This window comes from Apostichopus japonicus, chromosome 22 (assembly GCF_037975245.1).
Source record: "Apostichopus japonicus isolate 1M-3 chromosome 22, ASM3797524v1, whole genome shotgun sequence".
Taxonomy (NCBI): Eukaryota; Metazoa; Echinodermata; class Holothuroidea; order Aspidochirotida; family Stichopodidae; genus Apostichopus; species Apostichopus japonicus.
In genome coordinates, this window is record NC_092582.1 from 10,956,515 (window position 1) to 11,080,834 (window position 124,320).

The following is a 124,320-nucleotide window of genomic DNA, read 5'->3' on the forward strand; positions in this document are numbered from 1 at the left end:
AGCGAGTGCCTACATGGGGAGCTGTAAGTATTAGTTAATCCACCTAATATCTCAGTCCATACAGTGGCGCGATGGCTTGGCGCACTGTACGAGCTGATGAGCGAGGCCCTCTTTTGCATCGGTGGTTCGAGTCCCCGGTGATGACGTCTTTTGCCGATCTTTTACAGCGAGTGCCTACATGGGGAGCTGTAAGTATTAGTTAATCCACCTAATATCTCAGTCCATACAGTGGCGCGATGGCTTGGCGCACTGTACGAGCTGATGAGCGAGGCTCTCTTTTGCATCGGTGGTTCGAGTCCCCGGTGATGACGTCTTTTGCCGATCTTTTACAGCGAGTGCCTACATGGGAGCTGTAAGTATTAGTTAATCCACCTAATATCTCAGTCCATACAGTGGCGCGATGGCTTGGCGCACTGTACGAGCTGATGAGCGAGGCTCTCTTTTGCATCGGTGGTTCGAGTCCCCGGTGATGACGTCTTTTGCCGATCTTTTACAGCGAGTGCCTACATGGGGAGCTGTAAGTATTAGTTAATCCACCTAATATCTCAGTCCATACAGTGGCGCGATGGCTTGGCGCACTGTACGAGCTGATGAGCGAGGCTCTCTTTTGCATCGGTGGTTCGAGTCCCCGGTGATGACGTCTTTTGCCGATCTTTTACAGCGAGTGCCTACATGGGGAGCTGTAAGTATTAGTTAATCCACCTAATATCTCAGTCCATACAGTGGCGCGATGGCTTGGCGCACTGTACGAGCTGATGAGCGAGGCTCTCTTTTGCATCGGTGGTTCGAGTCCCCGGTGATGACGTCTTTTGCCGATCTTTTACAGCGAGTGCCTACATGGGGAGCTGTAAGTATTAGTTAATCCACCTAATATCTCAGTCCATACAGTGGCGCGATGGCTTGGCGCACTGTACGAGCTGATGAGCGAGGCTCTCTTTTGCATCGGTGGTTCGAGTCCCCGGTGATGACGTCTTTTGCCGATCTTTTACAGCGAGTGCCTACATGGGGAGCTGTAAGTATTAGTTAATCCACCTAATATCTCAGTCCATACAGTGGCGCGATGGCTTGGCGCACTGTACGAGCTGATGAGCGAGGCTCTCTTTTGCATCGGTGGTTCGAGTCCCCGGTGATGACGTCTTTTGCCGATCTTTTACAGCGAGTGCCTACATGGGGAGCTGTAAGTATTAGTTAATCCACCTAATATCTCAGTCCATACAGTGGCGCGATGGCTTGGCGCACTGTACGAGCTGATGAGCGAGGCTCTCTTTTGCATCGGTGGTTCGAGTCCCCGGTGATGACGTCTTTTGCCGATCTTTTACAGCGAGTGCCTACATGGGGAGCTGTAAGTATTAGTTAATCCACCTAATATCTCAGTCCATACAGTGGCGCGATGGCTTGGCGCACTGTACGAGCTGATGAGCGAGGCTCTCTTTTGCATCGGTGGTTCGAGTCCCCGGTGATGACGTCTTTTGCCGATCTTTTACAGCGAGTGCCTACATGGGGAGCTGTAAGTATTAGTTAATCCACCTAATATCTCAGTCCATACAGTGGCGCGATGGCTTGGCGCACTGTACGAGCTGATGAGCGAGGCCCTCTTTTGCATCGGTGGTTCGAGGTCCCCGGTGATGACGTCTTTTGCCGATCTTTTACAGCGAGTGCCTACATGGGGAGCTGTAAGTATTAGTTAATCCACCTAATATCTCAGTCCATACAGTGGCGCGATGGCTTGGCGCACTGTACGAGCTGATGAGCGAGGCCCTCTTTTGCATCGGTGGTTCGAGTCCCCGGTGATGACGTCTTTTGCCGATCTTTTACAGCGAGTGCCTACATGGGGAGCTGTAAGTATTAGTTAATCCACCTAATATCTCAGTCCATACAGTGGCGCGATGGCTTGGCGCACTGTACGAGCTGATGAGCGAGGCCCTCTTTTGCATCGGTGGTTCGAGTCCCCGGTGATGACGTCTTTTGCCGATCTTTTACAGCGAGCGCCTACATGGGGAGCTGTAAGTATTAGTTAATCCACCTAATATCTCAGTCCATACAGTGGCGCGATGGCTTGGCGCACTGTACGAGCTGATGAGCGAGGCTCTCTTTTGCATCGGTGGTTCGAGTCCCCGGTGATGACGTCTTTTGCCGATCTTTTACAGCGAGCGCCTACATGGGGAGCTGTAAGTATTAGTTAATCCACCTAATATCTCAGTCCATACAGTGGCGCGATGGCTTGGCGCACTGTACGAGCTGATGAGCGAGGCTCTCTTTTGCATCGGTGGTTCGAGTCCCCGGTGATGACGTCTTTTGCCGATCTTTTACAGCGAGTGCCTACATGGGGAGCTGTAAGTATTAGTTAATCCACCTAATATCTCAGTCCATACAGTGGCGCGATGGCTTGGCGCACTGTACGAGCTGATGAGCGAGGCTCTCTTTTGCATCGGTGGTTCGAGTCCCCGGTGATGACGTCTTTTGCCGATCTTTTACAGCGAGCGCCTACATGGGGAGCTGTAAGTATTAGTTAATCCACCTAATATCTCAGTCCATACAGTGGCGCGATGGCTTGGCGCACTGTACGAGCTGATGAGCGAGGCTCTCTTTTGCATCGGTGGTTCGAGTCCCCGGTGATGACGTCTTTTGCCGATCTTTTACAGCGAGTGCCTACATGGGGAGCTGTAAGTATTAGTTAATCCACCTAATATCTCAGTCCATACAGTGGCGCGATGGCTTGGCGCACTGTACGAGCTGATGAGCGAGGCTCTCTTTTGCATCGGTGGTTCGAGTCCCCGGTGATGACGTCTTTTGCCGATCTTTTACAGCGAGTGCCTACATGGGGAGCTGTAAGTATTAGTTAATCCACCTAATATCTCAGTCCATACAGTGGCGCGATGGCTTGGCGCACTGTACGAGCTGATGAGCGAGGCTCTCTTTTGCATCGGTGGTTCGAGTCCCCGGTGATGACGTCTTTTGCCGATCTTTTACAGCGAGTGCCTACATGGGGAGCTGTAAGTATTAGTTAATCCACCTAATATCTCAGTCCATACAGTGGCGCGATGGCTTGGCGCACTGTACGAGCTGATGAGCGAGGCTCTCTTTTGCATCGGTGGTTCGAGTCCCCGGTGATGACGTCTTTTGCCGATCTTTTACAGCGAGTGCCTACATGGGGAGCTGTAAGTATTAGTTAATCCACCTAATATCTCAGTCCATACAGTGGCGCGATGGCTTGGCGCACTGTACGAGCTGATGAGCGAGGCTCTCTTTTGCATCGGTGGTTCGAGTCCCCGGTGATGACGTCTTTTGCCGATCTTTTACAGCGAGTGCCTACATGGGGAGCTGTAAGTATTAGTTAATCCACCTAATATCTCAGTCCATACAGTGGCGCGATGGCTTGGCGCACTGTACGAGCTGATGAGCGAGGCTCTCTTTTGCATCGGTGGTTCGAGTCCCCGGTGATGACGTCTTTTGCCGATCTTTTACAGCGAGTGCCTACATGGGGAGCTGTAAGTATTAGTTAATCCACCTAATATCTCAGTCCATACAGTGGCGCGATGGCTTGGCGCACTGTACGAGCTGATGAGCGAGGCTCTCTTTTGCATCGGTGGTTCGAGTCCCCGGTGATGACGTCTTTTGCCGATCTTTTACAGCGAGTGCCTACAGGGGGAGCTGTAAGTATTAGTTAATCCACCTAATATCTCAGTCCATACAGTGGCGCGATGGCTTGGCGCACTGTACGAGCTGATGAGCGAGGCTCTCTTTTGCATCGGTGGTTCGAGTCCCCGGTGATGACGTCTTTTGCCGATCTTTTACAGCGAGTGCCTACATGGGGAGCTGTAAGTATTAGTTAATCCACCTAATATCTCAGTCCATACAGTGGCGCGATGGCTTGGCGCACTGTACGAGCTGATGAGCGAGGCTCTCTTTTGCATCGGTGGTTCGAGTCCCCGGTGATGACGTCTTTTGCCGATCTTTTACAGCGAGTGCCTACATGGGGAGCTGTAAGTATTAGTTAATCCACCTAATATCTCAGTCCATACAGTGGCGCGATGGCTTGGCGCACTGTACGAGCTGATGAGCGAGGCTCTCTTTTGCATCGGTGGTTCGAGTCCCCGGTGATGACGTCTTTTGCCGATCTTTTACAGCGAGTGCCTACATGGGGAGCTGTAAGTATTAGTTAATCCACCTAATATCTCAGTCCATACAGTGGCGCGATGGCTTGGCGCACTGTACGAGCTGATGAGCGAGGCTCTCTTTTGCATCGGTGGTTCGAGTCCCCGGTGATGACGTCTTTTGCCGATCTTTTACAGCGAGTGCCTACATGGGGAGCTGTAAGTATTAGTTAATCCACCTAATATCTCAGTCCATACAGTGGCGCGATGGCTTGGCGCACTGTACGAGCTGATGAGCGAGGCTCTCTTTTGCATCGGTGGTTCGAGTCCCCGGTGATGACGTCTTTTGCCGATCTTTTACAGCGAGTGCCTACATGGGGAGCTGTAAGTATTAGTTAATCCACCTAATATCTCAGTCCATACAGTGGCGCGATGGCTTGGCGCACTGTACGAGCTGATGAGCGAGGCTCTCTTTTGCATCGGTGGTTCGAGTCCCCGGTGATGACGTCTTTTGCCGATCTTTTACAGCGAGTGCCTACATGGGGAGCTGTAAGTATTAGTTAATCCACCTAATATCTCAGTCCATACAGTGGCGCGATGGCTTGGCGCACTGTACGAGCTGATGAGCGAGGCTCTCTTTTGCATCGGTGGTTCGAGTCCCCGGTGATGACGTCTTTTGCCGATCTTTTACAGCGAGTGCCTACATGGGGAGCTGTAAGTATTAGTTAATCCACCTAATATCTCAGTCCATACAGTGGCGCGATGGCTTGGCGCACTGTACGAGCTGATGAGCGAGGCTCTCTTTTGCATCGGTGGTTCGAGTCCCCGGTGATGACGTCTTTTGCCGATCTTTTACAGCGAGTGCCTACATGGGGAGCTGTAAGTATTAGTTAATCCACCTAATATCTCAGTCCATACAGTGGCGCGATGGCTTGGCGCACTGTACGAGCTGATGAGCGAGGCTCTCTTTTGCATCGGTGGTTCGAGTCCCCGGTGATGACGTCTTTTGCCGATCTTTTACAGCGAGTGCCTACATGGGGAGCTGTAAGTATTAGTTAATCCACCTAATATCTCAGTCCATACAGTGGCGCGATGGCTTGGCGCACTGTACGAGCTGATGAGCGAGGCTCTCTTTTGCATCGGTGGTTCGAGTCCCCGGTGATGACGTCTTTTGCCGATCTTTTACAGCGAGTGCCTACATGGGGAGCTGTAAGTATTAGTTAATCCACCTAATATCTCAGTCCATACAGTGGCGCGATGGCTTGGCGCACTGTACGAGCTGATGAGCGAGGCTCTCTTTTGCATCGGTGGTTCGAGTCCCCGGTGATGACGTCTTTTGCCGATCTTTTACAGCGAGTGCCTACATGGGGAGCTGTAAGTATTAGTTAATCCACCTAATATCTCAGTCCATACAGTGGCGCGATGGCTTGGCGCACTGTACGAGCTGATGAGCGAGGCTCTCTTTTGCATCGGTGGTTCGAGTCCCCGGTGATGACGTCTTTTGCCGATCTTTTACAGCGAGTGCCTACATGGGGAGCTGTAAGTATTAGTTAATCCACCTAATATCTCAGTCCATACAGTGGCGCGATGGCTTGGCGCACTGTACGAGCTGATGAGCGAGGCTCTCTTTTGCATCGGTGGTTCGAGTCCCCGGTGATGACGTCTTTTGCCGATCTTTTACAGCGAGTGCCTACATGGGGAGCTGTAAGTATTAGTTAATCCACCTAATATCTCAGTCCATACAGTGGCGCGATGGCTTGGCGCACTGTACGAGCTGATGAGCGAGGCTCTCTTTTGCATCGGTGGTTCGAGTCCCCGGTGATGACGTCTTTTGCCGATCTTTTACAGCGAGTGCCTACATGGGGAGCTGTAAGTATTAGTTAATCCACCTAATATCTCAGTCCATACAGTGGCGCGATGGCTTGGCGCACTGTACGAGCTGATGAGCGAGGCTCTCTTTTGCATCGGTGGTTCGAGTCCCCGGTGATGACGTCTTTTGCCGATCTTTTACAGCGAGTGCCTACATGGGGAGCTGTAAGTATTAGTTAATCCACCTAATATCTCAGTCCATACAGTGGCGCGATGGCTTGGCGCACTGTACGAGCTGATGAGCGAGGCTCTCTTTTGCATCGGTGGTTCGAGTCCCCGGTGATGACGTCTTTTGCCGATCTTTTACAGCGAGTGCCTACATGGGGAGCTGTAAGTATTAGTTAATCCACCTAATATCTCAGTCCATACAGTGGCGCGATGGCTTGGCGCACTGTACGAGCTGATGAGCGAGGCTCTCTTTTGCATCGGTGGTTCGAGTCCCCGGTGATGACGTCTTTTGCCGATCTTTTACAGCGAGTGCCTACATGGGGAGCTGTAAGTATTAGTTAATCCACCTAATATCTCAGTCCATACAGTGGCGCGATGGCTTGGCGCACTGTACGAGCTGATGAGCGAGGCTCTCTTTTGCATCGGTGGTTCGAGTCCCCGGTGATGACGTCTTTTGCCGATCTTTTACAGCGAGTGCCTACATGGGGAGCTGTAAGTATTAGTTAATCCACCTAATATCTCAGTCCATACAGTGGCGCGATGGCTTGGCGCACTGTACGAGCTGATGAGCGAGGCTCTCTTTTGCATCGGTGGTTCGAGTCCCCGGTGATGACGTCTTTTGCCGATCTTTTACAGCGAGTGCCTACATGGGGAGCTGTAAGTATTAGTTAATCCACCTAATATCTCAGTCCATACAGTGGCGCGATGGCTTGGCGCACTGTACGAGCTGATGAGCGAGGCTCTCTTTTGCATCGGTGGTTCGAGTCCCCGGTGATGACGTCTTTTGCCGATCTTTTACAGCGAGTGCCTACATGGGGAGCTGTAAGTATTAGTTAATCCACCTAATATCTCAGTCCATACAGTGGCGCGATGGCTTGGCGCACTGTACGAGCTGATGAGCGAGGCTCTCTTTTGCATCGGTGGTTCGAGTCCCCGGTGATGACGTCTTTTGCCGATCTTTTACAGCGAGTGCCTACATGGGGAGCTGTAAGTATTAGTTAATCCACCTAATATCTCAGTCCATACAGTGGCGCGATGGCTTGGCGCACTGTACGAGCTGATGAGCGAGGCTCTCTTTTGCATCGGTGGTTCGAGTCCCCGGTGATGACGTCTTTTGCCGATCTTTTACAGCGAGTGCCTACATGGGGAGCTGTAAGTATTAGTTAATCCACCTAATATCTCAGTCCATACAGTGGCGCGATGGCTTGGCGCACTGTACGAGCTGATGAGCGAGGCTCTCTTTTGCATCGGTGGTTCGAGTCCCCGGTGATGACGTCTTTTGCCGATCTTTTACAGCGAGTGCCTACATGGGGAGCTGTAAGTATTAGTTAATCCACCTAATATCTCAGTCCATACAGTGGCGCGATGGCTTGGCGCACTGTACGAGCTGATGAGCGAGGCTCTCTTTTGCATCGGTGGTTCGAGTCCCCGGTGATGACGTCTTTTGCCGATCTTTTACAGCGAGTGCCTACATGGGGAGCTGTAAGTATTAGTTAATCCACCTAATATCTCAGTCCATACAGTGGCGCGATGGCTTGGCGCACTGTACGAGCTGATGAGCGAGGCTCTCTTTTGCATCGGTGGTTCGAGTCCCCGGTGATGACGTCTTTTGCCGATCTTTTACAGCGAGTGCCTACATGGGGAGCTGTAAGTATTAGTTAATCCACCTAATATCTCAGTCCATACAGTGGCGCGATGGCTTGGCGCACTGTACGAGCTGATGAGCGAGGCTCTCTTTTGCATCGGTGGTTCGAGTCCCCGGTGATGACGTCTTTTGCCGATCTTTTACAGCGAGTGCCTACATGGGGAGCTGTAAGTATTAGTTAATCCACCTAATATCTCAGTCCATACAGTGGCGCGATGGCTTGGCGCACTGTACGAGCTGATGAGCGAGGCTCTCTTTTGCATCGGTGGTTCGAGTCCCCGGTGATGACGTCTTTTGCCGATCTTTTACAGCGAGTGCCTACATGGGGAGCTGTAAGTATTAGTTAATCCACCTAATATCTCAGTCCATACAGTGGCGCGATGGCTTGGCGCACTGTACGAGCTGATGAGCGAGGCTCTCTTTTGCATCGGTGGTTCGAGTCCCCGGTGATGACGTCTTTTGCCGATCTTTTACAGCGAGTGCCTACATGGGGAGCTGTAAGTATTAGTTAATCCACCTAATATCTCAGTCCATACAGTGGCGCGATGGCTTGGCGCACTGTACGAGCTGATGAGCGAGGCTCTCTTTTGCATCGGTGGTTCGAGTCCCCGGTGATGACGTCTTTTGCCGATCTTTTACAGCGAGTGCCTACATGGGGAGCTGTAAGTATTAGTTAATCCACCTAATATCTCAGTCCATACAGTGGCGCGATGGCTTGGCGCACTGTACGAGCTGATGAGCGAGGCTCTCTTTTGCATCGGTGGTTCGAGTCCCCGGTGATGACGTCTTTTGCCGATCTTTTACAGCGAGTGCCTACATGGGGAGCTGTAAGTATTAGTTAATCCACCTAATATCTCAGTCCATACAGTGGCGCGATGGCTTGGCGCACTGTACGAGCTGATGAGCGAGGCTCTCTTTTGCATCGGTGGTTCGAGTCCCCGGTGATGACGTCTTTTGCCGATCTTTTACAGCGAGTGCCTACATGGGGAGCTGTAAGTATTAGTTAATCCACCTAATATCTCAGTCCATACAGTGGCGCGATGGCTTGGCGCACTGTACGAGCTGATGAGCGAGGCTCTCTTTTGCATCGGTGGTTCGAGTCCCCGGTGATGACGTCTTTTGCCGATCTTTTACAGCGAGTGCCTACATGGGGAGCTGTAAGTATTAGTTAATCCACCTAATATCTCAGTCCATACAGTGGCGCGATGGCTTGGCGCACTGTACGAGCTGATGAGCGAGGCTCTCTTTTGCATCGGTGGTTCGAGTCCCCGGTGATGACGTCTTTTGCCGATCTTTTACAGCGAGTGCCTACATGGGGAGCTGTAAGTATTAGTTAATCCACCTAATATCTCAGTCCATACAGTGGCGCGATGGCTTGGCGCACTGTACGAGCTGATGAGCGAGGCTCTCTTTTGCATCGGTGGTTCGAGTCCCCGGTGATGACGTCTTTTGCCGATCTTTTACAGCGAGTGCCTACATGGGGAGCTGTAAGTATTAGTTAATCCACCTAATATCTCAGTCCATACAGTGGCGCGATGGCTTGGCGCACTGTACGAGCTGATGAGCGAGGCTCTCTTTTGCATCGGTGGTTCGAGTCCCCGGTGATGACGTCTTTTGCCGATCTTTTACAGCGAGTGCCTACATGGGGAGCTGTAAGTATTAGTTAATCCACCTAATATCTCAGTCCATACAGTGGCGCGATGGCTTGGCGCACTGTACGAGCTGATGAGCGAGGCTCTCTTTTGCATCGGTGGTTCGAGTCCCCGGTGATGACGTCTTTTGCCGATCTTTTACAGCGAGTGCCTACATGGGGAGCTGTAAGTATTAGTTAATCCACCTAATATCTCAGTCCATACAGTGGCGCGATGGCTTGGCGCACTGTACGAGCTGATGAGCGAGGCTCTCTTTTGCATCGGTGGTTCGAGTCCCCGGTGATGACGTCTTTTGCCGATCTTTTACAGCGAGTGCCTACATGGGGAGCTGTAAGTATTAGTTAATCCACCTAATATCTCAGTCCATACAGTGGCGCGATGGCTTGGCGCACTGTACGAGCTGATGAGCGAGGCTCTCTTTTGCATCGGTGGTTCGAGTCCCCGGTGATGACGTCTTTTGCCGATCTTTTACAGCGAGTGCCTACATGGGGAGCTGTAAGTATTAGTTAATCCACCTAATATCTCAGTCCATACAGTGGCGCGATGGCTTGGCGCACTGTACGAGCTGATGAGCGAGGCTCTCTTTTGCATCGGTGGTTCGAGTCCCCGGTGATGACGTCTTTTGCCGATCTTTTACAGCGAGTGCCTACATGGGGAGCTGTAAGTATTAGTTAATCCACCTAATATCTCAGTCCATACAGTGGCGCGATGGCTTGGCGCACTGTACGAGCTGATGAGCGAGGCTCTCTTTTGCATCGGTGGTTCGAGTCCCCGGTGATGACGTCTTTTGCCGATCTTTTACAGCGAGTGCCTACATGGGGAGCTGTAAGTATTAGTTAATCCACCTAATATCTCAGTCCATACAGTGGCGCGATGGCTTGGCGCACTGTACGAGCTGATGAGCGAGGCTCTCTTTTGCATCGGTGGTTCGAGTCCCCGGTGATGACGTCTTTTGCCGATCTTTTACAGCGAGTGCCTACATGGGGAGCTGTAAGTATTAGTTAATCCACCTAATATCTCAGTCCATACAGTGGCGCGATGGCTTGGCGCACTGTACGAGCTGATGAGCGAGGCTCTCTTTTGCATCGGTGGTTCGAGTCCCCGGTGATGACGTCTTTTGCCGATCTTTTACAGCGAGTGCCTACATGGGGAGCTGTAAGTATTAGTTAATCCACCTAATATCTCAGTCCTTACAGTGGCGCGATGGCTTGGCGCACTGTACGAGCTGATGAGCGAGGCTCTCTTTTGCATCGGTGGTTCGAGTCCCCGGTGATGACGTCTTTTGCCGATCTTTTACAGCGAGTGCCTACATGGGGAGCTGTAAGTATTAGTTAATCCACCTAATATCTCAGTCCATACAGTGGCGCGATGGCTTGGCGCACTGTACGAGCTGATGAGCGAGGCTCTCTTTTGCATCGGTGGTTCGAGTCCCCGGTGATGACGTCTTTTGCCGATCTTTTACAGCGAGTGCCTACATGGGGAGCTGTAAGTATTAGTTAATCCACCTAATATCTCAGTCCATACAGTGGCGCGATGGCTTGGCGCACTGTACGAGCTGATGAGCGAGGCTCTCTTTTGCATCGGTGGTTCGAGTCCCCGGTGATGACGTCTTTTGCCGATCTTTTACAGCGAGTGCCTACATGGGGAGCTGTAAGTATTAGTTAATCCACCTAATATCTCAGTCCATACAGTGGCGCGATGGCTTGGCGCACTGTACGAGCTGATGAGCGAGGCTCTCTTTTGCATCGGTGGTTCGAGTCCCCGGTGATGACGTCTTTTGCCGATCTTTTACAGCGAGTGCCTACATGGGGAGCTGTAAGTATTAGTTAATCCACCTAATATCTCAGTCCATACAGTGGCGCGATGGCTTGGCGCACTGTACGAGCTGATGAGCGAGGCTCTCTTTTGCATCGGTGGTTCGAGTCCCCGGTGATGACGTCTTTTGCCGATCTTTTACAGCGAGTGCCTACATGGGGAGCTGTAAGTATTAGTTAATCCACCTAATATCTCAGTCCATACAGTGGCGCGATGGCTTGGCGCACTGTACGAGCTGATGAGCGAGGCTCTCTTTTGCATCGGTGGTTCGAGTCCCCGGTGATGACGTCTTTTGCCGATCTTTTACAGCGAGTGCCTACATGGGGAGCTGTAAGTATTAGTTAATCCACCTAATATCTCAGTCCATACAGTGGCGCGATGGCTTGGCGCACTGTACGAGCTGATGAGCGAGGCTCTCTTTTGCATCGGTGGTTCGAGTCCCCGGTGATGACGTCTTTTGCCGATCTTTTACAGCGAGTGCCTACATGGGGAGCTGTAAGTATTAGTTAATCCACCTAATATCTCAGTCCATACAGTGGCGCGATGGCTTGGCGCACTGTACGAGCTGATGAGCGAGGCTCTCTTTTGCATCGGTGGTTCGAGTCCCCGGTGATGACGTCTTTTGCCGATCTTTTACAGCGAGTGCCTACATGGGGAGCTGTAAGTATTAGTTAATCCACCTAATATCTCAGTCCATACAGTGGCGCGATGGCTTGGCGCACTGTACGAGCTGATGAGCGAGGCTCTCTTTTGCATCGGTGGTTCGAGTCCCCGGTGATGACGTCTTTTGCCGATCTTTTACAGCGAGTGCCTACATGGGGAGCTGTAAGTATTAGTTAATCCACCTAATATCTCAGTCCATACAGTGGCGCGATGGCTTGGCGCACTGTACGAGCTGATGAGCGAGGCTCTCTTTTGCATCGGTGGTTCGAGTCCCCGGTGATGACGTCTTTTGCCGATCTTTTACAGCGAGTGCCTACATGGGGAGCTGTAAGTATTAGTTAATCCACCTAATATCTCAGTCCATACAGTGGCGCGATGGCTTGGCGCACTGTACGAGCTGATGAGCGAGGCTCTCTTTTGCATCGGTGGTTCGAGTCCCCGGTGATGACGTCTTTTGCCGATCTTTTACAGCGAGTGCCTACATGGGGAGCTGTAAGTATTAGTTAATCCACCTAATATCTCAGTCCATACAGTGGCGCGATGGCTTGGCGCACTGTACGAGCTGATGAGCGAGGCTCTCTTTTGCATCGGTGGTTCGAGTCCCCGGTGATGACGTCTTTTGCCGATCTTTTACAGCGAGTGCCTACATGGGGAGCTGTAAGTATTAGTTAATCCACCTAATATCTCAGTCCATACAGTGGCGCGATGGCTTGGCGCACTGTACGAGCTGATGAGCGAGGCTCTCTTTTGCATCGGTGGTTCGAGTCCCCGGTGATGACGTCTTTTGCCGATCTTTTACAGCGAGTGCCTACATGGGGAGCTGTAAGTATTAGTTAATCCACCTAATATCTCAGTCCATACAGTGGCGCGATGGCTTGGCGCACTGTACGAGCTGATGAGCGAGGCTCTCTTTTGCATCGGTGGTTCGAGTCCCCGGTGATGACGTCTTTTGCCGATCTTTTACAGCGAGTGCCTACATGGGGAGCTGTAAGTATTAGTTAATCCACCTAATATCTCAGTCCATACAGTGGCGCGATGGCTTGGCGCACTGTACGAGCTGATGAGCGAGGCTCTCTTTTGCATCGGTGGTTCGAGTCCCCGGTGATGACGTCTTTTGCCGATCTTTTACAGCGAGTGCCTACATGGGGAGCTGTAAGTATTAGTTAATCCACCTAATATCTCAGTCCATACAGTGGCGCGATGGCTTGGCGCACTGTACGAGCTGATGAGCGAGGCTCTCTTTTGCATCGGTGGTTCGAGTCCCCGGTGATGACGTCTTTTGCCGATCTTTTACAGCGAGTGCCTACATGGGGAGCTGTAAGTATTAGTTAATCCACCTAATATCTCAGTCCATACAGTGGCGCGATGGCTTGGCGCACTGTACGAGCTGATGAGCGAGGCTCTCTTTTGCATCGGTGGTTCGAGTCCCCGGTGATGACGTCTTTTGCCGATCTTTTACAGCGAGTGCCTACATGGGGAGCTGTAAGTATTAGTTAATCCACCTAATATCTCAGTCCATACAGTGGCGCGATGGCTTGGCGCACTGTACGAGCTGATGAGCGAGGCTCTCTTTTGCATCGGTGGTTCGAGTCCCCGGTGATGACGTCTTTTGCCGATCTTTTACAGCGAGTGCCTACATGGGGAGCTGTAAGTATTAGTTAATCCACCTAATATCTCAGTCCATACAGTGGCGCGATGGCTTGGCGCACTGTACGAGCTGATGAGCGAGGCTCTCTTTTGCATCGGTGGTTCGAGTCCCCGGTGATGACGTCTTTTGCCGATCTTTTACAGCGAGTGCCTACATGGGGAGCTGTAAGTATTAGTTAATCCACCTAATATCTCAGTCCATACAGTGGCGCGATGGCTTGGCGCACTGTACGAGCTGATGAGCGAGGCTCTCTTTTGCATCGGTGGTTCGAGTCCCCGGTGATGACGTCTTTTGCCGATCTTTTACAGCGAGTGCCTACATGGGGAGCTGTAAGTATTAGTTAATCCACCTAATATCTCAGTCCATACAGTGGCGCGATGGCTTGGCGCACTGTACGAGCTGATGAGCGAGGCTCTCTTTTGCATCGGTGGTTCGAGTCCCCGGTGATGACGTCTTTTGCCGATCTTTTACAGCGAGTGCCTACATGGGGAGCTGTAAGTATTAGTTAATCCACCTAATATCTCAGTCCATACAGTGGCGCGATGGCTTGGCGCACTGTACGAGCTGATGAGCGAGGCTCTCTTTTGCATCGGTGGTTCGAGTCCCCGGTGATGACGTCTTTTGCCGATCTTTTACAGCGAGTGCCTACATGGGGAGCTGTAAGTATTAGTTAATCCACCTAATATCTCAGTCCATACAGTGGCGCGATGGCTTGGCGCACTGTACGAGCTGATGAGCGAGGCTCTCTTTTGCATCGGTGGTTCGAGTCCCCGGTGATGACGTCTTTTGCCGATCTTTTACAGCGAGTGCCTACATGGGGAGCTGTAAGTATTAGTTAATCCACCTAATATCTCAGTCCATACAGTGGCGCGATGGCTTGGCGCACTGTACGAGCTGATGAGCGAGGCTCTCTTTTGCATCGGTGGTTCGAGTCCCCGGTGATGACGTCTTTTGCCGATCTTTTACAGCGAGTGCCTACATGGGGAGCTGTAAGTATTAGTTAATCCACCTAATATCTCAGTCCATACAGTGGCGCGATGGCTTGGCGCACTGTACGAGCTGATGAGCGAGGCTCTCTTTTGCATCGGTGGTTCGAGTCCCCGGTGATGACGTCTTTTGCCGATCTTTTACAGCGAGTGCCTACATGGGGAGCTGTAAGTATTAGTTAATCCACCTAATATCTCAGTCCATACAGTGGCGCGATGGCTTGGCGCACTGTACGAGCTGATGAGCGAGGCTCTCTTTTGCATCGGTGGTTCGAGTCCCCGGTGATGACGTCTTTTGCCGATCTTTTACAGCGAGTGCCTACATGGGGAGCTGTAAGTATTAGTTAATCCACCTAATATCTCAGTCCATACAGTGGCGCGATGGCTTGGCGCACTGTACGAGCTGATGAGCGAGGCTCTCTTTTGCATCGGTGGTTCGAGTCCCCGGTGATGACGTCTTTTGCCGATCTTTTACAGCGAGTGCCTACATGGGGAGCTGTAAGTATTAGTTAATCCACCTAATATCTCAGTCCATACAGTGGCGCGATGGCTTGGCGCACTGTACGAGCTGATGAGCGAGGCTCTCTTTTGCATCGGTGGTTCGAGTCCCCGGTGATGACGTCTTTTGCCGATCTTTTACAGCGAGTGCCTACATGGGGAGCTGTAAGTATTAGTTAATCCACCTAATATCTCAGTCCATACAGTGGCGCGATGGCTTGGCGCACTGTACGAGCTGATGAGCGAGGCTCTCTTTTGCATCGGTGGTTCGAGTCCCCGGTGATGACGTCTTTTGCCGATCTTTTACAGCGAGTGCCTACATGGGGAGCTGTAAGTATTAGTTAATCCACCTAATATCTCAGTCCATACAGTGGCGCGATGGCTTGGCGCACTGTACGAGCTGATGAGCGAGGCTCTCTTTTGCATCGGTGGTTCGAGTCCCCGGTGATGACGTCTTTTGCCGATCTTTTACAGCGAGTGCCTACATGGGGAGCTGTAAGTATTAGTTAATCCACCTAATATCTCAGTCCATACAGTGGCGCGATGGCTTGGCGCACTGTACGAGCTGATGAGCGAGGCTCTCTTTTGCATCGGTGGTTCGAGTCCCCGGTGATGACGTCTTTTGCCGATCTTTTACAGCGAGTGCCTACATGGGGAGCTGTAAGTATTAGTTAATCCACCTAATATCTCAGTCCATACAGTGGCGCGATGGCTTGGCGCACTGTACGAGCTGATGAGCGAGGCTCTCTTTTGCATCGGTGGTTCGAGTCCCCGGTGATGACGTCTTTTGCCGATCTTTTACAGCGAGTGCCTACATGGGGAGCTGTAAGTATTAGTTAATCCACCTAATATCTCAGTCCATACAGTGGCGCGATGGCTTGGCGCACTGTACGAGCTGATGAGCGAGGCTCTCTTTTGCATCGGTGGTTCGAGTCCCCGGTGATGACGTCTTTTGCCGATCTTTTACAGCGAGTGCCTACATGGGGAGCTGTAAGTATTAGTTAATCCACCTAATATCTCAGTCCATACAGTGGCGCGATGGCTTGGCGCACTGTACGAGCTGATGAGCGAGGCTCTCTTTTGCATCGGTGGTTCGAGTCCCCGGTGATGACGTCTTTTGCCGATCTTTTACAGCGAGTGCCTACATGGGGAGCTGTAAGTATTAGTTAATCCACCTAATATCTCAGTCCATACAGTGGCGCGATGGCTTGGCGCACTGTACGAGCTGATGAGCGAGGCTCTCTTTTGCATCGGTGGTTCGAGTCCCCGGTGATGACGTCTTTTGCCGATCTTTTACAGCGAGTGCCTACATGGGGAGCTGTAAGTATTAGTTAATCCACCTAATATCTCAGTCCATACAGTGGCGCGATGGCTTGGCGCACTGTACGAGCTGATGAGCGAGGCTCTCTTTTGCATCGGTGGTTCGAGTCCCCGGTGATGACGTCTTTTGCCGATCTTTTACAGCGAGTGCCTACATGGGGAGCTGTAAGTATTAGTTAATCCACCTAATATCTCAGTCCATACAGTGGCGCGATGGCTTGGCGCACTGTACGAGCTGATGAGCGAGGCTCTCTTTTGCATCGGTGGTTCGAGTCCCCGGTGATGACGTCTTTTGCCGATCTTTTACAGCGAGTGCCTACATGGGGAGCTGTAAGTATTAGTTAATCCACCTAATATCTCAGTCCATACAGTGGCGCGATGGCTTGGCGCACTGTACGAGCTGATGAGCGAGGCTCTCTTTTGCATCGGTGGTTCGAGTCCCCGGTGATGACGTCTTTTGCCGATCTTTTACAGCGAGTGCCTACATGGGGAGCTGTAAGTATTAGTTAATCCACCTAATATCTCAGTCCATACAGTGGCGCGATGGCTTGGCGCACTGTACGAGCTGATGAGCGAGGCTCTCTTTTGCATCGGTGGTTCGAGTCCCCGGTGATGACGTCTTTTGCCGATCTTTTACAGCGAGTGCCTACATGGGGAGCTGTAAGTATTAGTTAATCCACCTAATATCTCAGTCCATACAGTGGCGCGATGGCTTGGCGCACTGTACGAGCTGATGAGCGAGGCTCTCTTTTGCATCGGTGGTTCGAGTCCCCGGTGATGACGTCTTTTGCCGATCTTTTACAGCGAGTGCCTACATGGGGAGCTGTAAGTATTAGTTAATCCACCTAATATCTCAGTCCATACAGTGGCGCGATGGCTTGGCGCACTGTACGAGCTGATGAGCGAGGCTCTCTTTTGCATCGGTGGTTCGAGTCCCCGGTGATGACGTCTTTTGCCGATCTTTTACAGCGAGTGCCTACATGGGGAGCTGTAAGTATTAGTTAATCCACCTAATATCTCAGTCCATACAGTGGCGCGATGGCTTGGCGCACTGTACGAGCTGATGAGCGAGGCTCTCTTTTGCATCGGTGGTTCGAGTCCCCGGTGATGACGTCTTTTGCCGATCTTTTACAGCGAGTGCCTACATGGGGAGCTGTAAGTATTAGTTAATCCACCTAATATCTCAGTCCATACAGTGGCGCGATGGCTTGGCGCACTGTACGAGCTGATGAGCGAGGCTCTCTTTTGCATCGGTGGTTCGAGTCCCCGGTGATGACGTCTTTTGCCGATCTTTTACAGCGAGTGCCTACATGGGGAGCTGTAAGTATTAGTTAATCCACCTAATATCTCAGTCCATACAGTGGCGCGATGGCTTGCAGTGGCGCGATGGCTTGGCGCACTGTACGAGCTGATGAGCGAGGCTCTCTTTTGCATCGGTGGTTCGAGTCCCCGGTGATGACGTCTTTTGCCGATCTTTTACAGCGAGTGCCTACATGGGGAGCTGTAAGTATTAGTTAATCCACCTAATATCTCAGTCCATACAGTGGCGCGATGGCTTGGCGCACTGTACGAGCTGATGAGCGAGGCTCTCTTTTGCATCGGTGGTTCGAGTCCCCGGTGATGACGTCTTTTGCCGATCTTTTACAGCGAGTGCCTACATGGGGAGCTGTAAGTATTAGTTAATCCACCTAATATCTCAGTCCATACAGTGGCGCGATGGCTTGGCGCACTGTACGAGCTGATGAGCGAGGCTCTCTTTTGCATCGGTGGTTCGAGTCCCCGGTGATGACGTCTTTTGCCGATCTTTTACAGCGAGTGCCTACATGGGGAGCTGTAAGTATTAGTTAATCCACCTAATATCTCAGTCCATACAGTGGCGCGATGGCTTGGCGCACTGTACGAGCTGATGAGCGAGGCTCTCTTTTGCATCGGTGGTTCGAGTCCCCGGTGATGACGTCTTTTGCCGATCTTTTACAGCGAGTGCCTACATGGGGAGCTGTAAGTATTAGTTAATCCACCTAATATCTCAGTCCATACAGTGGCGCGATGGCTTGGCGCACTGTACGAGCTGATGAGCGAGGCTCTCTTTTGCATCGGTGGTTCGAGTCCCCGGTGATGACGTCTTTTGCCGATCTTTTACAGCGAGTGCCTACATGGGGAGCTGTAAGTATTAGTTAATCCACCTAATATCTCAGTCCATACAGTGGCGCGATGGCTTGGCGCACTGTACGAGCTGATGAGCGAGGCTCTCTTTTGCATCGGTGGTTCGAGTCCCCGGTGATGACGTCTTTTGCCGATCTTTTACAGCGAGTGCCTACATGGGGAGCTGTAAGTATTAGTTAATCCACCTAATATCTCAGTCCATACAGTGGCGCGATGGCTTGGCGCACTGTACGAGCTGATGAGCGAGGCTCTCTTTTGCATCGGTGGTTCGAGTCCCCGGTGATGACGTCTTTTGCCGATCTTTTACAGCGAGTGCCTACATGGGGAGCTGTAAGTATTAGTTAATCCACCTAATATCTCAGTCCATACAGTGGCGCGATGGCTTGGCGCACTGTACGAGCTGATGAGCGAGGCTCTCTTTTGCATCGGTGGTTCGAGTCCCCGGTGATGACGTCTTTTGCCGATCTTTTACAGCGAGTGCCTACATGGGGAGCTGTAAGTATTAGTTAATCCACCTAATATCTCAGTCCATACAGCACTGTACGAGCTGATGAGCGAGGCTCTCTTTTGCATCGGTGGTTCGAGTCCCCGGTGATGACGTCTTTTGCCGATCTTTTACAGCGAGTGCCTACATGGGGAGCTGTAAGTATTAGTTAATCCACCTAATATCTCAGTCCATACAGTGGCGCGATGGCTTGGCGCACTGTACGAGCTGATGAGCGAGGCTCTCTTTTGCATCGGTGGTTCGAGTCCCCGGTGATGACGTCTTTTGCCGATCTTTTACAGCGAGTGCCTACATGGGGAGCTGTAAGTATTAGTTAATCCACCTAATATCTCAGTCCATACAGTGGCGCGATGGCTTGGCGCACTGTACGAGCTGATGAGCGAGGCTCTCTTTTGCATCGGTGGTTCGAGTCCCCGGTGATGACGTCTTTTGCCGATCTTTTACAGCGAGTGCCTACATGGGGAGCTGTAAGTATTAGTTAATCCACCTAATATCTCAGTCCATACAGTGGCGCGATGGCTTGGCGCACTGTACGAGCTGATGAGCGAGGCTCTCTTTTGCATCGGTGGTTCGAGTCCCCGGTGATGACGTCTTTTGCCGATCTTTTACAGCGAGTGCCTACATGGGGAGCTGTAAGTATTAGTTAATCCACCTAATATCTCAGTCCATACAGTGGCGCGATGGCTTGGCGCACTGTACGAGCTGATGAGCGAGGCTCTCTTTTGCATCGGTGGTTCGAGTCCCCGGTGATGACGTCTTTTGCCGATCTTTTACAGCGAGTGCCTACATGGGGAGCTGTAAGTATTAGTTAATCCACCTAATATCTCAGTCCATACAGTGGCGCGATGGCTTGGCGCACTGTACGAGCTGATGAGCGAGGCTCTCTTTTGCATCGGTGGTTCGAGTCCCCGGTGATGACGTCTTTTGCCGATCTTTTACAGCGAGTGCCTACATGGGGAGCTGTAAGTATTAGTTAATCCACCTAATATCTCAGTCCATACAGTGGCGCGATGGCTTGGCGCACTGTACGAGCTGATGAGCGAGGCTCTCTTTTGCATCGGTGGTTCGAGTCCCCGGTGATGACGTCTTTTGCCGATCTTTTACAGCGAGTGCCTACATGGGGAGCTGTAAGTATTAGTTAATCCACCTAATATCTCAGTCCATACAGTGGCGCGATGGCTTGGCGCACTGTACGAGCTGATGAGCGAGGCTCTCTTTTGCATCGGTGGTTCGAGTCCCCGGTGATGACGTCTTTTGCCGATCTTTTACAGCGAGTGCCTACATGGGGAGCTGTAAGTATTAGTTAATCCACCTAATATCTCAGTCCATACAGTGGCGCGATGGCTTGGCGCACTGTACGAGCTGATGAGCGAGGCTCTCTTTTGCATCGGTGGTTCGAGTCCCCGGTGATGACGTCTTTTGCCGATCTTTTACAGCGAGTGCCTACATGGGGAGCTGTAAGTATTAGTTAATCCACCTAATATCTCAGTCCATACAGTGGCGCGATGGCTTGGCGCACTGTACGAGCTGATGAGCGAGGCTCTCTTTTGCATCGGTGGTTCGAGTCCCCGGTGATGACGTCTTTTGCCGATCTTTTACAGCGAGTGCCTACATGGGGAGCTGTAAGTATTAGTTAATCCACCTAATATCTCAGTCCATACAGTGGCGCGATGGCTTGGCGCACTGTACGAGCTGATGAGCGAGGCTCTCTTTTGCATCGGTGGTTCGAGTCCCCGGTGATGACGTCTTTTGCCGATCTTTTACAGCGAGTGCCTACATGGGGAGCTGTAAGTATTAGTTAATCCACCTAATATCTCAGTCCATACAGTGGCGCGATGGCTTGGCGCACTGTACGAGCTGATGAGCGAGGCTCTCTTTTGCATCGGTGGTTCGAGTCCCCGGTGATGACGTCTTTTGCCGATCTTTTACAGCGAGTGCCTACATGGGGAGCTGTAAGTATTAGTTAATCCACCTAATATCTCAGTCCATACAGTGGCGCGATGGCTTGGCGCACTGTACGAGCTGATGAGCGAGGCTCTCTTTTGCATCGGTGGTTCGAGTCCCCGGTGATGACGTCTTTTGCCGATCTTTTACAGCGAGTGCCTACATGGGGAGCTGTAAGTATTAGTTAATCCACCTAATATCTCAGTCCATACAGTGGCGCGATGGCTTGGCGCACTGTACGAGCTGATGAGCGAGGCTCTCTTTTGCATCGGTGGTTCGAGTCCCCGGTGATGACGTCATTTGCCGATCTTTTACAGCGAGTGCCTACATGGGGAGCTGTAAGTATTAGTTAATCCACCTAATATCTCAGTCCATACAGTGGCGCGATGGCTTGGCGCACTGTACGAGCTGATGAGCGAGGCTCTCTTTTGCATCGGTGGTTCGAGTCCCCGGTGATGACGTCTTTTGCCGATCTTTTACAGCGAGTGCCTACATGGGGAGCTGTAAGTATTAGTTAATCCACCTAATATCTCAGTCCATACAGTGGCGCGATGGCTTGGCGCACTGTACGAGCTGATGAGCGAGGCTCTCTTTTGCATCGGTGGTTCGAGTCCCCGGTGATGACGTCTTTTGCCGATCTTTTACAGCGAGTGCCTACATGGGGAGCTGTAAGTATTAGTTAATCCACCTAATATCTCAGTCCATACAGTGGCGCGATGGCTTGGCGCACTGTACGAGCTGATGAGCGAGGCTCTCTTTTGCATCGGTGGTTCGAGTCCCCGGTGATGACGTCTTTTGCCGATCTTTTACAGCGAGTGCCTACATGGGGAGCTGTAAGTATTAGTTAATCCACCTAATATCTCAGTCCATACAGTGGCGCGATGGCTTGGCGCACTGTACGAGCTGATGAGCGAGGCTCTCTTTTGCATCGGTGGTTCGAGTCCCCGGTGATGACGTCTTTTGCCGATCTTTTACAGCGAGTGCCTACATGGGGAGCTGTAAGTATTAGTTAATCCACCTAATATCTCAGTCCATACAGTGGCGCGATGGCTTGGCGCACTGTACGAGCTGATGAGCGAGGCTCTCTTTTGCATCGGTGGTTCGAGTCCCCGGTGATGACGTCTTTTGCCGATCTTTTACAGCGAGTGCCTACATGGGGAGCTGTAAGTATTAGTTAATCCACCTAATATCTCAGTCCATACAGTGGCGCGATGGCTTGGCGCACTGTACGAGCTGATGAGCGAGGCTCTCTTTTGCATCGGTGGTTCGAGTCCCCGGTGATGACGTCTTTTGCCGATCTTTTACAGCGAGTGCCTACATGGGGAGCTGTAAGTATTAGTTAATCCACCTAATATCTCAGTCCATACAGTGGCGCGATGGCTTGGCGCACTGTACGAGCTGATGAGCGAGGCTCTCTTTTGCATCGGTGGTTCGAGTCCCCGGTGATGACGTCTTTTGCCGATCTTTTACAGCGAGTGCCTACATGGGGAGCTGTAAGTATTAGTTAATCCACCTAATATCTCAGTCCATACAGTGGCGCGATGGCTTGGCGCACTGTACGAGCTGATGAGCGAGGCTCTCTTTTGCATCGGTGGTTCGAGTCCCCGGTGATGACGTCTTTTGCCGATCTTTTACAGCGAGTGCCTACATGGGGAGCTGTAAGTATTAGTTAATCCACCTAATATCTCAGTCCATACAGTGGCGCGATGGCTTGGCGCACTGTACGAGCTGATGAGCGAGGCTCTCTTTTGCATCGGTGGTTCGAGTCCCCGGTGATGACGTCTTTTGCCGATCTTTTACAGCGAGTGCCTACATGGGGAGCTGTAAGTATTAGTTAATCCACCTAATATCTCAGTCCATACAGTGGCGCGATGGCTTGGCGCACTGTACGAGCTGATGAGCGAGGCTCTCTTTTGCATCGGTGGTTCGAGTCCCCGGTGATGACGTCTTTTGCCGATCTTTTACAGCGAGTGCCTACATGGGGAGCTGTAAGTATTAGTTAATCCACCTAATATCTCAGTCCATACAGTGGCGCGATGGCTTGGCGCACTGTACGAGCTGATGAGCGAGGCTCTCTTTTGCATCGGTGGTTCGAGTCCCCGGTGATGACGTCTTTTGCCGATCTTTTACAGCGAGTGCCTACATGGGGAGCTGTAAGTATTAGTTAATCCACCTAATATCTCAGTCCATACAGTGGCGCGATGGCTTGGCGCACTGTACGAGCTGATGAGCGAGGCTCTCTTTTGCATCGGTGGTTCGAGTCCCCGGTGATGACGTCTTTTGCCGATCTTTTACAGCGAGTGCCTACATGGGGAGCTGTAAGTATTAGTTAATCCACCTAATATCTCAGTCCATACAGTGGCGCGATGGCTTGGCGCACTGTACGAGCTGATGAGCGAGGCTCTCTTTTGCATCGGTGGTTCGAGTCCCCGGTGATGACGTCTTTTGCCGATCTTTTACAGCGAGTGCCTACATGGGGAGCTGTAAGTATTAGTTAATCCACCTAATATCTCAGTCCATACAGTGGCGCGATGGCTTGGCGCACTGTACGAGCTGATGAGCGAGGCTCTCTTTTGCATCGGTGGTTCGAGTCCCCGGTGATGACGTCTTTTGCCGATCTTTTACAGCGAGTGCCTACATGGGGAGCTGTAAGTATTAGTTAATCCACCTAATATCTCAGTCCATACAGTGGCGCGATGGCTTGGCGCACTGTACGAGCTGATGAGCGAGGCTCTCTTTTGCATCGGTGGTTCGAGTCCCCGGTGATGACGTCTTTTGCCGATCTTTTACAGCGAGTGCCTACATGGGGAGCTGTAAGTATTAGTTAATCCACCTAATATCTCAGTCCATACAGTGGCGCGATGGCTTGGCGCACTGTACGAGCTGATGAGCGAGGCTCTCTTTTGCATCGGTGGTTCGAGTCCCCGGTGATGACGTCTTTTGCCGATCTTTTACAGCGAGTGCCTACATGGGGAGCTGTAAGTATTAGTTAATCCACCTAATATCTCAGTCCATACAGTGGCGCGATGGCTTGGCGCACTGTACGAGCTGATGAGCGAGGCTCTCTTTTGCATCGGTGGTTCGAGTCCCCGGTGATGACGTCTTTTGCCGATCTTTTACAGCGAGTGCCTACATGGGGAGCTGTAAGTATTAGTTAATCCACCTAATATCTCAGTCCATACAGTGGCGCGATGGCTTGGCGCACTGTACGAGCTGATGAGCGAGGCTCTCTTTTGCATCGGTGGTTCGAGTCCCCGGTGATGACGTCTTTTGCCGATCTTTTACAGCGAGTGCCTACATGGGGAGCTGTAAGTATTAGTTAATCCACCTAATATCTCAGTCCATACAGTGGCGCGATGGCTTGGCGCACTGTACGAGCTGATGAGCGAGGCTCTCTTTTGCATCGGTGGTTCGAGTCCCCGGTGATGACGTCTTTTGCCGATCTTTTACAGCGAGTGCCTACATGGGGAGCTGTAAGTATTAGTTAATCCACCTAATATCTCAGTCCATACAGTGGCGCGATGGCTTGGCGCACTGTACGAGCTGATGAGCGAGGCTCTCTTTTGCATCGGTGGTTCGAGTCCCCGGTGATGACGTCTTTTGCCGATCTTTTACAGCGAGTGCCTACATGGGGAGCTGTAAGTATTAGTTAATCCACCTAATATCTCAGTCCATACAGTGGCGCGATGGCTTGGCGCACTGTACGAGCTGATGAGCGAGGCTCTCTTTTGCATCGGTGGTTCGAGTCCCCGGTGATGACGTCTTTTGCCGATCTTTTACAGCGAGTGCCTACATGGGGAGCTGTAAGTATTAGTTAATCCACCTAATATCTCAGTCCATACAGTGGCGCGATGGCTTGGCGCACTGTACGAGCTGATGAGCGAGGCTCTCTTTTGCATCGGTGGTTCGAGTCCCCGGTGATGACGTCTTTTGCCGATCTTTTACAGCGAGTGCCTACATGGGGAGCTGTAAGTATTAGTTAATCCACCTAATATCTCAGTCCATACAGTGGCGCGATGGCTTGGCGCACTGTACGAGCTGATGAGCGAGGCTCTCTTTTGCATCGGTGGTTCGAGTCCCCGGTGATGACGTCTTTTGCCGATCTTTTACAGCGAGTGCCTACATGGGGAGCTGTAAGTATTAGTTAATCCACCTAATATCTCAGTCCATACAGTGGCGCGATGGCTTGGCGCACTGTACGAGCTGATGAGCGAGGCTCTCTTTTGCATCGGTGGTTCGAGTCCCCGGTGATGACGTCTTTTGCCGATCTTTTACAGCGAGTGCCTACATGGGGAGCTGTAAGTATTAGTTAATCCACCTAATATCTCAGTCCATACAGTGGCGCGATGGCTTGGCGCACTGTACGAGCTGATGAGCGAGGCTCTCTTTTGCATCGGTGGTTCGAGTCCCCGGTGATGACGTCTTTTGCCGATCTTTTACAGCGAGTGCCTACATGGGGAGCTGTAAGTATTAGTTAATCCACCTAATATCTCAGTCCATACAGTGGCGCGATGGCTTGGCGCACTGTACGAGCTGATGAGCGAGGCTCTCTTTTGCATCGGTGGTTCGAGTCCCCGGTGATGACGTCTTTTGCCGATCTTTTACAGCGAGTGCCTACATGGGGAGCTGTAAGTATTAGTTAATCCACCTAATATCTCAGTCCATACAGTGGCGCGATGGCTTGGCGCACTGTACGAGCTGATGAGCGAGGCTCTCTTTTGCATCGGTGGTTCGAGTCCCCGGTGATGACGTCTTTTGCCGATCTTTTACAGCGAGTGCCTACATGGGGAGCTGTAAGTATTAGTTAATCCACCTAATATCTCAGTCCATACAGTGGCGCGATGGCTTGGCGCACTGTACGAGCTGATGAGCGAGGCTCTCTTTTGCATCGGTGGTTCGAGTCCCCGGTGATGACGTCTTTTGCCGATCTTTTACAGCGAGTGCCTACATGGGGAGCTGTAAGTATTAGTTAATCCACCTAATATCTCAGTCCATACAGTGGCGCGATGGCTTGGCGCACTGTACGAGCTGATGAGCGAGGCTCTCTTTTGCATCGGTGGTTCGAGTCCCCGGTGATGACGTCTTTTGCCGATCTTTTACAGCGAGTGCCTACATGGGGAGCTGTAAGTATTAGTTAATCCACCTAATATCTCAGTCCATACAGTGGCGCGATGGCTTGGCGCACTGTACGAGCTGATGAGCGAGGCTCTCTTTTGCATCGGTGGTTCGAGTCCCCGGTGATGACGTCTTTTGCCGATCTTTTACAGCGAGTGCCTACATGGGGAGCTGTAAGTATTAGTTAATCCACCTAATATCTCAGTCCATACAGTGGCGCGATGGCTTGGCGCACTGTACGAGCTGATGAGCGAGGCTCTCTTTTGCATCGGTGGTTCGAGTCCCCGGTGATGACGTCTTTTGCCGATCTTTTACAGCGAGTGCCTACATGGGGAGCTGTAAGTATTAGTTAATCCACCTAATATCTCAGTCCATACAGTGGCGCGATGGCTTGGCGCACTGTACGAGCTGATGAGCGAGGCTCTCTTTTGCATCGGTGGTTCGAGTCCCCGGTGATGACGTCTTTTGCCGATCTTTTACAGCGAGTGCCTACATGGGGAGCTGTAAGTATTAGTTAATCCACCTAATATCTCAGTCCATACAGTGGCGCGATGGCTTGGCGCACTGTACGAGCTGATGAGCGAGGCTCTCTTTTGCATCGGTGGTTCGAGTCCCCGGTGATGACGTCTTTTGCCGATCTTTTACAGCGAGTGCCTACATGGGGAGCTGTAAGTATTAGTTAATCCACCTAATATCTCGTCCATACAGTGGCGCGATGGCTTGGCGCACTGTACGAGCTGATGAGCGAGGCTCTCTTTTGCATCGGTGGTTCGAGTCCCCGGTGATGACGTCTTTTGCCGATCTTTTACAGCGAGTGCCTACATGGGGAGCTGTAAGTATTAGTTAATCCACCTAATATCTCAGTCCATACAGTGGCGCGATGGCTTGGCGCACTGTACGAGCTGATGAGCGAGGCTCTCTTTTGCATCGGTGGTTCGAGTCCCCGGTGATGACGTCTTTTGCCGATCTTTTACAGCGAGTGCCTACATGGGAGCTGTAAGTATTAGTTAATCCACCTAATATCTCAGTCCATACAGTGGCGCGATGGCTTGGCGCACTGTACGAGCTGATGAGCGAGGCTCTCTTTTGCATCGGTGGTTCGAGTCCCCGGTGATGACGTCTTTTGCCGATCTTTTACAGCGAGTGCCTACATGGGGAGCTGTAAGTATTAGTTAATCCACCTAATATCTCAGTCCATACAGTGGCGCGATGGCTTGGCGCACTGTACGAGCTGATGAGCGAGGCTCTCTTTTGCATCGGTGGTTCGAGTCCCCGGTGATGACGTCTTTTGCCGATCTTTTACAGCGAGTGCCTACATGGGGAGCTGTAAGTATTAGTTAATCCACCTAATATCTCAGTCCATACAGTGGCGCGATGGCTTGGCGCACTGTACGAGCTGATGAGCGAGGCTCTCTTTTGCATCGGTGGTTCGAGTCCCCGGTGATGACGTCTTTTGCCGATCTTTTACAGCGAGTGCCTACATGGGGAGCTGTAAGTATTAGTTAATCCACCTAATATCTCAGTCCATACAGTGGCGCGATGGCTTGGCGCACTGTACGAGCTGATGAGCGAGGCTCTCTTTTGCATCGGTGGTTCGAGTCCCCGGTGATGACGTCTTTTGCCGATCTTTTACAGCGAGTGCCTACATGGGGAGCTGTAAGTATTAGTTAATCCACCTAATATCTCAGTCCATACAGTGGCGCGATGGCTTGGCGCACTGTACGAGCTGATGAGCGAGACTTCTCTTTTGCATCGCTGGTTCGACCCGGTGATGACGTCTTTTGCCGATCTTTTTACAGCAGGTGCCTACATGGGGAGCTATTAGTATTAGTTAATCGGCCTAATATCTCAGTCCATACAGTGGCGCGATGGCTTGGCGCACTGTACGAGCTGATGAGCGAGACTCTCTTTTGCATCGCTGGTTCGAACCCCGGTGATGACGTCTTTTGCCGATCTTTTACAGCGGGTGCCTACATGTTAAGCTGTAAGTATTAGTTAATCGGCCTAATATCTCAGTCCATACAGTGGGCGCGATGGCTTGGCGCACTGTACGAGCTGATGAGCGAGACTCTCTTTTGCATCGCTGGTTCGAACCCCGGTGATGACGTCTTTGCCGATCTTTACAGCGGGTGCCTACATGTTAAGCTGTAAGTATTAGTTAATCGGCCTAATATCTCAGTCCATACAGTGGCCGCGATGGCTTGGCGCACTGTACGAGCTGATGAGCGAGACTCTCTTTTGCATCGCTGGTTCGAACCCCGGTGATGACGTCTTTTGCCGATCTTTTACAGCGGGTGCCTACATGTTAAGCTGTAAGTATTAGTTAATCGGTTTAATATCTCAGTCCATACAGTGGCGCGATGGCTTGGCGCACTGTACGAGCTGATGAGCGAGACTGTCTTTTGCATCGCTGGTTCGAATCCCGGTGATGACGTCTTTTGCCGATCTTTTTACAGCGGGGCCTACATGGGGAGCTGTAAGTATTAGTTAATCGGCCTAATATCTCAGTCCATACAGTGGCGCGATGGCTTGGCGCACTGTACGAGCTGATGAGCGAGACTCTCTTTTGCATCGCTGGTTCGAACCCCGGTGATGACGTCTTTTGCCGATCTTTTTACAGCGGGTGCCTACATGGGGAGCTGTTAGTATTAGTTAATCGGCCTAATATCTCAGTCCATACAGTGGCGCGATGGCTTGGCGCACTGTACGAGCTGATGAGCGAGAATTTCCTTTGGCATCGCTGGTTCGAACCCCGGTTATGACGTCTTTTGCCGATCTTTTACAGCGGGTGCCTACATGTTAAGCTGTTAGTATTAGTTAATCGGCCTAATATCTCAGTCCATACAGTGGCGCGATGGCTTGGCGCACTGTACGAGCTGATGAGCGAGACTCTCTTTTGCATCGCTGGTTCGAACCCCGGTGATGACGTCTTTTGCCGATCTTTTACATCGGGTGCCTACATGTTAAGCTGTAAGTATTAGTTAATCTGCCTAATATCTCAGTCCATACAGTGGCGCGATGGCTTGGCGCACTGTACGAGCTGATGAGCGAGACTCTCTTTTGCATCGCTGGTTCGAACCCCGGTGATGACGTCTTTTGCCGATCTTTTACAGCGGGTGCCTACATGTTAAGCTGTAAGTATTAGTTAATCTGCCTAATATCTCAGTCCATACAGTGGCGCGATAGCTTGGCGCACTGTACGAGCTGATGAGCGAGACTCTCTTTTGCATCGCTGGTTCGAACCCCGGTGATGACGTCTTTTGCCGATCTTTTACAGCGGGTGCCTACATGGGGAGCTGTAAGTATTAGTTAATCGGCCTAATATCTCAGTCCATAGAGTGGCGCGATGTCTTGGCGCACTGTACGAGCTGATGAGCGAGACTCTCTTTTGCATCGCTGGTTCGAACCCCGGTGATGACGTCTTTTGCCGATCTTTTACAGGGGGTGCCTATATGGGAAGCTGTAAGTATTAGTTAATCGGCCTAATATCTCAGTCCATACAGTGGCGCGATGGCTTGGCGCACTGTACGAGCTGATGAGCGAGACTCTCTTTTGCATCGCTGGTTCGAACCCCGGTGATGACGTCTTTTGCCGATCTTTTACATCGGGTGCCTACATGTTAAGCTGTAAGTATTAGTTAATCGGCCTAATATCTCAGTCCATACAGTGGCGCGATGGCTTGGCGCTGTTGTGCTCTGTTACTCTGTACTTTGTCAGTGCTTTTTTCCTAACTGGAACCTTGTTTCCTCTTTACTTTTTCACGGAAGGACGATATCATCCTTTAAACTCGTATTCTTGTTGTGTAATCGTTCGGATAAGGATTCTCTATCTCAGTCCATACAGTGGCGCGATGGCTTGGCGCACTGTACGAGCTGATGAGCGAGGCTCTCTTTTGCATCGGTGGTTCGAGTCCCCGGTGATGACGTCTTTTGCCGATCTTTTACAGCGAGTGCCTACATGGGGAGCTGTAAGTATTAGTTAATCCACCTAATATCTCAGTCCATACAGTGGCGCGATGGCTTGGCGCACTGTACGAGCTGATGAGCGAGGCTCTCTTTTGCATCGGTGGTTCGAGTCCCCGGTGATGACGTCTTTTGCCGATCTTTTACAGCGAGTGCCTACATGGGGAGCTGTAAGTATTAGTTAATCCACCTAATATCTCAGTCCATACAGTGGCGCGATGGCTTGGCGCACTGTACGAGCTGATGAGCGAGGCTCTCTTTTGCATCGGTGGTTCGAGTCCCCGGTGATGACGTCTTTTGCCGATCTTTTACAGCGAGTGCCTACATGGGGAGCTGTAAGTATTAGTTAATCCACCTAATATCTCAGTCCATACAGTGGCGCGATGGCTTGGCGCACTGTACGAGCTGATGAGCGAGGCTCTCTTTTGCATCGGTGGTTCGAGTCCCCGGTGATGACGTCTTTTGCCGATCTTTTACAGCGAGTGCCTACATGGGGAGCTGTAAGTATTAGTTAATCCACCTAATATCTCAGTCCATACAGTGGCGCGATGGCTTGGCGCACTGTACGAGCTGATGAGCGAGGCTCTCTTTTGCATCGGTGGTTCGAGTCCCCGGTGATGACGTCTTTTGCCGATCTTTTACAGCGAGTGCCTACATGGGGAGCTGTAAGTATTAGTTAATCCACCTAATATCTCAGTCCATACAGTGGCGCGATGGCTTGGCGCACTGTACGAGCTGATGAGCGAGGCTCTCTTTTGCATCGGTGGTTCGAGTCCCCGGTGATGACGTCTTTTGCCGATCTTTTACAGCGAGTGCCTACATGGGGAGCTGTAAGTATTAGTTAATCCACCTAATATCTCAGTCCATACAGTGGCGCGATGGCTTGGCGCACTGTACGAGCTGATGAGCGAGGCTCTCTTTTGCATCGGTGGTTCGAGTCCCCGGTGATGACGTCTTTTGCCGATCTTTTACAGCGAGTGCCTACATGGGGAGCTGTAAGTATTAGTTAATCCACCTAATATCTCAGTCCATACAGTGGCGCGATGGCTTGGCGCACTGTACGAGCTGATGAGCGAGGCTCTCTTTTGCATCGGTGGTTCGAGTCCCCGGTGATGACGTCTTTTGCCGATCTTTTACAGCGAGTGCCTACATGGGGAGCTGTAAGTATTAGTTAATCCACCTAATATCTCAGTCCATACAGTGGCGCGATGGCTTGGCGCACTGTACGAGCTGATGAGCGAGGCTCTCTTTTGCATCGGTGGTTCGAGTCCCCGGTGATGACGTCTTTTGCCGATCTTTTACAGCGAGTGCCTACATGGGGAGCTGTAAGTATTAGTTAATCCACCTAATATCTCAGTCCATACAGTGGCGCGATGGCTTGGCGCACTGTACGAGCTGATGAGCGAGGCTCTCTTTTGCATCGGTGGTTCGAGTCCCCGGTGATGACGTCTTTTGCCGATCTTTTACAGCGAGTGCCTACATGGGGAGCTGTAAGTATTAGTTAATCCACCTAATATCTCAGTCCATACAGTGGCGCGATGGCTTGGCGCACTGTACGAGCTGATGAGCGAGGCTCTCTTTTGCATCGGTGGTTCGAGTCCCCGGTGATGACGTCTTTTGCCGATCTTTTACAGCGAGTGCCTACATGGGGAGCTGTAAGTATTAGTTAATCCACCTAATATCTCAGTCCATACAGTGGCGCGATGGCTTGGCGCACTGTACGAGCTGATGAGCGAGGCTCTCTTTTGCATCGGTGGTTCGAGTCCCCGGTGATGACGTCTTTTGCCGATCTTTTACAGCGAGTGCCTACATGGGGAGCTGTAAGTATTAGTTAATCCACCTAATATCTCAGTCCATACAGTGGCGCGATGGCTTGGCGCACTGTACGAGCTGATGAGCGAGGCTCTCTTTTGCATCGGTGGTTCGAGTCCCCGGTGATGACGTCTTTTGCCGATCTTTTACAGCGAGTGCCTACATGGGGAGCTGTAAGTATTAGTTAATCCACCTAATATCTCAGTCCATACAGTGGCGCGATGGCTTGGCGCACTGTACGAGCTGATGAGCGAGGCTCTCTTTTGCATCGGTGGTTCGAGTCCCCGGTGATGACGTCTTTTGCCGATCTTTTACAGCGAGTGCCTACATGGGGAGCTGTAAGTATTAGTTAATCCACCTAATATCTCAGTCCATACAGTGGCGCGATGGCTTGGCGCACTGTACGAGCTGATGAGCGAGGCTCTCTTTTGCATCGGTGGTTCGAGTCCCCGGTGATGACGTCTTTTGCCGATCTTTTACAGCGAGTGCCTACATGGGGAGCTGTAAGTATTAGTTAATCCACCTAATATCTCAGTCCATACAGTGGCGCGATGGCTTGGCGCACTGTACGAGCTGATGAGCGAGGCTCTCTTTTGCATCGGTGGTTCGAGTCCCCGGTGATGACGTCTTTTGCCGATCTTTTACAGCGAGTGCCTACATGGGGAGCTGTAAGTATTAGTTAATCCACCTAATATCTCAGTCCATACAGTGGCGCGATGGCTTGGCGCACTGTACGAGCTGATGAGCGAGGCTCTCTTTTGCATCGGTGGTTCGAGTCCCCGGTGATGACGTCTTTTGCCGATCTTTTACAGCGAGTGCCTACATGGGGAGCTGTAAGTATTAGTTAATCCACCTAATATCTCAGTCCATACAGTGGCGCGATGGCTTGGCGCACTGTACGAGCTGATGAGCGAGGCTCTCTTTTGCATCGGTGGTTCGAGTCCCCGGTGATGACGTCTTTTGCCGATCTTTTACAGCGAGTGCCTACATGGGGTGCTGTAAGTATTAGTTAATCCACCTAATATCTCAGTCCATACAGTGGCGCGATGGCTTGGCGCACTGTACGAGCTGATGAGCGAGGCTCTCTTTTGCATCGGTGGTTCGAGTCCCCGGTGATGACGTCTTTTGCCGATCTTTTACAGCGAGTGCCTACATGGGGAGCTGTAAGTATTAGTTAATCCACCTAATATCTCAGTCCATACAGTGGCGCGATGGCTTGGCGCACTGTACGAGCTGATGAGCGAGGCTCTCTTTTGCATCGGTGGTTCGAGTCCCCGGTGATGACGTCTTTTGCCGATCTTTTACAGCGAGTGCCTACATGGGGAGCTGTAAGTATTAGTTAATCCACCTAATATCTCAGTCCATACAGTGGCGCGATGGCTTGGCGCACTGTACGAGCTGATGAGCGAGGCTCTCTTTTGCATCGGTGGTTCGAGTCCCCGGTGATGACGTCTTTTGCCGATCTTTTACAGCGAGTGCCTACATGGGGAGCTGTAAGTATTAGTTAATCCACCTAATATCTCAGTCCATACAGTGGCGCGATGGCTTGGCGCACTGTACGAGCTGATGAGCGAGGCTCTCTTTTGCATCGGTGGTTCGAGTCCCCGGTGATGACGTCTTTTGCCGATCTTTTACAGCGAGTGCCTACATGGGGAGCTGTAAGTATTAGTTAATCCACCTAATATCTCAGTCCATACAGTGGCGCGATGGCTTGGCGCACTGTACGAGCTGATGAGCGAGGCTCTCTTTTGCATCGGTGGTTCGAGTCCCCGGTGATGACGTCTTTTGCCGATCTTTTACAGCGAGTGCCTACATGGGGAGCTGTAAGTATTAGTTAATCCACCTAATATCTCAGTCCATACAGTGGCGCGATGGCTTGGCGCACTGTACGAGCTGATGAGCGAGGCTCTCTTTTGCATCGGTGGTTCGAGTCCCCGGTGATGACGTCTTTTGCCGATCTTTTACAGCGAGTGCCTACATGGGGAGCTGTAAGTATTAGTTAATCCACCTAATATCTCAGTCCATACAGTGGCGCGATGGCTTGGCGCACTGTACGAGCTGATGAGCGAGGCTCTCTTTTGCATCGGTGGTTCGAGTCCCCGGTGATGACGTCTTTTGCCGATCTTTTACAGCGAGTGCCTACATGGGGAGCTGTAAGTATTAGTTAATCCACCTAATATCTCAGTCCATACAGTGGCGCGATGGCTTGGCGCACTGTACGAGCTGATGAGCGAGGCTCTCTTTTGCATCGGTGGTTCGAGTCCCCGGTGATGACGTCTTTTGCCGATCTTTTACAGCGAGTGCCTACATGGGGAGCTGTAAGTATTAGTTAATCCACCTAATATCTCAGTCCATACAGTGGCGCGATGGCTTGGCGCACTGTACGAGCTGATGAGCGAGGCTCTCTTTTGCATCGGTGGTTCGAGTCCCCGGTGATGACGTCTTTTGCCGATCTTTTACAGCGAGTGCCTACATGGGGAGCTGTAAGTATTAGTTAATCCACCTAATATCTCAGTCCATACAGTGGCGCGATGGCTTGGCGCACTGTACGAGCTGATGAGCGAGGCTCTCTTTTGCATCGGTGGTTCGAGTCCCCGGTGATGACGTCTTTTGCCGATCTTTTACAGCGAGTGCCTACATGGGGAGCTGTAAGTATTAGTTAATCCACCTAATATCTCAGTCCATACAGTGGCGCGATGGCTTGGCGCACTGTACGAGCTGATGAGCGAGGCTCTCTTTTGCATCGGTGGTTCGAGTCCCCGGTGATGACGTCTTTTGCCGATCTTTTACAGCGAGTGCCTACATGGGGAGCTGTAAGTATTAGTTAATCCACCTAATATCTCAGTCCATACAGTGGCGCGATGGCTTGGCGCACTGTACGAGCTGATGAGCGAGGCTCTCTTTTGCATCGGTGGTTCGAGTCCCCGGTGATGACGTCTTTTGCCGATCTTTTACAGCGAGTGCCTACATGGGGAGCTGTAAGTATTAGTTAATCCACCTAATATCTCAGTCCATACAGTGGCGCGATGGCTTGGCGCACTGTACGAGCTGATGAGCGAGGCTCTCTTTTGCATCGGTGGTTCGAGTCCCCGGTGATGACGTCTTTTGCCGATCTTTTACAGCGAGTGCCTACATGGGGAGCTGTAAGTATTAGTTAATCCACCTAATATCTCAGTCCATACAGTGGCGCGATGGCTTGGCGCACTGTACGAGCTGATGAGCGAGGCTCTCTTTTGCATCGGTGGTTCGAGTCCCCGGTGATGACGTCTTTTGCCGATCTTTTACAGCGAGTGCCTACATGGGGAGCTGTAAGTATTAGTTAATCCACCTAATATCTCAGTCCATACAGTGGCGCGATGGCTTGGCGCACTGTACGAGCTGATGAGCGAGGCTCTCTTTTGCATCGGTGGTTCGAGTCCCCGGTGATGACGTCTTTTGCCGATCTTTTACAGCGAGTGCCTACATGGGGAGCTGTAAGTATTAGTTAATCCACCTAATATCTCAGTCCATACAGTGGCGCGATGGCTTGGCGCACTGTACGAGCTGATGAGCGAGGCTCTCTTTTGCATCGGTGGTTCGAGTCCCCGGTGATGACGTCTTTTGCCGATCTTTTACAGCGAGTGCCTACATGGGGAGCTGTAAGTATTAGTTAATCCACCTAATATCTCAGTCCATACAGTGGCGCGATGGCTTGGCGCACTGTACGAGCTGATGAGCGAGGCTCTCTTTTGCATCGGTGGTTCGAGTCCCCGGTGATGACGTCTTTTGCCGATCTTTTACAGCGAGTGCCTACATGGGGAGCTGTAAGTATTAGTTAATCCACCTAATATCTCAGTCCATACAGTGGCGCGATGGCTTGGCGCACTGTACGAGCTGATGAGCGAGGCTCTCTTTTGCATCGGTGGTTCGAGTCCCCGGTGATGACGTCTTTTGCCGATCTTTTACAGCGAGTGCCTACATGGGGAGCTGTAAGTATTAGTTAATCCACCTAATATCTCAGTCCATACAGTGGCGCGATGGCTTGGCGCACTGTACGAGCTGATGAGCGAGGCTCTCTTTTGCATCGGTGGTTCGAGTCCCCGGTGATGACGTCTTTTGCCGATCTTTTACAGCGAGTGCCTACATGGGGAGCTGTAAGTATTAGTTAATCCACCTAATATCTCAGTCCATACAGTGGCGCGATGGCTTGGCGCACTGTACGAGCTGATGAGCGAGGCTCTCTTTTGCATCGGTGGTTCGAGTCCCCGGTGATGACGTCTTTTGCCGATCTTTTACAGCGAGTGCCTACATGGGGAGCTGTAAGTATTAGTTAATCCACCTAATATCTCAGTCCATACAGTGGCGCGATGGCTTGGCGCACTGTACGAGCTGATGAGCGAGGCTCTCTTTTGCATCGGTGGTTCGAGTCCCCGGTGATGACGTCTTTTGCCGATCTTTTACAGCGAGTGCCTACATGGGGAGCTGTAAGTATTAGTTAGTAAGTATTAGTTAATCCACCTAATATCTCAGTCCATACAGTGGCGCGATGGCTTGGCGCACTGTACGAGCTGATGAGCGAGGCTCTCTTTTGCATCGGTGGTTCGAGTCCCCGGTGATGACGTCTTTTGCCGATCTTTTACAGCGAGTGCCTACATGGGGAGCTGTAAGTATTAGTTAATCCACCTAATATCTCAGTCCATACAGTGGCGCGATGGCTTGGCGCACTGTACGAGCTGATGAGCGAGGCTCTCTTTTGCATCGGTGGTTCGAGTCCCCGGTGATGACGTCTTTTGCCGATCTTTTACAGCGAGTGCCTACATGGGGAGCTGTAAGTATTAGTTAATCCACCTAATATCTCAGTCCATACAGTGGCGCGATGGCTTGGCGCACTGTACGAGCTGATGAGCGAGGCTCTCTTTTGCATCGGTGGTTCGAGTCCCGGTGATGACGTCTTTTGCCGATCTTTTACAGCGAGTGCCTACATGGGGAGCTGTAAGTATTAGTTAATCCACCTAATATCTCAGTCCATACAGTGGCGCGATGGCTTGGCGCACTGTACGAGCTGATGAGCGAGGCTCTCTTTTGCATCGGTGGTTCGAGTCCCCGGTGATGACGTCTTTTGCCGATCTTTTACAGCGAGTGCCTACATGGGGAGCTGTAAGTATTAGTTAATCCACCTAATATCTCAGTCCATACAGTGGCGCGATGGCTTGGCGCACTGTACGAGCTGATGAGCGAGGCTCTCTTTTGCATCGGTGGTTCGAAGTCCCCGGTGATGACGTCTTTTGCCGATCTTTTACAGCGAGGGTAAGTGCCTACATGGGGAGCTGTAAGTATTATTTAATCCACCTAATATCTCAGTCCATACAGTGGCGCGATGGCTTGGCGCACTGTACGAGCTGATGAGCGAGGCTCTCTTTTGCATCGGTGGTTCGAGTCCCCGGTGATGACGTCTTTTGCCGATCTTTTACAGCGAGTGCCTACATGGGGAGCTGTAAGTATTAGTTAATCCACCTAATATCTCAGTCCATACAGTGGCGCGATGGCTTGGCGCACTGTACGAGCTGATGAGCGAGGCTCTCTTTTGCATCGGTGGTTCGAGTCCCCGGTGATGACGTCTTTTGCCGATCTTTTACAGCGAGTGCCTACATGGGGAGCTGTAAGTATTAGTTAATCCACCTAATATCTCAGTCCATACAGTGGCGCGATGGCTTGGCGCACTGTACGAGCTGATGAGCGAGGCCTCTCTTTTGCATCGGTGGTTCGAGTCCCCGGTGATTGACGTCTTTTTGCCGATCTTTTACAGCGAGTGCCTACATGGGAGCTGTAAGTATTAGTTAATCCACCTAATATCTCAGTCCATACAGTGGCGCGATGGCTTGGCGCACTGTACGAGCTGATGAGCGAGGCTCTCTTTTGCATCGGTGGTTCGAGTCCCCGGTGATGACGTCTTTTGCCGATCTTTTACAGCGAGTGCCTACATGGGGAGCTGTAAGTATTAGTTAATCCACCTAATATCTCAGTCCATACAGTGGCGCGATGGCTTGGCGCACTGTACGAGCTGATGAGCGAGGCTCTCTTTTTGCATCGGTGGTTCGAGTCCCCGGGTGATGACGTCTTTTGCCGATCTTTTACAGCGAGTGCCTACATGGGGAGCTGTAAGTATTAGTTAATCCACCTAATATCTCAGTCCATACAGTGGCGCGATGGCTTGGCGCACTGTACGAGCTGATGAGCGAGGCTCTCTTTTGCATCGGTGGTTCGAGTCCCCGGTGATGACGTCTTTTGCCGATCTTTTACAGCGAGTGCCTACATGGGGAGCTGTAAGAATTAGTTAATCCACCTAATATCTCAGTCCATACAGTGGCGCGATGGCTTGGCGCACTGTACGAGCTGATGAGCGAGGCTCTCTTTTGCATCGGTGGTTCGAGTCCCCGGTGATGACGTCTTTTGCCGATCTTTTACAGCGAGTGCCTACATGGGGAGCTGTAAGTATTAGTTAATCCACCTAATATCTCAGTCCATACAGTGGCGCGATGGCTTGGCGCACTGTACGAGCTGATGAGCGAGGCTCTCTTTTGCATCGGTGGTTCGAGTCCCCGGTGATGACGTCTTTTGCCGATCTTTTACAGCGAGTGCCTACATGGGGAGCTGTAAGTATTAGTTAATCCACCTAATATCTCAGTCCATACAGTGGCGCGATGGCTTGGCGCACTGTACGAGCTGATGAGCGAGGCTCTCTTTTGCATCGGTGGTTCGAGTCCCCGGTGATGACGTCTTTTGCCGATCTTTTACAGCGAGTGCCTACATGGGGAGCTGTAAGTATTAGTTAATCCACCTAATATCTCAGTCCATACAGTGGCGCGATGGCTTGGCGCACTGTACGAGCTGATGAGCGAGGCTCTCTTTTGCATCGGTGGTTCGAGTCCCCGGTGATGACGTCTTTTGCCGATCTTTTACAGCGAGTGCCTACATGGGGAGCTGTAAGTATTAGTTAATCCACCTAATATCTCAGTCCATACAGTGGCGCGATGGCTTGGCGCACTGTACGAGCTGATGAGCGAGGCTCTCTTTTGCATCGGTGGTTCGAGTCCCCGGTGATGACGTCTTTTGCCGATCTTTTACAGCGAGTGCCTACATGGGGAGCTGTAAGTATTAGTTAATCCACCTAATATCTCAGTCCATACAGTGGCGCGATGGCTTGGCGCACTGTACGAGCTGATGAGCGAGGCTCTCTTTTGCATCGGTGGTTCGAGTCCCCGGTGATGACGTCTTTTGCCGATCTTTTACAGCGAGTGCCTACATGGGGAGCTGTAAGTATTAGTTAATCCACCTAATATCTCAGTCCATACAGTGGCGCGATGGCTTGGCGCACTGTACGAGCTGATGAGCGAGGCTCTCTTTTGCATCGGTGGTTCGAGTCCCCGGTGATGACGTCTTTTGCCGATCTTTTACAGCGAGTGCCTACATGGGGAGCTGTAAGTATTAGTTAATCCACCTAATATCTCAGTCCATACAGTGGCGCGATGGCTTGGCGCACTGTACGAGCTGATGAGCGAGGCTCTCTTTTGCATCGGTGGTTCGAGTCCCCGGTGATGACGTCTTTTGCCGATCTTTTACAGCGAGTGCCTACATGGGGAGCTGTAAGTATTAGTTAATCCACCTAATATCTCAGTCCATACAGTGGCGCGATGGCTTGGCGCACTGTACGAGCTGATGAGCGAGGCTCTCTTTTGCATCGGTGGTTCGAGTCCCCGGTGATGACGTCTTTTGCCGATCTTTTACAGCGAGTGCCTACATGGGGAGCTGTAAGTATTAGTTAATCCACCTAATATCTCAGTCCATACAGTGGCGCGATGGCTTGGCGCACTGTACGAGCTGATGAGCGAGGCTCTCTTTTGCATCGGTGGTTCGAGTCCCCGGTGATGACGTCTTTTGCCGATCTTTTACAGCGAGTGCCTACATGGGGAGCTGTAAGTATTAGTTAATCCACCTAATATCTCAGTCCATACAGTGGCGCGATGGCTTGGCGCACTGTACGAGCTGATGAGCGAGGCTCTCTTTTGCATCGGTGGTTCGAGTCCCCGGTGATGACGTCTTTTGCCGATCTTTTACAGCGAGTGCCTACATGGGGAGCTGTAAGTATTAGTTAATCCACCTAATATCTCAGTCCATACAGTGGCGCGATGGCTTGGCGCACTGTACGAGCTGATGAGCGAGGCTCTCTTTTGCATCGGTGGTTCGAGTCCCCGGTGATGACGTCTTTTGCCGATCTTTTACAGCGAGTGCCTACATGGGGAGCTGTAAGTATTAGTTAATCCACCTAATATCTCAGTCCATACAGTGGCGCGATGGCTTGGCGCACTGTACGAGCTGATGAGCGAGGCTCTCTTTTGCATCGGTGGTTCGAGTCCCCGGTGATGACGTCTTTTGCCGATCTTTTACAGCGAGTGCCTACATGGGGAGCTGTAAGTATTAGTTAATCCACCTAATATCTCAGTCCATACAGTGGCGCGATGGCTTGGCGCACTGTACGAGCTGATGAGCGAGGCTCTCTTTTGCATCGGTGGTTCGAGTCCCCGGTGATGACGTCTTTTGCCGATCTTTTACAGCGAGTGCCTACATGGGGAGCTGTAAGTATTAGTTAATCCACCTAATATCTCAGTCCATACAGTGGCGCGATGGCTTGGCGCACTGTACGAGCTGATGAGCGAGGCTCTCTTTTGCATCGGTGGTTCGAGTCCCCGGTGATGACGTCTTTTGCCGATCTTTTACAGCGAGTGCCTACATGGGGAGCTGTAAGTATTAGTTAATCCACCTAATATCTCAGTCCATACAGTGGCGCGATGGCTTGGCGCACTGTACGAGCTGATGAGCGAGGCTCTCTTTTGCATCGGTGGTTCGAGTCCCCGGTGATGACGTCTTTTGCCGATCTTTTACAGCGAGTGCCTACATGGGGAGCTGTAAGTATTAGTTAATCCACCTAATATCTCAGTCCATACAGTGGCGCGATGGCTTGGCGCACTGTACGAGCTGATGAGCGAGGCTCTCTTTTGCATCGGTGGTTCGAGTCCCCGGTGATGACGTCTTTTGCCGATCTTTTACAGCGAGTGCCTACATGGGGAGCTGTAAGTATTAGTTAATCCACCTAATATCTCAGTCCATACAGTGGCGCGATGGCTTGGCGCACTGTACGAGCTGATGAGCGAGGCTCTCTTTTGCATCGGTGGTTCGAGTCCCCGGTGATGACGTCTTTTGCCGATCTTTTACAGCGAGTGCCTACATGGGGAGCTGTAAGTATTAGTTAATCCACCTAATATCTCAGTCCATACAGTGGCGCGATGGCTTGGCGCACTGTACGAGCTGATGAGCGAGGCTCTCTTTTGCATCGGTGGTTCGAGTCCCCGGTGATGACGTCTTTTGCCGATCTTTTACAGCGAGTGCCTACATGGGGAGCTGTAAGTATTAGTTAATCCACCTAATATCTCAGTCCATACAGTGGCGCGATGGCTTGGCGCACTGTACGAGCTGATGAGCGAGGCTCTCTTTTGCATCGGTGGTTCGAGTCCCCGGTGATGACGTCTTTTGCCGATCTTTTACAGCGAGTGCCTACATGGGGAGCTGTAAGTATTAGTTAATCCACCTAATATCTCAGTCCATACAGTGGCGCGATGGCTTGGCGCACTGTACGAGCTGATGAGCGAGGCTCTCTTTTGCATCGGTGGTTCGAGTCCCCGGTGATGACGTCTTTTGCCGATCTTTTACAGCGAGTGCCTACATGGGGAGCTGTAAGTATTAGTTAATCCACCTAATATCTCAGTCCATACAGTGGCGCGATGGCTTGGCGCACTGTACGAGCTGATGAGCGAGGCTCTCTTTTGCATCGGTGGTTCGAGTCCCCGGTGATGACGTCTTTTGCCGATCTTTTACAGCGAGTGCCTACATGGGGAGCTGTAAGTATTAGTTAATCCACCTAATATCTCAGTCCATACAGTGGCGCGATGGCTTGGCGCACTGTACGAGCTGATGAGCGAGGCTCTCTTTTGCATCGGTGGTTCGAGTCCCCGGTGATGACGTCTTTTGCCGATCTTTTACAGCGAGTGCCTACATGGGGAGCTGTAAGTATTAGTTAATCCACCTAATATCTCAGTCCATACAGTGGCGCGATGGCTTGGCGCACTGTACGAGCTGATGAGCGAGGCTCTCTTTTGCATCGGTGGTTCGAGTCCCCGGTGATGACGTCTTTTGCCGATCTTTTACAGCGAGTGCCTACATGGGGAGCTGTAAGTATTAGTTAATCCACCTAATATCTCAGTCCATACAGTGGCGCGATGGCTTGGCGCACTGTACGAGCTGATGAGCGAGGCTCTCTTTTGCATCGGTGGTTCGAGTCCCCGGTGATGACGTCTTTTGCCGATCTTTTACAGCGAGTGCCTACATGGGGAGCTGTAAGTATTAGTTAATCCACCTAATATCTCAGTCCATACAGTGGCGCGATGGCTTGGCGCACTGTACGAGCTGATGAGCGAGGCTCTCTTTTGCATCGGTGGTTCGAGTCCCCGGTGATGACGTCTTTTGCCGATCTTTTACAGCGAGTGCCTACATGGGGAGCTGTAAGTATTAGTTAATCCACCTAATATCTCAGTCCATACAGTGGCGCGATGGCTTGGCGCACTGTACGAGCTGATGAGCGAGGCTCTCTTTTGCATCGGTGGTTCGAGTCCCCGGTGATGACGTCTTTTGCCGATCTTTTACAGCGAGTGCCTACATGGGGAGCTGTAAGTATTAGTTAATCCACCTAATATCTCAGTCCATACAGTGGCGCGATGGCTTGGCGCACTGTACGAGCTGATGAGCGAGGCTCTCTTTTGCATCGGTGGTTCGAGTCCCCGGTGATGACGTCTTTTGCCGATCTTTTACAGCGAGTGCCTACATGGGGAGCTGTAAGTATTAGTTAATCCACCTAATATCTCAGTCCATACAGTGGCGCGATGGCTTGGCGCACTGTACGAGCTGATGAGCGAGGCTCTCTTTTGCATCGGTGGTTCGAGTCCCCGGTGATGACGTCTTTTGCCGATCTTTTACAGCGAGTGCCTACATGGGGAGCTGTAAGTATTAGTTAATCCACCTAATATCTCAGTCCATACAGTGGCGCGATGGCTTGGCGCACTGTACGAGCTGATGAGCGAGGCTCTCTTTTGCATCGGTGGTTCGAGTCCCCGGTGATGACGTCTTTTGCCGATCTTTTACAGCGAGTGCCTACATGGGGAGCTGTAAGTATTAGTTAATCCACCTAATATCTCAGTCCATACAGTGGCGCGATGGCTTGGCGCACTGTACGAGCTGATGAGCGAGGCTCTCTTTTGCATCGGTGGTTCGAGTCCCCGGTGATGACGTCTTTTGCCGATCTTTTACAGCGAGTGCCTACATGGGGAGCTGTAAGTATTAGTTAATCCACCTAATATCTCAGTCCATACAGTGGCGCGATGGCTTGGCGCACTGTACGAGCTGATGAGCGAGGCTCTCTTTTGCATCGGTGGTTCGAGTCCCCGGTGATGACGTCTTTTGCCGATCTTTTACAGCGAGTGCCTACATGGGGAGCTGTAAGTATTAGTTAATCCACCTAATATCTCAGTCCATACAGTGGCGCGATGGCTTGGCGCACTGTACGAGCTGATGAGCGAGGCTCTCTTTTGCATCGGTGGTTCGAGTCCCCGGTGATGACGTCTTTTGCCGATCTTTTACAGCGAGTGCCTACATGGGGAGCTGTAAGTATTAGTTAATCCACCTAATATCTCAGTCCATACAGTGGCGCGATGGCTTGGCGCACTGTACGAGCTGATGAGCGAGGCTCTCTTTTGCATCGGTGGTTCGAGTCCCCGGTGATGACGTCTTTTGCCGATCTTTTACAGCGAGTGCCTACATGGGGAGCTGTAAGTATTAGTTAATCCACCTAATATCTCAGTCCATACAGTGGCGCGATGGCTTGGCGCACTGTACGAGCTGATGAGCGAGGCTCTCTTTTGCATCGGTGGTTCGAGTCCCCGGTGATGACGTCTTTTGCCGATCTTTTACAGCGAGTGCCTACATGGGGAGCTGTAAGTATTAGTTAATCCACCTAATATCTCAGTCCATACAGTGGCGCGATGGCTTGGCGCACTGTACGAGCTGATGAGCGAGGCTCTCTTTTGCATCGGTGGTTCGAGTCCCCGGTGATGACGTCTTTTGCCGATCTTTTACAGCGAGTGCCTACATGGGGAGCTGTAAGTATTAGTTAATCCACCTAATATCTCAGTCCATACAGTGGCGCGATGGCTTGGCGCACTGTACGAGCTGATGAGCGAGGCTCTCTTTTGCATCGGTGGTTCGAGTCCCCGGTGATGACGTCTTTTGCCGATCTTTTACAGCGAGTGCCTACATGGGGAGCTGTAAGTATTAGTTAATCCACCTAATATCTCAGTCCATACAGTGGCGCGATGGCTTGGCGCACTGTACGAGCTGATGAGCGAGGCTCTCTTTTGCATCGGTGGTTCGAGTCCCCGGTGATGACGTCTTTTGCCGATCTTTTACAGCGAGTGCCTACATGGGGAGCTGTAAGTATTAGTTAATCCACCTAATATCTCAGTCCATACAGTGGCGCGATGGCTTGGCGCACTGTACGAGCTGATGAGCGAGGCTCTCTTTTGCATCGGTGGTTCGAGTCCCCGGTGATGACGTCTTTTGCCGATCTTTTACAGCGAGTGCCTACATGGGGAGCTGTAAGTATTAGTTAATCCACCTAATATCTCAGTCCATACAGTGGCGCGATGGCTTGGCGCACTGTACGAGCTGATGAGCGAGGCTCTCTTTTGCATCGGTGGTTCGAGTCCCCGGTGATGACGTCTTTTGCCGATCTTTTACAGCGAGTGCCTACATGGGGAGCTGTAAGTATTAGTTAATCCACCTAATATCTCAGTCCATACAGTGGCGCGATGGCTTGGCGCACTGTACGAGCTGATGAGCGAGGCTCTCTTTTGCATCGGTGGTTCGAGTCCCCGGTGATGACGTCTTTTGCCGATCTTTTACAGCGAGTGCCTACATGGGGAGCTGTAAGTATTAGTTAATCCACCTAATATCTCAGTCCATACAGTGGCGCGATGGCTTGGCGCACTGTACGAGCTGATGAGCGAGGCTCTCTTTTGCATCGGTGGTTCGAGTCCCCGGTGATGACGTCTTTTGCCGATCTTTTACAGCGAGTGCCTACATGGGGAGCTGTAAGTATTAGTTAATCCACCTAATATCTCAGTCCATACAGTGGCGCGATGGCTTGGCGCACTGTACGAGCTGATGAGCGAGGCTCTCTTTTGCATCGGTGGTTCGAGTCCCCGGTGATGACGTCTTTTGCCGATCTTTTACAGCGAGTGCCTACATGGGGAGCTGTAAGTATTAGTTAATCCACCTAATATCTCAGTCCATACAGTGGCGCGATGGCTTGGCGCACTGTACGAGCTGATGAGCGAGGCTCTCTTTTGCATCGGTGGTTCGAGTCCCCGGTGATGACGTCTTTTGCCGATCTTTTACAGCGAGTGCCTACATGGGGAGCTGTAAGTATTAGTTAATCCACCTAATATCTCAGTCCATACAGTGGCGCGATGGCTTGGCGCACTGTACGAGCTGATGAGCGAGGCTCTCTTTTGCATCGGTGGTTCGAGTCCCCGGTGATGACGTCTTTTGCCGATCTTTTACAGCGAGTGCCTACATGGGGAGCTGTAAGTATTAGTTAATCCACCTAATATCTCAGTCCATACAGTGGCGCGATGGCTTGGCGCACTGTACGAGCTGATGAGCGAGGCTCTCTTTTGCATCGGTGGTTCGAGTCCCCGGTGATGACGTCTTTTGCCGATCTTTTACAGCGAGTGCCTACATGGGGAGCTGTAAGTATTAGTTAATCCACCTAATATCTCAGTCCATACAGTGGCGCGATGGCTTGGCGCACTGTACGAGCTGATGAGCGAGGCTCTCTTTTGCATCGGTGGTTCGAGTCCCCGGTGATGACGTCTTTTGCCGATCTTTTACAGCGAGTGCCTACATGGGGAGCTGTAAGTATTAGTTAATCCACCTAATATCTCAGTCCATACAGTGGCGCGATGGCTTGGCGCACTGTACGAGCTGATGAGCGAGGCTCTCTTTTGCATCGGTGGTTCGAGTCCCCGGTGATGACGTCTTTTGCCGATCTTTTACAGCGAGTGCCTACATGGGGAGCTGTAAGTATTAGTTAATCCACCTAATATCTCAGTCCATACAGTGGCGCGATGGCTTGGCGCACTGTACGAGCTGATGAGCGAGGCTCTCTTTTGCATCGGTGGTTCGAGTCCCCGGTGATGACGTCTTTTGCCGATCTTTTACAGCGAGTGCCTACATGGGGAGCTGTAAGTATTAGTTAATCCACCTAATATCTCAGTCCATACAGTGGCGCGATGGCTTGGCGCACTGTACGAGCTGATGAGCGAGGCTCTCTTTTGCATCGGTGGTTCGAGTCCCCGGTGATGACGTCTTTTGCCGATCTTTTACAGCGAGTGCCTACATGGGGAGCTGTAAGTATTAGTTAATCCACCTAATATCTCAGTCCATACAGTGGCGCGATGGCTTGGCGCACTGTACGAGCTGATGAGCGAGGCTCTCTTTTGCATCGGTGGTTCGAGTCCCCGGTGATGACGTCTTTTGCCGATCTTTTACAGCGAGTGCCTACATGGGGAGCTGTAAGTATTAGTTAATCCACCTAATATCTCAGTCCATACAGTGGCGCGATGGCTTGGCGCACTGTACGAGCTGATGAGCGAGGCTCTCTTTTGCATCGGTGGTTCGAGTCCCCGGTGATGACGTCTTTTGCCGATCTTTTACAGCGAGTGCCTACATGGGGAGCTGTAAGTATTAGTTAATCCACCTAATATCTCAGTCCATACAGTGGCGCGATGGCTTGGCGCACTGTACGAGCTGATGAGCGAGGCTCTCTTTTGCATCGGTGGTTCGAGTCCCCGGTGATGACGTCTTTTGCCGATCTTTTACAGCGAGTGCCTACATGGGGAGCTGTAAGTATTAGTTAATCCACCTAATATCTCAGTCCATACAGTGGCGCGATGGCTTGGCGCACTGTACGAGCTGATGAGCGAGGCTCTCTTTTGCATCGGTGGTTCGAGTCCCCGGTGATGACGTCTTTTGCCGATCTTTTACAGCGAGTGCCTACATGGGGAGCTGTAAGTATTAGTTAATCCACCTAATATCTCAGTCCATACAGTGGCGCGATGGCTTGGCGCACTGTACGAGCTGATGAGCGAGGCTCTCTTTTGCATCGGTGGTTCGAGTCCCCGGTGATGACGTCTTTTGCCGATCTTTTACAGCGAGTGCCTACATGGGGAGCTGTAAGTATTAGTTAATCCACCTAATATCTCAGTCCATACAGTGGCGCGATGGCTTGGCGCACTGTACGAGCTGATGAGCGAGGCTCTCTTTTGCATCGGTGGTTCGAGTCCCCGGTGATGACGTCTTTTGCCGATCTTTTACAGCGAGTGCCTACATGGGGAGCTGTAAGTATTAGTTAATCCACCTAATATCTCAGTCCATACAGTGGCGCGATGGCTTGGCGCACTGTACGAGCTGATGAGCGAGGCTCTCTTTTGCATCGGTGGTTCGAGTCCCCGGTGATGACGTCTTTTGCCGATCTTTTACAGCGAGTGCCTACATGGGGAGCTGTAAGTATTAGTTAATCCACCTAATATCTCAGTCCATACAGTGGCGCGATGGCTTGGCGCACTGTACGAGCTGATGAGCGAGGCTCTCTTTTGCATCGGTGGTTCGAGTCCCCGGTGATGACGTCTTTTGCCGATCTTTTACAGCGAGTGCCTACATGGGGAGCTGTAAGTATTAGTTAATCCACCTAATATCTCAGTCCATACAGTGGCGCGATGGCTTGGCGCACTGTACGAGCTGATGAGCGAGGCTCTCTTTTGCATCGGTGGTTCGAGTCCCCGGTGATGACGTCTTTTGCCGATCTTTTACAGCGAGTGCCTACATGGGGAGCTGTAAGTATTAGTTAATCCACCTAATATCTCAGTCCATACAGTGGCGCGATGGCTTGGCGCACTGTACGAGCTGATGAGCGAGGCTCTCTTTTGCATCGGTGGTTCGAGTCCCCGGTGATGACGTCTTTTGCCGATCTTTTACAGCGAGTGCCTACATGGGGAGCTGTAAGTATTAGTTAATCCACCTAATATCTCAGTCCATACAGTGGCGCGATGGCTTGGCGCACTGTACGAGCTGATGAGCGAGGCTCTCTTTTGCATCGGTGGTTCGAGTCCCCGGTGATGACGTCTTTTGCCGATCTTTTACAGCGAGTGCCTACATGGGGAGCTGTAAGTATTAGTTAATCCACCTAATATCTCAGTCCATACAGTGGCGCGATGGCTTGGCGCACTGTACGAGCTGATGAGCGAGGCTCTCTTTTGCATCGGTGGTTCGAGTCCCCGGTGATGACGTCTTTTGCCGATCTTTTACAGCGAGTGCCTACATGGGGAGCTGTAAGTATTAGTTAATCCACCTAATATCGCGATGGCTTGGCGCACTGTACGAGCTGATGAGCGAGGCTCTCTTTTGCATCGGTGGTTCGAGTCCCCGGTGATGACGTCTTTTGCCGATCTTTTACAGCGAGTGCCTACATGGGGAGCTGTAAGTATTAGTTAATCCACCTAATATCTCAGTCCATACAGTGGCGCGATGGCTTGGCGCACTGTACGAGCTGATGAGCGAGGCTCTCTTTTGCATCGGTGGTTCGAGTCCCCGGTGATGACGTCTTTTGCCGATCTTTTACAGCGAGTGCCTACATGGGGAGCTGTAAGTATTAGTTAATCCACCTAATATCTCAGTCCATACAGTGGCGCGATGGCTTGGCGCACTGTACGAGCTGATGAGCGAGGCTCTCTTTTGCATCGGTGGTTCGAGTCCCCGGTGATGACGTCTTTTGCCGATCTTTTACAGCGAGTGCCTACATGGGGAGCTGTAAGTATTAGTTAATCCACCTAATATCTCAGTCCATACAGTGGCGCGATGGCTTGGCGCACTGTACGAGCTGATGAGCGAGGCTCTCTTTTGCATCGGTGGTTCGAGTCCCCGGTGATGACGTCTTTTGCCGATCTTTTACAGCGAGTGCCTACATGGGGAGCTGTAAGTATTAGTTAATCCACCTAATATCTCAGTCCATACAGTGGCGCGATGGCTTGGCGCACTGTACGAGCTGATGAGCGAGGCTCTCTTTTGCATCGGTGGTTCGAGTCCCCGGTGATGACGTCTTTTGCCGATCTTTTACAGCGAGTGCCTACATGGGGAGCTGTAAGTATTAGTTAATCCACCTAATATCTCAGTCCATACAGTGGCGCGATGGCTTGGCGCACTGTACGAGCTGATGTGAATACGAGTAGATGTAAAACGGGAGCTGGCGCTATGCACAATCTGTGTAGCATACATAGCAAGGTAGCATACGCCTATTAAAAGCCCCGTTTGCCTTTCATGGCACTATCAATTATCCGTATCATGACCACGTAGATTTTTTTGCTCTCCCAGTCTGAAGTTTTTGCCACTTGTAAACAAGCCCCTTCACTCAGTATAAACAATTTTCCTACGCTGCCCCTGGGAGGCCTAAAGGAGTTTAAAATTGCCTCAATTGAGCTAATTTTATCACCACGTGTACTTCTATTCGTGCTTTTCAACATGATAGCCACGAAAAGCTAGATAATGATTGATAACAGGTCAAGAAAGATGTTCTCCTGCTGCTTTTTGGCACTTTTCCTGAGGGAGAACAATCGAACGGATGGATATAGGAGTATTAGGATATAGGAGTATTCCACCTTTAAGTATGCAAACAACGAATTACTGTTACCTACCTAATGAGAAAACGCGAGAAACGCTCCTGCGTAACGAAGATGTCTAAGTCTAACTAGGGGTAAAGTTCGCAAAGTACATTTTTAGAAACGTAACATTGTGCCCTGTATGTTCTAATGTCATGAAGGGTATCTTGTAAGGTCTTTCATGTTTAATAAACCGAGATAATATAGGCATGAGGCTGGCTAGATCCCACGGCACTGTCATCTGTCAAAACGCAAATATTTGCGTTAGAATAGCCTACTGTATATAGGCTAACCTTATTGAGGCCTAGGCTGAGCTATGCTCAAGTATTTGATTTATTTGTTTTATCTCGTATTAACTTTCAAAGCCTGGCTCAGACCTAAGTTAGTTTTAGCGTTAGTTAGGACATAGGCTAGCCGTGTGAAACAACTTTACGGTATACTGTGCCCGCATATATACGTTTTTGTCATGAATTGAAATGGTCTTAAGACCCAAAGGATCAATAAAGCTCTAGGCATTGTAAGAACTGTAGCCCAAATAAATCCATACTACATATTATTAATACTATAGGCTACCCTGGTGTGGCCTTTTTAAATTGTCAATAAATGCATATGGATTCAATGGGCCTAGGCTAGCCCTGTATAAAATAATAAACTAGAAACAGAAAGACTACCCTTACTCAAATCCATATGCATATAAGGCATGGCCCAATTATGGCAATTTGTATCATGGCCCATATATCTGTGCCATATATGGAATTTATATCTGGCCATAACAAGAATTGGGCAGATATAACTTAATTGATATAAGATAAAAGCCATATCTGCTTCAGATAAAACTTTATATGGGTCACTTTTTATCTGGACCAGATATGGTCCATATTTAGCAGATCCATATGGCTTACATATTGCAGACCCATATCTGTCCCATATATGGCAAATCCATATCTGACCCATATATGGCAAATCCATATCTGGCCCATATATAGCAGATCCTATATGGATAATATATGGCAAATCGATATCTGGCCCATATATGGCAGATCCATATATCTGAGAAACCAATATTTGGCTCATATGGCAATTCCATATCTGGCCTATATATGGCACATCCATATCTGGCCCATTAATTAGAAATCCATATCTGGCCCATATATGGCAAATCCATATCTGGCCCATTACTTAGAAATCCATTACTGTCCCATATTATGATAAATCCAGATTGAACTACTGTAGTTAAAAGAAAACTACATCTGTGCCAGAACTTCATCTGGCGATGTAAAGAAATATAATTCGAAACCAAATAAAGGCATATGCTATCTGGATTGACTCTATATCCAGTTATATCTGGCTTTATATGGCCATATCAAACTTGACATGGATATCTGGCTTACAGTTATATCAAGATATATCTGGCTTTATATTGCCATATCAAACTTTATATGCATATCTGGCTTACAGGTATATATTTCAAGATATATCTGGCTTTATATATGGCCATATCAAACTTGATACATCTGGCTTACAATTATATCAAGATATACCTGGCTTTATATGACCAGATAAAATGTTATCTGCATATCTGGATTGACTATATCCAGTTATATCTGGCTTTATATGGCCATATCAAACTTTATATGGATAACTTGCTTACAAGTATACCAAGATATATCTGGCTTTATATGGCCAGATAAAACTTAATATGCGTATCTGAATTGACTCTTTATCCAGTTATATCTGGCTTTATATGGCCATATCAAACTTTATATGCATATCTGGCTTACAATTATATCAAGTTATATCTGGCTTTATATGGCCATATCAAACTTGATATGGATATCTGGATTACAATTATACCAAGATATATCTGGCTTTACATGGCCATATCAAACTTGATATGGATATATGGATTTCAATTATACCAAGATATGTCTGGCTTTATATGGCCATATCAAACTTGATATGGATTTCTGGATTACAATTATATCAAGATATATCTGGCTTTATATGGCCATAATAAACTTTATATGGATATCTGACTTACAATCATATCAAGATATATCTGGCTTTATATGGCCATATCAAACTTTATCTATCCAGATATAGCCAGATATAAAACCAGCTATATAGCTTGATCAAATGATTTTGTTGGAAGAAAAAGACCTAACGTGGCAAAGTTATTGTATGCCATCATAACCAGCTATATAGCTTGATCAAATGATTTTGTTGGAAGAAAAAGACCTAACGTGGCAAAGTTATTGTATGCCATCATAACTGTTATTTGTTAGCTTATATACATACCTACCACAGGCTAACACTAACCTGCAGGCATAGCCTTAAATATGCTAATTTACTTGGCTAGGCTGTAACTGTAATTTGTCATATGAAATGCAAGACATGTAGTTATAAGAATGCAGTCTATTGTTATTATTCCATCGTGTGCAATCAGCATGTACATTTCTATAGGCTTGGTATAGCCACCTGGATCGGAGTTAGGGTAGTTCCATCCTTTTGAAAGTATCATTTTTACAAGTCTCAAAGTATATATTTTTCACTTGAACATTGATAGCATATTACATCATCTGAGGCTACCAAGTACGTGCTGCAGAGGTAGTCAGAAAATTCACAAATGAAAATATAAGTTGGTCATGCATGCATGGGTTTGACTCAAAGCGGGGATCAAGCTGCTATATCCAAGACTACATGCACTGTAAAGCTTTTTTTTTGTTGTTGTAATATTTGCCAAAGTTTTCCTCTTGTTAGGCTCACAGTTAAAGGGTGTGAAGACTCGCGCAAAAAGAAAGTCTATAATGCCGGTAATCTGACCTAGTTTTGAATGAGGTGTAAAACACCACCTTAGATCCCAGAAAATACACACACAGCTTGCTACTGTCTGTAATTGGACACTAGTGTACAGTCAGTACATACAGCTGCAGTCAATACCCACAGCACAGTGTAAAAAGGATACAGGGATGGACATCTCAGGTCCAGCTAAAGATAACAAGGTATCACGTTTCATTGAGTACTGTCTGCATTTTGTAGCGACACAAACAAAACGTCACTTACTTGAAATGGTCATGTACCACTTGTCATGCCATCATGTATCACAACCACACAGTCAGATTGAAGTATGTCACATACCTGTAATGCATGCTTATGACCTAAAAAAAATTTAAATTGTTCAACTCTATACTCCCTTTTTTGGATTTCATTGGAAAGTTAGGCTGATTTCAATTATTTTCATTCAATTAACAAGGTATAGTAGGCTGAAATTGTTTGCTTATACCAATTTAAAACATTGTGATTTGAATTAAATGACTTCAATTGGCAATATAGGGCTTTTTCAAATTGCAAAATGGTTAGCCAATGTACTTTATGAAGCATTGTTAATTGTGATTTGAATGGTTTCATTCTCATCTTTCCAACGGAGGTCTTGGTGGTATACATAAGTGGCTTTCTAAGTAAACAGTTACAGCACATGCTGGTCTAATATGTCTACTTCAGTAGCCAAATGGCTTCTTATCACATGTTGCCAATATTTTATTTTTCTTCATGTAATCTACACATTGATGCATCAGCACAGCCATCAAACCAAAGATTGCATAATAACCACAAACAATTAAGTTAGCATAGCATTTGCATTTATAACAAACATAATGATCAAAAATACCCCAAAATGTTAATACAAAACACCTCTTAATTAATGAAATAAAATCTGAGTTTCTATGTAATTTGATTAACAAACTATTAGAAAATCACCAACCATGTACATTCCTTATTTATTTGACTTCATTCAAATGGATCATGCCAGATTTGGTTCAGGAACCCTCCTTTGAACGATTATAGCATTTAGGAGTAAACTACATGGGAAAGCAAGCATATTTCAAGGTGCATCAATTTGGGACAGTTTCAAGCATCATCAAGTTCTGCTTTTACAGATACAGTTAATAATAATAAGACTTATAATGTGCACACACCACTCAAAGAATGTTCATGGCGCAAATGACAATGAGAAATGATGCAAATAATACAGAATAATACAAAACAATGACAGAAGAAAAACTTAATGGTATAAGATCATATAAAAGCTTTTGTCATTAAGTGGGATTTTATGCCCTTCTTAAAGTTAGAGAAAGTAGATGTTTTTCTGATTTTTAAGGGAAGTTGGTTCCATAAGCGAGGGGCAGAAACAATAAATGACCTATCCCCCCAAGAATGTTTGGACTTAATTTCAGATAACAAAAATTGAGAGCTGGATCTTAGATTACGAGAGGGGACATAAATATGTAATAAGTCAGAAATATACATTGGACCATGTCCTTTAAGTGATTTATAAACAATAAGGAGAATTTTATACATAATACAATATTTTACAGGTAGCCAGTGCAGGTTTTTTAAGACAGGGTGGATATGAAAATGCTTATGAGAATGAGATACAATACGTGCAGCTGAGTTTTGGATTAATTGGCGTCTATGAATCTGTTCATGTGGAAGACCGAGGAGTAAGGAATTGCCCATATCCAACCTTGAAGTGATAAAAGAGTGATAAATTAATTACATTTGCCTGACATCAATACACTCATTGATCACACTGAACTTTCCTTTCATAAAAATTTATGTGGTCACTAATTAAGAGCACCTTTTTATGTTTACATTAGTCAATTATACATTACTGATAAGGTCACATCACAAATCTGACTGATTCCACTGGTAATGTGAAAATACAGATGACAACCTAAACTTGTGTGAAGCGTATTCTAGTTTGTGTTAACATATTGTTTACTTGTTGTTATGACGTCACACATGGCACATGGCCTTTTGGTGGTTTGCTCTGTGGTGTTGTGGGCTATAAATCACGCGCTATTAGAAGCGTGTATGTACAGATTTTTTGTTTTGCATGATTTGGTTTGTGGGGCTGGAAGACAGCCAAACTGGTTCAAATTGGTTGAGTGCTCATTTGCATGTGCTGATCTGCATGTGGGGTTGGCACTCAACCAATCAAGAGTTGGGTGCAGGGTTAGCTATAAGTTTGGACCAATCAGGTTCAAGGGCATCGCGTCATAATTTGTTATTTTAGAATCAGGGTTTAAGCAGGCGCGTATCCAGGGGGGGGGTTGGGGCGCACGCCCCCCGGGTAAGAAAAAGAGGAAAGAAAAAAGAGAGAAGAAAAAAGGGAAAAAAGAGGGGGGAAAAAGAGGGGGGAAAAAAGAGGAAGGATGGGAAAAGAAAAAGAAGAAAGAGAAAAAGAAGAAAAAGGAGGGAACAGAATAAAAACGCCAAGACACTGGGAAGAGAAAGAGGAACAGTGACATAATTACAGCGCTGATCCCTATTATATACACATGGTAGCCAGTGACGGATTTCGGAAGGGGTGTGCGCCTCAGCCTACCCCTTACACCGACAACTCCAATTTTGACGTTTCCATTTTCCTCTCTCACTACTGTATATATATATATATATATATATATATATATATATTATATATATATATATATATATATATATATATATATATATATATATATATATATATATATGTTGATACTAGATGAGACTAGTGGAACACTAGTAGTTGTAACTCGGAGTTTCACGCTTTGTAGCGATCTTCAGACAACTGGTAGCTTCAAGTTATATATATAATATATAAGCGGAATATATAAGTTACATATATTCCGCTCTGTCCAATGGACATAGAGCACTCTGCGCCAAGATAGACGCCAACCTACTCTATATATATATATATATATATATATATATATATATATATGTATATATATATATATATCTACTATATATAGTATATCATGACGTGTGTGTTGAAACAGGGGAGGAAGCTATCGCATGCAATTACTACGATATTGATTCATACGATACGATGTCTAGCGAACACATATTGTCTTTATTCCACCATAATAGTCGAAGCCTCAACAAAAACTTAGACGACATTACTACATTTTTGTCTCTAGGACGATTTCTCTGTGATTGGATTTCCGAAACCTGGCTTACTGCAGATATATCCCCCCTAATCCATATCAATAACTATACGCTTGTTGAGACGCATCGTCCCGAAAGGAGAGGTGGCCGTGTTTGTTTATTTGTTAACAACGATTTAAATTTCAAACTCAGAAACGATATAAGCATTTTCAATGATTCTATTGAGTCATTGTTCATAGAGGTTGACATAACATCAGCAAAGAAAAATTATACCATAGGCGTAATTTATAGGCCTCCAAAAATTTCACTGCATACTTTTATGACACACGTAAACAAAATTTTAACCCAACTCTCCAATGAACGACATTGTGCGTACATAATGGGTGATTATAATATTGATCTTGCTGACAATATTAAATCTGCTGACTTTTTAAACTTGCTATATGCCAGTGGTTTTTTTCCTTCTATTACCAAACCTACTCGTGTGGGTTGCACTTCTGCAACTCCTCTAGATAATGTTATAACCAATGATGACTGCAAACTAATAACTGGTATCTTTGTAACCGATCTCAGTGACCATTATCCAATATTTCTCCAAACTGCCATACACAAAAGTAGGCAAAGGGGCCCTATGTATGTAAGGAACTACTGCAAAAACAAATGTACAGAATTTCTTCTCAACAATCCGAGATGCTTCTTGGGAAAATGTTTCATCCCAAACTGATGCAAACATTGCCTTTTCTATGTTTTATAACAATTTCAATGCCATATATAATCAATGCTTTCCTGAGCAATGCGTCAACAAATCTAAGAGACGTCGAAAGAGACACCTGTGGATTACTGCAGGTATTCTAGTTTCTATCAAAAGAAAAGATAAGCTATTTAAAAGACATATTAAGAACCCGCCTGGTGTAAATAAAACTATTTATTCTCAATACCGCAATAAGCTCAATCATGTAATCAAATTTTCTAGAAAATTATATTTCAACACCAAATTTTATAATGCGAGGAGTAACCCAAAAGGCACATGGGATACCATTAACCAGCTACTCCATAAAGGTCGTAAACAATCATCGTATCCCTCTTCTTTCAAGGATAGTGACAAAGAGATTAACACCGACCAAGATACTGCTAACAAATTTAATGACTTTTTCGTCAATCTGGGGCCATCATTGGCAAGTAAAATCAACCACAAACGTAAATCACAGGAATATGTGAACATTGATGTTAACACTCATTCCATGTTTTCTCATCCTGTCAGTGAGGAGGAGTTGTTAAAAACAGCAACCTCTTGCATGAAACCCGATAAAGCAGCTGGATACGATGCTTTTAAGCCTGGTATTGTAAGACAAGTTATCCTATTTATTACCAAACCATTAACCCATATTTGCAATTTGCAGTGGCGGAGAAACGGGGGTTGGGGGATTTTAACCCCCCCCCCACTTTTTGAAGAGGGGGGTTGGCCCACACAATCAACCCCCTAGTTTTTGCCAGTGATGTTCTGTTATAGCCTATGTTATATGGTCCAAGTGGCATAATAAATCAAATTATTAAATTTGAAAATGTTAGTCATTTCAACCTTTTACCTGGAGGGCTACATAAACAATTAACGACCGAAAACCGAGTTGGAATTGACCCACACATTATTTCTAGCCCCTTTCCCCCACATTGCGCATGGCAACTTGTAGCTCATAGCGCTAACGTCACCCCACAACAGACATACACAAAATAACGTTTTGTTGCTGTTGAATGGCTTTGGAGCTGTATACACTTGCAGTGGCGTAGGAAGTTACTTTTGAGTGGGGGGGGCTGAAGACTGATGGCCGGCCTGGGGGAGGGGTCTAAGGGGAGGGGGTGTCCCCCTCCCCCTTTGGATTTTTTTGCATTTCCAGGTGGCCTCAGATGCAATTTGGTGCAATATAGCACACTTCAACACCCACTCCATTTTGTAAACTTAATTTTGTATTTTCACCTGGCCTTAGATGCAATTTGGTGCTCCAAATGAGATTTTTTTCTCATTTGGAAATGAAAAAGGGGTTTTTTGACTTGCGAAGTGGGGGGGCGGAATGATACTTCCGCCCCTCCACATTTTTCACTGGGGGGGGGGGGCTGGCGCCCCCCAGCCCCCCCGGTTCCTACGCCCTTGTACACTTGCCAACTTCAACGAGGTGAAGGAAGGAAAAGAAAAAGAAGAAAGAGAGAAAAGAAGAAAGGATGGAGTAGAAAATACGGCAAGAAAACGGGAAGAGAAAGAGGAACAGTGACAAAATTATTCGAATTTGTAAAGCAAACAGCAGATATCACATCATATCATATCAGTGAGCATGAAAATGGCGTTCCACGATAAACAGCCTCCAAACCATGGGCGCAGATCCTGGTGAGGACAGCGGGACCCGTCCCCACCAACGTTTTCAGTAGTGTGGACATGATATACCGTGTCCCCACCAATTTGTCTTGACCAATAGCTGCATTTCAAGTTCCCCTGTATTGAACTTTGGCGCAGTTTGATCCAGCATTGTGCAAATGGCATGCAGCAGTTCTCATTTTATTGTGTTTTATCCAGTTGTTAAATATAGGACGGAAATCGCATTTGCGACAGTCTATATTTGTTTTCTGGGAGAGGACCCCAGACCCATCGTATATACAAAGGTCTACTTGGATTATTTGTCCCCTGATTTTCTTTCTGCGGACGCCCATGTATTTCTCCAAACTAAATTTCTAAGCCATGAGATCTAAAACTTAGGGAGGTTTAGGAGCATCATTAGGTCTGGGAAGTGTTATTTCCGGCGATCTGGGAGGTATATTTGCCCAAAAAAAATCGTACGCTACGCGAGAACCCATGGTCGCGCTCCGCTTAGATAGTGTCATAGAACAGACACGCGTCCCCACCATTATCCAAGACTGATCTGCGCCCATGCTCTAAACTGTCGATGTGTGAAGTGTTCGGTTTTGGAAGTATCAGGTGTATTTTTATTTCCTTCAACGAATTTTTTTAGTAACCGTCTGAATTTTCGAAAATTCCCTAACCAACATTCTTCATCATACTCTTGCAATTTTGACCCGTCTGTTAGGGTTTGAAGGAGGTTTTTCTATATCGGTTGTCCATAGATGATATTTTGTGCAACACTATGGGTATGTTTTGAAGTGAATTTTCAAATTCTGAACAGTGGGGCTGACGGATGTTGTGGACCGCGATGAAGAATCACCTACAAAAGCAATGATCCACAGGATATGTGATGAAGTCGAACATGATGTGTGACTGGTGACAATCTTCAAAAAGGTTATAGATGAGAAAAAAAGTATTTGGAAAAAACTTGGTTCTCAGGCAAAAGTGTACATATGGTTGGTCAGTTTCAAGCCCGAGAGGTGCCATTTCCGGTGATCTGGGGGTACCAAAACCAGAAATTTGCATGTACGCTGCGCGCCAACCAATGGTGGCGCTCCGCTTAAATATTAATACGCCTCCCCCCTCCCCGGGTTAGAAAATCCTGCATACGCCCTGGTTAAATGCAGCTTTTCAAGGCCTGGGCAGTGCCATTTACTGCAATCTGGGAGGCAATATTTACCGAAAAAATTCTTGTGCACTTCGCGCCAACTTATGGTGGCGCTCAACTTAGATAGTGAGCCAGCAGTTATGACTTTTTATTTCATCAATGGCCTGCAACCCCCCCCCCCCCCCCTCCAACTTCTGACAAGAAATCTCCGCCACTGGCAATTTGTCGTTCAATACTGGTATTTTTCTTGATATGCTAAAAATTGCCACGGTCGTCCCTGTCTTTAAGAAAGGGGATTCAGAAAATTTTGAAAATTATCGACCTATATCACTAATATCATGTTTTTCAAAAATAGTTGAAAGGCTTATGTATAATCGTATTTTTAACTTTATTTCAAAATATACCATTTTATGCCAGGAACAGTATGGATTCCGTCCTGAACACTCCACTGAGCTAGCACTAGCTGATGCCATTGACAATTTGTATAGTAATCTTGACAAGAATAGTACCTGTGTTGGGGTTTTCCTGGACCTCTCAAAGGCCTTTGACACAATAGACCACACAATTCTGCTTAATAAATTACACCGTTACGGCATAAGAGGAACCCCCCTAAATTGGATCGACAGTTACTTAGCAAACCGCTACCAATATACATCCTACAAAAATGCTCATTCCCAACCGGAGAGAATTCAATGTGGTGTGCCATAAGGCTCTATACTTGGTCCATTGCTTTTTATCCTATATGTTAATGACATTACCAATGTTTCTGATAAAGTTAAAGCTGTTTTGTTTGCTGACGACACAAATATTTTCTTCGTATCACAATCGAGAACTTTATTTCATATTGAGGTATCAACTGGATTAGACAAGTTCAGCGACTGGTTCGCTGGTAACAAATTATCATTGAATATTGATAAAACTAACTATATAGTTTTTAATACTGGAATGCTGATATTACTATGGGTGGTCAACGACTACAACAAGTCAATAGTACTAGATTTTTAGGCGTATACATCATGAACTTTAATGGTGTGACCACATTACAACTGTCTGTAAAAAAAATGCACAAAACAACGGTATTTTAGCTAAGCTTAAGCATTATCTGCCACAGCACATTTTAAAGATTCTCTATCAGACATTAGTCCAGCCACATATTACGTATTGTTGTAACATATGGTCTGGTACTAGATATACCAATCTGAATCCCATTTGTATTACACAGAAGAGAGCAGTCCGCCATATAACACATGCCAAACCACGGGACCACACAAATCCTCTTTTTAAGCGCTCTAATTCGTTAAATACTGATGACATTATTAGGGTTAACCTTGCTACATTTGCTTATAAGGTATGGAATGGACTGTTACCAAATGCTTTTAATGACTACTTAATATGTAACAGTGATATTCATCATTACAATACCAGATTTTCAGGCAATGCACATTGTAACAGGTATAATTCTACAAAGGGGATGTTATCACTAAGGGCACGTACAATCAAAACATGGAATTCTCTATCAGACAATATTACAAATAAACCTTCTGCAAAATCATTCAGAAGAAACTTTATTCAAAAAATTATTGCATCTTATTAATTGAACATGTTCATTTTTTCTTATATATCTAGTTTACCTTTTCCTTTTCTTTACAGGGAGTCCTCTACTTTGTTAAACCATCTGAAGGTTTTTTAGAGGACTTCCTATCACATTGTATATATTCACGTGATAAAACAAATCAATCAATCAATCAATCAATGTTACAAATTTAGTTGGATGGACTTCCAACTTGGTCAAAGTCCAAAAACTTACAACTTTGTTGAACCTCATACACGTTATGCAGATCAAACTTGGTGAGTACAAGAACCCTATTGAAATTGGTGGAGATCAAAGGTCATTTGTAGTCAACATTTAAAGTCAGTATGAAAATCTTGTAAACACAATAACTCAAGAAGTGTATCTTTCTTGAACTCATACTTAGTTTGTAGATCCAGCTTGGTGAGTGCAAGAACCCTATTGTGGTCAAAGGTCAACATACCGTGTCAAAGTCTGAAAATATTTTAAACATGATAACTCCAAAATTAGCCCTAGAATTATTCTGAGAATTCTCCAATGATGATTAACTTCTTTTGGCGAACATGATTTGGTCAAATTCAGTTCAGTTTACTTCTGCGAAGGGGCTCTATCAATTTTAAACGAAACATCCAGGAAATGAAATCTGCTTCAAAGAGTTGATAGTCTTGCATTTAACCTCACTCAGGCAAGGGGGTCAACAGGTTATCCCAAATGTTGCACACACAAAATTGGGTCAAGGGTCAATAGGTTTTCTCAATTGGTCTCAAAATTGGCCATTTGCTCTTCAATTTTATACTAGTGACTTTTGCCTTTGCAGTATAGGCTGTGAAAATATTTCACAGTGTATATAGCATGGTCATGTAACATCTCATTAATAGATGGTTGGTGTAAGAACTGATTTGCTAGCTCAAAATTCGATCCTTTTATTCATAAATCTTTGTCTATATTTCACATAGCACAATAGGCTGCCATTCTTTCTGGATATTGAAACATTTTGGGATAAAAATTGTATACTGTAAAATCCTTACCGGTGAATAAAATATGGTTGATGCCCACATGGGAATGATTCACATAAGAGCCAGAAAACTGACGTTTACTACTGGTTCTCACTTAATTCTTGGACAAATTCAACTCACTTGCACTTTTTAAGTCACATAGTTATGTGGAATTTTGAGCAATAAATTGCATGGCAATTAGGAATCACAAAGCCAACTGGCTTTCTGGTTTTCATGAAAAAAGCTCATTTGTTGAGAAACTACATGATATAATAATAATAATCAATGAGACTTATATAGCGCCAAATCAGACAAAAGTCACTGCTCAAGGCGCTTTACAAAGTAAGCAAATTAATTTACAAAAGAACAAGTGAGCAGTTGGTCCATTTTGGGGCATTTAGGTGTACTTTGCAATATTGGGGTGGGCCAGTCCATGAGGCCCAAACACTTTAAAACACAGTGGGCCTAAACCTTCACCACCATTTTGGACTGAACCATATAGTTTCCTCATAGAAGTATTACTTACAAAGTTGGGAGCTTCATTACGTCATGAATCTGACGAAATTTCCTCCCGGTCCAACTTCCTTGAAACATCCATCACATGTACTGAATGAATATAAGAGTGGATTCATGATCATTTGTGTTATTCAAGGGCGGCGGAAGCACTTTTAATCTGGGGGCGGGGGACCAACGTCGAAGGGCACTTTGCAGAAAATCGATTGAACTGTTGCAGCCTGATATTTAGTACCCTTTATAACTCTTATTGTATGATCTTATTTGCGTATAAACATCACTCCATCAACGCCACCCCCCCCCCCCCCTCAAGGAAACAATGCATACTAGCACTGCAATATCTAATGTGCAAATTGGGAAATAAAGAAAAAGACAAAATGTAGTGAAATCATTATAAAGTCCAAGTCCCTGCACACGCGATCGATACATGCATGAAAGCAAATGAAATATGTCAAAATACTGAAAGAAAATAATTTTCTATGTGTTTTTCAATGGATAAACTGATATTATTATGATCATTATTATTGTAACGACTTTCCCAATAATTATAACCAATTTGGAAGGGTTATAACACGGCAAATGATTGTATGGTCATGCGATGTAATAACCAACGCATGCCTAGATGATATGCACATTAACATGTTGAACGCGCGAAAAATTTTGGTAATATTTTTCGGACAAGTCGTTACAGCCCCCCCCCCCCCCCCAATCAAACTGGGCTCCTATACGCACGTGGTAGTAAACATTTAAAACTTCCCGAAATATTTCATTCGATGTGGGTTTCGCTTTGTAAACTCTTTTTTATTTAGAAATTTTTATGTAGAAAAAGGGCACATTTTTAACCTGAGGAAAAGTGGGGGGCACGTGCCCCCCCCCCCGGTTCCGCCGCCCTTGGTGTTATTGCATACATATGATGAAAGAACACCACCAATATTCATTTCTACGGCGCTATTCCATAACAGCGCCCTGGTATGACACTTTTTTGTGTGGGAATAGCTTGAGCCACAAAACCAAAACATCAACACATGAGATATGAATTCTGGTTTGGTGCTATCCTACCGCAATTACATCTACACAACAAGATGGCTGCCACCTTACAAGATCTATTCCATAAACTAACTATAGGAGAAAATCGGCTTCTGGTTCTCCAAGAAATTAAGAGAGCAATTTTCTCAGTGCAACTAGAGGAATTGAAATGTATGATAAAGAGTGTGTCATTAGAACCTGTCTTTTCTTCACTTGGGTCTACAGAAAGGTAACTGACGTTAGGCATATTGACTTGTTTAATGTTACTTGTTAGGCTTCAGCAATTGCTGTGTCATCCAGCATGCATAGGCCTAGTACTAGCATTAGGCGCAGGCTTGCACTGCTTTGACTCAGCTACAGCACACGGCACTCGAATCTTTGCACCAATGTATTTCTCATTATCCCGGAGGGATGTTCCATCTATTTATTAGAGATATTTTACGGGACAAACTAAAACGAATGACAGCGAATGACCGAATGACAATTGACTTTGTACAGGGTTAAATATCATTTGCGAATGACGGCGAATGACAGCGAATGACAACAAATGACAACGAATGACGCAAAAATGATTTGAGGAAAATCGCATGTTACGTGGTTGCAGGGTTTTGGTGTAATTTACGAATAGAAACCACAGGGAAAGTTTTTTTTTTTGTGAGAATGTGCTTGAGTGATGTGCTTTTGACATTTACCTCTGTAGATGTATATACTGTAGAAAGATAACTGAAGCCGTTTCAAGATGATAGTATTGTTAGTTTCTAACAATTAATATAGGAAAAATGACGATAAATTTACTTTTTAAAATCAGACTTACAATTTCGCTTACTATAAGGTGCGTTAGTATCTTGTCCGTACTTTACTAGATCTGTAAGCCATGCACTTCGCGTCCACTCGGTTTGCGTGGCTTTAATATACCCACGAAGTCTGAACTGTGATATCCGGTTGAAGCAAATGTCTGTGCTGTCATTACTGTCATTCGTTTTAGTCAACGCAATTTTTTAGTGTGTACAACATATTGTCATTCGTTATGTGTAACGCAATTGTCATTCGTTTTAGTAACACCCTATTTTACTGCAAGAAAGTTTTGTCTTTTTCAATGTATTTTTAAAACAACAGTTCAAATCCCTAGTAATTTCAATTAATGTAACTTATTTTTGAATGAGAAAGATTCACACAAAACAGTAAGATGTTTTGTCAAAGGCCAATGATCACGTTTTTGGCCAAACTTTCAGGAATATGCATGTCCTTTGTACCTCACGTAATAACTCCCCCCCCCCCTCAATAAAAAAGGTATAAAGCTGATAACAGTTCCTGAAGTGAAATTATATCAATATCTGACAAAAGGAATATAGCCCGTTTAAAGGCTTGCCACATCACTGAGGGTTCCGGCTGTAACTGTTAGAAGTGGTGGTCACTAGCCTGACATCACTTCTTAAAGTTTTCAAATGCTAACCAAGGAACAGCCAAACTGCTTGTGGTGGAATTCCATAACAATTAACATTTCAAATTCGACTGCCCATGATCGATTGGCCAACTGAACAACAAAAATGGGATGGACATAAGCTAAACTGTTCATGTTATAACAAATTATGTGTTTTGGCTCCTGTTTTGGCAAAGCATTCAATTCATTATAATCAATGTGTGATATTGTTAAAAGCGTTTTCATACTTTCTGTTTTGGTCTGGTTGTATGCAACCCTCAAACAGCAATCAAGTTGAATTGTGGCAAATTGCATATCATCATAACGATACCAGCTGTATCGATGTTGAGCATTCAGTCCAAATGGTGGAAATAACTGCATGATTACCAACATACAGTAACAAGTGTACAGAAATAGAGTCGTGTATATTTGACTCCTAAATTTAGCCTTTTCCCAATCTTTGTCTTCTGTTCCCCCTTTGGATTATCCTTTTATTAGACCAACTTATTGGGCATTGCCATCCATGTAAAATACTGAATTTCCCATATATCACAAATTGGAAACTTCTTAATAATTTTCGATTGTCAAAGTATTTGTCATTTCTTCAAACATATTTACAATTACTTTATTACTGGCCTGGTTCACATTTATCAGATGTCTGATAGAGTGTGTCAATTACGGTGTACAGTAGTTTCATTTCAATATGCAAAATATGTGCCTGCTATCATGCTAGGCTAGAGCCTAGCTCCTAGAAGGTTGAACGTCCTTCTGCAGAAAACCCTTGCATACTAATCACACAGCTACATGGTGTTACATGGTGTTACATCTAGATTCATTGTTTGCATGTTTGCTTTTATTAGTGCTAGTAGTTGTAGTAGCCTTGTAGATTCATTCGAAAGTCTTTTATTTACTATGCGTGATTCTAAGAAACGTTGTAGTCTAGAAACTTGTTCACAGTTTTGTTTGGTAGATGTTTTAACATGATTTAGACACCATGCATTAATACACAAAAGAACAAATAAAGACAGTGCACCATGGAGAGAGATTTCTTTTGGCCATGTTTGCAATATAAAAGTGACAGTGATGACGTTCTAACTGTAATCGCAGTAAACGCACAGAGAGCTATGCGATTAATCGACTACAAAAGAAAGAGTCGACTATCAGCACTAATATATATATATATATGAAGCACCTTGTGGCATAAGCAGGTGCAGACATTTGACCACAGATGATAAGTGTAGATTTTAGTGTAACTTAAGACTTCGGCAGACAACCATTAAATTGCTTTGTGTAAAGCATATTGTATCTTGATCACAGGTAGCACTTTGCAACCTCTGACTTTGCAATATTCAGGTTAGAATTGACTATCTTACCTGTACCACCAAATTTTAAGTAACTCTCTCAAAGTTAACTAATGTTTCTGTTTCCCTCTTCTCTCTGGCATATTTTTTCAGAGCATCCCTGGAAGTGAGTGCAGATATTTTATCTCGTCTGTTGGATTGTTTGGAGCCAGAGATTGTGCTTGCTCAGCTCCGAGATGACCTGTACATGGGGATGGGCCATCCAAATGAACATATCAGACAAGTTTGCCTTCATCAGGTACATCTCAATAGCGTTAGGAGAATACTAGCATAGATCACCTTGATGTATTCGCAGCATTTTTTTGATTGTGTAAAGGGATGAGGTTTTTGTCAGGTTGTGCTTTTTCTGCCCAGCTTTGTTTTTGTATCTACTTGTAGTTTTATTATATAGTGATAAATGTATACTGCAGAGGGCCTGTCCAATAGAACTATTGAGCACCCTTCCAGGTGGATAAATCATCATTATTATATTATGATTATTATTATTATTGTCCATAGAACTATTGTAGCTTTATTGACTTAAGTTTGGCATGCAGTGTCCAATTTGTAAATAATAATGATTATGATGGTTAAAATGATAAACTTTATAAAGAACCATTATCCAATAAAATAATATTATTTGCTCAAGGTGCTTATAACATCCATTTAAATACTGTAACTTACAATTATTCAAATTATGCCTATTATTAATTTCCTCGCTTTCCTTTACAGTTACAAGAACTTGATAAATCTTAATTTCATTTGTTTTTTTTACATTTAGGTTGAAAGACTGGTGGAAAGCGACATTGGCAGAAATAATCTGAAAAACGATGAAGAATTGTTAGCTAATGTTGTCAGCACTGTAGGAGATGAAAGTCTTGCTGTGGCTAAGATAGCCATGAAATCCCTCAAGTCTTTGTCCAGAGACCCTGCCGAGATTAAACTGATCTTTGAGGGGAACCTCCGGGCACCTTTGAAACGTGTAGCAGCATCCAATGACACAATCAAGTACAGAGTGTTAGAGGTATCACCAAATCGACATGTTTTCTATTTTCTTCTCCTTTCTTTTCCTTCTTTTTCCTCTTCTTAAAATTAAAAATATAATTTTCAAGCTGTACACTACAGCATGCAGGGGGGTAGGAAGCTTCCAAAAAGTGGGAAGGGGGTGGGGTGCACAACATCAGAGGGGCACTTTCTCATTCCACAACCACCACTCGCTCGTTAAGCTATAATTCGATACACAATAGCCATGTCACTTAAATATATATGATGTTTTAGTATGCTATCAATACTATTTATTGAGATTGCTTATTATCATGTAACCGTGCTACAAAAAGGTATGGGATGCCATTTTGAAAATAGCATGTACCGACTTATAATAAATAATTAAAATAAAATTGAAATTTACAAAGGCTTAAGATATCCAAAAGACAGTTCTTCATCAAAGGGGCACATTTTATTTGCCAGTAGGGCACATTTGCTATTTTGGAAAAAAAGTGGGGGGCATGTGCCCCCCCGGCTCCTACCTCCTGACAGTATGTACATACATATGCGTATTGTCAAGGTGTTGTAGGGCTGCCATCCAAATTTCATACTTTTTGCCACACAGAGCAACATCCAAAGTAAACATAAAGGAAGCTTATTTGTTATATAGCAGAAAATCACCATGTAAAAAAAATATATTGAATCCTTATTTAAAAGGCTTGTATCGGCACTGATTATTTGACATGTGACAACACACTCATCTTTTTTAGATTGCAACTTCAGTGTCCATCGTCTCTCCGGTGGCCCTTGAGATTGTCAACAACTCTGAGCTGCTGCAGATGCTGCTCTCCGATCTCCACACTGAGGACGATCTAGTTCAGCTCAACGCCATCGAGATGCTCTGCGTGTTGGTGGACTGCCCTCATGGAATATCGTTCCTCGAGGAGGAAGGAGTACTGAGAAAACTGGAAGAGATGCTGAAAGAATCTGAGCAAGATCCATCTCAAGACTTCCTCCTTCCAGGTCAGCTCATATTATTTAATTTATCCTGTTCTTGCATTCCGTCCACATCTTGCAGTGATGGGGAGGGGGGAGGGGGAAGAGAGAAATTTCTGATGGGACTTTGTGAAAATTCGTACTCTCTGTCTCTCAATGCAGATTCCATGCCAAGATGGGAAGCAGAAATATGTTAGTACAATATAAAATGAATTTGTTTCCTCAGTTGGCAGAATAGAAAATCATAACCTTACCAAACAAAAATTCCACGGTTTCCATTTGCCCTATTGGGTATTAGAAAATCTCATTAGTAAAATAAGTGGACATGCCCTATGAACTCCAGGTATAAATAGTAATTACCACCCTGAATTCGTCCCTGCTGCTTTATTCAGAATTTCACATTTTGTAATGTTTTCTTTTCCTTTTTGTCTCTTTTTTCTCTTTTATATCTTTTAGAATTGATCAAGTTTTTTGGAGCTTTGGCTCGTCATCAGCCTAAGGAGGTATCTGAGAGATACCCCGCATTTCTAAGGTGCAGTTTCAAACTCTTGGAAGGGTGCGAAGCAGCACTTGTTAACATCGCCGTAGAGACACTGGGTTTCATTGGTACGTCTACTGATGGGAAGAGAACCCTGAATAAACAGGGTAAGTCACCAGATTTCAAAGGCTTGTTTGAGAAGCATATGATAATATTTTGCTCTAGCCTTTTTTTGATTAAATTTCCCATCTCCCCCCCCTCTTCCACCAACATTTTAAGATTTATCGTAATCCCATATCGTGCTTTTAGTGAAAAAAAACATGAGGAGTATGAGGAGGGAAAAAAGTTCCCCTTTGAATTGGAAAATACCAGAGGCATTGAAGAAACAAACTAAGACAAAGTGAGCCTGATATGTTACACAGAAGATGTTAGTTTTTCATTTTGTTGTACAGTAAACCTACACATGAAAGGCTGACAGACTTTCAGAAAGCAACTTGCATGATATGTTTTCATGATCATATAAAAAAGTCATGGGTTTCTTTTTCTTCCATTTTTCTTGTCTTTTTAAAAGGTAAATCGATGACAGACGCCCTCTCGATTCTTGGACGTCTCATTCAAGTGCCGCCGACGGAAGTACGAGTGAGGGCGCTTTCCGCCCTGGCATGTTTGTTCTCTGTCCAAGTGAGTGACCTTCGTGTGAACATGACTCTTTAAATGTCGTTGCTCACATTTTAAGACAATGTTGTAATATTCCAACAAATTTTGTGTAATAGTAACTTTGGGTCAAAAATTGTTCTCTGCATTTCGATACTACAAATTCAGTACTCTTATCAACGCACCACAGGCATACTGTAGGCTCAGTTTGAGTCATGCAAAGGTAAACTTTTCGCATTGTAATTATTTCCACCCCCAACCTCCCCACCAGTGGCAAAGCCAAGAATAAAAAATGGGAAGGGTCTCCTTAGACATGGATAGGCCACAATACTACCCAAAAATTGTTTGCAAGTCGGCAAGCTGCCAGCCTGCGTAGTAAATATTGAAGTTGATTTGGATGCTTTTGAGGCTAGTGGCCCCCGCCCATATTGCTCTTGGACCCCAGACCCTGCCTGATTGCTCCACTGGTCAATCAGACTCTGGCTTAATGTAGTGTGCGATTGAAGACATTGCAATACAACCTGCTACTTAAATGTGTAAATAGCATTAGAAAGGGATTAGCTGAAGTCTTGATCTAATCATCTCTCCATTTGCTTTTGTTGATCTCTAGTTTTTGACTCGGTTCGTAATGCATTATCATTTGCAATTCGGTTTTCATTTATTAGAAAGGATACAATCCATTCCAAATGCTCATGGACGCAACAGCAGCATGTCCACTTGGTAAACGGAACTGTAGAAACATTAATCTTCTCCTACGATATCCGTAACATTTAATTCGCCATCATTTGCCTCTGACTCCCTTTGCAGAAAGATGAAATGAACGAAGACTTAGAGGCTATGCTAGAGCAATGGTTCGCTCAAGTCTCTTCCAAACCGTTCGAGTTGATCTTGTCCCTCTGTCGGCAACCCTTCATGGAGATCCGTTGTCCCTCTCTCTCGATTCTCGAAGCTCTCTGTAACCACAGATGGGCTCAAACGGTTTTGTCTAACAGTCCCGGATTTCACGAATACTTGTTGGATCGTTCGACAGAACACGAAAAGATCGGAAAAGAGGCCAAGTACACGGTTGTGAAAGCCCTGGCAGAAGCTTACCACACGGCGGATGTGTTCGGTCGGCCGTATCTGCTTAAACTTAGAGAATATGTCCGTGACGGACCTTTCTACGTGCGAGCACAGTCAGAAGTTGTAGTAGAAGGCAATCAGTGAACATGACAAGGAATTCATAATCCAGCATCTCTAAATTTACACAAACGGCAATCTGCAACCTTGAAAATGTGCTAACCTGTTTGTAGTACACAAGGATATCCTGTCGCCAAGGGATGACATTCTGGAGCTCGGGGTTTATAAAACAGCAATAGCACCAAGTTGCGGCTGTCAGTTGGAGTTCTTAAAATAAGTCTGGGAAAACCCGGTTGACTATGGCTTCTTGTCGGGCACAAATGAAAACAAGTACCTCAATCTTCATTTATAGCAGGTGTTGGGAAGGGTTGAGAGAAGTGCTGGGAAGGGTCAAGAGAGGGAAGCTACATAGGTGGACATTTGTAGGTTTATGTTACACCTTCCAAAATCATGCATACTGCGAATGGATGAACCTTAAATGAAATCTGAAATTTAAAAGAGGGGATACGACCCATTTTGGCGAGGGTTAAATTCCCCTCCCACCCCCACCCCCCCCCTACAATAAACATAGACTAATTGCTAGCTTACTTTCAGTGGTACCTGCTTTGTGGCAGATTATATTCTGGTTCTGAGACTTTGTGAAGAATGTGTTATTTTGTGAACCCTTCTGGAAAACTGAGCCGTGTCAAAAGTGGATCTTTGCAAATGAATTATACTTTTAAATATTGTTTTGTCTTTAAAGACAAATAAAATATACAATTTTACATGCTTGATTTTTTGTTGTTGAATCTTCTAAGTTGTCTGCTTGACGTCTGAATGAATCCTTGAAGAATTATCTTGTTTTTAAGTACCAGTTTGTTGTAAGTTTCATGCCAAATCTGTCGAGCATTTATTAAGATGACCCAAAGCGTCTAACTTTTATTCTACTTGAACATAATATTGAATAATTCCAGATTCAGTAAACCACAAATGTTCTCAGTAATTTGAAGTGAAAATTGACCATTGACCTAACCTGTGGCCATTCCAATATGATATTGGTAAAGGTGTTCTGATGAACACTCCATTTCATACCTAACTGTTGGTAAATACCCTTCTTTGTCAATTTTCAACTTCTTCTGCAATTCTTCCCCCAAAATTTTGCTTAATTCATTTATAAAAGAACAAGGCACCTCAAGTAATAACATCCAGGGTCATTTCTTCCTGACAAATGTTGTATAGCTTTGCTAACATGTTATTTAATACCAACAAAGAATTTGATCTATTGTTGTCTTTTAATCTTCAAATCTGACAAGTGTTGGGAACCTGCATTAATGCTTTACTACTGAACAGAAATTTACAGGCATTTTGATGCGAGTCTGTCATTGTTGCAGCAAAGTACGTACAAAACTCCAATACATTTGCTGCTGCCCTCACAGCATTGACACTCATAGAGACATACTTGCCATGACTTTTCTTCCTTTTCTCATTGCCTGGATGATAAAAATCTTGTGAAAAATTCTTTATATGTCTCCATGGACTTGCTCCAACATACTTACAAAACCTCATCCAGGTGTATACGCCACATCGTTGCCTCCGATCCAGTTCAAAATCTTTATTGGTTGCCCCCTCTGTGTCCACATAGTCATACGGCTCTGGCTCAGTCTGTAACCAGGTTCAAAAGACTCACCTTTTCTCACTTTTGTAGTTTTCCGGCCTTTCAGCGCATGACTTTAGTGTATATTTGCGCCTTATAAGAACTGTGTGTTATTATTATTATTTTTTTTTTTTTCCTATTTATTTTGTTTTTCACGTGTATTATTATTATTATATAATTTTAAACAGTTTCAGCATTGTAAATGGTCCCCATTGATGTTTTTTTTTTTCAAGGTTAAATCAATAGCCGTAATATCCACAAGAAACTTGTTACTGCTGCTCACCAATAATTTACTTCACAGAGACATTGACTAGCATTACTGAACACAGCTCAAAGTCTGGTAATAACTTTGAAGGCGGTCAAAAATCTCCTTGAAAAATGAAGGCCTCCAATATGATGTGTGTATTATTAAAATACATGTTGATTTGGACAAGATTTTATGAACTTTATTCCAGTTTTACCCTAGTATTACCCTCCTTTACAGCAAATTATTGATAAATTACTTTCTGAAGGGGGGGGGGGGGGGGGAGTGCAAGGATAAGATCCAATGAAGAAAAGTGTAAAGAAATTTAAAGTATTCATTTAATTTATTCAACATCAAATACAATATTTATACTACCATTATAACACATCAACTGTAAGTTAGGCAAGTGAAATGGCTTTGACATTTACTCAGCTCAATATATTCATATATATTAATCTCTTTTAGCAAAGTAGGAATGAAAACTTGAATATTTTATTGGTGATGCTACAATAGAGGTAGATTGGAACATTTATCCCTTCACAATTGTAGTGAAGTGCTTCCAACTAGTCAGTTAAAGTTTTCCAACAACATTCATGTCAAACAATAAATCCAGACTAAGATGTTGACAACTTGGTAGAAAATTGAACTCATCACATGATCAAGTAGTATATTGGGAAGGGCGGTATCCAAGGCCCCCTCAAACAAGTCCTCTGTTCACCTAAATCCCTGTTTAAGTGACCTCCCCCCCCCCTTCACCCCCTATCAAAAATATATACCCACCTCAAAAAGAAAAGTGCTGGATTAGAGAAGCATTTGATTACCCCTGATACAAGTTACCCACTGCTAAATACAATCTTTGGCTTCCAATAAACTAGCAAAATGAATAGTCCTTTCACTGGTCAGCAAATGGAGATATATGAATTGACACTAAAATATTAACATTTGCTGAGAAATCATAAGAAAATAAAGAAATGAGAGAGGTACACAAATGTATTCGATGAAAAAATTTCTTAGACAATGAGAGCTAACATAATATTTTGTATGAAGCACCACATAAACCTTGTAAGGATATAGCAATTGAATACAATTGGAAAACAGCAACCCATTTTGGTCCATAAAATAGTTAACAGCAACCAATGGCAATGCCCAAAAATACAAAAGAAAATTGCATATTGTGAACACAGAAAGATATATTTTCAGAAAAGATAGTTTCATATGTCACCACCATATGTTGAGTAAGTACATTAGGAAAATAATAGTGTAACTGTAGTGCAGAGACAGGTAGATTTGAAACTATGAAATTGTCTGTTTCCATATTAATTGCTGATAGTAAATACATTCAGACTGTTAAGTACTGCCCATTATTAAAGTGATTTATTTACTAACATACTGAGTGTAAATTTGTCAGTGTGCACAGCCACTTCTATTCCAATTCGGTGGGTTGATTTGATGCTAATTGGGCAACTCCTTTGAATGAACTAATGATTATGATTATTATTATGGAATACAAATACACCAAATTGGAATTTAGGAAGCCCTATGAAAAATGGCCGTTGACAGACTAATGTAAGACAGCAGCCACTGTAGTGAACAGAAGGCTTGCTAGCAGGCCAGTAACCAGGAATGTTGGGTTCAAGGGTCACCATCAATCTAAGGGTAAGCAACAACAGTTTAACAAGTTCATAAGTGTCCTGTAACTTTTTCACATAAATATATTGTACACATGAAGGTCACACAGATGGGGGGGGGGGGGCACAGCAGTCGACAGGGGAGAGGTAGAACCCACCTGTTCCCCAGACTGGCTACGGGCCAGCTTGCCAGAAAATTAACATATCTTGACAAGCATCCAGACACACGCACAGATACCAATGTCTATGCAGAAGCTGTTAATCTCTAGTTATCTATTACAATAAGTATCTTTGCAAATTCAGAGACAGAAAGATTCTAAAAATGTAGAATCATCTTGCCAAGCACACAGAAAAGCACATCAACATTATGGCATATTAAACTAAGGACTACGATTGACTGTAGCAGTTTGCTTACAAAGATTTAACAGGTAATTGCCTAGTTAATGTAATTATTGTTTGTGCTAACAAAGTATCACTAATGTACCTTCAACTGAACACTAGCTTTTGACAACCACCCACCTGTTTTGGAAAATGTCAGCTAAAGACTTAAAAATTTCAACACAATACTTGATTTTTAAACCACAGTTGTAATGTGTCAAAAAGCTTCAGTTGTTTAACAGAACACCCCTCCCAAAACCCTCCTCTGGAAGTCAGAAAAAGATATAAACTAAATTTAAATATCTAGCCTTTTAATGAGGCAAAGAGCAATTTAACTAGGTTTCTTACTTGCAATTTCCCCAAATTTTGTGCTAGTCTTACCCTGTTTTTTTTACAAATGTTCTTTACCAAAAGAAAAGTACCATCTGAAGGTGGTTTATTATTGATCAAGCAAAGTTATATCATAAAACACTCCAGAACTTACTAGTGCTGCTGTTTAATGTATTTTATATATAATAAATAAATAAGAATCACTAATCAAATCCAAAAAGGGAATCTTTCAAATATTTGATGAGTACCATTTCATAATGGATATAGTCCAGAAATTTGAAATAACAATTCAAGTGTTACATGAACATTCATTGCAGTCGTAAACTGGTTTGAATCTACAAACTCCCAATGAGCCTTACACAGTCTGTACATGTATTATTGTTGAAATCAGACTTAAGTTAATACACCTATTTGAAGAACTTTAACAACTGCTCTTGTAAGAATTCATGATTTTCAAAGTAAGCAATTTAAATATGTGACTTTAGCATTGCAAAACTGGTTAAAACCAACTTCACTGAATCTAGAAAATAATTGATTCCCAATGTGTCCTGGGCTCTAGACCAGAAAAAATTTGAGAATCGTAAATAACAATTACAGTGGTACCTAATCTTGATGCCAGTTGCAAACTGGTTAGGTGCTGAAAAATTCCACTTAGCCCAAGATTGTTAAAAAACCAGACAAAATTATGAACTCTATGAACTTTACAGCTGCACTAATAAGGAATTTACGACTTCCAAAGTTTAAACAACTGCAGTATACCGTCAACATCGTTCACCTCAAACCAGTAATGTTGAACAGCTAAAGCCTGTACGTAACCGATTATTGCACCAAAGAATACGTCGCTCAGATGATGACGGCCCAGCATAACACGAGATGCCGCGATGCAAAATGCCCATACTATTGAGAGGTATTGCGTTAACACTGACAACGGTAACCGGATCAGAACGAGTACAGCGAGCATCGTAGCTCTAGTAGTGTGTCCAGAAGGAAACGAAAAATGATCTACTGAGACAACAAAAAACATGTCGGAGCTGCTGTTGGTAGAGGGCCGAGGGCGCCTAACTATGGCCTTCAACGTTCCACTGACGACCAGATCTAGTACTAGAGCTGACGAAAAGAAAGACAGAGATGAAATAAAATTGTATATCAGAGTTTTTCAAAATTGGAAGATATCTGTCATAATTTGAAAGGCAGTCGGTAGGACTACGATACGGATGTAATGCGGCATAGCCTAATTTGCATATTATAACCGTATCGACTGTGGGTTTCTACATCATCATCCGAATGGTTCAGCTACTTGCTAGCAAAGTGCACTACTTTGGGCGATAAGAAATGCATTGAGAGGGCTGAATGCAATATGAAATTGAAATAAAATAGGCATTGGGAGAAGTTGTTTATAGTTGCATTTGATAATGTATTTGCTACACCTTTGTCAAAACACACTCTTGGCAACCAAAAAAAAGTCCACTATTAAAGGGACTCAATAGGGAAGCAAAGAGAAACATCTGGTGGTTTTAAACATGACCAGTAATAGGAAAGATAAGTCACCTCAATCTGGTACCATATTTCTAATTAAGGCATATGTCTTTAAAACAGATAAGTTGGAAAGCATGGAATAGTGCAAAAACACGATTCTAACACGAGCTTCCATTTCGGTACGAGGTCGCCCAAACCAACTGGACTAAGGATAAAGGACACTGATGTTATGTCCAGAATTTCCAACCAGTAAATGGGTGTGTTTATATCATTCCACAAATATGCTACAGCATAGGTGAACTGGGGAGCAGGAGGTTCAAGTAAAGTGTAAAAATCATATGTAAATTTGGGTAAAATGAACCAAAGTTTAAAGTCAATGCAAAAATGCAGCATTTTGAAAGGTGCGTCGAATATTTTAAATGATCATCAGTATTTGGCCCCAAATATACTACGTAAAAAATCAAATATTGGCCACTGATGCTCCAAGTTGAGCATGCTTTTTTTTTACTATACCCTTAAGGCATTTCCCTAACTGAGACATTTAATTCTTTTAATAAGAGCACACTTGAATGTCCAAAAATAACTGAAAGAGTCATGACTACCAGGAAACATACTCTTCAAGACTTGGAACGATTTATATCGTGCTAAAATAACTTGAGGCCAATACTGTAGGACCTTTCAAATTGTCATTTTGCACAAACTCATTTCTTCACAGAGCAAGCCACGGGACAGAAAATGCCATTTTATCGACAGGATAGTAAAGCCTGTGACTAAAGAATGTTTTGATCAATTCCACTTACCAAATAAAATATTGAAAGCAATCTGAAATAATTTTGGGTCCTTTTCATTTGTGAGGTACATCACCACAAAGACACCGAGGAGCCATGGTATACCATGACCACTGTATTCCAAGAGTTTTAGGAATGGACGGAGATTTGCCAAGCTGGAATTTTCATCTGCACTGACACTACAGATCATTGCTAGATCTCGATCCAGAGAAAGTAACTGCTTGTAGAGAGGAAGTTTCTTCACGGGAGAACCAGGCGGTTCTGCTTGACCATATGCGGTCCTGGTCTTGTTGGTCTTTGCCGCTACCATATTTGCTGTTTCAAATAGAATTCTTCCCGTGTGTTGTATCGTAATACAACCAAGTGTTGATACAATATTACACAGAGCTACTGACTTAAGATCTGTATAAAATAAAAAGGAAACAAGTTTTAATATACTGTAGAATTTAACACGTTGGTAAAGAGCTTTTTCTATACTACTACAGTATCTAATATCCTGTACACATTTATCTAGTATTAAATGACAGAAATATATAAAACTAATAATTTTGAGTTTGTAATGCTTTATTCTACTTACAGTAGAACCTTTCCTTTCTTGTACATGCACTTGTAAATCTACATTAAAGTAAAAGATCGATGTATGACAGAGTTTTACTATCAGGCTATTTACAGTAATTTGACTAGGACATTGCACCGTAATTTGATAAAATCACAGCCCGGCGTGGACATTCGAACAAAGTATGGCATTATATCCAGTAGGAAATAAAATAAAAATATTAGTTGACTATCCACTTAGGCCAAGGCCCCCAAATATCAATTAGGATTCTCCAAAATTGCCAGAAATTATATTTTTCACAAGAAAGGTCATGCCTCCCCCACCCCCCCCCCCCCCCCCTAGCTCCCCAATGCAAATCACTGAAGTCTAGTTATGCCTCTGTCCAGGAGGGATGTAAATTCCCCATTAAGGACCAACAATATCATTACACACTATGGAGTGTTAGCTCAGTGGTTAACGCCGGTGCCTTCCAATCATAAGGTCCCGGTTCGAGTCACTCCAAGATTAATGTATGTCGTCCAGTTGCAGAGTTGTTGACAATTCATAATCATGGACGTTTAATATTAATCTTAGAGAATGACTTCGGTCAGCTTGCGGCTTTTTAATTAATTCAATTCGTAACAGTAATAGTTTCTTCCATGGTAAGTACAGTAACACTCGTTTCACTCATATTCATAGCTCATCTAGTCTTACTGTACTTCCGTGATGATACGTTAACACTAACAAGTCAGTATTAAGTAACATTAGGCTCAGTAGATTGCTATCAATGCATTATAATGTTCCAAACATCATAAGACCTTTACTGAGATCTTTACATACAGGTACCACTAACATCACGGTTTTGCGAATAAAGAAATAGAAAAGGAAGTGGTATTTACCGTTAGATTTGATCTAAAGTTAGGCGATGTTCTATATCTGTAGTTAGTACCCGGGTTCCGAGGTGTAACAGAAGTGTTAGACATCACCATCGATCGCAGAAAATACGCACACAGCTTGCTACCCTCGGTAATTACTTGCTACCCTCGGTAATTACTGACTGTACACTAGTGTACAGTCAGTACATACAGCTGCGGTCAATACCCACAGCACAGTGTACAAACGATACAGCGATGGACATCTCAGGTCCAGCTAAAAATAACAAGGTATCACGTTTCATGACTGTCTGCATTTTGTAGCGACAAGCAGAAAATTTCACTTGCAAGCAACGGAACTTTTTCAAAGCGCGACACGCGGTTTGGGGCGAGTCTGCAATACCTTTAAATCGATGATATGTCAGTTTCAATCGGTATATGTCAATTTCAATCGACATATACCAATTTAATTCGACTTATACCAGTTAAGATCGACATATACGGTATACCGATTTAAATCGACATATACCAATTTAAATGGATGATATGTAAAATTAAACTGGTAAATGTCGATTCAAATCGGTAGAAGTCAATTAAAGCTGCTGGAAACTGGTATAAGTCGAAGGAAATTGCTATATGTCGATTTAAATCGGTATTAGTCGATTCTCCACGATTTGAGACTGATAGCCCGCTATAATATTTCTCGCCGATTTAGTCTTCGCAAAGCGGACAGGATATAATTCTAGCCGATTTAGGGTATGTGGCTTAGTGGAGCATCTATGACGCAAGCATTGAAAGCGCAGTTAGAGTTGACAGACTTAGCCTTGGTTGAATAAGCACATGCCCCCAACTTTTAGGAGGCCCCCCCCCCAATAAAATTTGACATTATTTTTGTTTTTAAGTCAGGAAGATACCTAAATCTTTGTCTTCTACTAACCATTATTTTACATGCCTTCTGGAAATGATGAAAACCGGGTAGTTCGAGGAGCTTCGTCCGTGCAGGACCCCACGCAGACATGGCTTCGCGATCTGCGCTCGCACTGGAACCTATGGCGCCTGCTACTAAGATGGGTTACCCGCATTCTCCGCTCCCCCCTCCCCCTCCTCTCCATGTTTCTCTCTGCCCCTCATCGCCATTGACAGTAGACACCTTGACAATTACACAAGAAAAACAAGCGTCTATACTCATCGTTTAGCAACTTGTGGAACGATGCTCTTTGAAATTTTGGTTTTTACCTTCTATTTTTCATTCATTCACTACAATGCTGAAGCTACAAAAACCACATGCTACTTGGTAACATATTTGAGAGCATACTTATTCTCATGTTGCGTTTGGACAGGGGCGTCAATCCGATTTGAAACGTGGGGGGACGTAATCGATTCAAGTATTCCGGCCGTAAGTATACTATATAAGCGGAGCGCCACCATCAGCGTACCAAGAAAATTTCAGATTTCAACACCTGCCAGATCGCTGGAGATGGCACTTGCCAGGCTGGATAGCAGCCATCTAGTTGCGTGATTTCGGGAGAAAATTACAAATTCGTCACTCAGGATATCTGCAATAAAGTTCATGCGACCTTCATTTTTGGTGGATTATTTCTTTTATAAGTGATTCCAATTGACATGAACATGAGAACCAAGTGCAAGTTGACAAATGATGCGGCGAACTGGAACCCCAGCCCCATTCTGCTCTATGTTTCAGGATAGAATACCCCTCATTTGTTCGAACCCATGACAACTAACAATCTGTGAATAAATTTACTTTGAAATGGGCACATTATATTGCACCAAGTCGGTAACGGAATGACCACAGGGCAGATATAGGCCTATAGCAGGGGTGGGCAACCTTTTGAATGAATGGGCCAGATTTTAGGAGTGAAAGATTGACAGGGCCGCACCTAACCAACGACCTGCTGTTCATTTCAAACCTTTGCTTCCGAGGACGTTCAAGCAATAGGTGTGTGTACTAATCTGTATTCACAAAAACAATATGTCAATACAGTCCAGTTGATAATTAATGGTGATAATAGACCTACCTGACAGCATCATTAGTGCAGATAAATTCTAAGCAGCTAGTTTTTTTTTTGTGATGATGTAAAATAGATTGATTTTTTTCTTTTTCTTGAGACATCTCACGGGCCCCAAAAAAATCATTGGCGGGCCGCATGTGGCCCGCGGGCCGTAGGTTGCCCACCCCTGGCCTATAGGAACGATGTCCCAAAATGTCCCCGGACACATAGGCGAAGAAAGCTATCCGCCGCGACTGCATGTGAGTTTCTCGACTTGCCGTCCTGGGAGTCATACCACAAAATTGTGCATTTCCTCATACGCCATTATTAATAATTTAAATAACTAACTAATTAGGCACAGCCCAGATCCGAGTTCGTATAGTGAGCTTAGCGCAAATTTGGCCAAAAGTCGTCCGACGCCAGCATGTTAAACCACCAATGACTTTTAATGCCACCCGTGACACACTTCCAATGGGACTGTGTCAGTTTAAATGTTTTGCTAGGTCTACGAAAATACATTTTTATGAAATTTGAAACAAGGATGGCAAGACAAACCACTTTAATTATGTTTTCAGGACCTCACACATGCGCATGTATCGTCAGACTTAGAATAGGTCCCATGTGAGTGGTGGCTAAAGTGATGAAGGTATCAAAATAAATCAGTGGTTGTTCGTTGGAGTCCTCACGCAAGTTACCTCGGTTGCTAGGTGGATCTGCATCTGGTAATCGGTTGAATTCTGGTCGGAGCGTTCTATGTAACCACCGTGTACCCAGGGACGTAGCTAAGGCCTGATGATTGGGGGGTGTAGTGGCTGAAAATCCAACTGGATGGGTTTTGACTGCTGCTTTGTACCCCCCCCCCCCCTCGCGCTACTCGTCAACGATACGGTCAGTGTCAGTCAGACACCCAATCTTTCGCGACTGCACTTTTGTTCCGAACATTTTTTCGATACATTTGTACCCACTGGCACTCATTTCACAAACTTTTTAGCCCCCCCCCCCCCCACCCAAATATTTTTGTGAAAATTCGGGCAATATGCTGATAACTTTTCGGGCACCTACTGAAAGAAAGATAATTTGCAATGTGTTTTTCAGTGTTTTAAACTTATATTATTATTACCATTAATATTGTAACGACTTCCCCAATAGTTCTAACCAATATGGAAAGGTAATAAGACGGAAAATGATTGTATGTTATTTGCATGCGATGTAAAAACCGATGCATGTCTATATGATATGCACATTAATGTGGGGAAAAAAATTGGGTTATATTTTTCGGGCAAGTCGTTACAACACCCCCCCCCCCCCTCCCCTCCAAATCAAATTGGGCTCCTTACGCCTATGACGGAAGTTCTATTAGGCATTTTTTTAGTATTCAAAATCATACGAAGTTTTGTACGGTGGAGTATAAGAATCACGAGACACAACGTGGTAAATATGACAGATTAAAGGTAAATTTTGACCGGAATTTTTCAATTTTTAGGTCATGCACAATCACAAGAATAAATGAATAGGCCTAAATAAACTAGAGTGCGACAGTCGGAAATTCCGACTGTCGCACTCCAATTTTCCAACTATCGTCAGTTTTACCAATTTTAGGGGTGAGACACCCCCACCCCACCCCCCTCTAGAGACGTCCCTGTGTGTACCCAGTGTTCTCACTGTGGAGTTAACTCCGGTATCACTCAACAATAAGGTAACATGGGGTGCGCTGCCACAGAATATGCTCCCTATTTCATTTCCCCAATATAAGGGAACGGGCACCGTCTTTGAAACACCATCTACAACTAAACAACAACTATGTAAAAGCTTTGGCTCTAGCTATGAAGTGCTGTCTCTTATGAAAATGACGGAGCGCGCTAGTTTTCTACTGGAATCGCCCGAAGATGCGGCGTCTGTACTCCGAGGAACCAATTAACAAACTTCTCTGCTAACTCCTCAGGCTTCAACTGGGTTAGACGTTCGCGGTGAATATGGCCCACCATCACATGGTTCAGCCTCTCTTGGGTCATGGTACTCCGTAGCCATGTCTTCAAACGCCTCAAAGCACTAAAAGATCTCTCGGCTTCCGTCGAACTAGCGGAGGAGACGAGGAGCAACCGCAAGAGAGCTTCGACTTCACCAAACATAGCCCGTGCCGCTGGATTCATCGACTTGAATATTTGTCTATACTCTTCAACCGACGACGACTGGAACTGTCCTCGAAAGAAAGGTAGACTAAGCTTAAGATTGTCGGAGAGCTCAGGGTACCAACTCACGAGATCTGGGTGGAATTCTCCATTCAGCAACATTGAGTGATATTCGATGATATGAATCCTGAGATGTATAAGCCCTAACCAAATAGAGCCACGACACTACTCTTTTTCCAAATGTGTGTGTGTGTGGGGGGGGGGGGGGGACATTTGATATTGTGTTCCCCACCCATCGAAACGTGGGGGGACGTGTCCCCCCCCCCGTCTCCCCCTGGATTGACGCCCATGATTTTGGAACTTTTCTTGAGATTGGCGGAACACCGACCGTCCAAACGTATTAAAAAGCGAGTCCTCGATGGAATATAAGATATAAAGATAATATAAGATAATGTAAAGATAAGATAATATAAAGGTAAGATAATATAAAGATAAGATAATATAAAGATAAGATAATATAATATAATATAAAGATTAGATAAGCTATTAGAGATCCTGATATAAGATACCAGTGATCCTTTTTTGTCATATATATGAATATTAAACCCCCTGCACCATAAAGTTTACATTTAGGCTAAATTTCTTGTGAGCTCATGCAACATTTATTTTCTGAGCTAACTGCAACAATGCCAAATAAATATAAATATTTTGTTTAGCGCCAAAGGCGCTAGATTTTTTGCTTTCTTTTCGACTCCTACATAATACTTCATACACACAAACACGTGGCGGAGACAGTATGCACGCTCGCGTCTGCAGACGTGCGTTTTTGCAGCGCTTTAGTATATGAAGCGAACTTGTGCGTATATATACGCGCGGTTATTCATTTGACTTGGCTGTTCGTTTCGTGAGATTGCTTTGCCTGTATTTATTATAAGATGACGACCAAAACTATTTCTGTTTTCGATAAGAGTAGGATCAAACAAGTACTCGGGTACAATTTAGATGTTAATTTGGATTGAATGGCAGGGAACCAAAAAAGATACAGGGATGAAGTAAACATAGTTGGAGAGTCTTACCGGCATATACCAAGTAGTTTGCAGTGACGATGCAGCGTAACTTATCTGTGATGCTTTAAAAAAAAATCGTACTACACGGAAAAAATTTCAGAAAGGCTTCACTTTCAGTAAGAAGTCAAATATCTAGCGCCTCCGGTGCTGTAACATATCTCTGGCCCAGGGCAGGCTTAAACACGATGCATTTTTACACCATACCACGTACCGTACCATCAAAGATATTTCTCTACATAAGATGCTTGCGCATTTTCCCATGTCGAACATGATTTTAATATATTGCAGTATACCTGCTGTCTGTATATGGTAATGGCATACGTATACACTTAAGTATAGTGATGGATGCGGGGAAGAATAACGCGCGCGCGCGGTATTGCCTCGCTGACGAAACAATCCCTGGGTGGGTGACACAGAAATGATACTGTTGCAATGTGCTCTGTGTTGGTAACGTTGTATTATAACTTCGCTCATAAACTGTGAACGGGGGACTGCTGGGGTGGCATCAGGCATTGTTTCAGCTTAGAAATCAGGATAATTTTCCATCTACAATGTCCGAGAAGAAAGTAAGTGGTGACGTGGCTCATCCACCCATACAACCTTCTGTCAGCAAAGAACAACGGCAGTCTAAGGACCAGCAGCAAACAATGCATGGCGACGCAGGTCAAAGTGTGGAAGGTGAGGCATCATCCATGATTCTGTTGGTAGCAATATGAAATGCAAAACCCCGTCATGTTGTAACTCTGATCTATGTTTACCTATATAACTCCTTAATTCCGCTATGGTTATGGGTCTAAGGACCCGCTGCAAACAATGCATGGCGACGCAGGCCAAAGTGTGGAAGGTGAGGCATCATCCATGATTCTGTTGGTATAGCAACACAAGATGCAAACCACGTCATGTTGTAACTCTGATCTATGTTTACCTATATAACTCCTTAATTCCGCTATGGTTATGGGTCTAAGGACCCGCTGCAAACAATGCATGGCGACGCAGGCCAAAGTGTGGAAGGTGAGGCATCATCCATGATTCTGTTGGTATAGCAACACAAGATGCAAACCCCGTCATGTTGTAACTCTGATCTATGTTTACCTATATAACTCCTTAATTCCGCTATGGTTATGGGTCTAAGGACCCGCTGCAAACAATGCATGGCGACGCAGGTCAAAGTGTGGAAGGTGAGGCATCATCCATGATTCTGTTGGTATAGCAACACAAGATGCAAACCACGTCATTTTGTAACTCTAATCTATGTTTACCTGTATAAATCCTTAATTCCGCTATGGTTATAGGTCTGAGGACCCGCTGCAAACAATGCATGGCGAAGCAGGTCAAAGTGTGGAAGGTGAGACATTATCCAGGATTCTGTTGGTAGCAATATGTGATGCAAATCCCCGTCATGTTGTAACTCTGACCTATTTTTACCTATATAACTCCTTAATTCCGCTAAGGTTATATATAGGTCTAAGGACCAGCAGCAAACATTGCATGGTGACGCAGGTCAAAGTGTGGAAGGTGAGGCATCATCCATGATTCTGTTGGTATAGCAATATGAGATGCAAACCCCGTCATGTTGTAACTCTGATCCATGTTTACCTATAACTCGTGAATTCCACGGTTAAAACAGCAAAAGCCACGTGAAGATTACACTGCAGGGTATCCTTTTGGTCATCATATTCGGTTTATATACCGTACTTGATTAATTTGCATATTATTTTTTGTTATGAAGTAATGAAGTTTGTCGAAAATAACATAAACTTTTCCCCCTTCTATTAATGGTTGGGAAGACTTCATTCCCACGGATAATTGACTGTTGACCATAATAAGAACAGTGGATCAGACAATGGGGTGGGTCACATGATGAGAGTAGAATATGTTCTATAAGGGCATGCGTGCCTTATTCTCCTGGACAAGTATTCACCAGCTATATTAATACTACTCCATTTTGTTTCAGATAGAATTAGTACATTATCCTACAATAGTTCAATATAAACTAAAATGCTTTGATTTCCTAATATGGCATTCAGAAGAATGAAATTACGAATAACTGCAGATTTCTAAATGAAACGATAAAACATTACATTGGCTATAGGTAAAAGCAAAGTAGTTATCAGCCACACATTACAGTGAATTTCTTAGCCTTAGGATAACAGGTATATCCGCTGACGTGTGGATCTCAGATGGGTCAGAACATAATGTTGCAAAGGTACATATCTCAACGCGAAAAGGCAACTTTAAAGGTTATTAGTCAGCCCGCCAAGAGATATATAGAGAGAGGGTTTGGTGTGTTTATATGTGTGTGTTGGGGTGGGGGGGGGGGGGTTTACAAGCCCGTAGTAATGATGGATAAAGAATGATGAATTCTCATTCTCATAACATACGTGAGGTGATCTATCACAGTTGTCACGGGGGCCCGCATCGATCGCCACCGAAAATGTTATAAAACTAAAGAAATGGTCAGGCTGGTCCACACTGAGAAAAATCTACAGCCATCCCGAAAGTGAAAAAAAAGCACTGATATTTCAGGAATCTCATCAAAAATGTTGTTCATATCATTAATCAATTTTAGCGTGTTTACTCAATTCCTGGTAAATGCTCATGATCGTTAAGCGTGAGTTATATATAGAAAGCGTTCCGATTTCAGTTTGCAAATAGCTCACGAAAATTTGCATTCACGTTTCGCTGTACAAAGTCATAATGTGAAGCCCGCCATCGTTTTAACATCTGCTACTTTAATACCGGTATAATACGAGGGACTGGGGGTAAATCGAAACATACAATGTTATCCATCTGTCCATTGTATCCATAAATACAGAGAGGCCAGGTAGCGCAAATATGTATATTTCCTGAAACAGTGACACTAGGCTAAGGGGACCTCCTGCATGCATTATACAGCTTACATGAAATAATTCGTTTCTTTCTAATACTTACAAATTTGCTAATTTGCCTTAATATTACTATTATTTCAAACTTTATGGATAGATAAATGTTGATTATCACCTAATTTACACTAATTTTGGTTTTATAGTAATATGTTCCTATGATTCGTAAAAACGTTGTTGTTAAACTAATTTAAGTAACATGTATACAAGCTAAAACAGATAGACCAAATAAAAAATGCGGATGCTACTGAGAAAATTGATAATATCCCTATTAGGTGAAAATATGCCACAGTGGAAAGTGAGACATTGATGGCAACTTTAAATAGCCTATAGGCGGCCCAGAGAGGCACAGAAACTGCATGGAGATAACTATTACAGTCAAGGGCGTAGGAACCGGGGGGCTGGGGGCGCCAGCCCCCCCCCCAGTGAAAAATATGGGGGGGGGGCGGAAGTATCATTCCGCCCCCCCCCCCCCGCTCCGCAAGTCAGAAAACCCCTTTTTCATTTCCAAATGAGAAAAATATCTCATTTGGAGCACCAAATTGCATTTAAGGCCAGGTGAAAATGCAAAATTCTTTACAAAATGGAGTGGGAGTTGTAGTGTGCTACATTGCACCAAATTGCATCTAAGGCCACCTGGAAATGCAAAAAAATTCCAAAGGGGGAGGGGACACCGCCTCCCCTTAGACCCCTCCCCCAGGTCGGCCATCAGTCTTCAGCCCCCCCCCCCCCACTCAAAAGTACCTTCCTACACCACTGATTACAGTGTAGTTTTGCCTTCGACCTGAAAATGAAAACTACTGAGGGAACCGATTAGCAATAAATTTCAATTGATTAGATAATATTGTAAAGTTGTAATTATATTGATCACAACTCACCTGTTTCATAAATTTAGGGGCGACGGGGGAGGGGGGGGCAGGGACACGACCAAATAATAACAAATTCCCTGTTGTTGACGTCGGAATTATTGATGACAAAATTGTCATTAAAACGTGCTTTTTAATTGTTGACATAACATGAATACTGTCATATTTAATACGGAATGTACGTCGGATCCATATCTTTTGTTGTAACGTTTGTCGTAACTTAGTGGTTAACCCCTCAAATGAGTCACATATCCCCCATTGCCCTTCGAAGTCCCCCCCCCCCCCATCCTGCCCATACAACCCAACCAAACCAAAACCCTGCAGATTACATGTGGACGGAAGTGGATTTATCACTCGCCTCGGATAGATTACATATTTTCCATCGACCCACAAACAGGGCCCTTGACAACAGGCGTGGAATCTTTTGGGGTACCAATTAATGCATATGTTTGTCGATTCATCGCCCACACCATGCACAGACCAGGGAGTTTCCATAACAACTCCCTGCACAGACACCGGTGATTCACTATGCAATTTTGTCATTACCCCACCCCCTCGATCCCTACTTGAATTTCAGTAAAATAAATAATACTAGTCAGACAAGCCAATAACTTGAAGAAAGGTGAGCAATCACCTTTTTATCTGTAAAGACGTTACCCAACACCTGTAACGTATTCTAAACAATGTGAAATGTTTCAAGTTAGTCGTCAATAGTCAGTCATGCGGCTCTGAAATTTTCTCTGCAGTCTTCGCTCGGGATAGTCAAGGTTACATGCAAACTTGTTTGGGCATACAGAACTTCTGATGAATAACTCATTCTGATGAATAACTCATTGTGGGAGAATTAAATTATACGTCTCATTGAGAAAAACCGGGGCTCTGTATTAATAGACAATGGAAAATTTTGAGTTACGTTTTGTATGAATATTCTTGGAACAATAAATGAAACAATTGTATCATATTAGCGATCGTGTAAACACTTTTAATTAGCCACCATACATACATACATACACTGTCTCAGTACAGGGAGTAAGAAGCCAATGAAGTGAGACATCGAATATTCTCATACAGTAGGATAAACTTGTTCGTTTTAGTACGTGCTGTGTGTAGTGTATTGGCTGCATTGATAACTTCACGTTGTTGTGTTGATAAGGAGATTGTGGTGTGGGTTACTATCGTACCGTTTGTACGCAGTGGCACTGTTTGTATGTAATGGTAGAAAGGGAATAGTCCTTGGGTCGTTTCTGTGTACATCCACAATGACTAGGCTAGACGTACTGTACTAGTACTATGATACATGCTGACAATACCTGATACTATCGGACAGCTATCGGACAGCTATCGGACAGCTTTATCACTGTATTACAGGCTGTTAAGGATGGCCTCATGTCCGGATGTTCTAATCAGGGTTGCCTTCTTGCAGACCACTATTTCCTCATCACGCAGCAATTGGAGCCTAATGTGGATGTCCTGAAAAATCTGTGGAAATGACTTCAGAGGAAATAGCTCATATAGTCCGAGGCAAAACGCCAAGGCTGCAAGCGAAACATAGCTTGTGTTATTGGCAGCCGCAGTATTGGAATAAAACTTACCTGAAACAAAGGTTTATTTTCTTTAATAATTACTTGTATCAGGAAAACTTCTTTGCCGAGAAAGTGTGGTATATATTTCGAATTTTCGACAAGTTTAAACTTAACTTCTGGAAATTAGTTAGGAACGACCCCGAGGTAAATATATCACGAACAAGGATATATTCGGAACAACATAACCTTGACTATCATACGGATTTTGCGAGATTTTCGGACATTTTATATAATTCTCTACATCAGGTATTCCGTGGATACCAAAGCAACGGGACGTTACTGGAAGTTCGAAGCAGTCTGCCCCACAAGTCAAGCCAGTATCAAGAGTCTTTCAGAAGGTTCCAGGTGGTGTCACCAACCCAGAACTACAAAAGTTTGGTGTCTGTGAGAGGGGATACAAACAAGTTGGTGCACAATCAACCTCTGCAAAGAAGCAACAAGTACCACCAAAAGTTGCTTTCAGCCTCTTCCCACCCACTCCATCCACCAGTCATTCCAACCCCCACTATTACAATTTCACACCATACCCCAGTGGGCTACAACCTCAAAGTCAAGATTGTACCTTTTACACTCTTGTGACCAAACCAATGGGTTGTATACTACCCAAACGTCAAAAGCACCTTGGATTAGAGGGTGATATCAAAATATCAGAATTAGATGCCAGAATTGATCCCCAGCCAACAACTCTTATTGAGAACTCTCCCACAGTCTTAAAATACCAAACACCGCACTTCCGGGCTGCAACAAAGATTCGTTTCCCTCCTATCAGCGGCTCGGATGTGTGGCAGATAGGATGGGTGCAAGGTTGTAGCAACATGGACTTCAACATTACCTATGGAGGACTTGGAGTGTAAGTAGTACCAACATTTTCATTTTTTTGTAGCCAATATTTAGCCAAGACCGTACAGTACTAACAAACTGAAAAGAAGCTGATATTTTGATGACATGTGAATGAAATTAAATCTGAGCCGATCATGTAAATTTCCATTCTCTTCATCAGCCCCAGCCCGTCCTCTCCAGTACATTTACGATACAATTTAACCACTTATGGCAACCTCTCCAGCAGCTATATATCCCATGGAGTCCAAACACACAGAACTTTATTGCCATCATTAAACTCTTAAAAGTGCACTGTAACTCAATGTGTTTTATGTTTACAGCATATATCTTGAAGTAAACTCGACAAAGTTTTTATTTTAATTACAAAGTTTTTTAGTTACAATTTAACCACTAATGACAAACCTCTCCAGCAGCTATATATCCCATGGAGTCCAAACACACAGAACTTTATTGCCATCATTAAACTCTTAAAAGTGCACTGTAACTCAATGTGTTTTATGTTTACAACATATATCTTGAAGTAAACTCGACAAAGTTTTTATTTTAATTACAAAGTTTTTTAGTTACAATTTAACCACTAATGACAAACCTCTCCAGCAGCTATATATCCCATGGAGTCCAAACACACAGAAATTTATTGCCATCATTAAACTCTTAAAAGTGCACTGTAACTCAATGTGTTTTATGTTTACAACATATATCTTGAAGTAAACTCGACAAAGTTTTTATTTTAATTACAAAGTTTTTTAGTTACAATTTAACCACTAATGGCAACCTCTCCAGCAGCTATATATCCCATGGAGTCCAAACACACAGAACTTTATTGCCATTATTAAACTCTTAAAAGTACACTGTAACTCAACGTGTTTTATGTTTACAACATACCTTGAAGTAAACTCGACAAAGTTTTTATTTTAATTAGTTTAGTCTTCCAAAGCAGATAACAATGACGATACCTACAAGAGAGTGGGTGAAGGTGGGGGGGGCGGTTGTGGGGTGTGCAGTGGTCTGGTGGGGGGGTGGAGGGCTTATTTCATTACCGTAATATAATCAACAAATATTGTATCCATCGTTAATGTTGAGGTGCCATTTTATCACTTAAATGCAGAGCTGGCAAGAGATAACATGATAAAACTGTGTCAACTCAGTACCTAGAGTACTTGACATTTGTGGAACTTTGAATAATTAATATCTGATTTTCTTCACATATAATGTTTTTATTGAGCTGTTGTCAGTTCAGTACAGTTGTGAAATCTATACGGACCTACAGTATATAGGTTTGTAGTGTTTTATTTAGAGAACTCTGTCTCCAAACAGAAAATGAAAATAGCACAGAAACACCACCATCGATACATTATGGAGAAGGGGGAAGGGGGATGTTGCATGTTAAGAGGGGGAGGCTGAGGCAGGAACATGAGGAGAGTCTAAACTTATGGCCATATGGTATGTCAGAATTGATAAAAGGGTACAGTTGATGGGGTCATCACTGTTGGGCAATTCCACACACAGGTGGACATGACCACCCTGTTTTCTATCTTGTTTATATTCAAACAAATTTGGTATCAAGTTAAAGCTTAAAGTGTGAAGTTTTGATAAATAATATTTGTTTCAAAATTGTTGATGTTTACTCAAGTTTTTATGGAAGGATAATTTGCATAAATTAAACTTAAATGAAAAAGAAGTGTCCTGTTAAAAGGATATCAAGCATATTTTACAAACTGTAACCCAATAATTTTAAAACTTTCTGCAGTTTTGTAATTAGTTAAATACTTGTATTTGACAAAATGAACAAATTATCCCTGCGTTCCACTGAACAGCGACCACCTAATGAATGCTTCCTCAAAATGTCATGCTGTTGTCCCCACCCCCCTCCCCACACCACAAATATTTTTAATATTTTGGGAAATATATAAAAATGAATGAATTAATACTTGTAATGCAAATCATACTGCCACGGGCCTATAACATCCGTCCACCTGTGAAAGATTTTTATAGTTAATCTAGTACACCAATAAAAATTATGTCACGTTATTACTTCTCTTTGGGACAGTGTGACCTGGATTGAATAATACAGTGTCCCCATTTCCCTTTATTTTGCATACTTTAGGCAAGTACACCATAAACTGGTGCATGTTGGTAATTATGCATTGGTCAACTCCTCACCCAAGGAACCCTAAATACTGTACTAGTAAGGAAATGCCATCCCTTGCTATGTACTGCTACATATAGGGAAAGATACCACTTTACAGCACCAATTCCAGAGACCGACTACCTGCACTACAGAACCGTACTACAGAACTGTACACTTTACCTGTTAGTAATCTAAAATTTGCAGTGTAAATGTATAATGTATTACTAGTGTAGTGTGCTGCATGGCTAGATTATAAGTTGGTTCAAATGTTGAAAAACCTGATTGTCAATTAAAATAATATAGTCCATATCAAAGTATACTATAGTACCGACTCTCAATGCTTTGACTATATAGAGTGTTTAGTTGTACTTGTGATGTGCCATAATGAAGTTATATGAAACAACCTAGGTAGAATATGAGACCCAAAACTGAAAGATTGCATCTTCTGCATCAGTGCCCTGCAGTACTTCTACACTTTTACCACTGCTCTAACTTTTGCTGCAATTTCCACAAAGTATGTAGATTTTTTAAAAAAAAAACTCTGGTAGCGATGATAATCGTAACCTTGGTACAGTAGTCATGCAGGCAGATGAGTGTGTGAATGTGTGTGTGTGACGCCTTGCTGCTTAACACGATATCTCAACAATGGCAGCAATGACCAATCTCATATTTAGTATGTACATACAGTAGTTGTGACACGTTAAGTACAATAAGCCTATTGTTTTTTGGTTAGGTCAAAGGTCATTTGGAGTCACCAGGGGTCAAATTGTGGAAACCTTGTTTTATAATCTACCCATATCTCCCATGGAGCAAGCTATTAGATAACATGTACGTTAGGCCTCATAAAACTAGGAGAGGCTGTTGACAATTGGAAATTAGCTTTAAAAGGGCATCCGTAGATAAGAATCAGAAGTCTGGACCAAATCTACATTGACATAGTAACTGCTTACGTCTCTGCACACATGCCTGTGCACAAAGGTGTGTTATAAACATTGTAGTGTTTGAACATACATTGCTATTGGAATGGACGATATCATTGTGAATGATCGGTATTATATCTTTGCTTCCATTGTTGAAGTTTTCCGTCGTAATTAGCAATTGTCGAGATTCAGTGCCAAATAAAACCTTCAGGTTTGGATGCAGTAACGTTGGGGGAAGGACCAGGCGCTGTTTACTAAAATTAACTGTTGCCTTGTTAGATGTTTAAGAGGCAAACCAGACACAAAATCTCAGGGACTGGGGGGTAAAAATCCCCTGGTGCCTGCTTAATGTACGGCTTGTAGGCGTACCACATTGAGTAGAAGAAGCCTGTTGTTTTCTGTGGTAGAGATCAATCTGTATGCTGAATACAAGAAAAGTTTCCATCTCGGTCATCAGCTGCCGATGTGAGTATTGTTTGTCACATGTCAATTGATGCAGTATACTACTTAGATTGAAGTATGTTGTTCATCCTGGCTATACCCTACAGCCTAGTGTGTCACATTCATATAAGATTATTCATGTAGCATCATCAAAACCACACTGCAGTTTTGCTTTCTGGTCGTTTACTGTACATGATTCGAAAGTCCATACATGCAATGTGTAAACCAATTTACTTTCTTGAGTTTGATTTGTCAAATATAAACATGGATATTTTAGAAAGGTACTTTATCAACAGTAAGTACTCAGTTTTAGACCCTTAAAGAATGTAGTCATGACTTTGACACTCGGTAGACATTAATATGTGTGTGTTTGTTTTTCTCTTTGTCGTATATCATTTACAACTTTACAGAATCTCATTTTGTATTTGTTTGTCATTCACAGCATAGATGTAATACTTTACATATCTTCTCTTCAAATACTAACTGTGTGTTTATGTACATTAAAAACCAGGATATGAGCGTGGGGTGTTTTCCCAGAGCATTGAAATATGTATACATGCACGTTTATTTATACACTCCTGATTTCATGAAAAATGTCGCACTATTTGTCATTTGTGACCCCACAGGGATTCCTGATGTAACATTTGTTCAGGCTCTAAATAATTTAAGGGCCAAAATCACTGTGCTGAATCACAGTCAGGAGAAATTTTATATCTGATTAAGACATGGTACAAATTCAAATTTCCCACAGGATGGCAACATTTCCAAGTATCTTTATTTAATAACACAAATTTCTTCACCAAAGCAAATATTTCATGTAAAGACACTCTAAAGTACTCATATATCTAGTCCTGTAAAAAATTATAAAGTTAATAACATAAATATTTCAATGGTGGTATTCTTTAGTTAAATACATACCTGTATATGTTATAAGCCTTGGTTCATGTTGCTACCATACCTTAATACCTTTATTAGTGTTTGACATGATCAATTTATCATTAGTCATAGTTTTTTTTTATTGTTTTATTTCACTGGTATGTCATCTAGTTAAGAGTCTATTTAAATGCATTCAAAGTGCTTGAACAGCAAAAGGTTCTTAAAGCTCACAGAGTTTTAGCATAAATATAATTTAAAAGGCAAAAACCCAAGTGTCCTTTTTAGCATCATGCTGGTACCCCACTTATTAATGTTCATATTGCCTACATTACAGGGGAACTTTGAAAATATTTTTCTTTCAAAATGAACGTTGTAATATTAAGAGTTGAACTGTAATGACAGTTTGCTCTGAACTCTTACACTATCTCAAGATGACTATTTGCACTTGAAATGTAGAAATTCCCTTCCAAAGCGTCAAGTATTACTATGGACTTGTGCAGTAATAAAACCAGGCTGCTTCTATGACTAGTACTGTTCTAGAGAGTAAAACAGTCTAACAATTTTGCACCTGTTATGTTATGTAATAGGCAAATACTTTCAAAATGCCATCTATTGTTTGCCCAACCATTCTGTTTTTGTTATGTAAAATTAGCATGTATTGTATTGAGTTACAGAATAGTGTGTTTTTAGAGACAGTGGTCAGTTGTAAACTGTTCTTCAGAGAGAAAGGTTGAGTGAGAAATGAGTATAAGACAGAACCCAACTTGTAAAAGACTGAGAAAAAGAGAAAGATAGAGAGATTAGCAACGAAAAATAAAAAGAGAACAAGCAAATTTCCTTTTGAGTTTAATTTCACTTTGTCTGGTGAACAAGAACATGTAGTATACAACACTTTCCTTGAGGAATACTGTGCTACAGCAGATGACAGCTGTACGAAAAGGGACTTAAATTGTTGAAATTGTCCAATTTCACTCAAGTCCATTTCCAACATTAACCATGGAATTTCAGATACTGATTGTCAAGTTGATTTCTTTAGAACTAGAGTTGCCATTTTTAACCCAGTCATTGACAGGAGAATTCATGTCTAGGTTTTCATGGTCATTCAGATATCAATGCTTTATATACTATATAGGCAGCCTTGCCTTTGCATTGTATTTCCTAGTAATCACTAATTCTGGGAATAGTGTAACCAGTATCACAAAGTGTGCTAGTACACAAGACGATCATGTTGATACTGTGTACTTGAAGTGTAAAGATGTATAGCAGTTTTTTACACATAAACTATATATAAAAAATACAGTACTACTCAATGAGGTATAACAAAATTCATCCAAAATACTATGCAAAATTTGAACATTATTCCCTTCCAATCGCATGACTCGAGTCCATGGAAAACAGAATTTTGAGCAAGAGAAAGGAATTATAGAGTAACACAAAGTTTGCTGGGTGGCTGATTGGCCAGCATCCCTACACTGCTGTAAAATATTACTACTGTATTGTCACCACAGTGAATAGCACTATGATCTACAGTATTGGCTGCAAGATGCATACAGGTAGCTCAGTGTACGAGTTTCCATGCCAGAAGGTTGGCTATACTCAAACCATCTACAGTACCTATTGAGTTGAAGAGGGGGTTTAGTGGGGGGGGGGGTTGTTGAGAGAGTTCAAGATCTAGGAGGAGCTTCCGTGCATGATGTTTTTCTCGTTCTTAAGATAAGGAGTGAAGCATACTGATATTAATCCCTCACTGTGCTTATTATTAGTGATTCTCATTGTTTCCTTTAGCACCTAGGAGAGGAGAAGGGGTCTCAAAATGTTCCTCATAAAATTTCTACATTTGCATGTTACTGTGGGTTGGGAGAAATGGGGGCAGGAGAGGACTCCGGTGCGTGTGAAAGATATTGCTGTAGTATGTAATTACCATGGATATGGCTCATTTTCTTTGAAGGGCCTCTCCCCTTTCTTCACTTCCCCATCATTAACATACAGCACTGAAATATTCTGCGTGGGAAGTCGTATGAAAAATACTTCATACTTGTTAGTACTGTATAGGGCTCATTTATCTATGTACTACTATACATTAACCATTTAAATCCAGTGCTAAGATACATAAACGTTATCATGGGGGAGAACTTTACTTCCCCCGTATCAGTACTTGATGTTATACAATGTAAGGTTCGAACACACAGAATAACAACAGGCCACACTACTAGCCTGCTGCTATTTCGTGCATTGTGTAGAATTTGACTCTTTTGTTTACCCTGTTCGTCATAAATCTTTAACAAAAGTCAGATATGACAATCGATAGGTAGGAATGAAGGAATGAACAATGGACATGAGCCAAGCCTCTCCCTCGTCTACCGAACGCTCTTACGAGTTTTAACGCTGTGATGATACTCGCAGTGTCAAAAACAAGTCCAACTGGGCTAACCCTTTTGTTTTTACAGTAGGGTGATGATTCATGGGTGTTTATCTCTAAGTTTAATCGGCTCCGTACTCCAAGTGCATTCATTTAGTTTGAAGTCGACTCTGTATGACTCTGTAGGTTATCATGTTCTGTCCTCAAACATGCTACTGTAGAATGTCAGATAATATGGTCACTCGTGATGTTTAATCTCAATGGAAGCTTTTTTTACTGCCACGCTGCTCAAAGCATTTTCATCCTGCGGAAGAAAATATTATTGTCTTATATAACACCTCTCAACATTTAAGGAGGAATTTACATTCGCTTCCTCCCTTACCTGTCTCCCCCTCACAATATCAGCACTCTGGATTTACCGAGTCTAGTGTAAAACTGGTAACCCTTTCTTATCCCTGTGCACCCTGTAATTTGGATTACCGAAATTTTCCGAACTGGTCTCTTGGAAACTTTTTGTTAGTGTGTCTTTAACATGTTAGGATATACTGATTGCATTCTTCCAAACCGGGGGGGGGGGTGGAACGGTTCCCAGGTCGAGGTGACCTCCAACATTAGAACGTTAGAAAAGACAATTATAATACACGGTGGTAAAATTATAAAGAATAATAGAAGAAAGTAACAGATAAAATAATCATAAAACAAAGCTCTAAGGAAAAGTTAAATCCAATCAAGTGATAGCGTCCTTTCCTGTTGGTCTTTGCACTATATATGCAAGTGTGTGAAATTCGCACAAGACAGTGTGTAAAGCGTATGATGTGATAGAACACAAAGCCGAACCATGGTCTGGTTTCAACAGACAGTGTGTAAAGCGTATGATGTGATAGAACACAAAGCCGAACCATGGTCTGGTTTCAACAGACAGTGTGTAAAGCGTATGATGTGATAGAACACAAAGCCGAACCATGGTCTGGTTTCAACAGACAGTGTGTAAAGCGTATGATGTGATAGAACACAAAGCCGAACCATGGTCTGGTTTCAACAGACAGTGTGTAAAGCGTATGATGTGATAGAACACAAAGCCGAACCATGGTCTGGTTTCAACAGACAGTGTGTAAAGCGTATGATGTGATAGAACACAAAGCCGAACCATGGTCTGGTTTCAACATTCCTATATAACATAAAACAGGGTCAGGAATGCACCCATAAGTATTTAATGCGGACTGTTTTAATTGTTAAATCGAGTTGTTTCACTCAGTATTGGTGTTTGTTTACTCATTTTTATTTGTTTCTATTTTTGTTTGTCTGATATCGCATGGTTCGAAATGTTCTGAGTTTAAGTCCACTTTCTCATAGACTGGTTCGTAAACTTCCCACTTACAGATCCTAGATATATCACTGCATGTCAAGTTGAGTCTTCAAAACTCGACAGGCTGATAACAAATTCTGGTCAAGCCTACAACATGAGAAGAAACCTGGTTCACAAGTTTCGGGGTGTTTTGTTTTCAATTAAATGTCCTCGCCTATTCTGCGAAACTTCCAATGAAACTGCAGCGGAACAAAGAAGTCAATGACGTTACAATATAACTGCTGAATTATCAAAATAGAACAGCTTTGTGTGGAAACTTTGCACAAACTAATCGCTCCAGGTGAATTATAACCTGCCCGCCAGCACGATTTGATTCCTTGGTTGGTCGGTCGGTCGTATTGTTTTTGAAGTTTCGCTTCTATCTATACAGTCGTGAAGTCGTCTTTGTGGGTTGCTCGATGGTTTAATGATCATATACAGTGACGGGCTCCCGCCAATAACCATATATAGACCTAGTGTATGTATATACGTCTGGTACTCGTCAAACGTGCTATGCGTGTAATCGCCAGCGTGATTCATAACCATAAACACGTCAGACAAAAGAGGCTAGTTTCATGTTTTCAAGAAAGAAAGAAAAAAATTACACCTCAGAAGACACAGACACACACAAGTTGTGCTTGTTACGCCAACAACCCAAAAATTAATCCCAAACTTTGGGTGTTAGACAAAATATCTCTTTTGTATATTGAAGAAAAAAGTGGGGGTAGGAAAGATTTGAAAGGGAGCGGCTATGTCGCGTGCCTTAAGTTTTTTGACGCCTATTGTTGTTGGTGAGAGCGGGCTGGAAGCTAATGAGAGGAATTAGACAGAATTCTGGCGGAAGAAAAAGGTAGAATGAGCAATATTTAAATGGAAATCCATCGCGGTGAGGTATATACCGGTACCGCCGGATTCTATAGCCCGCCTTTATTCACCCTTTAAATTCCCACCCACTAATTAGTCCACCGTAATCATCTGGCCATCTGTGGAGTAATCCCACGTGTTAAGTTGAACAAAAGATTTCGTGTCCATCTTTTCAGTTATTTGCTGGTAAATATCAGACATCGAAACAAAAGCCAGTTTTGTTCTCATACCTTCTAATTTAATAAGCACTAGCTCACTAAATATCACTCTTTCCAATAGTGATATATCTCTTCATCGTAGTTCAATATATTAGCCGTCGATAATTTGTAACAAAATGCTTCAATTTTTGTTGTTGTTGAACAAATCCTTGCAGAATGAAGTATATTGAACCCTCTTTGAAAATAAACTGCTTCGAAACTATACCTGACTCGTGACGAATAAATGCATGATATACGTATTCACTTAACTCATTACCTATACCTGCGTTATTCCTGCAGCAGTGCATGCACTCCCTGACTCGCATTTACTTTGTATCCTTGCTTACCTGTCTCTTTACAACATCGGCACTGTCGCTAGTGTTTGCACATTGTTACATGAACAAACTTATAAGGGCATATTGTTCATTTCAGACTTAGTAGAGAGAGAGAGAGAGAGTAGAGAGAGTGCTAACGTTGTGACTTAGGCATGTAAGCTCGTGGTTCGTAAATATATCTAAAGACTGTTGTTTTTCTCAAATAGTAGTTGTTAAGGGGTCCCAAGTCTTTGTTGAGGCCGGTGATTCAAATCCGCTACTGAACGTAAACGTAAAGAAATCGATTGGATCATTCGTATTAAGTCTCACATCACCGGCCTCAACAAAGACTTGGGACCCCTAAACAACTACCAGTGTCGCAAACTTATGTAATCCGTTATTTGCCCCTTAATCTGCTTCCTGTAATCATGGTTTCTTTGGTTCTAATTCCATCAATGCCACTTACACGTATATCATATCGAGCGTCATACTTTCATTGTGTTACATTTTGTACTTTTCCTTCGACTGCCAAGTATTGCTGACGAAGGGGGACCGAAAAATTCCAATATATTTTCTAAAACAATACTCCTTATTTTTTGGGTCCAGGATGAGTCATATACTATTTCTCTGGTTTTCTCTAATAACTATATATAGATATATGTATAAATATATATAAATATATACCTGTATATATATATATATATATATATATATATATATATATATTTATACACATACATACATACACATAAATATTCCACGTAAATATGTGGTTTATGTGCATTACTGTTTACAACAACTACAGGCTTTGGATATTTATGAGGCAAAATATTGCTGCCGTGTATTATAACTCTACCCATATAAGATCAACGTACAACACATCACCGTATAAATTGAGGCTATATATAATACAACGCGCAAACTATAGGTGGCGGACACTTTTGTTTGTCGAGCGTGTTCTATACCTGACAACTTTATGAACATTAACAATTCTATGTATGTATGTATGTAATTTAGATCCTCCTGCAAGCAGGAACACGCGAAGAAGCCATCATTGGCTATCAAAGCCGCAAGCTGACCGAAGTCAGTCTCTTAGATTCATATTTAACGTCCATGATTATGAATTGTCAATTGTCAACAACTCTGTAACTGGACGACATACATTAATCTTGGAGTGACTCGAACTCTGGACCTTATAATTGAAAGGCACCTTATGATTGAAAGGCACCGTCATTTACCACTGAGCTAACACTCCGTGTTGAGCAATCGAGCAATTGAGCAAGTATAGTATTGACATTTATGTAAATTAGAATCTAATGTAGATATATATACGCTTTATATAGTAGTATATCATAATAACAGGTGCATTAGTGCGTATATATGTCAACACAGCCTACTTGCATTCATCACTAAATAAATTTGTCCACTCATATAGTACGGTATCTAAGCGTCACAATGAAGACTTAAAATAGATAATTTTCAATAGAGCTGCCCGTGTATTCTAACTCTACTCATAGATCAACGTACAACACAATACTCTCAGACAACACGCTAAACTATCCTTATACTGGTGACGAATAGTTTAGTTTGTTGGGCGTGTTCTATATCTTGCCAACTATATCAACATTTACCATTGAACAATCACGTACAGTATGATACCAATCTGAACTACACGATAAACACACTACATTTTGTCATTATTTGCATATTATGTACGGAGAATGAAGCTTGGCATATACACCAGTAAATTGTCACTTACTGCGATTGTTTGTACAAGGGTGCATTATCAATGAAATTTTCTGTTAAAAAAAATGACATAACGTGATAGTATAACCCTGGAAAAAGTGTCTGTGTGACGACATTATGAATTGATCGGAAGTTACAATAGATTTGATATATACGAGCGATGATACTTAAAGGTAGTCAGTATAGGCCCCAAATTATAGCACGCTATAATTGCTAGAAGTTCTCAAAAAAAGTATTTTCCGTGAGGTCTTTACTCTCCAAATTGTTCTTAGACATTTTTAAGGAATACAGAATGTCTAAGTGAGGACAATTTCCTCGAAGGTTGTAATAAAAACAGTTCAAGAATTTTGACCAACGGTGACCATAATTGAATATTTAGCATATTTGTCGCCAAATACAGCATACCTTTAAAACATTTCTTCATTCCATACAACATTTGCGCTCACTTTTTATCTGTCTAATCAACCAAAATGTGTAACATTTCAGTACTACGCCACATACGACCCAATGCTGGGTCACCACCTAAGAGGTACACCCCACCCCCATGCAACCCCCCCCCCCTCTAGGGTGACCATGCTTTTCCTCCTGTTTCCGGATCCCCCATTCTGAAATAAATTACCAAGAGCTTTTCTTGAAGCTCTTTGCATTCGTCAAGGTCAAGTTGGGGTCAGCATTGTCGGGATACGGTTTTTATTTTGTTCGCGTGAATGTAATCTTTATACTATCGCTCTAAATTTAAGAGGATGCCTAAAAGTAATCAGAGTTCATTTTTTAGTGATATTCTGTAATGAGTTGAGAACAATAACGCGAATAGCCGATTTCAGATTTATAATCTGTTCAAATTAAGCTAAAAAATCCTATAAAATATATACTTCACATTTTACGATACGTCCCTCAAGTCACACTGTAGGCACTCATTTGGTCACGAATCTCCATAGATTTAACAACGAAGAACGATATACTGTACATTAACCTCACACTTAAGTTAACTTAAAACATGCAGGGAGCTGCCATTTACTCTCAAATTGACAGCTCCCGTGCTCTAGGAAGGACTTGAAAAGTCATGCAACACTCGGATAATTGACAAGTAAAATGACAGACCCAGAGTAAGAAGCCGTCACCGAGTCGTAAGTACGTCTGAATGCCTATATAACTGTCCGAAGGCGACTAACCAAAAATCAAAGAAGGGGGGGGGGGAGTGTGGGGGGTAACTTTTTTGCAAATAATTGGCCTACTATTATACTCCTGTGATGAACGTATCTTAGGAGGTTTGAAGAGCTCTCGACAAATCAATGTTCAGCCTATTGAAATAAGCTCCAAATTTATGGGAGTATCTTATTACCGTACTTATCCGTCAAACGGCTTATCGCTCACATGTAACAATACGCGGTCGTTGAACCGTCTCATATACATATCATCCCGCTCTATATATATGTATATGTATATGTATATATATATATATATATATATATATATATATATATATATATATATATATATATATATACTGTATATATATACTGTATATATATACTGTATATATATATATGTATATATGTATATATAATAAAACCAAACATTGGCTGTTTTACTTCCAATCACTTACCTAATATAATAATATAACCAAACATTGGCTGTTTTACTTCCAATCACTTACCTAATTTAATTATTGTATCTCACTCGAGATCCAGCCTTTCTCTAAATGCAGCATAGTTGTTTAACAGTTTTCCCGTTATTCCTTTATATATATATATAGGCCTATATATATATATATATATATATATATATATATATATATATATATATATATGCATATATATATATATATATATATATATATATATGCATATACTACAGGCATTGTACTATCATGTTAATATAAACATATAGCATTATTGAGCAATGAGCTGTTGTCTCGAATATTGTGTCTGTGATACCGCACACTATAACGTGCAACCTGTCATCTTATGTAAATACTGCTCCGTTAACCAACAAACCAGTCGTATCATAAACATGTTGTACACAGTTGTACCCGCAGGCCTATATCCAGTGAAAGCTAACGCATGTCATGGATCTTAAACACTGGCGCATGTGCAGTTTGACATTAGACATACTGTAACTATTATTTCCATACGATATCAGTCTTATTTATAACGTATTTATTGATTTTTGCTTGTTTCATCCACTCCCCTCCTGTATGTGATTAACTTTATCTAAATTGAAATGTTATATTCTAAAAGCGAATGTCACTATAATATGAGACCAATCCATATTCAACTTCCCAGTGCATACACGTATATACAGGCTAACACTGTTTGCTATACATATCCGGGATGATATATTAGTTACGGTTTTGTATTGTATCGAGGTATATATGAGACATACAGACACTGTTGGAAGCTTTTGTTGAAGTTTCTTAAAAGTCGTGTAAAGTTACCTTACTATACCAATGGAAATAATTCTTTTTAATTGTTCCTTCGAAAATTAACGTAACATATACCCCTCATTCAGTTGGTGTAACTAACAATTAAATGCACCCCAGCTGTCAAATTATGAACATATAGCTCTCACAGTTTTGTTTGCTTAATCGTCCATGTAGGCTACTATATATATTTATATTTTTTATGTGAAACCCAGCTGAAGTAATGATTATCCAGTTCAATTGCGTGAAACCTATAGTAAAAAAGAAAAATGATTGATAAACTGCTGTTATAGGTCTGTTAATATACACCTTATAGATATGCCAACGTTAATAGGTATTATCACCTATAGTATACTGTGCACTAATGCGTTGAACCGCACTTCGTTTAACTGGAGATTACGGCATCGTAAAATTGGTTTCCCTTTTTAACTTATTCGACTCATTATATAAATAAATGGAATTTCGCTGGGTGATGAGGTGGGTAACGTTGTTACGTCATGAATATTTCTTTATATGGGCCGGGGGGGGGGTGCGCATTTTGAAGGGATTAAGTTACACTTTCCATTTCCAATGAATTGTCATATACTTGCAGAGAATATTCATTGAATGCAAGTGACTTAAAAGTAGCTGGCTACCGTTTGCGATGTCACATTGCTGGTCACTAAGCTTTTATAAGGGCACGTATTATTGGTCCATGCATTTGCATCAATAACACAGCATATGTTGAAATCTTCACGAAAATTAATTTACCGTTCAAAGCAAGCATCGGTCAACCATATAGCACAAGCTTATTCTATAATATTTTGAGATGTTATGTACTGTGAATAAAAACAGAAACAAACTTCCCGAAGCTGTTATTTTCATTAACTGACAAGGCTGTACGAAATGTTCATCGCTCATCTCATGCCCTGTCGCCTTAATTCATGCGGATGATATATATATATATATATATAATATATATATATATATATTATATATATATTATATATATATGATATATATATATGATATATATATATAATATATATATATATATTATATATATATATGATATATATATATATATATATATTTAAATGACATAGTCCCTGAGGAGTCCTCACCCCCCCCCCCCTCCCCGCCCACGCCCACCAACTAGTCTCGTTGGCAACGTTTATGTTGATTTGCTTGTTCAATCCAATCCATTCCTGTATGTGATTAACTTGATCTTCATTGAAATGTAATATTCTAAAAGCGATTGTCGCTATAATATGAGACCAATCCATATTCAACTTCCCAGTGCATACACGTATATACAGGCTAACACTGTTTGCTATACATATCCGGGATGATATAGAAGTGTGATAACAAGGATCAGTTGTTTTTGCCATCAACAATTTGTTTTTGAAGTATACATATGACGTAGACACTTGTAAAATGGTCAATATTTGATGGATTGCTAATGCCTATTAGAGTGAGTACGACAAAGTTGTCCACAGGTGTCCTTAGACCTATATAAACATCACACTCTGTTAATTCCAAAGAGTGACTATTCACTCTTTGAGATGGTGCGGGACGATCACCTTCCTGATTAGTGTGTCCAGTATACAGTTCTACAGCTTTCTAAAAGAGTGAAATCTGACAAATTAGCCCCAAATAGAGTGAAATTATCATCAAGTTCAGAGCTACTGAGTATAGCAAAACTCTTCGGTAAGAGTAAAATGATTCCCTGACCACAAAAAAAAAGAAGGAATTTTCACACTTTGGAATTAATTGCATTGACTTGCATTGACTGTGGAAACGTTAAAAGCGAAAGAAGATCTCTTTTGATCTGTCGTTATTTTATATGTGAAAGCGGTGAGAGAGATAGTTAGTACCTGTTTTGTTTAAAGTGATTAATATTTTGACCCGAGTAAAGTAATTATCAAATTGTTATCATTTGAAAAGATTAAGAAAGAGAAAAATGATCACTTTGATTTTATCAACTTGAAATAAATTCCGTGGTAACATTATTGTTTGGTTAACTATGTATGATTTCATTTTCACCCCCCCCCCCACCCCCGCAAATAAAACAATAATAACACTAAAATAATAGATAAACACGGATAATTTTAAGACCCTCTGAAAAGTTCGTTATTTTTCGGTTTGTCTCTTCGAGAGAGTTAGTATTTTCATACACAGTATAAGGTACTGACAGAAAGTTGTCTTCATTGTCTGTGATTTTAAGTATCGCATACAATATTCTGCAGTTAACACAGCGGACTCCTTGTAAGTTGTAAACACAATATATAAACGAAACCTCATTTATCCGCCTCAAGCCTTCACGATGCGCGAAGGTTCAGCCTTCAGCTCTGCGCAAATCTGTAACTCTACACCATACACCCCACGCATACACGCCACCCCTCCCCACCCTTTCCCACCCCCATTTGTTTGCAAGGGCCATGCAGTGGTTTATATCATGACATAGTTCTTGAAGTCATGTGTGGCGTGTCCACTTTGTCAGAACCTCATTGTTTTTGGTGGCCACTTGGGAAGGAGGAGCGTGGGGAGGAGGGCGGGGGGGGGGGTGGGGGAATAGATTTATTATAGAGATATAAATAAAGATAGTTTTATAGAGCATATTATATAGAGATATTATTATAGAGATATTTTATATGGAGATATTATTATTAATACTATTATGTATTGTTATGATTATAAATAACAATAAGGTATCTTCTTCTTATTCTTTGTTTATTATTATTTTTGATTATTATTATTGTTGTCGTCATCATTTTCATTATTATTATTAAGCAATGTTTTGCTTTGTCCTGTGTGCAAATAGTATCAGCAACGAACCCATAGTGTGTGTGATGATATGACCATCAACCACGTCGTACGAGAATTTTATATAGTATAGGCTATGTAGAGAACAGCGCATGATGGTTGTATTTCCTGATTTTCAGGATACACAACTTACTATGTTTTCTTTAACGGAGTTATTACCTCCGCGGGGGTTGTTGTCCATTAAGAGGTAAATTTATTGAATTACATGACTTCGAATAATGCGTGACCGTATGTTATTAGCTCGAAAGCCATGTAAAAAAGTTAAATTTTATTTTCTATTCAATACGAATTTGACAGCCACTGAAAAAGAACAACCGTGGAAAGAATCAAAATAGTATACAAAACGTTATTTGAATTTTTTTGATACAATATAGAATAATGCCAATTTATAGAGGCTTTTTTTAAGGAAGGAAAAAGAAAAAAGTGGACTTTAAAAAAAAAAAAACATACTCCGAACTCTTTCATGTCGTAATGTGTATATGTTATGGAAGTGACTATATGGTTTGTAAAGCCTCGACTGTGTGTAATAGTGCAAAATGTATGGTCGTCTTTTCGGCGGTGCTATAGAATAAATGAATGTCCCTTTATACGAATCCCTTGTATGAAGATGACCATTAATCATCAACTTAAAAGACCGTCCAATCTGTCGAGTGCCGACATGGATTTACTTAATGCAACTCTGGACAAGTTGTCAAGGCTAAGTAACTTTGATGTTTTTTTTTTTCATTTTAAAGTTTGCATCTTCTATGCGTGGTAGGGGGAAGTCGAGTATAGGCCTGGTTTCTTCAGCTAGACGATCCGCTTGCATTGAAATACTCTAAGACACTTCGTAATATCATACGTTACCTCGAACAAAATAGAAGATATGTAATATACTTAGTTAACGTTTGGTGGAAGTATTTTGTTTGTTAATGATTGTACTGTAACCATATGGCGACAGGCGAGTGAATGACGTCACGACAGCGAAAGAAACCGTTGTTTTCCTCCAAAATTGTACAAATCAGAGAGAAGAATAGGCCTACTTTATGGCGAATATTCGCGATGTCGTCAAGTTGCTAGATTATTACTGCTGATTATTTTACGCATTTGCTAAATAAAACTTTAAAACAAAACATTGTATAACGATCCAATGATAAATAGGTGGAAAACAAAGATACGATGTGGCCTCCTTACTCGGGTGTAGTTGGGTAATTCTCCTTTCTCTGTGTCATACCCTTTTGTTTTTTGTGTTAGAGTGCTAGGTCGTGATTATAGGTCATTAAAGCTATAGTGTTCGGTTTGTCCATTGACACTTGGACGTATTCCTTGTGAGGTGACAGATCGATGCCAAGTTGGGAACGAGAGGTCAAAGTTAGGTTAATGTGAATGAGTGATCACTCAGACGTGATTAAACTTCATACTTGTTTTGTAGCTTCATATACTCGGTATGTAGGTTCATACTTGATATGTAGGGTACACTTGGTATGTAGGTTCTTACTTGACAACTATGTAGGTTCTTACTTGACAACTATGTAGGTTCTTACTTGACAACTATGTAGGTTCTTACTTGACAACTATGTAGGTTCTTACTTGACAACTATGTAGGTTCTTACTTGACAACTATGTATAGGTTCTTACTTGACAACTATGTATAGGTTCTTACTTGACAACTATGTATAGGTTCTTACTTGACAACTATGTAGGTTCTTACTTGACAATTATGTAGGTTCTTACTTGACAATTATGTAGGTTCTTACTTGACAACTATGTAGGTTCTTACTTGACAACTATATGTAGGTTCTTACTTGACAACTATATGTAGGTTCTTACTTGACAACTATGTAGGTTCTTACTTGACAACTATATGTAGGTTCTTACTTGACAACTATGTAGGTTCTTACTTGACAACTATGTAGGTTCTTACTTGACAACTATGTAGGTTCTTACTTGACAACTATGTAGGTTCTTACTTGACAACTATGTATAGGTTCTTACTTGACAACTATGTATAGGTTCTTACTTGACAACTATGTATAGGTTCTTACTTGACAACTATGTATAGGTTCTTACTTGACAACTATGTAGGTTCTTACTTGACAACTATGTAGGTTCTTACTTGACAACTATGTAGGTTCTTACTTGACAACTATGTAGGTTCTTACTTGACAACTATGTAGGTTCTTACTTGACAACTATGTAGGTTCTTACTTGACAACTATGTATAGGTTCTTACTTGACAACTATGTATAGGTTCTTACTTGACAACTATGTATAGGTTCTTACTTGACAACTATGTATAGGTTCTTACTTGACAACTATGTAGGTTCTTACTTGACAACTATGTAGGTTCTTACTTGACAACTATGTAGGTTCTTACTTGACAACTATGTAGGTTCTTACTTGACAACTATGTAGGTTCTTACTTGACAACTATGTAGGTTCTTACTTGACAACTATGTAGGTTCTTACTAGACAACTATGTAGGTTCTTACTTGACAACTATGTAGGTTCTTACTTGACAACTATGTAGGTTCTTACTTGACAACTATGTAGGTTCTTACTTGACAAATATGTAGGTTCTTACTTGACAACTATGTAGGTTCTTACATTGTAGGTTTATGTAAATTCATACTTGGTATTAGTATTTTCAAACTTGGTGTGTCGCTTCATTTCTGGTATGTTGATTCATACTTCGTATGCAGTTTACACTTGCTATGTTGGTTCTTACTTGACGATTATGTTGGTTCTTAGTTGTCAATTATGTAGGTTCATACTTGGTATGTAGGTTGGTACTTGCTATATAGGTTCTTACATGAATAGGCTGATAAATTGATACATGGTAGGTTGGTTCTCATTTAGTATTTGTAGTTTCACATTTGATAGAGAGGTAATAATAACCTTGTTTCAAAGTTACCGTTATTTCGTCATGTGTTTGTGGTCTGATATACTTAAGCCATTTGGCTTTCTTTTCTGCTCCTTTCTTACTGGGTTTTATCTTCTCGCGACAATCACCTCTGATACTCGAACATGCGTTTCAATATGTTCGGTCAATCTACATAAAGCCTGCATACAGTATATACATCAATGACTACAGCCACTTATATAGACAATGTAGATTGCAATACTGAGGATCTGGAAAAGTTATCCACGAAGTTTATAAGAACGCACTTGCTTGCAGGAAGGAAACCGAGTGACTAGGTTTCCGCCATGCATATCATTCATTGCATATGTGTGGTCACATATTCAGTGTGTATACTGTAGAACAGTCTTATATGGTCTACTATACGCTACATATATAATAGTAGCTATATAGTACTATAGGCCTACACGCGGGTGTACCCCGTGCTACAAAATTAAATTATTAAACAATGACTGCTTGACCCTCCTTTTGGATGAAACGTTACTAATTCAAGACCTATACAAACTGAATTACCGTTATTGTTCGAGAAGTGGTTAAAGACAAAAAACTTCTTTCGCTATTGCTCGATTAATTGAGAGTCTGAAATTAACTGAAGTGCAGGTCGCGTGTTCTATTTAAATAGGGATTTAAAGTGTGGGAAAGTTCTACATAGCATTAAGTCAAATAAGTTCGCTATGATTCTCCCTTGAGATATCAATGAATGCATAGGTAAATAGAGTATACACATCCAGACACTTTGGGTTGTAGAATGAGAAGGAGGTAGGTTGACCGGAGGTGACCGGTCAACAAGTCACTCATAGCACGGTAGAGCGCATGTGCAGTTGGAGTGAGGAGACAGATAAGTTACTCGCTAGTAAGTATCCAAACCAGGTACGTTGTTGGAATGAATAACTGAAACTTTCTGTATATATGGTCATACACGGGGATACGTGTTGGGTGTTCAGAAAATAATACAGTATAGAATAAAATGAAAAGAACGGAGACGAGTATACATGTAGGCTATATGCTATAGTATACTTAATTCAATTGAAACTTGACGCTTTCAAATGTTGAGGGAAAGTGTAATAACTTTATGAGAATACTTATGGATCGATGTCTGTATTACAGTGATGTCTCTTGACATGTAAACTAGTCTGTACTAAGTCTACATGGAGCAAGAAATATTTAGAGGGAAAACAATTCCCCATAAAGTCATACATACGATTGCTGTAATCATCCATGTTGTCAAAGTTGGTTGCTTTGGAGACAGGTTAGACAACAAATCAAACTTCATTTCAGCCTATATCAAACTTTGAAAACGTATGCGTATCAGTTTTACATAATTGGCATGAATACCGTGTAACATTGTGGCAAGCGTTTCGATCTGACCCTAGCCTAACACCATAACAGTGGTCAGGAATTCATCCTAGCGTTATATTCCCACATCTTCCGCCTTAAATTCCCAAGCCCTTTTTTACTTTAATTATTAAACTGACATACCCTGTATGAGGCTCTTAAAAGGATTGTCTGGTGGCCCAAAGAAGTTAGCTTAAAAAATAGTAAATAATTTTCTAAACATGTTGTCAAAGTATGAGAACGCTAATGTTGCGTTTGACAGAGAAACGATTTTTTAATCGTTATGGATAGACATTTCAAATATGATTTGAACAGTACAATACGTGACGTCAGCTCTGCCATAGCAGATTGCGTCATAACCCACCTCCGCACAGTACCTATACGGCAATCACAACAAAAACAGCGTTTGTATACAGATAAATTTCTTCCTTAATTTCCGGTGAAATTTCTTTAAAATTAGATATGTTTTCAAAAACTCCTTAAGCCGCCATGTACTTGATCGGTGGTTCCGTGGTCTTTGTGTAACACAAGGTAAATTTTAACAGCAGACTCTTCGTTGTTTAGGCTATACATCGCGCTATCCAGCTCCAACGCGAAAAATGTTCGCATGTAGGCTATACTCAAACGTTGACAATCGGACAGTTCTGCGAAGCCTAAGCTTCTCAGTGCTACATTCTGCTCTGACAACGATTCGATCAATTTCTTCAATAATTTCCGGTGAAATTTCTTATAAATTAGATATGATTTAAAAAACTCCTTAAGCCGCCATATATGTAGTAGATCGGTGGTTTCGTGGTCTTTGTGAAACACAAGATAAGTTTTAAAAGCAGGCTCTTCGTTGTTTACACATCGCGGTATCCAGCTCCAGCGCGAAGAATGTTCGCGTGTATAGGCTAGACTCTAACGTTTACAATCGGACAGTTCTGCGATGACATCGATTCCGCCAAGTTTCATCTTTCGGTTTAACGAATACTTTACAAGTTTCCTTTTACTGTTAATTTGATCCGTGAATTTTATTTCAGCGATTTCGAAGAACAGTTAATGAACTGTGGTTTGAGTGTGAGTGTACTATGTGTAACGCTATACAAGTACACCAACTGAGCATCGTAGTATATACGTTCGCGAGTATGTACGTTATATATATGAGGCAATCCAATGTGCTTACACGTGAGTTTATTTGCTGCGGAATTGGGAGTGCTAACTTCAAGTCGCCTGTTTTGCCTATCTGCAACCACTACGTCAATCACCATATTGAAGCGTTCGAACAAACGGTACTTTTGGTGAGAAACTGGTTAATTTGAAAACCAGATTTCTACAAGAAGAAAACGTCGAATTGGGACAATTTTTACATGGTTAGAAAGAGAAAAATAATAACTACAAAGACAATGTATCAAAATCTTCCACCAGACAATTCCTTTAAGATTCCGTGGCTTCAGTTTCACAGTTCTACATTCGTGTGGTCTGCCTTAATTGAATTTACCTTCTCCCTTGGGTCAAATTGAAGTACCTTTATTATTAATCGATCTGGTCATTCAAAAGGTTTCGTTTTACTTTTGCGGTTCTTGCTTATACAGTACCGTAACCTATTTCGTATAGTCATAAACTCCCACACTATCTTTAGTGAAGATGATGTTTGCGCGAAGACGATTGGTATCTGTACCCGAAGGCCAGTAACGGTCAAAGAGAGATGAGCTTGCCACAGTCTTCGATTGCCTGTTGGCAAGGAACGCCAGATATTTACAGACAAAGGCAACCGCTGCGGTTTGCCATATGATGCCAGCTGTTGCTCTTTGTTCGTCGTTAAATTACTTTTTTTAATAAACCTTTTTAGGAATACCTCCCCCCCCCCCCTCCGTCGCCAATCTCAACCTTAGCAGGTAATTGAAACACATACGAAATGGCACGTTATATTTTGTCCCTCCCTATTTCCTCCGCCTAAATGTCAGTTATATCATCATCAGCACCATCATGATCATCATCATGATCCTCATGATCATGATGATCATTATTATAATCCACATGATGATCATGATGATCATGATGATGATCGTCATGATGATCATGATGATGATCATCATCATCATCGTTATCATCATTATAATCCTGGACATCCCGATCATGATCATCATCACCATCATCATCATCATTACCACCATCATCATCATTCTGATCACCATCATCACCACCATCATCTTCACCACCACCATCGTCATTATCATCATCGTCATCATCATTATTTTCATCATCATCATCATCGTCATCATCATCATCATCATCATCATCATCATCATCATCATCATCATCATCATCATCATCATCATCATCATCATCATCATCATCATCATCATCATCATCATCATCATCATTATTATTATTACGCTTCGCGAGACATGTATGAGTTAATGTAAATAAACATCGATAATGACAACGGCTTAAATTTCGCAAGCAATCTTCCTCATATTAAATATGGCTTCCAGCCTGGATATAAAAGACATTGATTGATAACTCATGCCTTGCCCGCCTTGCCATCTTTTTATATATAAACTAAAAACAGGGACATATAAAGAGGAGACGCTATGTGAATTTTAAGAATGACATTTACGAGCAGTTTACATTCATCAAGAACATTTAAGTTACATTCATCAAGAACATTTAAGTAATCATAAAGGCCTATGTTCTTGCGAGAAGTCAGTGTCTAGCCTGTCGATGTGTATATATGTCTTCACTCTTTTCATCTACCTAAGTGTCAGTTGTATTTCTTAAGAGGGGCAATGAAGTGCCAACATGCCAATTAGCTAATGGAATATCTCTCGTAAACGTACTATAGGATACAGCACACCTGAAAGTCTTCTTGGCAAACAAAATAACGGACAAAAATTCAGCCCCATATATACTACGATTCCTTTACACTATTTGACGGCGACTTTGGAGGGCTTTACAAAGTCTAGTAATGCGTTTGAAGACAAATATCCTTGCGCCGTCATCGTAAATTCTCGAGTGGCATTGATTACTTGCATGTAGTATTATACACGTCATCATAATGAGGCAGACCGCGAAATGTCAATCTTTGGGGGTTGTCGCCACATTCCTTTCAATGAGTTATATTATTTGTGTATCAAACAGGAGTGGGTTATTCGATGTCATCATTGGTAGATATCTATGGCGTATGAATGCCTATATATATATATATATATATATATATATATATATACTGTATATGTATATATATACAGTCTGATTGACGTGCGCAATATATGCCCATAAGCCCCCACCTCCCTTTCATTTTCCTTATTCTAATATCCATATATTCATGATAATACGAGCCAGCCTTACATGTGGTGTATATAAGTGATTGTATGGTTCGACAGCTCAGCTGTTGGGGATTATGCGTATATTGCTCCCCACGGAAAAGGTGCGTTTGTTTCATTCATAACGACGAATTACTTAAAGAGAAAAAAATTATTGGTTCAATTTCGTTAATGCATAAGATGTGTTTTGATATTAAATTATGCTCATTATATGAAGTAGGGCGTTTGTGAAATGTCTTAATTATGTACCTACTGTATGATATCTTTGATGACGTATTGTTTTGACTGCATATTGTTCATTCATGTTGATATTATTGGCAGCCATCGTGTCTCTGGTGTGTTGGTTAGATAAAGAGTTTTAAATTTTCGGTTGGATTTTGTAAAAGCATTTTGCTTAATCTGTTGCAGAGTTTGGGGTTGTTTTGCTCTTCAACTGTTTCAATTATTTATCTATATGCCTGTAGCATTTGTAAAAGTGTCATACACATGGACGTCCACAGAAGAAGAAAAAAACACATTCGGAGGGCATATTTTGGGCTTTCTGTAACCGCTTAACCGTCCAAGGAATCGATCTCTTAACTGGTTTGCAGTTAAAAAATAAAGTAACCGATTACCCGCGACAATTAAACCGGTTTACCCCCATTTCTAACGTGAGAGTTTAGGCTCCCCCTTTTTTATTGCCCCTTTGATTTTTCAACCGGGGGAATGGTGGGGGAGGTGTCTCCTTCCCTCCCTCTGCGGCAGAAGGGCGGAAGGGGGGGGGACGAAAACAATAAATGGTGTCATCGTCTGAATACATTAAAATCTGATGTTGATAACAGATATAAATCTGATCAAGATACAAATCTTATGTTGATACAAGATAGCTTATGTTGTATTCTCTTCTATATTTTCTTTCCAGATCCAGTTGGGAAATTCCACCCCTGAGGGGTAAGCAACAACGGTTTGTGAGCGACTCGGACGGGAAGCACTACCCATGGTATGGTTGCACCACTGAGGTGGCCACCATCACTGGCCCAACTTCCTGCTACACCACTTGCCATTTACGTATGAACGACAATTTCCATCCTTCCATTACTTGGGACATTCCAGTGCGTAACAGCCACGAGGTCAAACTCACGCATTTGGGGCGTGATCAAAGCTTCACCGTGTGGCTTATCGCCATTAACAAAAGCACAGGACAGAAATTCGTGTTACGCACGGTCAAATGGCGTATGCGCATAAACATTGCAGTCGACCATTCCCAAGCCCTCGGTAGAAGAGCTAGGCTACTGGATCCTATCATACAGGATCAACCGATTATCTTGGAGCCCTCACAGAACGAGATTCCGCCACCGGAGGCACTCAAGGCGCCTAATGCGAACAATGCGCAGACGCTTATATGGAGACCAAACAAAGGCAGAGAAGTGGTCATTGTACCACCGGTTAGCCAATAAGAATGCCAGGACAATATATTCATTTGAGCGATGACAAAGTTTTCCACAAAAAGATATGCAACAGTTTTGAGAGTTTTAACCATACAAGTGCCTTGAGAACCAGTACTTGGAAATAACAACAAATTTGGAAGAGGAATACCAAAATTTAATGACGAGAAAAAGTGAGGAAAAATAAAAATTGGTTGCAAACATTTAAATATTTACGAAGTCAAGTGCAATTTTGACGACAATTGTTGAATAATAAAAAGATCATGTCGTAAAAATTTTAGAAGCAATTATGCATTCTTTTAAAGGAATCATTCGAAGAGGATAAATTCAACTCGACCACTTTTGTATAATACAATCATGAAGAAGAGAGAAAGATCGAAAGTAATCAGGTCAGAATTATGACAAAATATCTTCAATTCTTCCCAGTCATAAAATGCTGCAATATTATTACATATTTACACCAAGTGCCTTTTTCCTTGGGAGTTTTCGTTATGATGTGTCAGGACTAACTTTGCACAAATGACTTCCGGTTCCTACATCGTTGTTCGCCAAAACCATGTTTGAATTGTCCAATCAGAGAGCTGCCACGGACACTGTGATCCAATCACGGTTCAGCGTTTTAATATTGCTGGATGGATCTCCAGTGCATCTGGTGCCAATTTTTATCAAGGAACCGCCAAGTAGTAGATTATTATTTTAATTATCATTATTATTGTAATTTTTTTTCATTATGAAGCGGGTTCCATATTTTAGGGTTATCTTACTGATTTTGCAGAGGTAAATGCACTGTGCTTGAACGGCGGTTACAGCATGGCGTACAAATATGCCAGACAGTTCAAATAATGGTCACTATACTATAATTTCAAGAAATATTTTGCCCTCACTCAAAACATAAATTCTCAATGGGGGAAATCGTGGTGTCTATACTCTGATAGGTCTCAGATCTGTGAGGATTATTTGGAAGATGATATGGGTGGCAATTCGACAAGATTTGACCCCCCCCCCCCCCCGCATCCGCCGCATCACCAAGTTTACTCATTCATCACCCACCTTTCTTTCATTCTTATTTAAGTCATTCTTCCATTGACTACTTTGGTATTTGCGAACCGAGTTTGAAAGGGACTAAAACCATAAAACGATGTGTTTTTGTCAAAATTATCAGGTTTGGAAATCTAATGACAAGATGCAGCGACTGAACTGTATCCGTTAACTTGACTCGATATCTTAAAACGGAAGTGACGAACCATGCTCCAATTTCGAATCTCGTCTCTTCGTTATTGTCATATTTGGAAAGAAAATACACTTCACGTTGAAGGCGAAGACTATATTTTCATTACGCTTTTTTTAATATTTTAATTTTGAGCTCGTTATGGAGCTATATAAGTCATATTCATATTTAGATACGTGTCTGGATGCTATAGGGTACAGCACGATATGTGTGTGTATCATAACAGTAGGAACCCTAATGCAATATTTTTCAGGGGCTTCAATTTCAGAAACAAAAACAGCCAAATTCGATCTTTTCTGGCATGTGTTCTAAAATGAAAAATACCGCAAAATAGTCAGGGGGGAAACACAAAGAAACTCGAATACTGTGCGTATTTTTACTGTTAAACAAACTTGAAATTGCTTATCCCTGCAAGTTTCATTGAAAATTTTGGATATTAAAAGCACTGCATTATTGATACAAAAACAGGACAAGTCAATGCGCACTTTATTTCCACAAACCACTATAGGTATATACCAATAGTGTATTTATGAATTATGACTCACGCATGTTTAATAATGGCATTGTTTTGGAATGCTGTGTTCGTTTCGAAGAAATCTTACAAGTATTATTTACGAATTCAATCGTATAATGAAACGTTTTGTGTTCAGCGAACAAAAAAGTGTCTAGTATTGTTGTACTCGGTGGTGAGTCTCATTTAAACTAAGTATATAGCCGTATGTCATACATGCAATGTAATATGTTATAGTAGACACTATACTGTATGATCCTTCATGAAAAAAAAATTGTTCCGTCCGTTTAAGAGAAACAGGCCTTGAAATTCAAGTCATTTCTGGTTAAATGCCTTTGGATTTCGCTGTTTGTCAGTAGAAAACAATACATATGCTTTTCTGCCGTAAGTAAGCTACCAATCTTCAGTAACAATGATTTCCGTACCAAACTTTAAAGCTCTGTATTACTGCTTATTATATTAGCAAAATATTATTAAGCTGCTTCCGTTAGCCTGTACAGCAACCATGGTAACTGGTGTGTTCTGTAATTCAGGAAAATACCAGTGGGAAGTTGATTTTATCCAGGAGATGTTTTACTAGCTCTAATACATTTTAAACAGATGGCTAATATTGTGAATTCTATATAGGTCTGGAGAAAGTTACTCTCCTCGTCCACCCACCCACCCCTCCTTCGTGTTAACGCCATTGTATGTAAGTAGTTTACCATTCTTCATATCCTATACCTGTATCATCGAAACGAGATTGACTTAATGTTTTCTCTGTCTTAGTTTAAAGAGATCCTTATCTATAATGTCATTACACGATCAAACCACCAACCCACCCCCTCCTCCAAAAAAAAGAAAATGCTAAAAAAGGGTTTAAACTTCTTTTTAGTCCAACGATGAGGTAACGATCAAAAGAAAACAATATAATTGTCAGTGCTGCATTGTCTTAACAACAAAATGTGTTTCCCTTTAAAGCAGATAAAAGTTAATTTTCATGAAGGTTGCAGCGCAGTCAGGCTGTAGTGTTTGTATATGTCTATCTGTCTGTCTCTATCGTCCTTTGTTGCTGGCAGGTGTTCCCTGGGTTGATACATTTAATCCAACCTCTCTTAATTAACTTGGGCTCTCATGAAATGTCATTATTGATTATGAACTTTCAATTTTCAATCCAAAAGGTATATTTTCGAAATTGTTCTCCTGTCAATGAGAATTTAATTTGAACGATGGTAACAGTGACCGGAATACGGTGGTTATACATAGCAATATATATATATATATATATATATATATATATATATATATATATATATATATATATATATATATATATATACATATATATATATATATATGTTTACATATGGTAGCAAAAGCTACTTTGGTCATTTTTCACAGGGGGGTTATCAAATAATCTCTAATAGTTATAATGCACTTCTATGGAAACTCAAGAATTTTGGCATCTCGTTCATAAGTACTTCCAACTTTTCTCTATCTGCCTTGTCATATTATGCAATATGTGAATTAATTGAAACTGCAGTTTGTTGTCCAGCATGTAGAGATTGTTTAGCATTCAGTTATTTTGCTATAGGGCAATTAGTGACATGGAATTTACGATTTGTTAATGACCGCTGAAGGAGAGTGAACTTCGTCTACAGTGCAAGTCACCGGTTGTGCGGTGACTGGCAATATTTCACTTTAAATTACGCCGTGTTTTGATAGCTGTAACATTTGGCCCATAATTCCAAAGCACTGAAAAGTATTTGTTTTAATGGTTTACTGCCCTTATATTACCATTGCGATAATGGCAATAAAGGATATTCATTTCGTTTTGTACGTTGACCTACAAGTCATACCTTGTATGTAACATGCCACGCTATACGCGTTATGAAAACAAATTATGGAACATTTGATTTATCTTGAGTATACAAACGTCAGTATTTTTTGTTTAGTCATATAGCTGTGGTTCATATATATTATATATTTATTATTAAGTTATACAGTTATTAGTGTCCATGCTCTTCCATTGATCGATGTCGAGGTAACTGTAGCACTTTTGTAATGAATATTCATAAATTAATAATCACGTTCATGGCTATTCGTTCATGGCTATACGTTCATAACACTATAGTCGGGGATAAATAAGCAACCGCTATTAAGACAGCTGGCATCTTGATTAAGTTTATTGATTCTTTTAGAGAAATCTAAATGGGAATTATTGATTGATTGAAATCAAGATATATCTTGTAAGACGACAAGGTTTTCTGTGTTTTTTTTATATTGTTTTTTAACACTGATGACGTCATTGAGGTATGAAATTGTAAACAGTCTCAGGATCATATGAAGGTTTTGTGTAGAAATGAATACATATTTCAGTATATATCTTATATTTAAATTTTTAATTGAAACTTGAAACAGGAACAAAATGAACAATATTTTGACAGCAGATGTTAACGTATGGAATTATACAGTTGAAAGTTTGCATTCTTTTTAGATGTATGGATACCGTAGTGTGGTAGGATATAAAGCCTAACCAAAAAATTACTCTCGCCTTGAAACCGACGTTTTCCCGTCTTGAAGTTATTGATGATGGAAAACTTACTGTGTATTTTATTTTAAACTCAAGGACGAGCGCCTTGAGTGAAGAAAATGAAAATCTTCACAACTATTACTTCTGTAACGGCTTGATTAAGTTATAGGTGAAACTTATATTATCAAATAAAATTATAAGAGAAAGACTATACAATTTGTATACACACACATAGAGAGACCTTAACCTATATGTATGCATCGCTCTGCTTGTCAGTACAAAGTTGCGTTGGTCGTGTGATGTAAGTGGATTTATGTATACAGCGCTTCCACCACATCGGTTATAGACACTGTGCTTCCATCTGGTCCACTGCGGGTTGTACGAGAGAGCTATTTTAGGTATAATGTGCGGCAAATTCGCTCACTACTGTGCTTCCATCTGGTCCACTGCGGGTTGTACGAGAGGGCTATTTTAGGTATAATGTGCGGCAAATTCGCTCACTGTGGTACAGACGTTATAGGCTTTACATAATGCAGTAGGTGACACATAATGTTCCTTCTGCAACATGCCACTACCACCTTTCGTCAAACTATCATGAATAGCAGTATTTTTCTTTTCTTTTCTTGTTTGTTCGGTCAAGCTTACTTCAATAGCAATTCGTTTTCAGAGGGAAAACATGGTGCTATAGAATGATTCTGTGTGTGTGTAAAAGGTTCTCCTTAATTTCTTTTAAAACGGCAAATAATGATTTTTAATTCTTTGAAGATGTTTGTTTCTTCTTGGGGAATACATTGTTTTATAAAGAGTGAACATTCAATAAGTATTTACACAGAGAAAAGGGTTTTTGTTTTTTGTTTCAAGAATTATGATATGTGTATCAGGAGGGTATTTAACAGAGGTACACATGAAAATCTAGTTTCTGCATTGTGTCAAAATATTCATCTTTTGCCCCCTTTTTTTCTCTCTCTCTCCCCCCCCCCCACTTTTTTTTTGGCGGATATGAAGAAGGAATGGGTTGGTAGGTGGAGATGGGGTGTGAAAGAGATGAACAAGTTCAATCGACGGACGGATACATAGACGGACAGACCGTTGACGCATAGAAAAGCAGAATCTAATCTATTCTTTGCTGCAGTGTATTTTAAAGTTATATGATTAGAGTAATTGTGTTTTAGGGTGTCACTGGATTCCATTATTCTATGTGTGGGTGAAAACAGCATTGGGGTCATATAGTCTGTACGGCTGGTCAGTCAATTCCCTATGTTGACTGCTTGCAGCTGTTCTTCAAGGTGTCGTTCCCTCCCTCTGTAACCATCCCTGTACAACACAGAGGAGAGGTAAGAAACAAGAGGTGTGGGTGAGTCGGGGTGGGTGGGGTGGGGGAGGGGTGCCGGATAATTATCTTCAACTCCTAGCTATTGTAGTTAAATTAAGGTCACCACACATTATGAACATGTATGCATGGCCTATAGTGTAGAATATAGTAAATATATACGTCTAGATTTCTTAACGTAAATGACGTAACGGAAGGAAATTGCTTGAAAACCATCCGGCTTAACAAACATAGGCCTACATTAAGGGGAATGAAGATTAACCTTCGCAAATGATGTTGACATTCACCAAAGAAATCTGTGAAGAAACTGTTGTTTGTATAATATTATAACGTGGAGGTAGAAAAGCCATGTTTAAGAAACACCTTTGTGACGGGAAGGCATTAAATGAATTCGTTTATACAAGGGCCTACCTTATTATGTTTCTGTTAATGAATACTAAACAGTTTACCACGGACATTCCAGTTGTGGGCGCATGTGGGCCAGTTGTGGGCGCTAACTGCAAGGGTATAGTCACATCCTATACACTATAGAAAACTGTCATATCAATACCTTGACGTGAGGCCGACTACGAAAAATCGGTGGGGGGGAGGGTGAAAGATAAATGCAAGATGAAATTGATCAATTAAAAGAGATTTTGCCTATGAAATGCTTTCATTTGGGCCGGAGATGTGGACATGGTCACGTGGTGCAATATTGTAAATGAATCATTGCTAGCACTCTCGAGGCTGCTACAAAAAAAATTCTTCATTTTTTCTTCTCTTCTTTTTCCTTTCCTTCATTTTTTTCTTTTTATTAATTTTTTTTATATATCAAATTGAATAAATTCCTCAGTTTCGACTTTGGATAAACTAAAGACAAAGCAGATATACTTCTTTTCTCTTTATTTGTGTCATGCGTAATGAATGAACATTTTAATTGAGATGTAATAAGGAACAAGATTTTCTGGCGATATCTTACCCGTAATGTACGCGGTTACCCACTTAGACGGTTCCGTAACCTTGACACCCCCTCCGCTTACCCCGGAGTGCTTAGTGCGGGGGTGGGGGAGGAAAACAAAATTCCAGTGTACGCTCACCTCGGTATTTTTTTTTCGAATTTCAAGAAAAGTGTAAATTTTCAGATAAATAGTCGAACTTTTGAGGCAAAATATCGCAATTTCAATTCAGGAATAGGTCGAAATGTCCATAATTTTGGAGAATATAATGTATTGGGATACAAGGATTCTGAGCTAAGAAACAAAAGCTTGAGATGAAAAAATTCTAAGTTTTGAACAGGATATAAAAAGTAATTTTGAGGTCCATATTTTGAGATAAAAAGCATAAGTTTCTGTCTAAGGCTACAGGTTGAAATTGAGTAAACTGAGAAACAGTCAAAAATATTGAATTTTCGAGGAAAAGTAGAAACACGTATATGAACGGAAGTAAAAATCTGCTGGGCCACTATCTGGACCACCGTAGCATCAACAAAAGTAAACTTTGTCTCACGAGGATGCCAAAATGGCTACCGGTCTCTCCCCCCCCCCCCACACACACACCTAAGCTTCCTATCTCACTGCCTTCAGTGCTCCGGTTTGGGCCCAACCCCCCCCCCCCCCTCCTCCTTCACTTCAAATTGGACTCTGCCTTCCTTGTGTTATACAACACCTGTGTACCGAAGCTCCCCCTAATTGTGAAAAATACAGAATCTGCAGAGGCTATAACAGCATTATTGATCGCTGGTATGGTGTAGTCACCATAATCGAAGTTTCCTTCCGCACCTCCCCCCCCCCCCCCTCCCTCGCCCTCCGTCCCCAATCACCCCAAAACGAAGAAGGAATAAAACCAGGAAATATATGTTCAAGGTGATCTGCACTTTTCGAATGTCCTTCCATGTCAATAATGCTGCATGTTTTTTAACACCATATATCATTTGCTTTCTGTTACTGATCCAAGACTTTACCCAGCCGATAATTTCGCTTAAGTACACACCGAGGCCAATTTCTTTATTTTTTTATTCTGGATATTTAAATCGATACTATGACAACTTGAAAATATTTTCACTAACATGCAAGTTGATAGATTTTTTAGCAATATCCTTGGATGAGAAGGTTTTAATTTCCCCGAGGAGCATGTGGCGCGTAATCTTCTTCAGATGAGTAGCGCTTAATGCTGTATCTTTTTTTCCAACTCTTGTTTCTTATGATTCTGTTTCTTCTTACTCTTCTTTTTAGAACAGATACGGACGATTGGAATGAACAAATAATGAAAATCAATCATTGCCGGAAAACAGGGAAGGAATTGAAATGAACAGAACGTCCTTCTTATAGTTGTAGGTGTAAAAACGAAATTCTTTTTCGAGTATTCTATTGTACAAAAAAGGGGAGAAGGTTAAACGATATACGATGTGCATATATACATACAATTCAGTTATAGATGCACTGCCGGGGTATATTAAGTAATAAACTGGTGGGGACTTTATCAACTAGTCATATAAGATTATTCGTATACCAGTGAATGAAATTTCCTTTGTTAAAATGTCAAAGTGTTAGCAGTTTTCAGTGAAATACTGTTAGAAACAGGGGATGGGGGTGGTTCTGACACTTCAAACTTGTCACCTATATATCATGCAGCATTGACAACGAGATGTGATTAAATTCACCGTAAAGGCAAAACTATGGCTGTGGATTATGGTCTAATATTGAAAGTTTATAATGGATTGCAAAATGTGTATGGTGAATACTGAATAGTGCACTGACTTCGGTGAAGAGTTATACTCAATGAAACACTCAACACTCAACAAACACTCATAAATGAACTCGGAACACTTTAGGCCTACTTCTAGTTTTATTAGTTACAACCATTAAACACTTGTACTGACAAGGAGGTCGAACAAAATGAGTGACAGTATAATGTTCTTAAGATGTTACAATATATAACTATATTTAACTACATATATAACTACATATATAACTTTATATATATATAACTATATATATTACTATATATAACTATATTTATTACTATAAATATAACTATATATATATAACTATATATAACTACTATATAACTAGATTTTTCATCTTTTATATATACATCTGTAAATATAAATCTGTATAGGCCTATATATGTGTATATACAAATATATATATATATATATATATATATATATATATATATATATATATATATATATATATATATGTTATAACTAAATAACTATATCTATTTAGTTATATATAGTTCCGGAAGCATAGTTAGATGCCGTGTGTATGTGTCTGGGGGGGGGGGGGTATAATCTACCAAAATAATTACTCATTTTAATGGTATGGGCCTATGTACATTGCACAGAAGAATCGTTGAACAGCAATGGTATGATCACGTACTGTTTCGTCCTGAAGTAAGTAAGCAAGGATTGGATAACATTCTCTTATCGCATATCCCCTCCTTAGCTGGCCTCCTTACCCTACCACACACGCACCCACACGCACACCTACACAGACACACCTACACACATCTTGCTTGTTGCCGAAATCATGACTAAGATACAGGGACCATTACCTACTGTAGGAATGACTGGGGAAAGGAGATTTCACAGGGTCCATGGGACCAACTGTACAGGTATTTCATACACGCAGGAATTCCTTCGTTTGGTATTCCGTGTAAGCCGTGAGCGATAATTGTTATATGCTAGAAAGGAAGGTAACACTTTTTATGCAAGCCTTAGATCAGCATAATCGCTACATTGTTATATCGACAACAATGCGATATCAATATCATATTATTCCAATGATATGAAATTGTTTATTGTCAGGAGCACGTCACATGCACGAATTGAATCCTTTCCTTTGTCATACTTTGAAGAAAAGCTTCACAGAAATGC

The 124,320-nt window shown here is 43.1% G+C and overlaps 3 protein-coding genes across 6 annotated transcripts; 2 read left to right on the top strand and 1 right to left on the bottom strand.

The window, feature by feature from the left end:
• The first annotated feature begins 63,242 nt into the window (after window positions 1-63,242).
• Window positions 63,243-72,106, top strand: LOC139963597 (26S proteasome non-ATPase regulatory subunit 5-like). Its single transcript, XM_071964489.1, has 7 exons — window positions 63,243-63,472; window positions 66,118-66,262; window positions 66,785-67,027; window positions 67,758-68,010; window positions 68,440-68,628; window positions 69,033-69,142; window positions 69,923-72,106. Exons 1-7 carry the CDS (start codon window positions 63,243-63,245, stop codon window positions 70,319-70,321), a joined length of 1,569 nt encoding a protein of 522 aa, XP_071820590.1. The 3' UTR covers window positions 70,322-72,106.
• A 329-nt stretch (window positions 72,107-72,435) lies between these two features.
• LOC139963598 (polyisoprenoid diphosphate/phosphate phosphohydrolase PLPP6-like) lies at window positions 72,436-78,305 on the bottom strand. Of its 2 annotated transcripts, none has more exons than XM_071964490.1 (3): window positions 78,146-78,305; window positions 76,724-77,113; window positions 72,436-75,554 (listed from the first exon to the last, which is right to left on the bottom strand). In XM_071964490.1, exons 2-3 carry the CDS (start codon window positions 77,019-77,021, stop codon window positions 75,172-75,174), a joined length of 681 nt encoding a protein of 226 aa, XP_071820591.1. In that variant the 5' UTR covers window positions 77,022-77,113; window positions 78,146-78,305; the 3' UTR covers window positions 72,436-75,171. The 2 variants fall into 2 exon arrangements, with proteins under 2 accessions (XP_071820591.1, XP_071820592.1); XM_071964491.1 differs by lacking the exon at window positions 78,146-78,305 and adding an exon at window positions 77,700-78,075.
• Window positions 78,306-83,765: 5,460 nt separating this feature from the next.
• Window positions 83,766-121,324, top strand: LOC139963379 (protein FAM78B-like). Of its 3 annotated transcripts, none has more exons than XM_071964073.1 (3): window positions 83,766-84,001; window positions 88,901-89,504; window positions 114,358-121,324. In XM_071964073.1, exons 1-3 carry the CDS (start codon window positions 83,875-83,877, stop codon window positions 114,890-114,892), a joined length of 1,266 nt encoding a protein of 421 aa, XP_071820174.1. In that variant the 5' UTR covers window positions 83,766-83,874; the 3' UTR covers window positions 114,893-121,324. The 3 variants fall into 3 exon arrangements, with proteins under 3 accessions (XP_071820174.1, XP_071820175.1, XP_071820176.1); XM_071964074.1 differs by lacking the exon at window positions 83,766-84,001 and adding an exon at window positions 84,375-84,501; XM_071964075.1 differs by lacking the exon at window positions 83,766-84,001 and adding an exon at window positions 84,823-84,838.
• The last annotated feature ends 2,996 nt before the right edge of the window (window positions 121,325-124,320 follow it).

Bases quoted from the DNA above. Each gene is read 5' to 3' on its own strand.
- LOC139963597 (XM_071964489.1), top strand. From the start codon at position 63,243: ATGAGATATGAATTCTGGTTTGGTGCTATCCTACCGCAATTACATCTA. The intron at 66,263-66,784 runs GTACATCTCAAT...TTTTACATTTAG, and splicing joins GACAAGTTTGCCTTCATCAG to GTTGAAAGACTGGTGGAAAG. The intron at 69,143-69,922 runs GTGAGTGACCTT...CTCCCTTTGCAG, and splicing joins CATGTTTGTTCTCTGTCCAA to AAAGATGAAATGAACGAAGA.
- LOC139963598 (XM_071964490.1), bottom strand. From the start codon at position 77,021: ATGGTAGCGGCAAAGACCAACAAGACCAGGACCGCATATGGTCAAGCA. The intron at 75,555-76,723 runs GTAAGTGGAATT...TCTTTTCGTCAG, and splicing joins TGCTTTCAATATTTTATTTG to CTCTAGTACTAGATCTGGTC.
- LOC139963379 (XM_071964073.1), top strand. From the start codon at position 83,875: ATGTCCGAGAAGAAAGTAAGTGGTGACGTGGCTCATCCACCCATACAA. The intron at 84,002-88,900 runs GTGAGGCATCAT...TCTCTACATCAG, and splicing joins CGCAGGTCAAAGTGTGGAAG to GTATTCCGTGGATACCAAAG. The intron at 89,505-114,357 runs GTAAGTAGTACC...TTTTCTTTCCAG, and splicing joins ACCTATGGAGGACTTGGAGT to ATCCAGTTGGGAAATTCCAC.